Here is a 121,896-nt window from a genome sequence, read left to right as displayed (position 1 = left end):
CAAAGAGACTATGTAGTAAGACAAAGTGACAAAGGTCTACTATATCAAGTGACGAAGTTCTACTAGACAGAGAGTGACGAGGTTGTTAGACAAAGTGACGGGATTTCACTAAATAAAGTGAAAGAGGTGTTAGACAAAGTGACAAGGTTCTACTAGACAAATTGACGTGATTATTAGACAAAATAATGGGGTTTTATTAGACAAAGTGACGATGTTTCACTAAATAAAGTGATGGGGTTGCCAGACAAATTGATAGGGTTTTGCTTGATAAAATGACAAGTTTTCGAATAAAGTGACTTAGTTCCACTAGACAAAGTGACGATGTTACTATGCAAAGTGAGATGATTTCACTAGATAAAGTAGCGGCTTGTCAAATAAAATGATAGAGTTTCAATAGACAAAGTGACGAGTTCATTTGACAAAGTGATAGGGTTGCAGCATAAAGTGATGGGGTTGCAGCACAAAGTGACGGGGTATAGTAGACAAGGTGACGATATTGCAGTACAAAGTGACGGGGTTCAGTAGACAAAATGACGGGGTTATAGCACAAAGTGATGGGGTATAATAGATAAAGTGACGAAGTTACAGTACAAAGTGACGGGGTTCAATAGATAAAGTGACGAGGTTGCAATACAAAGTGACGGGGTTCAGTAGACAAAGTGACGAGGTTACAGCACAAAGTGACGGGGTACAGTAGACAAAGTGACGATGTTGTAATACAAAGTGATGGGGTACAATAGACAAAGTGACGATGTTGCAGTACAAAGTGACGGGGTTGAGTAGATAAAGTGACGGGATTGCAGTACATAGTGATGGGATTCACTAGACAAAGTGACGGGGTTGCAATAGAAAGTGATGGGGTTCAATAGACAAAGTGACGAGGCTGTAATACAAAGTGACGGGGTTTAGTAGACAAAGTGATGGGGTTGCAGTACAAAGTAACGAGGTACAGTAGACAAAGTAACGAGGTTGCAGTACAAAGTGACGGGGTTCATTAGACAAAGTGACGAGGTTGTAGTACAAAGTGATGGAGTTCACTAGACAAAGTGACGAGATTGCAGCACAAAGTGACGGGGTATAATAGACAAAGTGACGAGGTTATAGCATAAAATGACGGGGTACAATAGGCAAAGTGACGATGTTGCAGTACAAAGTGATGGAGTTCAGTAGACAAAGTGATGAGATTGCTGTACAAAGTGATGGGGTTTAGTAGACAAAGTGATGGGGTTCACTAGACAAAGTGACGAGGTTGCAGTACAAAGTGACGGAGTTCAGTAGACAAAATGACGGGATTGCAGTACAAAGTGACAGGGTTCATTAGACAAATTGATGTTTATAAGAATTCCAATCCATTCATCCATTTTTAGAGCTCATTTTAAGACATGTAACCAAAAATTAGGATGATCAAAAACTCAACTGGGCCATACAAGATGAAACAGTGGAGAAAGAAATTCCTATAGTTGAAACCTTCCTAGGTGTCTTGATGTTTATATGCCATCCAAACTGTTTATAAGGCCATTTTTACTAGGATAAAATGAAAACACCAAAATATTAGACCGATGCAAAACTTTTGTGGCCATATAAATATTTCAACGCTGGACACTAAATCTCCACTGTTTCCTCTCATGTGGCCCATTTGAGTTTTGTATACACCATAGTTTTGGTATGATGTCCTAAAATGATATCTAAAAATAGATGAACGGGTTGGATTTATCACAAACGTCGCAGTGGGCCCATTTGAAATCCTTGCGCAGGATCTTACTGCAAAAAGCTTTGGCAAGAAATCCGCGTCCTCGTTAGACACGTGAAATCGGATTGCGTACCGAGTCTTATCGTATTGAGTAAACTCTGTTGGGCCCACTGTGAATTCATGTGGTTTATCCACGCCGTCCATCCATTTTTTCAGATCATTTTAGGGGTTGAGCCCAAAACTAAAGTATATCAAAAGCTCAAGTAGACCATACCAAAGGAAACAGTGGAAGTATTGACTTTCACCATTAAAATGTTTCTAAGCCCCCAATGATGTTTATTTTTCATCCAAACTATTCATAAGGTCACAAAGAAATGGATGAATGGAAAAAACAAATATCATCTTGATATGAAACTTCTGTGGGCCCCCAACGCAAAGAAACTGAGTTGAAGTGGGCCCAAGGAGGAAGGGGAGCTCTTGCTGACGTAACAAACATACGGGTGTACAGAAAAAACACCCAAAAAAAGAAAAAAAGTTCTTTTATATTTAAACGCTTTCATGCTACCGTTGCACTTGGGTATAACTAGTCCCGATGCATGGATTATCGTTACGAGAGAAGTTGACAAGAGGGATGGCAGTTTGATCTATCAAACAGAACGGCTCGTTTGTGGGCCTTATCAAAGAAGGTAGACATTTTAAGGAAAAGAAAATCATGCTTAATTAGACAATCCCAGCCATCCCGTTTCTTAGCTTTTTAAACTGGAACCGGAAACCATAATTTCCTTTCTACCGTTGATTTGAAGGCCTATGATCATATACAAAACAATCATCCGATCCATGCCTATCTCGAATCATTTGCCATCTATAGTAGGGTCAATCATATGGATGGCCCTGATCGAGAATTCACCTAGCCACATATACCTGGAACAGTTGGCTCTACCCAAGTCCAGTTCCACCGGTTCTCTACTGTATCATTTCCTAGCAATGATTGTCACCAAACAACACAAGTGGTCCATTAAACTTTTGCTATTGGCACCAAACAACACAAGCGGGCCATCCCTCTCTCTCTACATATCTCTTGATAAAGAGAGAGGGAGACAGGTATCCAAGTCGAGAGAGAGAGAGAGAGAGAGAGAGAGAGAGAGAGAGAGAGAGAGAGAGAGAGAGAGAGAGAGAGATGGATAGGGAAGATGATAGGGAGGTGCAGGCCAAGCTTCTTTCGGACACACACAGGACTGAAGAAAGCTTATGGTGGAGTGTGTGGATTGAATCAAAGAAGCTATGGATTGTTGCAGGGCCCGCCATCTTCACCCGTCTATCGATGTTTGGGGTGTTCGCCATCGCCCAAGCGTTCATTGGACACATCGGGAACACCGAGATGGCTGCCCTGTCGCTTGTTTTCCATGTCCTCGTCCGATTCTCCATTGGAGTACTGGTAATGTCCCACCTTTTCCTTCTTGGGCCCACTTCAACTCAGTTTCTTTGCGTTTTGTAGACCACATGCCGAAATGGCATACTTTTACATGATCGGGGTCCGTTCATCAGGTGGGGACCACCGTAAGCATACCCTAGTCCAAAATCAGGCCGGCCCACTTGTCATCTGAGTCACACGTTATCATCATTCCTTAGGTGCTAAATTATCCCGCTCATGGAGAGCTTTATTGAGCCCACCGTATAATGGCCACGCCACCACAGATGCCATGTTGGCAGACAGATGAAATATCCAGGCCATCCATCAGGTGGACCTCACTGTATAGATATTACTGCCCAAAGATAAAGGTGGTCCATTGAGTATGTGAGCCATGATATTAGAAATAAGTTGTATCAGATTATATTTTCACAATCGTACGTTAGTTCAGTTAAATGTGGCCCACTTGAATCATCGACTGACCTGATTCTTGGAATAATAAATTCACATAGAGGGACCCTTCTGATGGATGGCTTAGATATTGTACCTGTCTTCATGCTGGCAAATGTGGAGTCCTGTACATGCATTGGCCTACCGAGAGTTATGTATTTAATCCGGCAATTTTTTAACGGTTGATGGGCCATTTCTAACAAGTGCCTAGCGACCCAAAGAAATATCACCGGGTCACAGCCCAATGAAAGTTATTCGCCGAAACCAATCTGATCCCATAGGTTCTAGTTTAAGGATCCCACGCTTTTTTTTTTTCCTTGAAAAAATGTTATTTTGTAGATATCGGCGTGTATTTTGGTTGATATTTGAAAATCCGCTTACTTTTAAAGTATTTAAAAGTAACCTGCTTATCTTTAAATAATTTAAAAAAAACATTGAAAAAAGTGATCTTTAACTTTGACTAATGGAGGTAGACCAAAAACTCCCTTGAAAGAGTCTATTTATCTTTTAGGGCATTTGTTTATGCGAATCTATCCTGTTGTTAGGGGATGGCATACAAAAGAGTCTATGAGCCAATTATTACATGTACCAGTGTCGAAATCATCCATCTGTTTTATATGCTTATTTTAAGCCATTAGCTAAGAGAATGAGGTAGATCTAAATTGAAGGTGGGCTTTAAGAAGGTTTCAACCGTGGACAATCTTAGAATTGTAAAATAGTTTTAACTAGTGTGATCCGCTTGAGCTTGAATCTACCACATTTTTGGAGTCATACCCTAAAATGATTTAGGAAAATGGATGGATAGTGTGGATTTTTCACAACCACCATGGTGGCCCCCACCTAACTTACCACCCAAGGATGTGGAGTGAAGTAGGTGCGACCTTGGAATTAGCCAACACTGGCGGTCTGGATAGTGGGGCCTATATTGTATTGTATATCTACTTTGTCCGACCTTTTGATCATAAGGTCACACAAAACTGGATTGAGGAAAAAATAAATACTAGCCTAATCCAAAAATCTTTTAGCTGACAAGAAGTTTTTAATGATCAAATGCTACTCTTTCTTATGTTTTGGTCTATCTAAGATTTGGATATGCTTAAGTTTGTGGCCCATGCCCTAAAATGATATGGAAATATGGATGTATGGTGAAGATATACAATACATCCATCAAGGTGGGCCCTACTGTCAGCGAAGCACTATGTACAATGAGATGGATCCACTCCCTCCCACGGGGACATGGATTGCCTGCTAACGCTGCCAGCATCGAGGCAACTACTCGAGGGTGTTCTGTGGGCCCTACCATGATATATGTATTTTATCCATGCCATCTATTCATTTTTTATAATTATTTTAAGTCATGAGCTTAAGAACATGAGGCCGATTGATCCAAGTCTCAAGTGGACTGTGCCACTGAAAAATAATGTTAATTGAACTCCCACCATTAAAAACTTCCTAGGGTCCACTATAATGTTCATCTACCATCCAACCTGTTAACTAGGTCACACAGATGGATGAAGGGGAACACAAATATCAGCTTCATCCAAAACTTTTGTGCCCCTGACAAGTTTTTAATAGTGAGCGTTCATTAATCACCACAGTTTCCTGTGGTGGGTCCACGTCAGATTTGGATCTGCACCATTTATGGATCCTGCCCTATGATAATCTAAAATATGTATGTATGGACAGATTGGATAAAATACATACACCATGAAGGTTCCACAGAGCACCAGCACCGTCCATTAGCTATTGGCAGTGTCAGAAGCAATCCGCATTCCTCCCATGGGGAGCAGAGCCGTGGCTGCGGCCCTAGAACCAGCGATATGGGTGGGACCCTAACCATAGGGCCCACCATATATCCATGAAGTCCATATGTTTTGCCAGTTTATTTTAAGGCGCACGGTCTGAAAAATAATGAAGATATAAATTTCAGGTGGACAACATGATGGGAAAATAGTGATAAATATTGAACAGTCACTATTGAAAACATCCTAGGGCCCACTGTAATGTTTATTTGCCATCAAACCTATTTATAAGGTCACAAAGGCTAAGATTAAGGAAAAGCACAAATATCAGCTTAATCCAAAACTCATGTGGCCCCCAAGAAGTTTTTAACTCTGAACATTAAATCACCACTATTTCCTGTGGTGTGGTCCACTTGAGATTTGATTTGCTTCAGTTTTGGGACAACACCCAAACATGAGCTGAAAATAGAGATAAATTGTGTGGGTATATAATTGGTACATTAAGGTGGGCCCCATGGTCAAGGAAGCACTATGTTGGTTGAGACAAGTATGCTTAACCCATTCCCCTCTCTTTGCTAGAGCATGTAAAATTACAATACATTGATATGATGTTTGAATGACATATTTCGCCAACTATTCAAAACTTTTTGAACTCAACCTTTATATTCATATGCAATACAAAATGCTTATAAAGTGACCCAACTATTCATAAGGTTACCACTAGGATGAATTGAAAGAACAAAAATATTAACATGATTCAAAGCTTCTACATCCCCACAAATGTTTTAATGGTGGGTATATAATGTCCACTATTTTTTGTTGTATAGCCCATTTAAGCTTTGGATCCTTTTCAATTTTGGGCTCTTGCCATAAAATAATTTGGCAAAACATGTGAATGTGGTGGATTTCACACAAACACTATAGTGAGCCCCACCTAGCTTGGGATCCCTTAAGATTGACTACCACTCTGCCTCGTAGGTTACATGTTTTTAATGAAGGGCATTTTAGCCTTTTATAAAGTATGGTTTTAGTATCGTAGCAATCATAACATCATACAAATCCAGGCAATTATTTTGATAATAGAGTAAAAGGTAGGTAGTTTAACTCTGAATATTTGAAAAACTAGATGGGTTTGTTCTAAAATCAACCAAAAGGTAGACGGTATCCGTAAATGTCGACCCTAAAAAAGGTAAGATATATATATAAAAAAATAATAAAGGAACTATTTGAAAAACTAGATGCGTTTGTTCTAAAATCAACCAGAAGATAGACGGTATCCGTAAATATCGACCCTAAAAAAGGTAAGATATATATCAAAAAAATAATAAAGGAATTAAATGAGAGGTGGATAGCGGTTAAGGTAAATTAAATGAGAGGTGGATAGCGGTTAAGGTTAATTAATTGAGAGGTGGATAGCGGTTAAGGTTTTTTGCCGACCATCCTGAAATCTCAACCGCTAGTTTGCTAGGATCCAGAATGGATGGACTATTCCATAAAAATTTTATTAACAAAGAAATATTAACCCTCAATTTTGTCTTGCAAATAGACAATTAAAAAATGAATGGTTTAGTTAATGTTCTCACAATCATTAGCAACATCCCACAAGCTTTTAAATGGCATGACAGGTAACCCATCATCCATATGAACCATTCATTGGTTCATACAGCTAGGAGCAATCCATGGTGTAAAATTCACTCCAATCAAATATTCCTAAGCATTTGATCAATAACATGGAAAATGGATAAACAAGATTGAGTAGAATAACTCTAGTCATCATCTTTAGAGGGTTAAGATAATGTTTTTGGTAAAATTTTGCACAATAAGTTACTCTAGCTGGTACTATTGAATGGACCGCCCTAATTGACGATGGGAACTCACGTGTTATTTAAAAGGTCTAAGAATGTTGCTAACCTCCCCCTTTTTAAAGGTGCATTAGCAATATCCACAATTTGATACACTACACCACCTATTCATATTTATGCAAGGGTTTTCTGTTAATATATACCCCAGGTTTCATGGGAGCACTCAAATAACATCACTGTTAAAAACATTACTTTTATACACATCCTTGCACTGACTCCATTTGTCCTAAACAAAACTGCCCTTAAGCACATTTTTCAAACTTTTATGCAATTGTACCTTCTTTTATCATTAGTTTCTGACAAACTCTTTTATCTATGAATCTTTTTTTTAATTTTTAAATTTTTTTTTTTCTTATGCATCTTAAAAAAAGGTAATGAATTAGGTGCAAACCCGTCTCACCCAAGACAGTCCAACCCTTACTACGGGGCCCACTTTCACGCATGTATTCTATATCCACATCATCCATCCATTTTTCCATATCAATTTAGGGCATAAGCCTAAAAAAGAAGCATATCCAAGTCTTAGGTGGACCATGCCATAGGAAATAGTGGTAATTGACCATTAACAACTTATAATGGGCTACGAAAGTTTGGATGAAGTTGATATTTGTTTTTTTTTTTTTTTTCCCCTTCATCCAAGTTCACATGACCTTATAAATAGGGTGGATGGGAAATAAACATTACGAAAACATTACAGTTGGCCATAAGAAATTTTTAATGGTGGGATGCTTAATCACTAGTGTTTCCTATAGTATGGTTCACATAAGATTTGAATCTGCTTCATTTTTAAGCATGTAGCCTAAAATGATCTAGAAAAATAGATGGACAACATGGATGTAAAACAATTACATCAAAATGGGTCCCATAAGATCACCCTGATCAGATCTGTAATGAAAGAATTATGATCATTTTCGCACAATCACATGATGTTGGAAAGGAGAGCAAGCACAATTAACGTTATGATAGGCATTGGGCCCAATTTTAGGTAGTCAAATGGTGATAAAATGATATTATTCTAAATCCATTTGAAATTTCATCAAATTATGTTTCCAATGAGTATAAGAGCACACCAATTAGAGCTATAACGAGAGAGTTATAACCTTTCAAAGTTTGGTCAAAATCTAGCACTCGCGCAATCGCACGATCTAATGTCATGATGGAGTTGGCCTTACTTTTTGATAGTTAAATGATATCTAAATGACATGATTTTAAATCTATTTGAAAGTTTATTAAATTATCTTTCCAACGAGTATATGATCATCTCGATCAGAGATGTAACAAGCGAGTTATGACACTTCAAATTTAGGTTAAAATTATGTATTTTCACATGATCATAGTACCTAATGTCATTATGAACTTTGGGTCCACTTTTAAAATATCACGCAATTACATAAAAATGGTCATAACTATCTTGTTACATCTCGGATTAGAGTAATATTATACTCGTTGGAAAGATAATTCGATAAACTTTCAAATGAATTCAGAACCAAATCTTTTAAACATTTGAAATTGGGCATAAATTCATAAACTTTCAAATGAATTCAGAACCAAATCTTTTAAACACTTGAAATTGGGCATAAATTCCATCATTACATTATCTCACGTGAATGCGCAAGAGTAGTGGATTTTTTCCAAACTTTGAAAGGTCCTAACTCTCTCATTACAGCTTCAATCGGGGTGATTTTATACTCGTTAGAAAGATAATTCAATAAAATTATATATATATATATATATATATATATATATATATATATATATATATATATATATATATATATATATATAGGGAAAAAGGTACTATGCGCTCAACCTCACGAGTCCGTCCCATGAGGTCGAGCTGTGTGGGCCCCACCGTGATGCGTTTCGAACATCTACCCCATCAGTCAAATGCACCATTCCATCGTGGGCCTAGGTCTCAAAAATTAAGTCAAGTCGTGAATTGTGTGGGCCACACCACATACAGAAGTGGGGAGGGGCCGTGCACCATTAAAACATTCATAATCATTTTTTAGGCCCACCGAGATGTGGTTTGCCAATCCAACCCATCCATTATGTGTGTCCCACTTGGATGAGGGTTCAGACCAAGTTTTAGCAGCATTAAAAACTCATATGGGCCCCACCAAGTGCTTTTATATGTTTTAACGGTGTCTTCACATGATTTTAGATGGTATGGCCCACTTGAGTTCTGTATACAGCTGATTTTTGGGATATCCCATAATTTAGAGGGTACCATCAAATGCACGATGTTGATGGTCGACACGCATCACGGTGGGGCCCACACAGCTCGACCTCACGGGAGCTTATCGTGAGGTCGAGCGCATAATACCTTTTCCCATATATATATATATATATATTAAAATCTCATTTTAATACCAGTTTTGACTATCTAAAAGTATGTTTAAAGTTTACTATGACGTTACCTAACACAATTGTGCGAGAGTATCAAATTTTGACATAACTTTGAAAGGTTATAACTATCTCATTATAACTCCAATCGGGATAATCTTGTACTTATTGAAAGATAATTTGATGAACTTTCAAATGGATTTAAAATAATCTCATTTGAACGCCATTTGACCATCCAAAAGTGAGCCCAAAGTCCATCATAACATTAGCTCAGTATCGAATTTTAACTCAACTTTGAAATGTCATAACTCTATCATTACAACTCTGATTGTGGTAATCTTGTGCTTGTTGAAAAGTTAATTTAATGAAATTTCAAATAACTTTAAAATAATCTCATTTGGATATAATTTGAATATTCAAAACTGGCCGAAAGTCTATCATGATGTTAACTCGTGCGATCATGCGAGAGTCATAGATTTTGACCCAACTTTTAAAGGTCATAACTCTCACAATATATCTTTGATTGGGGTGATCATATGCTCATTAGAAAGATAATTTGATGAACTTTTAAATGAATTTAGAGTCATCTCATTTTAACACTATTTGACTATCCAAAATGTGGCCTAAACTCTATCATGACGTTAGTTGTGCTCAGTCTCTTTTCCATCTTCACATAATAAAACTGTTATAACTCTTTCATTATAGCTCTAATTGACATGATCTTGTACCCATTGGAAAGATAATTTGATGAACCTTTAAATATATTTAGAATCATATCATTTAAACACCATTTAAATATTCAAAAGTGGGTCCAAAGTCATCATAACGACTCTTATTTTAACTGTACTAGATCCCACGAAAGCTGTCATAACTCTCTCGTTACACGTTAGATTGGTGTGATATGTTGGGATTTGTGTTGTGGAATCACAGATATGGATCTAGGATAACAATCCAATGGTGCCAAGCAATCACAAGAGAACATAAAGACCTAATGTGGAAAACCTTTTTGGGAAAAAAAATCATGGCACAAAGCGACAGAAATCCACTATGAAAGAATAAATTACAAAGAGAAAGGACTTATCCGATTCGAACAACCTCAAATCTCACCCTTGCTACACTCTTTGAAACCCTAGAACCCCTTTTAGAAACCCATAAAATACCTTTAGAAAGCCTTAAACTATCTTAGAATGGCCCTAGGGACTCCTATTTATAGTTTAGGAAACTCCACTTACGTGCCTCTTTGAAACTACCTCAAATTTACGCAGTCCACGCAAAATCTGCACATAATTTGCGTAACCTTCAACTGGTTGAAGGACCCGTTTGACTGGTTGAGCCTGTCCCTCGATTGGTCGAAGACCTCAGGAATTTTAAATATATTGTTGTTGGACTTCAAGTCAAACTTCCTTCGACAGTCGAGGATAACAAGATTTAAGACATCTTTTTTACAACAATCTCCACTATGTCTTTAATCTTCAATTGTGTGGCTTATTGACATCTTCTTTTATCTCTACATCACATCATAGCTTCTCGTGCACACTCCGTCCTCCTTTTGTATCATCGCCAAGCCTAGAGAAGTTGCATAGAACTTGTACTTATCGTAGGAACGACCTTAGTAATCATGTCTTTTGGATTCACGCTGGTATAAATCTTTTCCATAGTTACGCCTCCTTCCTCAAGCACCTGTCGGATAACATGGACATTCAACTAATTGCTCCACCCGCTAGTACAAATGAGTAACCTGAAGTCGATTTTCTGGAATCCACACCGCCTACATAATCTAAATTCATATACCCAACCAACTTTGTCCTTGTCTTCCTAAAAGGAAAGATATAGTCTTCTTACCTCGAATGTATTAAAATAACTATCTCATCACCATCCAATGTTACTTGCCGAGGTATTTGCTCACAACACCGATTGCTTGTGAAATAATCGGTCTAATACAAACCATGACATGCACTGCCAACTGCATTCGAATAAGGCCCATGAGACATATCCTGCTTTTCCTCATTTGTTTTGAGACATGTCTTGGGGAAAACTTGAGGAGAGATGCACAAGGAACGCTCACCGGATTTACCTGGTTCATCACATACTTCAACAATACCTACCCAAGGTATTCTGCCTTAGATAACCAAAGCCTTCTCCTCTTCTAGTTTTTATGAATATCACTGTCGAGAACCTTCTTTGTAGCCCCCCGATCCTTCATCCTGAATGTCCCACTTAATCGAGTCTTTAGTATGTTGATTTTAGATATGTCATGATTGACGATCTACATATCATCAACACACAATACCTAACTCACCATGAAAGAATCAAATCTTATACCATTGCTTAGGCGACAGGTCATGCAATGACCTCTTGCAAACTTTTTTTTCTCAGCACCTTTAACTTTGAACCACTCTGGTTACTTCATATAGATCTGCTATTCCAATTTCTCATGTAGAAGTTCAGACTCTACATCCATCCTTTCCATCTCAAGATCGCATTGGCAACCAGTGCCAATACGAATCTAATAGACACCTGATATACCGCTAGCGTGAATATCTCTGAGAAGCTGATCCCTTCTCTTAAAGAATGACCCTTCGCTAACAACCTCGCTCTGTATCTATGTTGTATCCCCATGAAGATCCACTTACATCCAATCACTTTCCGGCCCACTGGAAGCTCCACCAGCTCCCATATGTCGATCTAGTATAACGAGTCCATTACATCGTCCATAGTCAACTTCCACTTCTGAGTACTAAGCTTAGCAAGATCCACTAAATAGAAGATTGATCCCCCTCGTCTGTAACGAGAGCATATGCGATATTGGAGTCGTCCATGTACCTCGCCGATATCGTGCGATTATGCCATGTGATTATTTTCACAAGTGGCTGATCCACATACTCCGTATCTCTATCTGCATGTCTCAGCCTTTATGCCCTGCCTGCTCATGTGGCCATGCCCAACATGCCACACATGTGCAGAGGTGGAATCTACTATAGTCATTGTAGCTCCACCTGTTGAAGTGCTTTCAATCAACCTATAAAGATTATCGAGTCATTGCGCTTTCATGATTACCAATGCTCCCTTAGATACTTTACCATCAATACTTGTGAACTTATAGCCCATTGCCTCAAGTACACCAAAAGAAATCAAATTCTTCTTCAGGTTGGGAACGTGTCACACCTCAATCAAGGTACACTCTGTCCCATCAAACATCTTGATGTGCACCGTATCAACGACCACAACATTATAGGCAATCCCATTGCCCATAAACACTTATCCACCGTCGCGCTCTCCGTAGCTGGCGAACTAATTCCGATGATGAGTCATATGAAAAGATGCCCATGTATCTAAAATCCACTCATCCTTGCGATCATACTATAAGTGTTCGATCGTAGACATAGACAAAATATCACCTTCACATCCATTCATTTTTTTATCAGACGTGACAACATTGGCCTCCCTGTACGAAGCCTCGGATTCTTCTCTCTTTGAACTAGGATTTGAACAATCCTTCTTCATGTGTCCACCTATTCCACAATTCCAGCACTTTAACTTACCTTTGCCCTTGCTTATGGACTTAGATCTTGACCTTGAAGATCCTGTACCGCATTCAGAATTTCTGCCTCTCATAATTAGTGCATCTGAAGAGCCCTCTATGATACTGTTTATCACTTTCATGACCTTACCCTAAAGGGATGAGATAACGTGGCCACACTTAGGGACGAATTCTAGGTGCACAATGAACCCCTGAATATCTCATATGAGGCCGGCAGAGAGTTCAAGAAAATAGATGCATGGTATTCATCTTTGATCAACTCCTCCATGTCCAGCAACTTACAAATTGACCTGTTAAAATTACTGATGTAGCCCTCCACATCTCCACCTTATGCCATCCTGAAGTTGAGCAACTGCAGCTTCAAGTATAAGTGATTTTCAAGGGACTTTTTGTCATAAAAGTCCTCTAATTTCATCTACAAACTCGCTGCGGTTTTCTTTCTCAAAACATTGTAGAGAACCTCATCCGTGAGACACAAATGGATGGAGGTTAAGGCCTTCTTATCAAAAGTATTCCAATCATCATTTTTCATAGTCAACTCTTGCTCCTCAAGAATACCATCTTTGCCTTGCTTGGTTCAAGAACTGATCATCTTGATCTTCCATAACTCAAAATTATTTTTCCCTAAGTACTTCTCAATATCATACCTAGTTCTTACCATTATTGCTTATCCCTCAAATTCAGATATGTGCCCCAACAATTGCTCTGATACTACTTGTTGGGATTTGTGTTGCGAAATCACACAGATATGGATCTAGGATAACAATCCAATGGTGCTAAGCAATCATAAGAGAACACAAAGACTTAACGTGGAAAATCCTTTTGAGAAAAAATCACGGCACAAAGCAACAGAGATCTACTATGAAAGCATAAATTACAAAGAGAAAGGACTTACCTAATTCGAACAACCTCGAATCTCACTCTTGCTACACCCTTTAAAACCCTATAACCCCTTATAGAAACCCTTAGAATACCTTTACAAATCCTTAACCTACCTTAAAATGGCCTTAGGGATTCTTATTTATAGTTTAGGAAACTTCACTTACGCACCTCTCTGAAATCACCTCAAATTTATGCAGTTCGCACACAATCTGCGTAACCTTTGACTGGTCGAAGGACCGCTTCAACTGGTTGAATCTGTCCCTCGACTGGTCGAAAACTTTGAGAATTTTAGATACATTATTGCTGGACTTTGAGTTGAACTTGCTTCGACTAGTCGAGGATAACAAGATTTAAGATATCTTTTTGACAACATGTCTTATGCTCGTTGGAAAGATAATTCGGTAAATTTTTGGATGAATTTAGAATCATATCATTTAAACACCATTTAATTATTTAAAAGTGAGCCTAAAATTTATGATGTTATGAGGTCGTGTTTGTTCTCGTTTTTAGCATCGAGTGACCCATAAAAATAGTCATAACTCTTTTATTTTTTGCTCTCTCTCTCTCTCTCTGTTTTTTTTTTTTTTTTTTTTCTTTTTCATTTTTTTTCATTCTATCTATTACATCTTAGCAAACGACCCATTTATGCAAGTTTTTTAAAGGAAAGAAGAAGAAGTCATTTTCTGAGGGGAGTGGATTAGATGTGGCCCCAACTACACCCAATGCGATACACCTCCTATCATGGGGCTGACTTTGATATAGTTATATTATATTTACTCCATCCATCCATTTTGCTAGATCATTTTAGGCTACTTGCTTAAAAAATGAGGTTAATCCAAATCTTATGTGGACTGTACCATAGGAAATAGTGGTGATTGAACATCCCACTATTAAAAACTTCTTATGACCCACTGTAATATTTATTTGCCATCGAACATGTTTTATAAGTTCACATGAACTTGGATGAAGGAAAGAAAAATAAATCAACAATTCTTGCAAAATTTTTGTGGCCAATTGTAAGTTGTTAATGGTCAATCTCCATTGTTTCATATGGCATGGTCTACCTTAAACTTGTACTTGCTTCATTTTTAGGCTTGTGCCCTAAGATGATATGAAAAAAATGAATGGACGGTGTGGATACAATCCATGCATCAAAGTGGGCCCCACAGTATGGCTCATACTATCTTGGGTGAGGCTGGAGCCGCACCTAATCCATTTTCTTTTCTGTTATATATAAGAAATTGAAAAGGTTAATAGAGAAACAAAAAGTATATGGGTTGAAGAGTTGTTCATAAGTTAATGACATGAGAAGGTTTTATTGCACATGGGCTTAAAAAATGTATTTAAGGGCAATTCCGTTGAGAAAAAGAGGGTTAGTTCACATACATATAGGAAAATAATATTTAAAAGGTGATGCTATTTGAGTGCTCCCACGAAACTTGGGGTATAAATTGGTAAAAAGCCATTTATGTAATGGAGCCATGGACTGTTTCAAAATTGAGCGCATTTATTGTACAAAGTGCGGCTAGCTGGAAAATGAATTATTTTATTATTTTATTTAAAGAATCTCCTTGTTAATCAATAACGAAATCTATTTTATTATTTTACCTGGTGTGAAAGGTATAACCTTTTACTTTTTATACTTATAGAGATTGATGTTTCTTGCTCATACACTAAAAAATTAAATAGAAAAAGTTGCATGTGGGGATTTGCATAGACCCGAGGATCCCACGCATGGTATCTGTACAAACCGAACAAGTACTAAACATATTTCCACCATGGATGCTGCTATTGAAAGCTCGCCGAATAAGATGATGAACGTTGCCCATTCTTATGCACCTTCTCCGGTTCTTATGCACCATGTCACACTTATGAGCTCCGATCAATTTTTGTTGCCCTTGTAATTATAAGCGGAGAAGGACAATCGTTGGGTGATATAGTACTCCAAATCCCTATTGAATTATATATTACTACATGGGTATTCAGCACAGTAATTACTCAATGTGATGATAGGAATGCCGATTAGCTACTGAACCGACATTAGCAAGTCTCGCTACTTAGGTGACGTCACCGTGTTATGTGGGCCCATCATGATTTATGTGTTGTATCTACACCATCCATCCATTTGGAGAGATTAATTTGGGGCATGAGCGAAAGAATGAGGCAGATCCAAAGTTCAAGTGGACCCACCATAGAAAACATTGGGGACAGTGATGCTCATCGTGGAAACCTTCCTAGGGCCCACCATGATGTTTATTTGAGATCCAACCTGTTTATCCGTTAACAAAGACATGAAATAAGGGAAAACACAAATTAAATATTATCTTGATCGAAAACTTTCGAGGCCAAAAGAAGTTTTTAATGGTAGGCGTTCAATCCCCACTGTTTTCTGTGGTGGGGTCCACTTAATCTCTAGATCTGCCTTGTTCTTTGTCTCATGCATAAAATGTTCTCTCCAAATTGATGGATAGACAGTGTGGATACTACACATACATCATGGTGGGGCCACGGAACATGGTGAAGTCACTTTGGTGGTGAGACTTGCTACTAGGGCTGAAAGTTGGGCAGGTTCAACCCGACCGACCCGTGACCGACCCACAATGGGTTGGGCTTGGGCAGGATGTATAGGATTTGGTCTCGGGCTTGGGCCATACACTTGCCAACCCGATAAAACTTGGGTTGGGCTCGGGTTGCCCAACCCAACTCGAGTCCGATCAATATATAAGTTTCTTATAAATTAATTGTAATTGAGTGCAGATCATCTATGTTGTAGGCACAAGAAATTTCAATGCTATCAGGTTTCATTAGTCCACATCATTTCCAATGACTCAAGCTAACAAGATACACTGGATTTCTCTCTCCCAAATAGATTGCTTGATACACAATAAGACTTTTTAAGGAATAGTTGTCCTATATTTTAGCTTGTTTGCTTAGGGAAAAAAAAAAGTTTTTTATGATAAATAACTATATATATAATTAATAAAATTATATGTATAAAAAATAAAACTTGTATTGAAAATATAATAGACTAACGTAATAATGAAAATATTACCACATATCTACCCGACTGAACCCGCTTGGGTTGGGCATGGGTTGAGAATTTCCAACCCGAGTTTTGGTTGAGTTGACGTCTACGAACCTTGGGTTGGGCTAGGGTTGGGTACCAACCCGGCCCAACCCGCCTGACTTTCAACCCTACTTGCTACTGTCTAGTTCAAGTTCAGAAGCTAATCTGCGTCCCATCCACATCCTTCATCTCGGCGTGAGCACGTTGCTCATTCTAAGAATAGATTCCAACAAAGTGACGTGTGTACTGGAACACAAATCAAACTATCAAAATCGTGGGCAATACACCATACTTTGTACCTATGTAGGATGTACTAAATGTGATTGAGGACAGCTAATGAGTATTTCAAATAAAAATTATTAATGATTAAAATTCAACAACTAGAATACCCGCTAGTCAAAGATGTTGTTGTAGAGATGCAGTTTAATTTACTCAATTAAGCAACTATGAAACATGCTTGTGTGACCATATCACAACAACTATCAAACATGCTGGTGTGGCCATATGTTTAAGTACCTTGATATACCTTGATACACTATTATCCGATGGCTCAAATTTTTAGAGACAGTGGTTATTTTGACATTGTATTAGAGTGAAAGGTAAAGTGTTTGAATCTTGAAACTGGAGAATGGCAAATATGTCTTTGTAATATATTTTGGGCCTTGTCGGCCTAACCTAAAATGAAGCAAAGCTCAAGTAGACCACATCATAGGAAATAGGGGAGATGCAGTGAGGATTTAAAATAAAAATAAAAATAAAATAAAAATAAAAAAAACAAAAAAAAAAAACTGATAAATTTATTCCAGCTTAGAGGTGATTATACATGCAAATTACATTTCCCGCAGGCTCATTACTATAAAAAGGGGAATGGAGCTTGCCTATCGTAACGTCACTCTCTAACTCAGGAAAGACAGCTGGTTAACTTTCCCTAACCATTCCTAGCCCTGTCCAGTCTAGGACAAACTCTCCACGGGTAAGAAGTGGAAGGCCAGAAACTTCTGTGAAAACCTTATCTGACTAATTGGTGCTGCCCATACAGGCTAGGCTGTCCGCTACTCTTTTTGCCTCCCTCGGAATATTCTCAATCGGGACGTTGACGGTGCCTCGAATATAATCAAACTGTTTCTATGGCCAACTGTAATGTTTATTTATCATCCATTTTAAAGGTGGGCGTTCGATTACCACTATTTCCCATGTTGTGGTCCACCTGAGCTTCGGATTTGTTTCAGTTTTAGTTTTGCCCCTTGAAATGAGCTGAAAAAACAGATGAACAACATGGACACAAAACACATGCATCACATTGGGCTCCACAACGCCCAACACATCCACGCATAGGGGTAGTGTTGGCAACACCGCTTGATCTGCCTCCCATTCCATGACCATTGATTCAGTTGGCCCCACCATGTATAGGTCGTGATCCAAAACCCGCATTTGGGTGGCAATGAGTCTATCTCGAACATGGTTAGGACACAGTAAACCTGTTCTTTAAGAGATCCGAAATCAGGCCCGATGTCTGGATCTACGCTTGTGATTGCATGTTATTCATTAATGTGCAATTAGCTCTAACCAGTTGCCTGTTTTCTTGTTACGTGGCCGGTGGCCTCATATTTCCTACTTATGTAGGGCATCTGCTATCAGGTCCATGCAAAAACATGTGCCATATCAGAAAATTCAGCTAATCAACCCATTAGGTGGGCCACATCTGCATAATCACTTCATTTGATAATCAAGCCTGAGAGCTAGGCCATGGTGTAATGGAACAACTACCCCATAGTCATCCGAACTGGATGATCCTAATCGCTCCATATCCATTGAATGTGGAAGGTGGCCCATTTTTTCTTACCAATGTTTTAAAAGACTCGTTCTAACAGTCCACTTACAATATAACAGCTTGATTGTCTCCCGATCTGACCGTTCATCATTGCAGATGGGCATGTCAAGTGGGCTAGAGACTCTATGCGGGCAGGCATTCGGAGCCAAACAATACCACATGCTAGGGATCTATCTGCAAAGGTCATGGATAATCGAATCTGGATTTTCATTGCTCATAATTCCTCTCTTCATCTTCTCAGCCCCGATACTCATATCGCTGGGCCAGACAGAAGATATAGCCCTGATGGCCAACACGATCTCTCTTTGGTACATCCCCATCTTATTATTATACATCTTCAATTTCACCCTCCAAATGTACCTACAGGCCCAAAGCAAGAACATGATCATCACATGGCTGGCCATGCTATCACTGGGCCTCCACGTTCTCGGTTGCTGGGTCCTTGCTCAAGGGATCGGATTGGGTGTCGCCGGCTTGATGGTGTCGATGATCTTCTCCAGTTGGATGCCGATCATCGGGCAATTGATCTATGTTTTCTACTATTGTCCACATACATGGACCGGGTTCTCAATGCAGGCCTTTAACGGTCTATGGCCTATCTTCAAATTATCAATATCTTCGGGTGTGATGCTTTGGTAAGTCCATCTATTCCTAAGAACTCGTATTTTGAATTTTAGAAACTTACATGTGACATATGTTTATGATGATCCAAACCAGTCATCCTGCAAATTTTACCCATTCATATTAATCCAACGGGTGAAATTGGTGATTAAGATATCATGATCAATGTGAATTTTGAACTATGGTCCACACACCATGGGGCCCATTATTTGGGCGGTTTATGTATTTTTCGTTTCCTAACTAACAAATTATTTTGCTAAAAACAGTTTGGAGATTTGGTATAACTCAGCATTGATTCTGCTGACGGGCCACATGGAAGATGCAACCATTGCAATCAACGCCCTCTCCATCTGGTAAGTAGCCCAAATTTCTACAGCCAGCCCATCATTCTAGTCAATATGTCACTTGTTTTAGGACATCAGATCATGGAAACGGTGTGCTCCAGTTACCTGTTTATTCAAGGGCATTCTTATAATTTACTCAACTAATAATATTTTTACTGAAATATTAAATGCTAATAAATGATATATTAAAATTTACAGTATCGACTAACATTCTTTTATTTATTTATCAAAGTTGGTAAGAATTATTTTTAAACCTTTGTAGCTTGAAATTAGCTAATTATATATATATATATATATATAAATTTTTTTTCTTATCTATGTTATCTAACTTATAACCGACTTTTGTAGATAATATCTATATCCAACCTATATCTATATCTGACTTCTTTGGACAATATCTGTATTGGCATCCATTGTCTAAAGTAGATATCGGATACAGAAATTGTAGTGAAAGATCCGATCTGCTGGCTAATCCGAAGAAAGGATGGGCATGGGCTAAACATTTAGGCTCATTATCCAGGCTCAGCTTGATTTTTGAGCCGAAAAATAAATGGGTGGGCCGAACTTCAATCTATTGACATTTTATATTCAAAGATCGGATCAAGGCCCATTTGTATCTGATGCGGGGCTTGGGTCTAACTTTCAGTCATAATGGCGGGGCCGGGACTGTTTTTCTGGCCGGAAATTGAAATGGGCCAATCTTAGTGGACCTTGGATCTTCCAATCCTTCAGCATTATCAGCCTTTGATGCTAATATCATAGGTGATTTTATTTGTTTTTCTTTAATAGCTAATGTTCAGTTGGTATGCAGCCTTAATATCAATGGTTGGGAGCTGATAATATCGTTTGGCTTCCTAGCAGCTGCAAGGTACTTTTTTTCAACACGAATTGGTATTAGCCCACCTAGGTTTTATGACCATTGCTGTGTTTATGGCCCATCCATCCGGCCCACCACACATGTTGGTAGGCCCTTATTGGGTGAAATTTATCTCTTCAATAGTCGACTACATTAGCATCAAGGTTGGATGAGATGAACTATCCATCATCTTGTGGGCCCTACTTTAGATGAGTGAAGTACAAAAGTAACACCAAGATGATCCTAACAGTCTGACTAATGGTCATGATCATCTAATCAAATATGAATTTCAAGTGGGAAGCCACAAATGAGTGGTGTAGACTATGGACTATTCAAGGTTGGCTCATCAGATGAATGGTGGATATATATATATATATATATATATATATATATATATATATATAGAGAGAGAGAGAGAGAGAGAGAGAGAGAGAGAGAGAGAGAGAGAGAGAGGAATGCTCACTTGCGCTCTCTCGCGCACCCGTTCTCACCGGAACTCGTGGAACTTTTTTAGAACTCATCACACATGATGTGGGCCCAAAATCTGAACCATCCATGTGATGCAGCACCCCATGACACCCCCAAGTCCGATTTTCACTCTGATCCAAAACTTTGGTGGGCCATGAAAAAATGTAACAGTTTCTTCCCTTGATTTGTCTCTCTCTTTTGCCATGGCCCACCAAAGTTTTAGATGAGGGTAAAAGTTGGGCCCCAGGGGTTTCATGGGGTGATGCATTACATGGACGGTTCAGATTTTAGTCCCACATCAGGGGATGAGTTCTGAAAATTTTCTCACAAGTTCTCGTGAGAGAGGGTGCGCAGGTGAGCATTCCTCTCTGTCTCGCTATATGTGTGTGTGTGTGTGGGGAAATGGTAATATGAGGTTGAACTCATGGGAAGTTGGCATGAGGTCGAGCTATGTGGGACCCATCGTGATGTGAGTCAAACATCTACCCCATCACCCAGATGAAACATTTCATGGTGGGCCACATGCTTAAAAATGAAATCAATCCATGACTTGGGTGGGCCACACCACATACAACAGTTGAGAAGGGTTACCTTCCCATTAAAACATTCATAATTATTTATTGGGCCCACTGAGAGAGAGAGAGAGAGAGAGAGAGAGAGAGAGAGAGAGAGAGAGAGAGAGAGAGAGAGAGAGAGAGAGAGAGAGAGAGAGAGAGAGATATGTGACTCACTTACTATATGATGCTGACTAGGATGTTTGTATGGGGAATGTAGTGTTAGGGTGGCGAATGAGCTAGGGAGAGGGAATACAAAGGCAATTAAGTTCGCAATCGTGGTTGTTGTTGCAACTTCATTAGCAATTGGAGTGGTGATTTGGGCCTTGATATTGGGGTTTCGACATAACTTCTCCTACATATTCTCAAACAGCGCTGCGGTGGCAGATGCAGTGTCCGATCTCTCCATCTTGCTCGTTTTCTCTATTTTGTTGAATAGCATTCAACCAGTCCTCTCAGGTGAGTTGACTTGCCTCCTCTGTAGATGTAAGCTCATCCAATGGTTGGACTACGATAAAGGTCACCTGGGGCATCATTTGATGGTCCACTAAGTAGAAACCAATTAACTGTCAGACTAATTTGGATTTGTGTTTATTACATGGTCCACACGTAGAAAATAATGAGCAACGCATTGTGCAACCTTTCCTATTGGCATACATGTATACAAGCCAATTTCAAATGCATGTTCAAGATCACATATATACCATTAGGTGGGCTACGATGTTTATATCTTTTGGCCTAAATGCTAGGTCATTTCATACCATAGGTGGGTCACAATAAGTGAAAAAATGAGCAAAAAATGTTTTAAAGAGCAGGTTACTTTGTACTTTCTGGCTCACTTAAGAGAAATGACATAATTTTTTAGGTGGAAGATTTAAGCACTATTTGTTAAGTTATGGTCCATGCTTTACATAGCGGGACCATGGAGAAAGGGAAGGACGAGATCACCATTCTCTTCTTCCATGTTAAGCCTTGAATCCACGGGGAGAGAGAGAGAGAGAGAGAGAGAGAGAGAGAGAGAGAGAGAGAGAGAGAGAGAGAGAGAGAGAGAGAGAGAGAGAGAGAGAGAGAGTCTCGAACTGTAATAAAATTGATAGAATGAAATGTTGGCTCTAAAATGCAATTTTGATATGCTTTTGTAAGTGTAGATCTTCAATTTATGTGAAATAAACCTAAGATAGGAATCAATTCTCTCTAAAACACAATTTTAATAAGCTAGCTTATACAAACTTGACCTCTCAATTTATGTGAAATAAAAAAATATCATTAAAATAGTAAAATTATTAAAGATAATAAAGATGTTATAACTAGATTAAACTATTCAAATAAAAACTTTAAAATATGGCTCGACTCTTCAAACTCTAAAACGTGTGAAAGTAGTTAATTTAAAAATGAATAAAACTCGTAAAGTTTGACTTTATACTAAAACTTTATTTTCTAAACAACCTTATTTCATGTCTCTTGGAGCCTTATATTATGTTTCCAATAATATTTTATTATAGTAATTCCTACAACCGATCACCAGGTTATATTACTTTGAGGCTATATTGTGTGTTAGGTAGTTTTTCTTGTAAGAATTCCATGGCCATACATGGCATTAGCTATCAGGATGGCTCCATGATTGGTTTGGATCAAAACAGTGAGAACCAAGGTTCGGTCCATGAAGGGAGCTATACAAACGCCTTTGGTCATACTGCATAGTACCATATTGTTTGTTAATGGTAGAGATATTTAGAACTAGAGCTTCTCCCTCTCGTGTTTGAGAGAGAGTCGTTGTAGCGAGGATATCAGCAACGAGTTCGACAGTGGATAGGTCTCAAACAACGACCTACATAAGTTTAAATATGAAGGTTGGATCTGTCAAATTTTCTATTATCGTATTTCTTTCATACTTTATTTACAGAGATATTGTACAAATATATAGGGAGATTAACAACCTATTCATGGATATACATAGATATTGTACAATCAATCAATGAGTTCTACAATTACGACTATAATCTAATATAATCTTTCTAATTTTCTCTTAATTGACAACTCATTGATTGATTTGACAACTTACGCCAACACTCCCCCTCAAGTGAAAGCATCCAAATCTTCAATGTGCAACTTATTTAGTGAGTTGTAGAAATCCTTGCTTGATATGGCCTTTGTAAGAATATCCGTCAGTTGGTCTTCAGACTTCACGAATGGAAACCGAATTATTTAGTGTCGAGATTCTCTTTGATAAAGTGTTTGTCAACCTCCACGTGTTTGGTACGATCATGCTGGATCGGATTGTGAGCAATGACGATAGCTACCTTGTTATCACAAAAGAGGTCCATCTCGAATGTCAGAGTAAACCCAATTTCAATTAGAAGTCTTTTGAGCCACCGAAGTTCACAAAGTCTTTTAGCCATTCTACGGAACTCTGCTTCAGCACTTGATAATACCATCAATTTTTGCTTCTTCCTTCTCCATGTAATAAGATTTCCTCTAACAAACATGAAGTATCCTGAGGTGGATCTTCTGTCTGTAGAATTCCCTTCCCAATCTGCATTCATATAATCATTAACTCTGAGATGGTTATTTTTCGAAAACATAGGCCCTTTTTTCAGAGAGGATTTTAAATATCGTAAAATTCAGATCACCGCCTCCATATGATCCTTACTAGGCTGATGCATGAATTGACTTACTACACTCACTGCATAGGCAATATCTGGACGAGTATAGGAGAGGTAAATAAGTTTACCAACTAATCACTGGTACCTTCCTTTGTACGTTGGCATTTAGCTTAGATATTCTCCGAGCTTGTGGTTCTGAATGATTGGAGTGTCTGCTGGCTTACAATCCAACATTCCAACCTCACATAGTAAGTCTAATATATATTTTCGCTAAGAAAGAAATATACCTCGCCTTGATTTAGCAACCTCTATTCCCAGGAAATATTTGAGTCCTCCTAAATTTTTCATCTCGAACTTGGCCACCAATTGTTTTTGAAGCTTAGTGATTTCCTCCTTATCATCCCTTGTGATGATCATATCATCGACATATACAATTAAAGCTGTTACTTGCCCCATTTGTACTTCAAAAATAATGTATGATCTGAATTACTTTGGTAAAAGTCATATTTCTTCATTGCCAGACTGAACCTCCCAAACCATGCTCGAGGTGATTATTTTAATCCATACAGTACTCACTGCAATTTGCACACAACTTCAGCTTTTGAAGATGCTGTGTAGCATGGAGGAGTATCCATGTAGACTTCCTCTTAAAGATCACCATAAAGAAATGCGTTCTTTACAATAAACTGGTGCAATGGCCAGTCCAAGTTGGCTGCGGAAGATAACAGGACCCTGACTGTATTTAACTTAGTTACCGACGAAAATTTTTCTTAATAATCTACGCCATATGTCTGAGTGTATCCCTTTGCGACTAGCCTTGCCTTGTATCGCTTTATAGATCCATCTGCCTTGTGTTTAAAAGAGAAGACCCATTTGCACCCGACTGTTTTTTTTCTTTTGGGCAATGGAACCAAGGTCCATGTTTGATTCTTTAGTAGTGCTCCCATTTCTTCCTCTATTACCTATATCCACTTGGAATCAACTAAAGCTTCTTGAATTGTAGAGGGAATATGACATGTGGATAGCTCGTGTGAGAATGTCTTGAGAGGTTCAGGTAGTTTTTCGGTGGAAACATAGTTGGCAATTGGATACCTCGACTTTCTTTTTTCAATGTCTGAAGAGTATCTGTTTGGTGGTTTACCACGGTTATGCTTGAAAGGTAAGGTATACCCAACAGATGTATTTATGTTATTCATAAATGAGGGTGTAGTGAAATTGCTTACCTCAAGAATATTATCAGGAGATGGGTCTGCAGGCACTGAGAGATGGGGGACTTGGGTTCTTCTCCTGATGATGTGAGCTCAGTTGCCAAAGGCCCTCTAGATTTAGAGGATATGTCAGGCCCTAAAGATGTATTTGTCAATTCATTGCCAATCATTGGTGTGTCATTCCGATCTTCAAGTCAGTCAAAACTCAACCAATTCAACTCTTCATCTAGTGTCTCCCCCTGAAGAGAAGAAGTGGATGCCGAAGAAGCATAGAACGGTTCGAATTCCAGAAAGGTGACATTCATACTCACATAGGTACGCTTGGTAGTAGGATCATAGTAGCGGTAACCTTTTTGATGCATAGCATAGCCCAAGAAGAGGCACCGAAGGGCACATGGGTCAAGTTTGGTGCACTGGTTCTTAGGGAGGTGCACATACGCCACACACCCAAATATGCGAGGAGGGAGCATTAGGGCCGTAGGTAGAGAGACCAAGGCTGATAGAGATGTAATGGGGTCTTAAATTTTAATATTTTGGAAGGAAGGCGATTGATTAAATGTATGGCAGTGGTAATAGCATCGGGCCAATGTCATGTGGGAACATGAGCGCCTAGAAGGAGAGCCCGAGCAGTCTCAAGAATATGCCGATTCTTCCATTCAACAACTCCATTTTGTTGAGGAGTCTGAGGACATAAGGTCTCATGAATAAGACCATGTTGTTGAAAATAGGAATAAAAGTGGTAATTAACATATTCACCACTATTGTCAGAGCGGAGAATCCGAATATGAGTGGAAAACTGGATTTGAACCATAACATGAAATGACTAAAAGATACAAAACACTTCATCCTTATGTTTCATCAAATATAGCTAAGTCATTCGAGTGCAATCATCAACAAATATCACAAACCACCATACACCAGATATAGTATATAAAGGAGAGGGTCCCCATATATCAGAATTAATTAAAGCAAAATGTGTATCAATTTTATTCATATTTAATGGATAAATAGCACGATGACTTTTGGCTAAAATACAAATATCACAGTGAAATTCAGAAGTCTCCACATTAGAGAATAAATCAGGAAATAAATGCCGTAAATACCTAAATGACGGATGTCCCAAATGACGATGCCACAGCCAAATCTGTCGAACCTTAGAACCAACTGTAGAAAATATATGATGCGCACGACCCAAACTGAAATCTTCCATGTATTATAATCCCCCCCTCTTAATACCACATCCAATTATCTCCTTGGTGAGAATATCTTGAATAAGACAAAAATTGAAAAACATTAGCACCACACAATTTAAATCTGTAGTAACTTGGCTAACAGATAATAGTTTGTGAGATAAAGAAGGAATAAGCAAAGTTTTGGGTAAATGAAGAGAGGGTGATAGGGTTATAGATCCGTCTCCTGTGACAGGTAAGGTCACTCTATTAGCATTCGCAATGCTGGTGCGCCTTGGAGGTGAGTAAGAAATCTGTGGGATCAAACGTCATATGATTCGTAACCCCATAATCGAGGAGCCAATCACTATTGTTCACATCATGACGACGACTAAGCAAGGCATGACAGATATTACCTAGATCCGTAGGAGAGAAGTCCGATTTAGGTGAGGCAGTGGGTGGGATGAGAGAGAGACAAGGTTCGGCTACTGCCACAGCAGCCTTTCCCGCGTCTTCAGCCGTACCGTCTCATTTTTTCCTCACTTGAAGCTCGTGCCACCAATTGGGGTACCCATGCAACTGGAAGCATTTTTCAGGTGTATGCTTCGTATTGCTACAATGAGTGCATTTGAGACCATTGGATAAGGTATGGGCTTCAGAGGAAGATTTTTCAGTATGTTGAGAAGTCGATCCAGACAGTTCAAGCTTTAGGCCTTTCAAAGCAAGCACTATCCCTGGAGGTGGTTCGTGGTTGCCAACATTCATCACCACTTGGCGAAGAGCCTCCTTGCGGACATGGGCATATGCTTGCTCCACGGTGGGAAACGGGTGCATTTGCAACTCGTCGTTGCGAATATTGTCCAATCTGTCATCAAGACCATTCAAGAATACATAGACCCAATCTTCTTGGAGAAGATTATTATAACGTTCAATATCGGCAGGGCACTCCATCGGATTGGGACGTCGAAAATCAATCTCACGCCAGAGGCCTTGCAAATCGGTGTAGTATTTTTTCAGGGAGCCACCCGCTTGGCGGAGACGTGAGACGCGTCGCCGGAGATCATAGACTTGAGAGGTATCGCCACCATCAAAATAGGTGGTAGCAATTGAATCCCAAACCATTTTGGCCATGGAAAATCGAATGAAATTACGATTAACGCCGAATCCATGGAGTTAATCAGCCATCCTTTGACAATGGCATTGTCAGTATGCCATTTGCGGAAGGACAGATCAGTCGGAGATAACGGAGGTAACTCGCCATTGATGTAGCCCAACTTGTCTTTGCCAGAGATGTACATCTTGACAACTTGGGACCATAAAGTATAATTGGAACCATCCAAATTAATGCCAATCGGGATAGCCGCAGGTTCAGAAAGCACGATCGTGGCTTGAGCTTTGGACAGATATTTGGCCATTTTTGTGGTGAATATTTCAAAGAGGAGCGTATTATGGTCGATGGAGGAGTCACTGAATTTCGTCGGGGTTTCAGTGTCTCCCATATGTGAATGTGGCGGCGGAAGAATGCTATAAGCAAGGGTTAGATATAAACTAAGAGCCAGAAATTGACTAGCTTTGATACCATGTCAGATTTTTTATTATCGTATTTCTTTCATACTTTCTTTACAGAGATATTGGACAAATATATAGGGAGATTAGCAACCCTATTCTTGGCTATACATAGATATTGTACAATCAATCAATGAGTTGTACAATCACGAATATAATCTAATATAATCTTTCTGATTTTCTCTTAATTAACAACTCATTGATTGATTTGACAACTCACACCAACAGGATCCTTGATTCTAAACATAGCAAAAAGCATAACCTCCCATTGTTAATGCGTGTGGAAGAAGAAGTTCAAGCATTTTTTGGCAAGCTCCATTTCCACCATTAATGGCAGAACCAAGTACGCCATGTGAACTCTTTTTTTATTTTTTTGCCCATTGCACAGTGTACAACGATCCAAACTAGATATATTACATGTGGTATTAAAACCATCCCTATGTAATTAATATTGTTGTATAACTCTCTTAATATAAGCTTCCTTAAAAAGAAAAATAGAAAGAAAGGAAAAAAAAAAAAGAGCCATTCAAACGGTTGTCCATGGGGGATGTCATCTCCTCCTTTCTTTGTTATTAATGGTCGTGTGTCAACAATGATCGATTTTAATATTCCTTGGTTGGTTTTTACACGGTTAGTTTTGTTTAGGAGATTGGAGAAGAAAACTCTATTAGGTTGGGCTAAGAAATGGGCCAACGAGTCGAGTCTAGCCTCATTCTGGACCATCAATAGGGGCCTCAGTATGGTGCCATAAATTGATGATGGTTTCCTATTTTGAATCACACATCTTCAACAATCGAATAAAGTTTTACAATTGTTAAAATTGTTCTCTACCATTATTGAAAGTATTGTTGCCTGGTCATACGTCCAGTTCAAATTGCAAGGTCCACATAGTTGGATGCCTAAATATATATATATATATAGAAATGGTATTGCAGGGTTGATCTCATGGGAACTTCCAAACTGTGATGCGTGGTGAACATCAACATAATTGTGTATTTGATGGGTCCCCTTTAGGTCATGGGATATCCCAAAAGTCAGCTATATAAGGAACTTAGGTGGGCCATACTATCTAAAACCATGTGAAGACATGCCAAAAACATATAAAAGTGCTTGGTGGGGCCCACCTGAGTTTTGGATGTGGCTGAAAGTTGGTCTGACCCCTCATCCAAGTGGGACACACACAATGGATGGGCTAGATTTGTGAACCACATCTCAATGCATCCAATAAATGATTATGAATGTTTTAATGGGAGGATAACCCCTCTCCAATTTTGTATGTGGTATGGCCCACCCAAGTCATGGATTGACTTTATTCTTAAGCCTGTAGTGCACATGTGTATGCCTTTTAGGCTAAATTTTGGTTTCGGGCCATTTATCTAGATTGATCATACCATTTAGTTTGCCAATTTAGTAATTAGCCCTCATGCCTATTCCAAACTTTTGAATTTAAAAAGAGAGCTCATCTCGGTCTCTTCAGGTATGAGTCATCTCTCAAATACATGGATACTCGGTTGAAGATGTTCGTATCATATGTACCCAGATAGGACTTGGTTATAGTCCTACAAGTCTTATGATGGTGGAAGTGTTCTGATGGGAAATGATATAGCATGCAAGGCCATCGAAATAGGGACCATCAAGGTAAGAATGTTTAATAGAGTTGTACGGAGCTTAAATCTATGTTAAGCAAGAAGTTTGACATGAAAGATTTGGACACTGCGAAGAAAATCCTAAAAAATGGAGATTTATAGAGACAAATAGTCGAGAAAGCTGTGGCTGTCTTAGAGGGGATATGTGCAAAAGGTACTAGAGAGGTTCTATATGGAAGGTGTTAAGCCAGGTACTACGCCTTTAACAGTCATTTTAAGTTGTCAGCTAGATTGTGTCCAGGTACAGAAGATGAGATTTCATATATGCCACGGGTGTCGACACAGGGACAGTGAGGAGTCTCATATATGCAATGGTTTGCATGGGGTCAGATATCTCATCGGTAATTAGTGTGGTCAACAAATATATGGTCAATCTAGGAAAGCAGCATTGGAATGCTATTAAGTAGATTCTAAGATATCTCAGGGCACAGTCGATACCAGGATCATGCTAAGGGGACATGGAGCTTCAGGTGAAGTTCCAGGCTACATAGATTTAGATTATGCAGGTGATTTAGACAATAGGAGGTCCACTATGGGATAAGTTTTTACATTAGAGGGCAAACCGATATGTTGGAGATCTACACTATAGTCTACGATAGTGTTGTCTACAAATGAGGTGGAATATATATATATATATATATATATATATATATACACACACACACACACACACACACACACACACATATATATATATATATATATATATATATATATATATATATATATATGGCTGCGAGAGAGGTGTTATGGTTGAAAGGTCTGATAGGAGAACTCAGGGTGAAACAGGAGGCGATTTAGTTGCATTATGATAGTTAGATTGCTATTTATCTAACGATGAATCATGTGTATTACGTGACAACCAAGCACAGTAATGTGAGGTTTCACAAGATACGACACTTGTTACTTTACAAGAGATTTTATTTAAAAATATTCACACATCTAAGAATACCACAGACATGTTGACGAAACCAGTGACCATAAAGAAATTCAAGCATTACTTGGGCTTGATCAGTATCCCCAGCCATTGAAGAGATTGGGCACCCTTGCACATGGGTGTCGATGGAGCTACATTCCAGGTGGAGAATGCAGGGAGCACTCTACACTCAAGGTGAAGGTTGTATGACAGACCTTCAGGGTGACTTGGTAGAATGCAAGTCAAGGTGAAGATTGTTGTGTGAGATGCCTTGGATTTTATTAATCTACTAATGCAAATAAACCTATCTCAGTTCGACCGGTGTTTTTTTTTTCCAACCAAATTAGGGGGGATTCTAGTTTGCATGTTGTTAAGATTTTCACATTTTCGGTTTGACCGAAATGTGTGAGTCGGTTTATTTTTGTTCGGGTTACGCAAATTAGCACAAATCAGAATATTTAAGTCTAGTTTCGATTAGGGCTCAATTAATACAAGTGTTTTCTCACGAAGGGAAAGGGTTTCGTAAGGTGAGGGTGTTCTAAACACTTGTAAGGGCTTAGGAATGGATTTTCTTAAGGGGCTAGGATTTTCCTAGGTGCGTATCATAAGGAGAGATTGAGTGATCCAGTAATCGAAGAAGGTGAGTGGTGTAAACTCTAAGGCTTTTGATTATAGTGGATTTCTGTCGCTTTATACTGTGGTTTTTTCCAACAAAAGGTTTTTCATGTTAAATATCTTGTGTTTTGTGTAATTACTTTATTGGTTATTGTTTATTCAATTGTTCTATTTTTTATGAACGTGCTTCTGCAAAGCGACCGGATTAACAGTAGTATTAGATCCAAATTTCTAATACTTAAAGTTGATCTAGGTTTGTTGTGGCTTAGGATTACATCACAGTGGTGTAAGATAAACACCGGTTAACTCCAATACAACTCATTGCTGCATATCAAGTTATAAAATGCTTTAATCTATTGAAATGGTGGACAACTCTTAAAAACTTAGCCATTGTACACATGGCCAAGGTTTTGCACAAATTGCAGTCACATTTTTCTTCTAAGAAAAGGCCAATTCCTCAACAAGTTCTTCACAAGTTTGTTCTTCAAGTGTCATGTGTGGGGGCCACGGTCTCAATTTATGGCATCTAATCTATCTAGAAAGGATGTCCTACGGTGAAGATTGGACACCCCAAAAACAACCGTTCCAACTATCATATTAACTATCAAATAAATCTAGAGGTTTTTGAGTGGTTGTCAATTGTTTTCTATGACTTAGTTATTGGATAGATTTGACTTTTAGATCATTTCATCATCATGTGAGCCCACTTAATGTGTGAATTAGATAGAGCATACACAACTCAGTGGGCCTACAAAGTCATAGGCACTAAGAGTGAGTTTTAAATATTAAAAAGAAGGAAAGACGGATACTAAAGACATGGGTTTGTTTCAGGTTTCATTTGCTGACATTGATTTAGAGAAAAAGTGAAGGGGTAGAATGTGAAATCTTCATAGAAAGAGCTGATAGAAATAATGGTCCGTACAAGGTTTGTTGGGATCAAAGTTTTAAGAGGGAAGGCTTTTTCATCCTTATCCCATTTTAATTAAAAAATAAATTTAATTTTTATTTTAATTAAAACAATTATAAATATTTATGATTCAATATTTTAAAGTGATTTAAAATTTTGATACCTCTTTATAATTCAAATTATTTTATTTTACAAAATTTAAATATTTAATTAAATATTGGTAAAATATTTTAAATATTTAATTTCAAATTTATTGAAATGAGAATTTTACCATTTTTATTGTTAAGATTTCTAATTAAATATTTAATTGTAAACATAAGTAAATTTAATTATGGAAGTCTCAATAAATTTTCTTGATAATTATTTTTAGACAAATCATCTCATTTTCATGATGAGAGAACCTTGTTTCATTGGCGCAAAGTCATAAGGATCCTTACTCTTGCTTCGGTGGTAGACTCTCAGGCAACTGGCCCCACTTTCCAATTAATTGCACATACAGCCAGGCTTTTTTTTTTTTTTTTTTTACACAAGCACACACACCCCACACGCTCACGCTAGTGGAATTTCACCACTATGGGTACTCGAACCCTTGACCTGGAGTTGAAACTCTTGAGAGTCTACCACCCGAGCAAGGGTAAGGACTCCACATACAGCTAGTTATTTGTTTGCACTTCTCATGTATATATTTGTGTTTTTCTTTCATTAAAAAAATATGTTATGTACTGGGAAATGATGTTATGCTTTCTTTAAGGACTATATATATATATAGGGAAAAGTACTATACGCTCGATCGTATGTTACCTTCCATACGGTCGAGAGCTGGCAACACACAAGCGGTTGGATGTTGAAAATTCTAACCCAACGGTAAGCATTTAAAGTATAAGTGGAGAAACAAAAACGGTGAAACCGATTATTAAAACATGACTCGGAGTATTTCCTGCAAAAGCCTTTAGCATGAAGTAGTGCACTAGAATCCTGGGTGGGGCATACTGTGGGATTTTTTGAAAAATTCACCCCATCCATTCGTTTTTCCATATCATTTAAGGGGTTGAGCCTAAAATTGAACCAAATCCAAGTCTCAAGTTGATCGTATCACAGGAAACAGTGGGAATAATGATTTCAACCATTGAAATCATGTTAGGCCCCACATTGATGTTTATTTGTCATCCAATCTATTCATAAGATCATACAGACATGGATGAAGAGAAAAAACAAATATAAGCTTGATCCAAAACTTTCGTGGCCCCAAGATTTTTTTAATAGTAGATGTTCAATTCTACTGTTTCATGTGGTGTGGTCCATTTGAACATTTTATATGATTAATTTTTGGGTTCAAGCCCTAAAATCATATGGTAAAATGGATGGACGGAGTAGATCAGATACATAAATCATGGTGGACCTCACAGTGTCTACTCAGTACGTTAATGTTAGTGGGTTACTCCGCAATCTGCTTCCGTCGAACAGGGGCTCGGATTAGATAATGACATGCTGAGTAGCGAGACTCACTACTGAAGTTACGTCACCAAGTTCCGTGGGCCCCATTATAATGTGTGTTTTGTATCCACTCCTTCGACCTGCTTGGAGAGATCATTTTAGGGCAATATCCAAAGAACAAGTTAAATCCAAAGCTCTAGTGGACCCCAACACAGAAAACAGTGGGTGCCATAAAAGTTTTAGATCAAGCTGATATTTGTGTTTTCCCTTCTTTCATGTCTTTTTTAACTTTTGAACAAGTTGGATTTCAAATAAACATTATGGTGGGCCTTAAGATAGTTTCAACGGTGGGAATCACTCTCCCCACTGTTTTCTGTGGTGGGGTCCACTACAGATTTTTATCTACCTCATTCTTTAGCTCATGCCCTAAAATGATATCTCAAAATGGATGGATGGTGTGGATACAACACATACATCATAGTTGGGCCTACAAAACTTAATGACGTCACTTTAGTAGAGGAATCGCTGCTCAACCTTTTAGTATCTAACCTGCGTCTGTCAAACAGGCCCGTTCCAGAAACGGATTGGCTACTCTCTGCCACCGAAAGCGGATTGCGTAGTGAGTGCGGATTGCGTGGTTAGCATACTGAGTAAACTCTGTAGGGTCCATTGTGATTTATTTATTATATCCACTCTGTCTATTCATTTTACCAAATAATTTTAGGGGTATAGACTAAAAATGAAATATATAAAACATTTAAATGGACCACACAACAGGAAATAGTTGAATTGAACGTCTACAGTTGAAATTTCTTGGGGGCCACAAAAGTTTTGGATCAAGCTTATATTTGTTTTTCCCATTCATCTATGTTTGTATAATCTTATGAACAGGTTGGATGAAAATTAAACATCACTGTGGGGCCTAGCAAGGTTTCAACGGTGGAAATCATTATCTCCGCTGCTTCCTGTGATATGGTCCACTTGATATTTGAATATGCTTCAATTTGGTCTCAACCCCTTAAATTAGATGGGAAAATGAATGGATGGTGTGGATAGATCACATACATTCAAGGTGGGCCCAAGTAACTCAGTACGCAATCCGATTTCCCTACCACCCGCCAACGGCCGGTGGTCAGTGCTCTGTGGGCCCCACAATGATGTGTGTGTTTCATTCATGCCGTCCATCTATTTTTTAGATCATTTTCGGGTATGAGACCAAAAATAAGGTATATCCCAATCTCAAGTGGACCACATTACGGAAACAGTGTTGAATGAACGTTGACCATTAAAAACTTTTTGGGATCCAAAATAATTTTGGATCAAGATGATAATTGTTTTTTCACTTCATCTATGTCTGTATGACCTAAACAAGAGATTGGATGTCAAATAAATAGTATAGTGGGCCTTAGGAGGATTTTAATGGTGGACATACAATCACTATTGTTTTCCTATGGTGTGGTCCACCTGAGATTTGTATCCCCTTTGTTTTTGGGAAAAAGCCATAACATGATATGTAAAAATGAATAAACGACATGGATGAAACACATGCATCATGGTGGAGCCCATAGAGTACCAACCATCACCACCCAGCTAGTGGCAGGGGAATAGCCAATTCGTTTCTGCCCGTTACGCACTGACGCAAAAGAAAGAGGACAGGGATTGCATCCTACCTGGTAATCTGTTCGGCAGGGCTCTACCGTGATGTAAGTATTTTATCCACGCCGTTCATCAATTTTCTCAGATCATTTTAAGTTATGATCCTAAAAATGAAGCAGGTCCACAGCTCCAATGGACCACACCAAATGAAGTTGCAGTGATAATGACACCCACCGTTGAAACCTTTTTAAGGGCCACCGTGATGTTTTTTTTACCATTCAACCTTTTTAAAAGGTCATGTAGACATGGATGAAGTGAAAACACAAATATCAGATTGATCTGAAAATTCTTCATCTCCTAAGAAGTTTTTAATGGTGGATGTTCAATCCTCAACTTGTGGTCCACTTAATCCCTGGACTTGACTCATTTTTTGGATCATAACTTATGAGAAAAATGGATGGGCGGGGTGGATTTCTCAAAAAAACCCCACGGTAAGCTCTATCTAGGTTTCTAAGGCAGGACCTTCATGCGGAGGCTTTTCGTAGGAAATATACGTGAGAGATAGAGCCGGTTTCAACGGATTTGTTTCTCCACTCACCTATAAAATCTCACCTTTCTCCTTATAAAATCTCACCGTCCCTTTGAAACTTTCGCCATCCGACTGCTAGCATAGTGCCCGCTCTCGACCGTATGGAAGGTAACATACGGTCGAGCGTATAGTACCTTTTATATATATATATATATATATATATATATAATTTGTTCATTAAATATTTCTTTCAAACACATTAAGTATTGATTTATTGATTTGAGGATGACCAATACATATGATAAATACTGGCCGAAATTTCTGTGTGGTGCTTATATCATGGCACGTTGGGACGATTGCAGGCCAAACTATATTTCATTGCACCATCTTAGATTTATATATATTTATCATTTCTTTTTTAAAATTTGACAGGTGTGGCTGTAGGTGCTGGATGGCAAAGCGTTGTGGCTTACGTTAATATCATCTGCTATTACTTGATAGGGCTTCCGCTCGGTATTCTACTTGGTTTTGTTGCTGGTCTCGGTGTAAAGGTTGGCACGCTTTTCCTATTCCTAACACGTGTGCATGGTAGTGGACCTACTAGGAAGATCATGTGGTCGGATTCAATGCGCTAATGTGGCCCACCTAATAGGTGAACCAGCTCGAATTTTGTTGCAAGTGACCTTCATGGTGGGCCACACCTTATGCATGGAAATTACTTTGATTGGTGCTTGAGTTGGAGGCTCTTGTTGGCTGCTACCACATGCACCGTCTGATAAGCTAAAAGCTCGTTTCAATAGTCACAAACATGAGAACATGGAAATACATAGCAACAGAGCTTTGCTAACTCCATGCATGCATGGAGTCCTATCCACCCTCATGCAGGCACACTAGTAAATGTAGAACACGTGTTCGACATCTGAGCTTTCCATCTGGTTAGAAATAATGCACATATCTTCTGCCTTGGAAATCCGGCAGTTTCATTCCTCAAATAAGCCATAGTTTTACAGATTTAACTCAGGCTCAAAGGACTCAAGGACCGACGTGGCGTTGATAGTAAAGGGTGCATTTGGTAACACCATAGGAGCTTCTTCTAGCAAAAGATCTTCCAAAATAGAAGCTTTTTAAAAAAAATAAAAAATAAAAAATTAAGTGTTAGGGAACATTTCCTTACTAGAACTTGAACAGGTTGTACGTGCTTCCCGAAGAAAGTAAGGGGACCTGACACTGATCATTGTTGGGCCCACATGATAGATACTCCAGGTTCATGTAGGCCACACTTTTGATCCGTGATCGTAGATGGGACATAACCCAATTGGATAGCTTATAGCTAACAGCTCACCAAGAGAAGGAAATCTCTCTCTCTCTCTCTCTCTCTCTCTCTCTCTCTCTCTCTCTCTCTCTCATATTCCATTACAAGGGAAGCCCTGAACCCTAATAGCGTTAATTGGGTCCGTGGTCATGGCTCCAAGTGAACTAAACCAAATAGGTCAAAAGAAAGTGCTTCACTTGATACCATTCAAGAAGCGCGAAAATTGTCCAGGATGATCTGTTAGGCATTTGGCCCATCAGACAATGGTCTGGATTCTAAATATCAGCTTTTAGTCTTGGTCAGGCTTGGACCCAGAAGCTGACCCATAAACAGGCCCAACAAATAAATGGGCTTCAACGGACCTTTTTTAAACGTTTTCTATAGAGGTCCAGCCCAAACTATCAAATTGACCACTCTAGTGACCAAGTGGACGATCCTGTCCGTCTAATCTGATGGTATGCGATGAATGATCTGTCAGTTGCTAGCAATCCACACCGTGACCCCCATGATGGGTCCAATCATTTTGAGGATTTCAATAACGGTTCTTGGGTTATATCCATGTGTCAAGAGATCTTCCAGATGTAGTTTCATTTGGATGATAGGAGCACTTTTTAAAATGATGAAAATTTTGATACTCTGGCAGAATGTGATGGATGATATGCAGGCATTGAGAAATAATACCCACGGCATACCAGCCATTCAAATTGAACTGTCCCAAAAATGATGGGTCCCAGTTTTGATGTATCACAAACAAGGGTTTACAATTGTTTAATCAGATAAGTATCAGATTGGTGGACATTAATTAGAAGATGTACGTTAAAAAATCCAATGCTACTATTTCAGCAAACAATTGTCCACGCATCAGAGTTAGGTTTATTCAATTAATATGATTTCAGGATTCCGATGCAGTGTATATAGTTCCTATGTGCCTGTGTATCAAGCATCATACCATGTTAGAGTATGAAATAACTTTGCTTTTTAAACTACCTCGATTTTTATTTTATTTTTTCCTTTAACAGGGAATATGGATGGGAATGATGGGAGGGACTGCTTCTCAGACATTGGTGCTTCTCTACTTTACTTGCAAAACTGATTGGGATAAGCAGGTAAGTTATCATTTAATTATCGTGTTAATTTTCTTCTTAGTTACGTTCTTCAACTAAAATACTCAATCACATGCTTGCAAATTCCCTCACAAATGCCACTGAGCTAGGAGGTAGAGATGCCCAAATTATGTAAGTACCACTTGATGTATTCCAAATGCAAAAAAAAGTTAAGGAGAAATAAAGTTTAGAAAAACTATTTTGCATTTTTTTTCTCTATATTTCATCGGGTGCAATACTTTGTATGTATAAATGAAGCATGACCTAATCGAGGAAGATTAAAGTCAACTAAAATAAATCACATCCTAATCAAATCTACGGAAAAGAAAAAATATACATTGAAAAATAGAAAAATCAAATCTTTCCTAATACTCTTTCTAAAGTTGGTGTGTGGAGATTGTAAGACCCAATTTTCTAAGTAAAAGATAAAATTAGTATTGATTAAGAGGTTTGGTGAATATGCCCATAAGTTATATATATATATATATATATATATATATATATATATATATATATATATATATATATATATATATATATATATATATATATATATATTGCAACTAAGGTGACAATTAATCGCTATACATTTGGTATATTTATGAAGACACGATTGGTGGTAATGTAAAGAGCTACTTGATTATCATAATCAATGCGCATAGGTTGGGGGTATAGAATGCCTCAATCTTTGATGAAAGTTTTGAGTTAAATAAGCTCATAGGTAGCATTGGTTATGGCGTAGTACTTAGCCTAAGTAGACGACTAGGAAACATTGATTTTTTCTTTTTTTCCCAAGAGAGGGTTTTTTTCCAAGCATCTTAAAGTAACCCATACTAAATCATCGTTTCTTGGGGTAATTAGCCTAGTTGGAATTGCAGTAAGCTGATAGTTAGAGACAGTAACAAGTGGGTTGAAATATGCCCATGTCATGAGAAGATTGAGATATATATCAGAGCACCTGAATGGTTGCATCATAATGAGGTTGATAAGGATTGTGCATGAACTGGCTAAAAATGTTGGAGCGAGTGATGGTTAAGTGTATGAGGTGTCCAACGAGTCTTCGATAAACAATTGGGTCAATGGGAAGTGTACCTTGATCATTAATAAAATGCGAATTTTGCTTCACAGGAATATAGGTAGGCCAAGATCCAAGATGACCATTATCCTTACGAATGTTAAAAGTATATTTGGGTTAACTAAGAAAAATACCTATGCGAGAATGAGCCACTTCAATGCTTAGAAGTATTTTAGTGGGCTGAGATCTTTTATGTTAAATTTGTTGTGAAGGAATTCCTTCAATGTGGCAATGGCAATTGGGTCATTTTCTGTTAGGATGATATCATTAACATATATGAGAAGCTTGTGAAGAGGTTATCTTTCAAATGAATAAAAAAAGAATTAATAGTTTGTTGAAGATTGGTGATATAAAGCTTCGTTGAGTGTACATAAAAACTTCATAAATCAGTTTTTGTATGCATGTCTGAGGCAGTAGAGGGATTTATTAAGATGGCGAACTCAATGCTATCCCTGTTTTATAAAGTCGGTGGGAATGTTCATGTAGACTTCTTTGTTAAGATCTCCATAGAAAAAAGATAACAATGTTGACATCAATTTGATAGATTGGCCAATGGCGAATAGCTGCTACAACCAATAGACATCAACCAGTAACAACTTTGGAAACAAGTGCGAAAGTTTGAAAAAATTAAGGCCCTCAATATGTTTTCATCTTTTGTCTACCAGACGTACTTTGGAGCATTCAATAGTTCCATGAGCATGATATAGGTTTTTTGCCTAGTGGTAAGGGTTGCAGACTCTGGGTTTAATTTTTCTTTAATGCTTGGATTTGTTCGACCATTGCTTTATGCCAATAAAGCAGTTTAACAGTTTGAACAAAGGACGTCAACTCATCATGAAAAGAAATAAAGAAAGGAAGAGTAACATGATTGGAAGAAGAACCATTTGAAAGGAATTTAGACAAGGGGTAGAGAGTACTTCTAAAGGGCTATGAAGGAGGTGTGGTGGTAGCCCAAATGGTTTTGGATTCCAAGGATAGGTGATATGAATAGTAGCAGCAACAACAACAAAGATGCTTTCTTGTGAGTGCGATACAAGTTGCAGCAAATGGGTAGCAATGCTGGGTTCAAGCAACGAGTGGCAAATTCAGAGTAACAACAGATAGATTTGATTCTGAGCAGATTTGATGTGTTGTAATGGAGGAGAGTTTTAGGATGGCTCTGAGCAAAACATATTTGATTCAGAGAATGGTCACATGCAAAAAAGTACACCGATAATTTTTTTTTTATTTTTATTTTTTTATTTTTAAAGGCTAAGATATGATTGGGACATATCTTAGCAATGAGGATTGAAAACAAAGATAATCATCTCTCGTACCATGAAAACGTTGAGAAGGGGAAAACAATTTTGGAAATTTTATATGATATTATTTTCTTTGATATTTCATTGAGTGCAATATTCTGTATAAATAGTGGAGGAATTACTCAAATCAAGAGATACAAAAATCAATTAAAATAAATTACATCCTAATCAAATCTAAATGGAAAAGGAAAAATATGCATGAAAAAATAATAAAAATCAAATCTTTACTAATTAAATAGCTTCCATTGTCCTTCTAAAAGCAAAGTTCAAAACTCTCCAATGACTAATAACGTGATTAAAATGGTCCATGACTAATGAAAATACCCTCGTTGAGATGTTGCCTTACCTATTTCAAATCAACTAAGGGCCTGTTTGGTAGCCACTAAAAGGTCATTTTATTTAATATCAATTACATATTATTAGAGAGCATATAAATGGTTGGATATATCGGTATTACTTGTAATCCTTATCATCTCTAATTACCATGAGATGAACACATTTTCAAGTGGCACCCGAACTAAGGTTTAACATGGGTGTGTTATGTAATGTATTGTTCACCATGGATAATGTTACACATCACCCCGTATTGAGATTTTTCAGGCCAATACACGGTAAATACACCCATATCATCTGTGGGACACACACACACACACACAACCCCGTATTGGGCTTTTTCGGACCAATGCAGGGTAAATATACACATCGTTCATGGGATATATATATATATATATATATATATATATATATATATATATATATATATATATATATATATGTCATTATGTGAAAAAGGGCCAAATTCATTGGTCCAAAACCATCAATTTTAAAGAAAATCAATGGACATTGGGGTCGAGAAAGACCATCGAAAATTTTGATGTTGAAAACTAAATTCTACGGTTCAAAACTGCCTTATACTTTTTGTCAGTTTAGTAGAGCAGTCGAATGTGAGTTTTAGCGGAGAATATATTCGACGAGTATGAACCGTCGATCTACCACCGATTATTTTTCATCATGTCAATAGTACCATCGAATGAGTTTGCTGGCGTGGGAAATATTTGGCAGTTCTAAGCCGTCGTTCTAGGAAGTCATTCGACGGTTCAAAACCATCGTTCTAAGTTGATATTTTTTAGCATTCGCTAGCATATGCCACTGAATTTGATTTCAATATGGAAAAAAGCTTAAATTCGGAGTCTTTGGGCTATAGCTATGCCATTGTACCTGATAAAATTATTTTATTTTATCTAAAATCACCATAATTCATTGTACACGTAAAAAACAGATTTTACATTACCTAAAATCACCATAATTCACCATACACTTGATAAACACATTTTATACAATCTAAAATAACTAAAATCAACTTTTTTTATTTATTTATTTTCGAATATAAAATAAAATATAATACAATTTTAGTTTTAAATGCACGGTAAATGAGCCATTATTATCATTTATAGGTCATATAATCCCAAAAGTAGACGGATTACATGAAATCTAAAATAGTTTAGAGATTACATGAATTCCAAAATAGTGAACATATTACATATATAATTAAACATTGGTTTAAACTTCCAATTATAATAAACAAGTTAATTTAACATCACAAAAGGGCTCACATTAGACCTCATGTATATTAAAGTGGGGCCTATAGTATTCTCCACATATATTATATATAGTGGGTCCCACCTGCTAAGGTTAGGGCCTACCATGACAGAGAGAGCACCAAGAGAGGGAGTGAGCCGAGAGAGAAGGAATGCCTATAGAGCACCAAAAGCAAGCACACCGAGAGAGAGAGAGAGAGAGAGAGAGAGAGAGAGAGAGAGAGAGAGTATAAATGAGGTTGATCTGTACGGGCCTCACCATGATATGTGAGGGATATTTATCTTATTAATCTGATGCAACCTTCGATGATAAGCCATGAACCTTCATGACTTAGGTGGGCCACACCACATGTCAAAGTTTAGAGTGGGTGCCCGCCCATTAAAGCCTTCAAAATTGTACATAGGGCCCACTAAAATGTGGCTTTGACATTTAACGCATACATTGTTTGTGACTTACTTGGATGAGGGGTCACACCAAATTTTATTCCATTTCAAAACTCAAGTAGGACTCACCAAGTGCTTTTAGATATTTTAGGTATGATTTTACATATTTTCAAATGGTATTGCACCACCGAGTTTCGGATGCGGCTAATTTTCGAAACTGTAGAACTGAAAGTAATTAATTAGAATAAATTTTCATGATTTGTAGGTAAAATTTTAATGATAAAATGCATAATTTGCATGCGAACAATAATCAGTACATAGAATGCATTATTTGTGCATACCTAAACTGGACAAATTACATGAAATTCAAAATAATGTACATATTATATGAAATCAAATAATGGACAAATTACATTCACTCTAAAATGGTATATATATTACATGTATCTAAAATATTTTACAAATTACATGAAATCCAAATTAGTAGACATATTACATAAAATCCAAAATTGAAAAATTACATGAAATGTAAAATTCGAGAGATTACATTATTTCTAAAATAGTGTACAGGTTACATGAAATCAAACATTGGATAGATTATATAAACTCCAAAATAGTGTACAAATTATATAAAATACATCCAAAAGTGGATAGATTACATGAAATTCAAGAGTGGATAGATTACATGAAATCTAAAATAGTGTATAAATTATATGAAATCCAAAAGTAGACAAATTACATGAAATCCAAATTGGTATACAAATTACATGAACAAGTATATAATGTACGGTTTACGTTAAATTCAAAATACTATACAGATTACATGACATCCATAATAGCGGATAGATTACATATATAATTAAACAATGCTTCAAACTTCCAACAATGATAAACAAGTTAATTTAACATCACATTAGAGCCCACAGTAGTCCCCACATACATTACAGTGGAGCACATAATAGATTCAACATATATTATAGTGGGTCCCACTAGCTTGGATTAGGGCTTACCACGATACAAAGAGCACTGAAAGAGGGAGTGAGCGGGAAGGAGAGAACGTTGACGGAGCACCAAGAGCAAGCACATCGAGAGAGCTCAGAGATAGATAGATGAGAGAGAGAGAGAGAGAGAGAGAGAGAGAGAGAGAGAGAGTACCGGGCTAGGGTTGGGGTTCGATTAGAGGGAGAGGAAGAGAGGACGAGAGGTAGAAATGAGGGCTTTATAGCCTATTTTTTTTTATATTTAATTTCAAATTATTGACAACAATTGTCCTTGAAGAACTAAAAACGATTTGATGGCAATCGTTGTCGAATTATTTATTTGTTTTTCTTGCACTTTCACATAGTGCGTATATATATACACGTGTGTACACACACCTTGGCTCCCAATAATACTTTAAACCTCAAGACCTATAGCCCTTATGATGTAGAACGTGTCACAGATACGTTCCCAGCATGGTTGAGCCAAAAGAAGATGGACCGTGAATTGACCATAACTTTTGATCTGGGTATCGTTATGGGGCATACAACCTATCAATCTTTACTGAAACGGGCCATCCGAGGTGAACCGACCCACAAAGTAGATCGCATCTGTCCATTTCGTTAGAAAACGTGCGCTTTCAGCTCAAAAACGAATTTTTAGAAATTTTTTTTACTATTTTTAGTAATTCCGATTTTTTTAATATTTTTAGAGTTATAGATTTTCTTTCCTTTTAGAAATAACTTTTATTTATACTAGGACTCTTCTAGCAAAAGTTTATTTACAATTTTTATTTTTAGAAATTAGGCCTTAGAAGAGTTTTATTAGAATTAGGATTTTTATTAGAGTTAGAATTTTGCTATTTTGGGTAATTATGAATTTTAGTTTATTTTTTTCTATATTAATGGTGTAAGAAGACACATTGGAGAATTATCAATGATCAATTAATCAATTTCGAATTTATTAGAATTTATTCTTATTTTCTGCTTTCTTTCCTTGTGGATTCGAGAAGTCTTTGTGAGGAGTCCAGACAAGCTCCGTGAATTCAGAATAGTTATCGTCATCACGTTCATCCCTGCGTCACCTTAAAACTGTCCACTTTGCTGTTATTCATGATTTTGACTGACTGGGTTGAAACCCAATTAGGCCTGGATCAAGCCCATTGGCCGACTTAAGTTGCTACTTGCGTGTTGTGCCACACATCATTTCGATGGTGTGTTGACATCACCAAGCTTTGTCTGTCCCATCCTGATGTATGTGTTATATCCACGCTGTTCATCCATTATCATCTTAAGACATGGGCTCAAAACTGAGTTATATTCAAAGTTAAAGTGGACCACACCACATAAAGCAGTGGGGACAATGATGCCCATTGTTGAAACCTAACTAAAGGCCGCCATATGATGTTTATTAGCCATCTAACCTGTTCATAAGGTCACTGAGATCTGGACGAAGGGAAAACACAAATATCAGCTTGAATGGTAGGTGTTCAATCCCTGCTGCTTTCTGTGATGTATTCACTTGAGCTTTGGATCTGCTGCCCCATTTTTGAGTGTATACGCTAAAATGATCTCTTAAAATGGATAGACGGTGTGGATATAACATATACATCATGGTGGGGCCTACAAAACTTGTGACATCAACACACCATGGAGATTAGTGGTGTGTGGCACACCACGCAATCTGCTTCCCGTAATTACCACAACAAGTGCAATAGACTACTCTTTTCTTACTGGTTTTTTTTTTATTTTATTTTATTTTATTTTTTTATATATAATATTTGCAGGTATTGATAGCAAAGGCACGTGTGAATAGATGGCTTATCCCACCTTCCAATGAATTCGATAATATCATCGCCTAAAAGATTGCTCTCTAAAAGACCCATGTACGGTTGGCAATGTGCTACGTTTGGGGCATGCAATCCGGCTTGAAAAGTTCAAAATCTGAGTGGAAACCATCCTAGGCCCACCCATCGCAGGCCTAGGCTCACTAATCGCCACACCTAGGCCCATTTCATCTCTTCAAGTTTATTCCTATGCTCTGTTTGTTGTGTTGTTATGTGATTTTCTATTTGTAAAAACTTAGTTTTCTCTATTTATTTCCACGGCATTCTTAACTGAACGGTCACTTCCAATTCCAATGCAAGTAGTGGGCCCGTCAGATTATTCGATGATTTTTCTGATAGTAATAGTCGTTATCGTCTTGAACTTCTCTGATACCGATTGAAGGAAAATATTCTGTTTATAGAGAAATATTTTAAGTAATAGATCACTATAAGGGATGGCCCACTGCAGGAAACGTACGTACCCATGTGGCCTTAAAGCATGCAATGAAAATATAAAATGATCAATGGTACCTTTTCACAAGGAGAGAGGTCCATTGATCAGACGGCTAACATTATTGGTATACCGACCGTACATCCGTTTATAAGGATTGTCCAACTGATAGCCCAAGAACTTATGATACATTGTACCAGATTCACTCTGATTGAAGAACACCTGCGTCTGATTAACGAGCATTCCCCTTTTGATAACGAAAGTGGAAAGTTTTCACTTCTTATCGTCCATCTAAAGGTGACAGATCAAGGGATAGGATTGCATGTCTATTGCGTTTTGTTGGAATGGATTCATCCATTGTATGATCCAATGAATGGACGGTCCAGGATCACCAATCACAGAAGTACATGTAGTGGGTTAGTGTCGGATTCCACATGCCACATATTGTGTCAAACGCTCAAAAGAAAATTTTAATTACCACAAGGGACAGAGTTCCCTTTTAGTGCATTGAATTTGTAACCGTGGGCCCGTGGTTGGTTATGTCAAGCCATTGAGCTGACGAGTCCATCATCAGTAGGGTCCATGGGTGATCATTAATGAACTGGGTCCATAATTTCCATTACACTGGGGAGAAGCACTGTTTTAGCATCTCCTCAAGTAGTGCAGGTCGTAATTTGTGCTTGAGTGAGTACATGTTTGCACAAACCATAAAATTTGTGGGTCATACGATCATACTTGTGTTTGAATTAGACCCAAAGATGGGCCACATATGCTACATGTACAAGGATGGAATATTTGGACGGTTTAGATGAGTATGATAACAATCTGGGTGTGCCCCGCACATCATAGAGTACCATACCCAACTCTTTCTCAAGAGCTGTAAAGGGCAAGGGCTTCTCCCTCCTTGAGGGAGGCATGTAGAGGAAGGATTACCCATTGCTTCCACCGCCAATCCAAACCTTTGATTATAACTGTTATGTACATAGGTCTTCTCTCAAGTCATCTCAACTCAAGAAGTGAGTACCTCATCGAAAAGAGGATGAGGAGGGAAAGACTCGAGTGTCTGCTAATATCATCTTCAGCAAGCTCTTTGGTTGCCGTTAGTGGTCAAATCAAGTACGCCATTTGATCAACAAAATCTTGCTCCTGTACAGTGCGGGGAGGTGTCGCTGACAATTTCATAGTTAAGATGGACCAAAGAAGGCCTGATCAAAGGTGGAAGTGATATGTACCATCATAATCTTAAAACAGGCATATCTGGAAAACCAGAATGAGTTATTTGATATATCATATATGATTTTGAGGTAGGAGAAGCTACTTTAGCCAATTAACTCTACTACATTGGGTTGCCCATGCCAACTTTCTGAGATTCCACCATATCGACAGTCAAAAATCCTTTTTATTTTGGTTTTTTACTATTTATAATAAAATTTACTTCAATCATAACTTTTGATCAATTGAGTTTTAGGAGTTGTGTCCAAGATGAAAAGTGTTTTAAAAAATTAGGAGAATAATGTCATGCCCTAAAGTCGGAAACTATGCTCACAAAATTTTCGATCACCGAATCCGGTGCCGACAGCCTCCGTAATACCCCATTCTCGACTCCCAATGCCCATACGCTAGATTTCAATCCTGAGATCCTTCAAAGAGAATTTTTTTCAATGTATATTTATCTCATAAGAAGCATAACCACAAGTTTACCCAAATCATAAAGGCAACATCATCATCACATATCCACAAATAAAAACAATTGAATACAGTGCTGAAAGGGAAATACATATATTGAAAATCAAAGCTCTAGAAGACCGCTGCACGTTCCAAGCTCAATGCTGCTGCGACCTAATGCCACCTGCATGCTTCTATCATGCATAAGCTTATAAAAAGCTTAAAGGGTGGTGTAAGTGTGTGCGCAAGGTAAGTATCAAGTATGCAATATCAGAACAATGTGAAAACATGCTGGCAAGTCCATAAATACTATCAGCCTTATCTAGGCTATGTGATGCAAAACATAATAAGTCAATATCATATATTGAGGAAGCAATGTAGATCAGTTATGCAATGCGGAGACATAGTAAACCAAATATCATATACTGAAAATGCAATGCAATATGCAAATCCTGACGAGTTCATGAATACCGCCAGCCATATCTAGGCAATATAACTGTAGAAACATAGCAACCCAAAATGTCATATGCTGGGATATAATGAAATATGCGATGTGAATGAAATGATCAAGATAGAGTTTGAAGTTGGGATGATAGTACGTAGTATCGCAGGCTATGGGGTCCATCATAAGGACTTCTATCCAAACCAGTCTCATACCTAAATTTGGATAGTCAGACTCAATGTAGTAAACTTCTGATCTCAGGTTAGTCACGCGCCCCAATCAAAATCTTGGTCATTACGAAGGTATACAACAATTAGTTGCGCACCACCAGCCCAAGTGGATAGTGAATGAATAATGAATAAGTAAAATGCTAAGTATGCAACTCCTACTTAATAAGTCCACATACTACAAGAAATCTCACTTTTAGCGACGAAAATTTTCGTAGCTAAAAGTCAAATTTTCATAGCTAAAAAGTTTTAGCAATGAAAGTTTTCGTTGCTAAATTCGTCGCTAAAAGACCGATCTCGAAGCGTTTTATCAGTGAAGAATTCGGATCGTCGCTAAATGCAAGCTTTTTAGCGACGAAAATTTTCGTCGTTAAAAAAATTGTACAAGACTTTTAGTAGCGAAAATTTTCGCTGCTAAAAATAAATTACAAAACTTTTAGCGACGAAAATTGTCGTCGCTAAAAAAACTGTACAAGACTTTTAGCAGCGAAAATTTTCGCTACTAAAAAATCGTTCCATTTTTAGCGACGAAAATTTTCATCACGAAAAAACTGTACAAGACTTTTAGCAGTGAAAATTTTCGCTCCTAAAAAATCGTTCCACTTTTATCGACGAAAGTTTTCGTCGCTAAAAAAACTGTACAAGACTTTTAGCAGCGAAAATTTTCGCTATTAAAAATATTGTTCTACTTTTAGCGATGAAAATGTTCGTCACTAAAAAATTGTACAAGACTTTTAACAGCGAAAATTTTCGCAGTTAAAAAATAAATTACAAAACTTTTAGCTACGAAAATTTTCGTCGCTAAAACTCTCTTTTTAAAAAATTATTCTAGCTCAAAATTCTACACAAAATTCCTGATATACACCTGTTAACAATATATTTCATCATATTCATCCTGATATACACCTGTTATATAATATATTTCATCATATTCACATTCACATCCATCTAAACCCAAACAAGAAAATCCATCCAAACATAAAAGTACATTCATCCAAACACAAACAATCTTATCCACATTACACTCATTCACGCATAAATACATATAAGTTTAACATAATAAACAAATATACAAAAAATTATCGTCTTCTTCCTATTTCGACAACTTCCTTACCACCTACTTTCTAGTCAAGTTCCATAGCCATGTACACTTGTTTCCTTGTCCTTGCATCTTAACATCATCGCCATCTTTCTCTTTTATCTACACCACCCAACATTTGGAAGGATCATACATGTATTCACTGAAGAAGATATGCTCAAAGATTGCAGGGTCATCCAGAGATGGAAGATCATGCTTCTTTCTAGCTTCACACTTCCCTTCTATCATCTCCACTGGCACACTGAGTGTTTCTGCACTGTAATACACCTGCCAATTGAACTGAAAATCATGTGACATCATTTCTACTAGTCACTGGAAACAAGCATATGATTTGTGACTCCATAACATGTCTGTGGGTTCTCTATGAACTCTAATCATAGAGTGATACCCAAAAACTTGACACACTTGGTGGTCAAACTACAACTCAATGCCAGCATGAACTGGCACATCAGCCACTTTTGTTGTAACAGGAATTGTTTGATAACCATGATGAAGAAGAATACTTTTTAATAAAGAGCTACCAGTTAACAGCCAAGAAACTCACCTCCATCGTGATGTGGCAAGCCAAAAGTTGATAAGGCATGTACTTATAGCCACTGCAAAAAGAAAAAATGAAAAACTGAGTTGTGGCTTTTGGGTTTTCTCAATGACATCATATCTTTTATTCAAGTCACAATACAAAATAAAATTCAAATCTTTTAAGGCTTGATTGAGTTTCATCGACTTAATGCAAAGATAATCTACAAGCTCAAAACAGAGCTAGTCACAGGTTCACCAGGCTAAAAATAATCCATTGATCTAAATGCATCTTTTACACTGCATTTTGAAACACACCTGAGTTGGATTGCAATTGTTCAGTTCAATTAGGTGGCAATGATTGAACTGTATCGATGGTTAGTGTTTTTCATAATGGAGTACAAATTGCAATTACATTCCTTTCTAGTTGAACTTGGAGTAATGATCACATAATACAAATACTATGATAGTTTCAAATTCGTCATTTCAGCTTCACTGAAATGATTATTGCATTTCTAGATGATAGCATGTCCACACACAACCATAGCCTTGCATATACTCTCACCTTGAGCTGTCCTCAAACTATCCATACATATTAACTTTGGAATTCACTTTTAGTCGAAGAAATTGAATGTTAATCTATATGCAAATAGAGATCATCATAGTTCCAACACTTATGTTCCTTGAATGAAAAGAAAAAACCATTGAATATCATTCAAAATATAGAACATGAAAGCAATGAAACACAAGTTCTTCTACAATATTTGGTGGTAATGTCAGTTGTATTAACAACATGCCTGCACTGCAAAAGTTCAATACAAACATTCTACAACAGAAATAACTTTTGTTTTTAAGTTGAGAATATGAGAAACTCTGATATGACTGTGGTACTATCAACATGATCAAGAGATATGGGAGCCAATGGAATTTAAAAGATATACCGTAGTTACTAGAAACCATATCATTAATGAAGTATATAACATAAGTGCTTTTTTTTTCACAACAGCAAAACTTCATAAGGTTGTTAACATTACTAAGAACAGAAGTTCTTAAAAGTTTAGGAGAGCTCCAATAAAGAAAACCTCGAAGACATGACAAACTCAATCTTCCTTCAGTGAGCAGATACGCAACAATTGCGATTCCTTTATCTTAGCGATAAATTGCACCACCGAACTACGAAGAATTATGATAAGATCTATATGTAAGAATTTTTCTTTCTTCCTCTTTCTACAAGAGTGTTTCATAGTGACCATAAGTTTTGGATTAAAACTATATCATTAATGAAGTATATAAGCCACCAAGTTTCAACAGGCTTTAAGCCAGGATTGACTTTACTTCATTGGATATTGCATCTTTACTTCCAAATAAATGAATTCATTGTAATGTAAATCAATTGGGCACAAATCAAACCCTGTAGTGATCAAGAATTCCATTGGGTGGCTAGTAGAATTCCACTGGGCACAAATCAAACCCTATAGTCCTTTCCTATCAATTGGGCACAAATCAAACCCTATAAATCAATTGCTCTCCTAGATTACCACCATTACAATTTGTGAGGCAGCAAACTGTCCAAACTTCATCATTGATTATCATTCAATTTTTGCGATTGATCCTTTTAATAGAACAATTTATGAAAAATATTAAGGCCCTTCCAATCTAAACCTCACATCATTTGCATAGAATAAAGGCAATAGATTTCAACCTAAGGAATCTTGCGGGAGTTGCGTAAGTTTGCTGTTTCTGTAAGCTATTTAGGTATTTTTCTGAGCCAAGGCTACAATCACATCTCCCAAACAGGAAAGGGACCGATTGATATGCTGTGCTTATTTTAGCCTATCTCCTGTTACTTTCTGATTTATCCACCCTCTCACTTCCTGCATTTTCTAACCATTTAGTGTCACCATGCTGATAAAGTTCTTCACTAAACAGTAAATTTCACAACAATCATCATCAGGACAGGAACAAAACAAATTCATAGAGAAGTTACTTATTGAAATTACCAACCTTCATAGAGAAGAAGTATGGGAACAATCATTGCAATAACAAATTCATAGAGAAGTTACTTCCGAAGCTCACAATTGCTGCATCAACAAATGCAGATTTCAATATATATAATACAAAGCCTGCACCAAGAATATAAAAAATGAAAAATGTTTCTTACTTTTCAAGAATTTGGTTGCATTAGGAAATACTTTCAACACCTGGAAAAGAGACCAAATAAAGAAAAAGAAAAAAAGGTAAAAAATAAAAAATAAAAATCAACATATAGTGCAATATAATCTGCAAAGTTTACAAAATTAAAAATGATAATGGATGACACTTCAAGCAAATAAACATATGTCAAAATATTTATGGAGAGAAATTTAAAATAATAATTAAAAAAAAAACATAAACACGTCAAGCATTTATGATGCAAAATCCTGCACCAATTGAACTTCATTTATGATTACTGAAAATCAGTCCATGCACAAGTGAATCCAGTGAGAAGTTGTGATATGCATACCAAGGGTATCATATAATGGAGCACAATAAATCCCATGAGCATTGCAGGCCTGCAGAAGTTATGCAACATCAATAAGAAACACAAAAATCTGAAAAGGAGGCTCACATATAGAGTTTAGAGGTGTGTTGAGCATACACATGTATAACCTAGCCCATCTAAATGCCACCACATGTGCCAGCCAGGCACAAAGGTGTGAAATCCTATATATGTGAACATAGGTTCATTCCCAGTTGATCTCATTTTAGCAAAGATAATGACAAGAGCTCCTAAATCATACATAAAAAACAAAAGAAGAGGAAAGGAGTTCCTACCAAGTGAATTTAGAGGTTTTTCCCTTTTATCAATTGGTATTCCTTAATACGTAAATACATACATATATACATGCATAGATAGACATGTACACACGCTCTCTTTCCCCCACCCCATGCATGTGTGGGCGCACACACACAAGAAATGTCCACGAGTGAGTTTCAGCTCACAGGGAGAAATGCTTGCTTGTCTCAAAATACACATTTGTTGCTGGACTCAACAAAAGCACAAAGACTTTCGCAAGAGAAAGAAACACCCGTGGGAAATGCTAGATGGTTCTTTGCAAAAACTTGGAGTCTGTGGTAATATAGACAGAAGAAGATGGAAACTATCTTGACTATGTGACAGGGTACAACTGACCTTAAAAATTCGAATATAAAACTTGCATCTAGAAACCTTAAATAAAAATAAGTATAGGTTTAGGTTATAAGTATAGGTTTAGGTTGGGTTATAAGTTAAGGTTTAGGGATTTGAGTTTAGGTTAAGGTTTAGGTTTAGGTTATAAGTATAGGTTTTGGGATTTGAGAATAGGTTTAGGTTATAAATATAGGTTTAGGTTAGGTTATAGGTTAAGGTTTAGGTTTAAGTTATAAGTATAGGTTTTGGGATTTGAGAATAGGTTTAGGTTATAAGTATAGGTTTAGCTTGGGTTATAGGTTAAGGTTTAGGGATTTGAGTCTAGGTTAAGGTTTAGGTTTAGGTTATAAGTATAGGTTTTGGGATTTGAGAATAGGTTTAGGTTATAGGTATAGGTTTAGGTTGGGTTATAGGTTAAGGTTTAGGGATTTGAGTTTAGGTTAAGGTTTAGGTTTAGGTTATAAGTATAGGTTTTAGGATTTGATAATAGGTTTAGGTTATAAGTATAGGTTTAGGTTGGGTTATAGGTTAGGGTTTAGGGATTTGAGTTTAGATTTAGGTTATAAGTGTAGGTTTTGGGATTAGAGAATAGGTTTAGGTTGGGTTATAGATTAAGGTTTAGGGATTTGAGTTTAGGTTTAAGTTATAGGTTTAGGTTTAAGTTAAGGTTTAAGGATTCGGGTTTGGGTTTGGGTTTAGGTTATAGGTTTAGGTTAAGGTTTAGGTTTAGGTTATGGGTTTTGGGATTTGAGAACAGGTTTAGGTTATAAGTATAGGTTTAGGTTGGGTTATAGGTTAAGGTTTAAGGATTTGAGTTTAGGTTTAGGTTTGGGTTTACGTTATAAGTATAGGTTTAGGTTGGGTTATAAGTTAAGGTTTAGGGATTTGAGTTTAGGTTAAGGTTTATGTTTAGGTTATAAGTATAGGTTTTGGGATTTGAGAATAGGTTTAAGTTATAAGTATAGGTTTAGGTTGAGTTATAGGTTGGAATGGAAAACAAGTTATTTTAGACTACTAAAGCTAAGATGGACAATCGTGCAAGTGAACCTGTTAGAATTCTTGCTCCATCTTCGTGTCCTATATAACAAAATACATAAATGCGGAGAGGCTCCCAATCAGCTCTTCAACTCTCCAGGAAAAATGGTCTTTGTGAAAGCTCAGGAGCATTGGACTATTAGATCTCCTTCAACCTTCTGTGTCCAATGCACCTCACAACTTTCTGTAACCAGCTGTGGTCCTTCATTATGGTGTAGAGAACACACAAAATAGTCACTTAAATACATCCAGACAAATCACAGTAGCACTTCTCTAACATTTAAAATTTTCAAAACCGAATTGGAAAAAAGAGAATCAAAGTAAACTAAACTAGATTTGAAAGTTGGTCAAATCATAAATAGGCAGATTATGGACGGAGACATTGTTTTCATTAATAGGCCACCTAGTACTCATAAACATTCATTACAAGCATTTTCTGTCTATGTGCATGACGACCATACTGTTAAGATCAATCCCCTTATTTGTGCTCCCCTAGGTGCAGATTTTGATGGGGATTGTGTTCATATATTTTATCCAGTCTCTAGCAGCAAAGGCAGAAGTTTTGGAGCTGTTTAGTGTTGAAAAGCAAATCCGTAGTTCTCATAGTGGTAGTCTGAATTTACAACTGGTGCATGATTCTTTATTGTCACTTAAACTCATGTTTAGGACTTTTTTCTTGAACAAAGCGACTGCGCAACAGTTGGCTATGTGTGTTTCACTAGTTTACTGGAACCTGCTTTGCTTAAGGCTCACCATACAGGTCCTCTGTGGACTGTTTTGCAAATGGTACAGAGTGCTTTACCTGCGTTTTTTGACTGCTTTGGGGAGAGACATTTGATCAGTAAAAGTGAAATGGTGAGGATTGATTTCAATAGAGATTTACTGCAGTCATCATTCACAGAGATTGTTACTTCTGTTCTTGACAAGAAGGGAACAGAAGAGGCTGTTAAGTTCTTTAATATGTTGCAGCCATTGCTGAAGGAGATTCTCTTTTTAGAAGGATATAGTGTTGGCCTGAATGATTTTGACATTCCCAAGGCTGTTACTGAAGATATAAAGAAGAAGATTCAGGACATATCACCTTTGCTGCTTCACTTGAGATCAAATTACAATGAACTTGTAGAGTTGTTAGTGGAAAGCTACCTGAAAACTATAAAACTGCCAATCGTGACTCGTATTCTAAAGTTATCTGCTTTGGGTAATTTGATAGATTCTAAAAATGATTCAGCTATCAGTAAGGTTGTTCAACAACTTGGCTTTTTGGGGCTTCAATTTTATGACCGAGGGAAGTTTTATTCAAGGTGTTTGGTTGAGGATATGAGTTTCCACTTCCAAAATAAGTATTCTGTTAATGGTGATATGAGTTTCCACTTCCAAAATAAGTATTCTGTTAATGGAGTTGACTATCCTTCTAAGGCATTTGGGTTAGTTAAGAGCTCCTTTTTTCAAGGTCTGACCCCTTATGAAGAGTTGGTCCATTCCATATCATCCAGGGAAGTGTTGATCCGTACTTCCAGAGGATCCGTTCTTCCAGAACTTTGTTTAAAAATCTAATGGCCACACTTAGAGATGTCGTTATCTGTTATGATGGGACAGTGAGAAACCTCTGCAACAATTCTATAATTCAATTTGAGTATGGACAGGTGGACAAAAATAGTCCTGGCAGGTCTCTTGCTGGTGAACCAGTTGGTGTATTAGCTGCTACTGCAGTATCAAATCCTGCATATAAAGCAGTTCTTGATTTTTCTCAGAGCAACAACTCTTCATGGGAATCGATGAAGGAAATACTTTTGTGCAAAGTTAACTTCAAGAATGATATTATAGATCGGAGAGTTATTCTATATTTGAATGATTCTATGGGAAAATACATTGCAAGGAGAATGCAGCATATTTAGTTCAGAATCGTTTGAAAAAAGTCGCTTTAAAGGCATCGACAAATACCTGAAAGTTCAGAAGCGGATACAGGCCTTGTTGGCCACATTCACCTTGATAAGATGCACTTGAAAGTACTCGAGCGGAGCATGGATGAGATCCTGCACTCTTGTCAAGAGGTTATAAATTGCTTTGGGAGAAAGAAGCACGCTCTTTCACCTTTTTTTAAGAAGATTTATTTGTCTTCCTGCGAATGTTGCACACTTCAGCAATAATGTGATGAGAAGTGGTCTCAGCTGCCATGTCTGCAGTTCTTCTACAAACAGCAGGAACATTCATATCAAACAACACTGAGTAGATTGTCTCTTCAGTTGTCTTCTAGATGCCTTAGCAGATTCGGTATCTGAAGAAAATGAAAAAATAATAATAATAATAAATTGATGGACTGTCTTCTAGATGCCTTAGCAGATTCAGTTGTCTTCAGTCCATTACTATTGCCCCTATCAAGGAGAAATGATACCATTACCAGTTAAACTTCTGATTCCCACTGGGACACTATGCTAACTACACTTTGGGCATAACTTCCTCAATTGGGTCGGGACCACATTCTCCTTTTTTTTTTCTTTTTTTTTTTTTTTTCTTTTTTTGCACATAAATAACTAACTTTGCATATGCATTCCATGTTAGCACTAATGCCATTAAGATCTTTTTCAATCAAGTGCAGATTTGAGAACTTGATTATGCTCTCGTACCAATAGAAGACTTTATTTATGTCAGATCTCTCCATATTAGTAGCACTCCACACTTGCTTTGAAACAGCATTTATAATTATAGAGATGATATCCTGTCAGCTGAACGAAGCAAATGGAGCACAACAACAGTAGCAGCAAAAAAAAAAAAAGAAGCAAAAGTCCATGTACCCTGAGAGTATCCAATTCAGGCCCTCCTAAGGCATCATAGTAGTGATCTATTGGTAAAACATCAATTTCAGCAGTCTGTGTACTGTTAACCTCTGGTTCTCATTTTTTTGGAATTGTATAATCATAAAGCAATGGAAATAATGTGAAATTAGATGATATTTTTTTTTAGAATTGTACCTTCTGATCACGCATAGGCTGCAGATGAAACACATTCCAGAACTTCTTACCTGCATCAGTTCAAACAACTTAGAAGCACTTTACAGAAGAAATGGTAAAGAAAAAAAAATCAAAGAAGACCAATGATTTCAATGTCCATCTTATGCATTTGAACCAAAATCCCATTCTTTCAAGCATAGAGAGGGAGAGAAGAAATCTAAAATTGACATCTTATTATATTAGAGCAAACACAAAACTTAAGTTCATAATATAATGGATATAGACTAGAAATAGTGCACTAAAATGTTTTTGGGATCAATATCCATAAAGGTCATTGAACAAGAATTTGTTCAACCTAGCAATCATTCGTAAACGCAAAAAATTGTCCTACTGTTCAGCCTACCCTCAATAGAACATTTCACGGATATGGACACTATCTCATTTTTCACAACAGAGGAATCCTGATCATCAGATATGGGCACTATCTCATTTTTCATTTCAGCATAAGCTACCATGCGATACTTGGAATTTCTCCATCATTACAATTTTCACTGCCCATAAAATTAAAAAGAAAAAAAAAAGTCATCTGTCAGGTCTTGAGCAAGGGGAGTCAAGTGTTAGTTTTGCACCATTTATAAAATGGTGGTGAGACTTTAGACATACACATGGCATGCTTGTATGGCAATCCAGACCATCCAAATCTATGGATGGAGCACAAGTGCATAATAAAAAATCTTCACTGAGAAGATAACATTAACCATCAGATTTGTCCTTCCAAATTTGGACCATTTACTTTTATTTTTAACCATCTATCCATATGATATCCTTTAATTGGATGGTTAGGATTGCTTGATCAGTGTGATTTAGAAATGTCTGATTTTAGAAATGCTCCATCAACAATGAGATCCACAATCTGGATGGTGTGAATAGCTGTAAATCAATCTGATATGTAAGGTGGATGAGTCACTGCCAATTTTTAAATGGTGCTAAAAAACAAAAAAACAAAAAAAACAAAAAGATGCAATAGCTCTATTGAATTTACAATTTTATCCTAGAAATTGAATTGTCTATCAGTGGAAGGAGAGTAATAAATATGAATTCGCTTTCTATTTTCAAATCAGGTGGACAAGGAAAATGAAAAAAAAAAAAAAAGAAAGTTGGGAGAGAAAAGTACAGAAAGAGAAGAGGGGATTCTAACAACATAGAAAATCTGCTACACAAGAAAGAAATGCATCCACAACAGTCCTTTAAAATTCTGATTCAAGCTAAATTGTTGGATGTAGCTCGATGAGGCTGTTACCTGGCTCTGGTTTCTGAACTCCTCTGTTTCTCATTGCCTCTCTCACTCTTGTCACTTTGTTCCATTGGCTAGCACTTGCAAACATGTTCGCTAGAAGAACATAATCCCCACTTTGAAAGAAGCGAATCCAACCGTCTGCAGATCAAACTATGTATGAATAAGTTGGACAAAGCAAAAAACTTTCGAGGAAAGAAATCAGAAAAGAAAACAAATAGAAGAGAACTGATGTAGTGTACAAACCTCAACTGTTTGAGAGCTAATGTTGACTTTTCACATCTATATAAAGGGTGGGAAAATTTTCAAGGAAATTGTTGATGATGGTGCTTAGAAATTTCTCATGTAGGTGTTCTATTAAGCGTTAATTATTTGACTTCTTTGGTTAGTCAGAAAGAACCCAGGCAGGTTCATTGCAACTCTCCACCATACAGTCGATTGCAACCTGTAAGATGATATAAGTTCATATCCACCTCAATACAACAAAAATGGCCTTGTGGCTAGAAATGAACAATCAACCAAACCATATACAAGAATTCCAGGACATAATAGTGCATTCATATATATATTTACAGATTTTAATGCATGGATTGTGACATCTTTGGAAGAATAATAGATAATGAAGCTATTAAAGCTGAGGTCTTTGCATGGAGAAAGCACAATGATAGATAATGAACCTGTAACAGAAATGTTTTTTGTGGCACATTTTGCAGATGAGCATTAGCACATCCAACTATTAATATTTTTCTAGATGCACCAAACAGCTCAAATCCAGTGAATGTGCACCAGCTGATGCATACTCAATTTCATTCTCATTCTGGAATACATCTAAACATGCGTTAAAATACAATACATAAATGCAGGGGAGAGTAATGGGATATTAACATACAATATACAAATGCAAGTGAGTAATGGTCCATTTTACTAGATTACAAGCAAAATGTCAAAATCTGCTTATAGTACTTATAGCTAGTTCAGATCCAAAATCTTCTTTTGTGGAAACAAATTCTATCCATGATACAAGACCACAACAATTTGCAGATGATTTCAGCAAAGATTGAAATTCCTCTAGAATAAACAGATATCATGGAACCATGATAAAATCTCAACAGCGAAAAAAAGAGGGGCAGTTTCAGTACTAACAATGACCTTTGTTCTGTCAACATTGGATCCCATGCCCCTTTGACCACACACAGGGACACGTAAGCTCATGTATATTATTTCTTTTGATCAATAGTAAGCTCACATAAATCAATTCAACCAAATTGGCTAAGAAGGAAACAACAGTAAGCCTTCCAATGTGCAAAATTACCCAATGCCAAATGGCATGAAAATACTCCTAGAGAGTAGAAAAATATTTTTTTTCATTTTCAGCAACATTAAGCCTTCCAAAAAACCACTCAATACTAAATGGCAAGTAACCATCAAACATCCAAATCCAAATCAGATAAAGGCATCCAATACAAGGCATCACTAAAAAAACCACAGAGAGAGAGAAAGAGAGATTTAAGAACACAAAAGATCCTTGACAGAAAAAATACAACACACTGGGTGGAATGTATTTCTACTCTATGATATTTACAACCAGAAAATAAGTGAGGAAGCAAATATAGTATAAGAATATTGTATTGGTATAAGAAACAATAGGTGGTTTTCCAAAGGCACACCTTTGCATTTTCCATTTGTTTTATAATTCCAACAGCATCAGTTTTCAGGACCATGCCACGAACAATTGAACAGTTATGCAGACCTCCTCCAAGAAGCTTTACGACACGAACATTATCTACATTAAAATTCACTGGGTTCTTGGGGCAGACCTGGATGCATGCCTGTAATATAAAAGAAGTCCAACTTTTGAAGTTTTCTCATAACCAAGGGACCAAAAATAATATTAATAAATAAACACCAACATCCATGTACACACATCCGCAAGAAGAGAGCACAAAATATCTTCTTGTACAAGCTGCTTGCTGGCCACAACAGCTTTCATTCGGTAAACAACTTCATCCTTGTTCCGCACATCCATTGTTTCCGAGCCCTTTTCAACCAACTCATCTAAAATATCAACCGTCTAGGCATCAACAGAGCAGAAATCAGCATATGCACAATGCCGCGCGCTCAAATTTTGGGCGTGAATTGGGCAGAGACGGATTGGCGACTCACCCGCCACGTGGCTGATGGTCAGTGCTCTGTGGGCCCACCATGATGTATGTGTTTCATCCATTCCGTTCATCCATTTTTACATATCATTTTAGGGATTGTTACAAAAAATGATAGGGATATAAATCTTAGGTGGACCACGCCATAGGAAAACAATAATGATTGGATATCCATCATTAAAATCCTCCTGAGGCCCACTGTACTGTTTATTTGACATCCAATCTGTTGATTAGATCATAAAGACTCAGATGAAGGGAAAAAATAAATATCAGACTGATCTAAAACTTTTAGTCCCCAAAACGTTTTTAATTGTCAATGTTCATTCTACACTGTTTCTTCTAATGTGGTCCACTTGAGATTGAGTTATATCTCATTTTTTCTTGTAATGTTCATTCAACTCTATTTCTTGTAAATTGTAATGGCAGGGCCCACAGAGCACCGACCACCAGCCAATAGCTGGTGGCAGGGAAAGTAGCCAATCCGTTTCTGAATTAGGCACCCATTTTGGGCATGAATTGGGTATTGGACGGTCCCATTAAAGACTACGTGGGGCCACCATGATGTATTTAGTTTATCCATGCCGTCCGTACATTTTAATACTTACTTTTATTACGTAATACCAAAAATAAGTTATATTAAAGGGCCAAGTGGACCACATTATAGGGATCACATGTGATTTAATCTCTATTGTTTCCTACCGTGTGGTCCACTTGAGCCTTCAATCTTCCTTATCTATGAAAATAAACAGTCTAATGGGCCTTAGGAGGATTTTAATGGTGGATATCCAATCACTACTATTTTCATGTGTTATTGTCCACATGAGATTTATATCCATCTCATGTTTGGTATCAAGTTATAAAATGATATGTAAAAAATGGATGAACGGAATGGATGAAACACATACATGATGGCGGGGCCCCCCAGAGCACTGACCACCAGCCATGGAGCCGGTGGCAGGAGTAGCCAATCCATTTCTGTTAGCTACAGAGGACGGAAGTGGCCTGCGTCCTACCCCCGTCTGGACCATGATCGGTCCATCAGGGCTCTGTGGGGCCCACCATCATGTAATGACTTTATCCACACTGTTAATCTATTTTATTACATCTATATACAGTGGTATGCAAAAATTATACATCTAAATACACGGCTCCAGTAAGCCACGCCAAAGGAAGCCACCATGATGGTTTTTTCAACACACCAACCTATTCATAAGGTCATGTAAACCCGGATGAAGTGAAAACACAAATATCAACTTGATTGGAAACTTCTACAGGTCCAACATGTTTTTTATGGTGAGCGTTCAATCCCCACTTTGTGGTCAACTTAAGCATTAGTTCTAACTCATTATATTGGGCTTGCCTAAATGTGATTCACATATCCAGCCCACTCATTATGTGTGTCCCACTTGGATGAGGGGTCAGACCAAGTTTTAGCCGCATCCAAAACTCATGTGGGCCTCATCAAGTACTTTTATTTTTTTTAAGATGTCTTCATATAGTTTTAAATAGTATGGCCCACTTGAGTTTTGTTTACCGATGATTTTTGAGATATCTCATAACCTAAGGGGACAGATCAAATCCATGGTATTGATGTTTGACATACATTATGATGGGGCCCACAAAACTTACTAACTTCAATTCTTCGAAGAAAAAGATGCACAAAAAATAGACACGAATTAGGTGGATCCCTGACTCTGGGGCCCAGCACGCCCCATAGTCAAGGATCCACCAAAGCCCCATTCACAAAGAATGAGATTTTGTAAAGATCATCAGGTCAAGTCAGTCCTTGAGAAAATCACCAGCAGCTTAAGTAAAAAAATTACACGTACCAGGCAATTAGGGCATCTATGGCCCACCAGACCAAAAATTCTAATCACTGTATGTGTGCTACATTTAAGACAATTAGCCATTTATGCTGAAGAGAGTTGGGCCCTGGCTTAGCACTTGAGATGAACCATACATGTCTACGGTGGTACTTCAAATTGTGTCCCTCACCAAACTCGGTGATGTGGTGTTTTCAATTCTGATCCCAAACATGAAATGAAATTGTTTGGGAAACCATAGTATTTCTAGACATATAATCATTATCCAATAATAATGTTAATTTCCATTAATGCAAATGTAATCATTATGTTCCCACTGTTTCATGTGGTATGATCCACTTGAGCTCTGGATTTGCTTTAATTTTGGTCTCAATCATATACATTCATCGTGGGCCAACTAAGTTTACTCGGTATGATAAAAGATCTGATTTCATTGTCAATAGGTTGGATGGTAAATTGGATTGAGTACTGAGTTACTCGGTTAGCTCTTATTGCACCGAATAAACTCAACCGGGCCCACCTTGAACGTATGTGGTCTATCCATGCCCTCCATCCGTTTTTCCATCTAATTTAAGGGGTTAAGCCCAAAATTGGCACATATACAAAAATGAAGTGGATCATACCACATGACAATTAGGATAATGATTTCCACTTGTGAAACCTTTCTAGGCCTGACAGTAATGTTTATTTGTCATCCAACTAGTTTATAAGATTATACAAACATATGTATGGGAAACAAAAATTTAAGCTCGATCCAAAACTTACATGGCCCTAAGAAATTTTCAATAGTATAAGTTCAAGTCCATTGTTTCCTATGGTGTGGTCCATTTGAAAATTATATATGCTTCAATTCCTAAAATTACTTGAGAAAAAACTCCCTAGGCAAACCGCTTCCATTGGATGGCAAATAAATATTTAAGTGGACCCGTGATGTTTTTAATGGTAAGAATTTAGTTGAGATTGTTTCTTGTTGTGTGGCCCACTTAAGATTTGGGTCAGCTTCATTTTTTTTATCATCTCCTAAAATGAGCTTTCAATATGGATGGATGGCGTGGATGTAAGGAAAGTACATCACTGTGGGCCCCACAGTTAGGCATCCGAAACTGCCATGCCAAACAGCCCCGTTCCGCACTCATGCAAAAGAATAAAAATGAAGGAGAGGAAAAAATAAAAAGGTAAAAATATGAGAGGGTTAGGGCTTCCCTTGCTAGAGCGGAGAGAGGGAAGGGGACGCTCAGAGAGAGAGAGAGAGGGAAGGAGACGCTGAGACAGAGAGAGAGAGAGAGAGAGAGAGAGAGAGAGAGAGAGAGAGGGAAGGAGACGCTGAGAGGGAGAGAGATCGAAGGAGACGTTGAGAGAGGGAGAAGGAGACGTTGGGTCAGAGCAGGTAGGTGCACTTCCAATCTTTTAGGTATTTCTATTTGTACTGACTAATTGACAAGACAAAGTGATCAGAGGCTTGTGGGTATTTCGATTCGTCTTCAGCATTACATGATCGGGTTTTTTTTTTTTAAATTTAAATTATTGAGCTTACTTCCGCAAAATACTTTCGTGTGTCATTTGGTTTGTCTTGAATTAGGAGACTAAATCATTGAGCTTACTGTTAGATCCATAGTTAAGGAGTTTGGATTTTATTTTATTTTCCAGTCTACCCCGGATTTGGGGATTTTAGGGCTTACAGATTTGAATGTGGACCCCGAATTGGGGTTTTTCTGATTTTACAAATTAGGGATTTGGGGATTTTAGGATTTTGGGGATCTGAGGATCCAACCAGAATTAGGGACTTCTGATTTTACAAATTAGGTATTTCTGATTTTACAAATTAGGGATTTTGGGGCTTACAGATTTGAATGTGGACCCCAGTTGGGGTTTTTCTGATCCTGCTATTATGTTAACCAAATGATGTTGTATGGAGTTTATTATTTTTAAAACCCTCACACTTTCTTATATTGATGCTACACACCAGGAATGTAAGAAGTCTTGCTATTAAGCTCTATAAACATAAACTTTGGTAAGTCTAGCATGTTAAAAAGACTACAAAAAACAACTTGTTTTATGAAATTGAATAGTAAAGCTGGTCAAAGGGTTCAAGTAAAAACCATAAATTGAATCCGAATAACATGGTACAAATTTAGTAAGAAAGGTAGTTATACTGCCATTTTCGTTTCCATGTACATCTAAATATTTGTATATTGGCATCATATGGTGCTTCCTTTGGTCAACATATGGATTGAGTTAGACGCCTATACCTTACAACCAACATCCGGATTGCTACATTTTGTTGTCCTTAAACGCATATACATTGTTCACCTCATTACATTCAATTCAAGCAATCCATGTCCTCCAATATGTATATATTTATGGGAATGTTTTGAAAGTGGGAAAATACTTCCAGAGAAAATACTTCCACAACAATGTCTGGAAATATTTTACTGATCTTTTTGATTATCTACCCCTTACGGCCCTTATTGAGAGTAAGGTTTGAGTTCTAGAATGGTGTGGACTTTTTACTTTAATTTAGCCAATGATCACTTTTGATTAGACATGTCTTATTGCTTGCTTAAGATCTTCTGCTTGCATGGTGGTCTCTCTCCATCCTTGGACACATTAGACAATATTCGTGCCTTGGACCGTATACAGGAGGTACGTATCACTTGTTACATTGTTGTTTTGTTTGTTCAACTATTTAGCACCTGATTGCACTTTTTCTCATTTTGATTGTCTATCTATTTGTGCAATGTTATATTATGAAGTTACTATTGTTACACATCCAGTGATGCTGGAAAGCTTAAAATCTAGTCTTTCTTCGTGCTTTTATGGCTATACTAATGCTGGATTTATGTTCACTCCCCAAGTGTAGGGTTGTGATGTAGTAATAAACTCGGTAAGACCGAGGTCGAATCCACAGGGACTAAAACTTGTACGTGATTTGAAACTAACTAGATATGGAACTAGCAAAAAGATGTAATCTAAATCCAATAGAATTTAAGGAATAATTGCAGAATAATTATCTAAAACTTAAGGAATTCAGAGGAAGGAAACTAGGGTTTCAGAGGATCCACTTGTAGAGATCAGGGAAATCTTATGCCTGCTTCAAAAATCATGAAAATCAACTAGACTTCCTTTGATATAGTTTTCAAGAGATGAAAGGTATATGAATTAGAATGGATTCCATCACCAAACCATGCCTAGGAGATAAAGTAAACAACAGAATTAAACTAATTACCAACCAACCAACAATGTATGAAGATCAGGAAGGGTACTGTCATCCTACCATGCCCATGGAACAATGATGAACAACAGGGCTTCCTGACTTCATAAACACAAAAAGGGGAAAGAAATACTCAAAGCCATTGCAAACCCATTGTAATTTCAGTCACAACAGACCATTAAAGACTAAGAAAAATATTCCTTTAATAATCAACTAAATCAAATTCAGTTTATGAATTTTAACTTAAAGGCACAAAATAGAATCTCTCATCACGCTACAGGCTTCACCTCTTAGCCCTAGCTAAGAGGTTTAGCCACACATGAATGGCCTGAACCCAAAGCAAATAAAAAGAAAAATAAAACGGAAAAGAAAAGAAAAGAAGAAAACACTTATTCTTTCTCTTCTCTCTCGTTCCAGCACCCTTGTTCAGCCAAGCCAAGCTCCACGTCTCCTTCCTTAATCCTTTCTCATCTCCTAAAAACCGTCTCCCCAGCAACTCCTCCGCTGCCTCCTTTATATAAGTAAAAGAAGGCATCTAGGTCGGCTACCAACCTAGCTTACGCAATCCCAATCCAAAAACAACACCATTCCCTGTTTTTACTCCACAAGAATTGTGGGCGTGTCCCGTGTTTGTCTCTGGTTGGCCGTCTATTTTGGCCAACCATCTTCTTGGGGTTAGTCAAATCTGCCTCAGCTTTCATCTAGACGGATCAGATCTTTTATCCGATCACAAGTGATGGGCTGCACGATCATCTCACCTGTCGGCTGCGAAACAGAGCCAGTTCCGCGTTCGGCATTGGTGTTGATGGGGCCCATTTATAGTGGTTCTTTTGAAGATCAGAGACGTTTAATGGATTTGTAGGACCGATTTAGGCCATGAGACAAAATATGGAATGAATCCAAATCTTAGGTGGGCCGCAATATCAATCAATGTGGCGTCCTTTCCTCCCATCTTCCAATCTCGCTGTTGTGCATGGTTGCAAAAGAACACCATGGTTCTTGTTGAAATCATTCCTTGGACCCACTGGACAGCTCGGATCATCCATCTAGATGATCTTTGTGGGCCACAAGAATCCAACACAAGCCCCTGTTTATGATTCCCGTCTCTGCTTCGGATTCCACGGAAGTGCGATAATCAGTGGAGCCACTATGGAAATCTTCTAGAAAATCAGCTCCGTCCATTAGCTTTCTCATGAAAAACCGGTCAGTCCTAATCAGTTTTGGATCAAAAACCGTGGTAGCCCACCTGTTGGATCTTTCGACCGTCTAACCTGCGTTTACATGGTTTGAGAACGTATTTTCGATGTTCTTGGAATTTTGTCACTTAGGTTGTGATAAGAGGGACCTTGGGACTCTGATGGACGGTGCTGATTAGATCATTGAGGTGGCATGGTGGCCCACAAGCCAAAATCGCCGGGCATAGGTGCGTACGTTGATTGTCCGCGCTGGAGAAGAAGAAGGAGACGGGTCTCCTTTGTTGACCGGGAGACCCTGGTCCAGTGTACCGCGGATGCACGTATGCTGTGCACACATACCACTTAAGGTGGGTCCCACCTTGAGGTATATGAAATATCCGCTCCGACCATCTGGTTCTTCACATGATTTAAGGCGTTGAGACCGAAGATGAGGTGTATCCAGAGATCAGGTGAGCCTCAGATCAGTAATTTGTGGGCTGATCTGTCCGTTGGGCCACTTCCACAGCGATCCAATGGATGAAATTTTACGTGTACGGTTCATTTATGGTCCCCAGTCCACGTATGGAGTTTCGAACTGATCAGATGGTGGGAACCCTATGATCTTGTATTCTGGACACTTTTCAGGCCACTTGAGCTTCAATTTCTTGATTTTCTTGAATCCTTGGTGTGCAAATCTATCGATCTTGGTCTCCTAGGGTCCGTCGCTTTCCTTGGTGACTTCAGACCGTTAAATCCATGCTTTTAGTACCCTTTCTCAGTCTAGGCTCGTGAATACGCCCTGCATCACAAATATGATTAAATCAGGCCGTTAAACGGTTCTATGTTTGTAAATCCTAGCAACGACTGGGGTCTGATATGCAATATTCGACCCTCAACAATTTACCGTTTCATTTGTTTCTTAAGTGGCTTTCTTTTTCTTCTTCTTGTTCAAATTTATTTAGCATCATTGAAAGTTTTTTGCATATGAACTTAATCCATTGATTACTTTATCGAGCAGCTGTACATTGTAATATAACATTATAGAAGTAGCTTTAGAAATTTGATTTTTTTAAAAAAAAAAATTTCAAAATTTTAAAGGTAGAAATTTGAAACTTGATATCAGTGAATGGGGGACCCAGATCCAGAATTGTTTAGAAGCATGGTTGAGTACTCAGCTGATTCACTCAAACATTTTTTGTTTTTTGAAATAATACTTTATTTCACTTGGGGTTGTGGATTAGGTGAGTATCTAACTACGGAGCCCACTTTGATGTATGTCACGCCCCAAACCCGAAAATCGGATTCACAGGAATCTCGATCACCGAATCCGGTGCCAACAGCTTCCGTAGTACCCCATTCTCGGCTCCCAGCGTCCATACGCCAGATTTCGATCCTGGGATCCTACAAGGAGGATTTAAAAAAAAAAAAAAAAAAAAAAACTCGCAACAAGCATAACCACAAGATTACCTAGTTCACAAAGGCAACATCATCATCACATATCCACTAATAAAATCAGTTGAGTACAATGCTGGAAGGAAATACATAAATAAAAACCAAGCCCCAGAAGACTGTCGCACGCTCCAAGCTCAACACTGCTGCAACCTAACATCACCTGCACGCATCTATCGTGCATAAGCTTATAGAAAGCTTAGAGGGTGGTGTAAGTGTGTGTACAAGGTAAGTGCCAAGTATTCCATATCAGAGTAATCAAATTAAGCGGAAGTACTGATAAAGCCATGGATCATACAATATCAGGGTAATACAACACAGATCAACTATGCAAATAAGGAATTAAAGCGAGCCAAATATTAGATGTTGAGGATACAATGTCATAAATCACACAATATCGAAAATACTTGTAATCCATAAATTGTATAATGTCAAAATAAGCAGAAATATTGACAAGAGCATGAATTGTCATAGTAAACAGAATATTGACATGATCACAAACCATACGATAACAGAGTAAGCAAAAATACGGACAAGTCCATGAGTCAATCAATGTCAGAATATGCAATGTAGAACAACTATGCAAGTAAGGAATTATAGATAGCCAAATATCAGATGTGGAGGATGCAATACAATATACATTTCTGATGAGTAACACAAATAACATCAGTCGTACCTAAACCATATAAATGCAGGGACACAATAACCCAAAATGTCATATGCCGCGAATGTCATGCAATATGCGGTGCGAATGGAATGACCATGCTGGAGTGTGAAATCGGGATGATAGTACGTAGTATCGCAGGCTATGGGGTCCATCACAAGGGACTTCTATCCAAACCAGTCTCATACCTAAATTTGGATAGTCAGACCCAATGTGGTAAACTCCTGATCTCAGGTTAGTCGCGCACCCTAACCGAAATCCTGGCCATTGCGAGGGCACACGTAACAAATAGTTGCGCACCACCAACCGGAGTGGATAGTGAATGAATGAATGCATGAATGAGTATGCAACTCTTGCTCACTAAATCCACATATTAGTACAGTTCCTTTCTGGGATCGTCATCGGGGTTTAGTACACTCCAAATGGCACTGTCGCTCTCCTAGCCGCACAGTCCAAGTGAGCGTAAGAAACCTCACTATCCGCTTGGCTAATAATCCGTCAATACCTATCCGGCACGTCGATAGCGGACCCATTTACGAGCTGGTCAAACTCAGCCTAGTATTGCCCCCTACCCTTGGGCGGATAAGGCCACACCCCCTCCCAACCGACCATGACATAGTGGGAGACGCGGCCTCCTGGTATTCGGCACTCAGGCGCTCATGTATCCACTCGGTCTCGACGTTGGGGTGTCTCCTGGCCACAGAGGTTTAGGAATTTTCACCCAGGGACATCTATGGCGCCCATATGCTAGAACCAAACATTTTCGGTGTCCCATTTGGCCATCCACGATATGCTTGTGGAGGCTACGACCCTGATGTCGCTAGGGCGTACAATAACCATAATGCGAGATGCATGAGTCATACAATCCAGTCATGCATCAATCCTGCGCATACCGCGTGCTCATGTGAGATAACCTCCGCCTATCAGGGAGTCTCATAACGACATACTCAATGACATATGCAATGATCAACCACATCTCATAACAAACATGCAGATGATGCATATGGGCATGTATTATGATGCTATGCTGACACATACTCATAACCGGTATCAACAACCGGCATCGACAATCGACCTCATCGCATAGGCCTCATATACATTATATTAGACCTTAAACAAGGCCTGGATGCACATCACAACGGCCTCAAATACGGGCCGCATATACATCGCATCGGGCCTCAACAATCGGCCTCGATATTCAGCCTCAATACTTGGAATTGACACTCGGGATCGGCCTCGATAATCGGTACCGATAATCAACATGTATAAAGAAGGCGGGGTCCATAAATGGACAACTAATCAACAATAATGTAAAGATCGACTCTCGGCCGTTGTCATATCAATCTGATAGCACGGAGCCATCTGTCTATGGCGAATGGGGGCCCACTTATTTGGGTTAACGTACGAAGAGAATGGGCCTAACAAGGCCTAAGGGAAGGTCACCATGCGGGCGTTTAACCATCATTACCCAAAAATGTGGACATTCAACCAACACTACTCCCAAGCAGTGGTCCACATAGAGTCAAACATAAGGTGGGGCAAATATCCAACAGGTGGCCTCAAATAGTCATCACAGGTGAGCCTTACACATGCAGCACGTGGGCTTACACATCACAGTGGGTCGATATATTGGGCCGCACCATTAGCCTAATATGCACATCATGGTGGTCGCATCATTAGGCCGCATCAATGAGCTGCACTAATGGGCCTTACACACATCAAGTTGGGCCTCGATAACTAGGCTGAAAACGTGTCACAATGGGACACGACATACGGGCCAAAAATACGTCGCAATGGGCCTCGACCCATGGGCCAAAAATACATCTTTGTGGGCCTTACCAAATGGGCCATAAACACATCCTAATGGGCCTCAACCGTGGGCCTCGAACATATCATAACGGGCCTTGCATCAATGAGCCGCACAAATGCACAATAGGTAGGCCCTGCACATGCAGTAGATGGGCCCCACCAGATGGTTAGTGTGGATATAGAATACATACATTTAGTGAGTCACACATCCCACGGACGGCGTGAATAAAACATACATCAAGACTAGCCCTATATGACCTGGATGGTTAGGGTGAAATAGATGAGGTAGGCTCTGCTCACGGGTTCCAAATACATTACAATGGACCATATCAATGGGCTTTAAATACATCTCAATGGGCCTCAACTCATGGGCCCTAATATATGTCATTATGGGGTACCTGCCCTGGATGGCGTGGATAAAAATACATTATGGTGCATCGCATCCAAATAGTTGGACAGTATGGATATAAAAACATATATATCACGTGGGATCCATATGTACAACGGATGCATTAAGGTGGGCCTCACACAGATGGATTGTATGGAACGAAATACATATGTCACACGGGTTTCACATCCCACGGCCAGAAATTGGGCGGTGAGGATAAATAAATACATCATGCTGGCCCACACTGCATATGGACAGTATGCTTATTCAACACATATAACAACATATAGTAAGGAAGGCCCCACCGTCCAGCAGCTGTGAATATGGAGTGCATGCATCAAGTTGGGCACCTCGAATGGACCGCAAAGTACATCAAAGTGGGCCCAACAAATGGGCCACAAAATACATCAAAGTGGGCCTCATAACATGGGCCTCCTATACATTAAGGTGGGCCCCACTGAACGGGCCACTATACATCAAGATGGGCCTCCTCACATGGTCAGACGTACATCAAATGGGCCACACCAATGGGCCCTATGTATATCAATGGGCCACATCCCAATAAAAGTGGTGATAATGATTTTCCACCATTTAAGTTCCTAAGGCCCAGCATAACATATGTTTCCTATCCATCATGTTCATAAATTTAACGTAATGATAGATGAAGTGGAACAATTATCAGCTTAATAGGAAACTCCCATGGCCCTTAGAAATTTTGAACGATGGACGTCATTGTCCACTACCTTAAATGGTGGGGTCCACTTGAACATTAGATCTGACTTATTTTTAATCTCAAGCCTGTGAAGACAAGCTTGCCAAATGGTTGGACGGTTTGGATGCAACACATGCATCAAGGGCGGGGTCTACATGAGCTATGGATCTAACTCATTATTTAGCTCACGCCATGAAATGAGCTTTCAAAATGGATGGACAGCGTGGATACAACACATACATCATGAGGGACCCAACAGGGCTGCTGACGTCAGTACATTAGCTATGTAGTTGATGGACGGATGGTCCAGATGAAAAGGATAGCGTGGATGAGTGGGGTCCACATACGTGTGGCCCACCAGCCACATCAAGGTAGCCCCACGTCTCCTGCATGAATAGTAGGGATATAATACATATGCAATCCATGTGGGATTCCCATCGTCCAAACAGTAGATGGTGAGGGTGGGCCACATGTGGATGGACGGTTAAAATACAACAGATGCATCAGAGGTGGGTTCCACCGTCCAGGGTGTTGGACGGTGTGGATAAGACCCATACATCACGTTGGCCCACCAGATGAACGGCCTGGATTCAAAACAGCTGCATGGTGGGGTCTACAGAAATTGGTGACGTACTTCAGCAGCTGAAAGTAGCTGTGATAAGTACACTAGCCAGTCTGCTTTCCCAAGGTGGGTCCCACGTACATCAGGGCCCTTAAAACAGCGTCCAGGCCTAGGACAACCCGGATGACTCATGCATCAGGGCATGGCCCCACACGTGTGGTGGGTCCCACCACTGTACAGACGGGATGGATATAGAATATTTACATCAAAGGTGGGCTCCACACAGAAGGACGGTGTGGATAGCCACACGTGGCACAGCAGGTCCCCCATCCCTACCTTTGGACGGTGGGTACGTACAGGACATACATCACGGTGGTATCACTAGCACCGTGGCTACAAAATACATATCTCATGGTGAGTTTCACATGGGCCCACTATAGTGTCTATTTGCAATCCAACCAGTTAATAAGATCAGACGGGCCTGGATGAAGAGGAGAGACAAATTCCATATTAATCCAAAACTTCCGTAATACCCAAACAGGGTTTCAATGGCTGACGTTCAATCCCGCTGTTTCCGATGATGTGGGCCGCCTGAGCTATTTATTAAGCTGATTTTCGGGGTGATCCACTTCCCTAAGGGGACCACCCAAATGCACGGTGTTGATGATACGACACACATCATGGTGGGGCCCACAGCAGGGACCCACGTCCCTACCCGTTCACGTCCAGCGCAGGACGCCTGCGCGTGCGCGTCCTAAGGTCTGCCAGCAGCAAAGGCTGCACCTAACCTTTTGTTTTATTTTATTTTATTGAAAATATGGTTTTTCTAAGGTTTTTCATATGTGGGGCCTGCATCAGGGGAATCCGACCCAACCATTGGTCGCTGCGGCTCAAGACAAGCCAAACAAGCCCAGTATTCGGTATATTTTGGGGTAGAAAAACCTTAGAGTGTATTTTAATGGTGAAAACTACCGTTTTCCATGCTATGGCCCGCCAGAAAGTGAAATTGGCTCCATTTTTCGGCCCAACGCCTAAAATGAGCTAGGGAACATAATGGACGGCTTGGATTAGAAACATATATCAAGATGGGGCCTACATGAGTGGCACACCCAAAAACCTTTCTTTTACATGGACGTTAATTCACCACATCCACTGTCAGCGAACACTTCACAGTTACAGCGTCGTCTCCCTAGACGCTAGACAGTGTTTAAAACATACATTAAGGTGGGCCTCACCCACAGACATGCTGTCCAAGTGGGCCACCCAAATGGTTGGATGATGTGGGTAATACAGACATCAAAGCGAGGTCCATTTGATGAACGGTTTGGACATCACATAACCCATTAGATGGGCCACACAATCACATCTTCACACACCAAACAAATGAAAAAAGAGAGGGAGAGGGAGAGAGAAGCACCCACCTTACTCTTCTTCTTCTCATATACTCCAATGCCTCTAAGAAGCTCTATTAATGGTGAAGATGATGATCTAGACGTTGGATTGGTGGGGATATAAGGTGGGAGATGGTTGGACGTCCATGGTTTTTGCCAAGGAGAATGAGGAAGAAAGAGTGAGGGAGAGAGATAGGAGAGATAGAGAGGGGAAGGTTTCTAGGCAATTAATGATTTTGACTTTTGGGGAAAAAGGGAAGGGGTGGTTGCTTGTAAGGAGTTATGGCTAGGGTAGGGTAGGGTGATGTCACCCCTAGGATGAGATCATAGTAATTATTTTTTTCTAGGGAAGTACAACAACAGGGGTAGGTGGGTCCCACAATCAAGCGATCAACGGCCTAGATAATGCACGAGCCAGATCTCATAATCTAAGCTTCGTATTGACGCACAAGATGCATCGTCAGAACCGCGGCGACGGCACGGTCGCAATGACATAGGTCTCATTTTGAGTCGGCTTGGGTTTACAGGATGTGACTCAAGATCGTGCGCCAATGCTTTCTAGCGTCGCGGGTCGTCGGAATTTGACTGGGAGGACCGCGGAAGTTTATGGAATGGTACGGGCTAGGATACGGGTCTTACAATGTATGTGTTGTACATCCACTCTGTCCATCAGTTTTTTAGCTCATTTTAAAGCATGGTCCAGAAAATGAAATAGATCTAAATCTGAGGTGGACCACACCATAGAAAACATGAGGGTATCAATATCAGCTTCCCTTGAAATAAATGGAGCAATTCAAACATAGACAGCGAGAGATTTAATTACCAAAATCTCCACGAGCAATTGAGATGTTACTCTCATACCTCTTATGGAAGCATGCCTTTGTTGTCTTTGAGATTTCATGCCCTGTCCATCAGTTTATTAACCTTGTTCATCATTCACTATGGATTTGTTGCTGCGAATTTGTGTGTGCTTGTTCATATGCACGGGCATTTTGCTTCCATCCTTTTACAATATTGCATCTTTCATCATGCTTGAGCGACATTCATTTGATACAACCACGCTGGGGATATCAAAGAGCTAAAATGTGATTTTGTGCATGCTAGTTGGATTGAATCTAGCTGTTTATATTGTGAGAAAGGATATGAATCTTAGCAACTTTGTTTTTTTCTTAGAAATCAGGAACTCTGTCCTTGTACATGCAACAACACATATAGGAGATCCACTATTCATCTCTTGCATTGTGCAGTAGATGGTTGTATCTCAAAGATGATACCCATCAGACTGTTGGTTGATTTCTTTTTAGCCACACACAAGGAATCCTCAAAAATCCTCCAGTTAAATGCTTGGTGTTGATTTGATTTTTTTGGGTTATAATCCATCCATGGCAGGGACTGCTGGATGAATGTTCTGGATCTCATATAGGTGGACCAAGTTCACATGATAAAGTGCATAATATCCTTCCCCATAAACTCATAACCTCAATTGTAGTCTTCCTAAGATCATAGCAGTGACTCCTTTTTTCTTTTTCTTTTTTCTTATCAGTTATAAACATTTGGGTGCATGCCGTTAATTTCATAACATAAATCATGCAATCTAGCTAACTATTACGGATTTGATAGACGCATACCTGATTTGATCTTGTCGCATCACAACCAGTCTACTGACTCCATCCAGATAAAATAGCTCAATCTTGAATGCGAATGGTGATTGGATAATTAAGAATTATCAGCTTGCATGTTAAATCAATGACCAGGATTAATTTTTAGGAGTCATTGTGGTGTAGTCCACTTGATATTTGGATCTGCTTCATTTTGGGGTCATGCCTTAAAAGGGGGCGGAGACCCTGGACTCACCCAAGATGGTGCGGCCCTTACAATGGGGGCCACCTTGATGCATGTAATATGTTTGCACGCTGTCCATCCGTTTTTCCAAATCATTTTATGGCATTATCCGAAATTGAAGCAGATCCAATTATCAGGTGGACTATATCATAGGAAACAGCGGTGATTGACTATTAATGGGTCACGAAAGTTTCGGATCAAGTTAATATTTGTTTTCTCTTCATCCAAGCTTAAGTGACCTGGTTAAACTGATGGATGGATTGGATATCACATGGATATTGCTGTTGGCTCCATAGAGTTTTTGGTTACATGAGCTCTTGTAGCAAGAAATTCAAGTTTGAAAATAGGGCTTGGAATTTTGCCACAAGAACATTCTTGCAAGTAGGCTTAAATAGGTTTCTCCTTTTTCTTTGTGCAAGAATGAAATGAAGTCTTGTTTTAGATCTTGACTGTTGTATCAAGTTATGCTCATATTTAGGTCCATTGTTTGGTTGGATGCTTGTATTGGTGCCTTGACGTGGATGGGAACATGTCTGTTAGTTAGTTGGTATGATAATTCCCTCCAATCTCAGTCCTTTGATTTGGTCAGCCCTATCAGATGTAGGGTTGAAATTTATTTGATAAGTCATTCTATGTTATTGAATTGTTGGCCTACTTGTAAAAATTGAAAATTTGACTATTCTATATTATTAAATTGTTGCCTTACTATCTTTCATGAAAAAAAAATGTTGCCTTGTAAAATTTCAAAATTTGAATATTCTATATTTTGAATTGTGTCCCTACATGGCAAAATTGAAAATTTAACTATGTTGTGCATTTTTTGTTGTATGTCATATTATCTCTTTCATTAGATTGGTTTTGCTTTGATCTTTGCAATCATTCTCTACTTGTAAATGGTTTATTAACAAAGCCCCCTTCTCATTTACCAGCAAAAAGGTGAGTTTTCATTTACTAGTAAATGAGGAGAGGGCAGTGGCTTTATTTTTCTGAATGAAAGCCTATGAAGTAGATTTCAATTATTTATTTATTTATTTATTATTATTTTTTATAATACCAATTGCAGGCTATTCAAACATTGTTTATGTATTTGCTTGAAATTAATGGAGCAGACCCGGATGTGCGTCGGAGCTATCCGGATGAGCGGAGGTCCCTGGAAGGTGGGAACCGCTGTTATGACCATGATGAAGCTGTCCATTTCCTATGGACAATATTGGAGGGGCCTAGCTATTTGGACAGCCGTGTTTATGTATTTGCTTGAAATTAATGGAACAGACCCGGATGTGCGTCGGAGCTATCCGGATGAGCGGGGGTCCCTGCTAGGTGGGGACCGCTGTTATGACCATGATGAAGCTGTCCATTTTCTATGGACAACATTGGAAGGGCCTGGCCAATTGGAGCAGGCCGTGTTTATATCTGTATTTGCAGGGACCACACCCTTAACCTAAACCACACCCTAAACCTATAGCCTAAACCTATTCTTAATTCCCTAAAGCTATAACCTATAACCTAAAGCTAACCCTAAACCAAAACCTATAACCTAAACCTTAACCTATAACCTATAACCTATAACCTATAACCTAAACTTATAACCTACAACCTAACCTTAACCTAAGCCTAAAACCTAAACCTATAACCTATAACCTAAACCTATAAACTAAAACCCTAAACCTAAACCTAATACCTAAATGTATTCTCAAATCCCTAAACCTAAACCTACACCTAATTCTAATCTCAACTCTGTAGCGTAAACCTAAACTTGAAAACCCAAACCTAAACCTGATCCTGAACCTGAACCCAATTTCCTAAACATAAACCTTAACCTTAACCTATTCTTAATTCTCCAAAGCTATAACCTATAACCTAAACCTAAACCTATAACCTAAATCTAACCTAAACCTAAAACCTAAACCTAAACCTAAACCTAAACCAAAACCTATAACCATAACCTAAACCTTAACCAAGAACCTATAACCTATAACCTAACCTTAACCTAAACCTAAAACCTAAACCTAAACGTATTACCTAAACCTATAAACTAAAACCAAAACTAAAACCTAAAACCTAAATGTATTTTCAAATCCCTATACCTAAATCTACACCTAATCCTAATCTCAACTCCTTAGCCTAAACCTAAACTTAAAAACCCAAACCTAAACCCGATCCCGAACCCGAACCCGATTTCCTAAACCTAAACCTTAACCTATTCTCAATTCCCTAAACCTTAACCTATAACCTAACTTAAACCTAAAACCTAAACCTAAAACCTAAACCTAAACCTAAAACCTAAATGTATTCTCAAATCCCTAAACTTAAACCTACACCTAATCCTAATGTCAACTCCCTAACCTAAACCTAAACCTAAACTTGAAAACCCAAACCTAAACCCGATTTTGAACCCGAACCCGATTTCCTAAACCTAAACCTTAACCTATTCTCAATTCCTTAGAGCTATAACCTAAAACCTAAACATATAACCTAAACCTAAAACCTAAACCTTAACCGATAACCTATAACCTATAACCTATAACCTAAACTTATAACCTAAACCTAAAACCTAAACCTAAACCTAAAACCTAAATGTATTCTCAAATCCCTAAACTTAAACCTACACCTAATCCTAATCTCAACTCCCTAACCTAAACCTAAACCTAAACTTGAAAACCCAAACCTAAACCCGACCCCGAACCCGAACTCGATTTCCTAAACCTAAACCTTAACCTATTCTCAATTCCCTAAACCTATAACCTATAACCTATAACCTATAACCTATAACCTAAACCTAAACCTTAACCAAAACCTATAACCTATAACTTATAACCTAAACCTATAACCCATAACCTATAATATAAACTTATAACCTATAACCTAACCTTAATCTAAACCTAAAACCTAAACCTAAACCTATAAGTGTAGGTTATAGGTTTAAGTTTAGGTTAATGTTGTTTTTCTTTTCATTTGACTGGATCACCTCTCATATGTTCTCTCTCTTTTCATTTGTTTTTTTTTCCATAAGATTGTTTGTGTTTGGATGAATCCAGTTTATGTTTGGATGAATGTAGTTTATGTCTGGATGAATTTACATAGTATGGGTTTAGATGGATGTGAATGTGAATATGATGGAATATATTATATAACAGGTGTATATCAGGAAGAATATGATGAATTATATTCTAACAGGTGTATATCAGGAAATTTGAGATGGAATTTTTTTTAAAAAAAAAGAGATTTTTACCTACAAAATATTTCGTAGGTAAAAGTCTCATTAACCTTTTTAGCAACGAAAATCTTCGTTGCTAAAAGTAATTCATTGAGCTTTTGGCGACGAAACTTTTCATCGCTAAAAGTCTTATCCATTTTTTTTAGCTACGAAACTTTTCGTAGCTAAAAGTAATTGTTTCATCCATGAAAACTTTCGTCGCTACAAGTCCCATACACGATTTTTAGCTACGAAAAGTTTCGTAGATAAAAGTAGTTCATTTGGATTTGGTTCGAATGTTTGCAGCCTTTGGCGACGAACATTTTCGTCACTAAAAGTCGAGCAAAAAATGTATGGAGCTTTTAGCAATGAAAACTTTCGTCGCTAAAAGTCCTATACACGATTTTTAGCTACGAAAAGTTTCGTAGATAAAAGTAGTTCATTCGGATTTGGTGAAAAAATGTTTGGAGTCTTTAGCGACGAAAATTTTCATCGTTAAAAGTCTCATCCAGGATTTGTAGCTACGAAAAGTTTCGTAGCTAAAAGTAAGTCATTCGAGTACAAAGAGAAATTGTTTGCAGCCTTTGGTGACGAAAATTTTCGTCGGCAAAAGACTGATCCCTGATTTTTAGCTACGAAAATGTTCGTAGCTAAAAGTAATCCATTCCAATTTTTTAAAAATTTGTTTCTTGCCTTTGGCGACGAAAATATTCGTCGCGAAAAGTCTCGTGCAGGGTTTTTAGCTACGAATATTTTCGTAGCTAAAAGTAATCCATTCGAATTTTTCAAAAAATTGTTTATACCCTTTAGCGATGAAAATTTTCGTTGCTAAAAGTCTCATCCATGAATTTTAGCTGCGAAAATATTCGTCGCTAAAAGTTTCATCGCTAAAAGGACACTTTTAGCGACGAAAATTATTTTCATCGCTAAAAGTGACTTTTGGCGACGAAAATTTATTTTGTTGCTAAAAGTTTCGTCGCTAAAAACCCTCTTTCTTATAGTGACATATCAACACGGTATATATCTGGGATATCACCGAGGTCTAGTACACTCCACAATGGCTGCCGCCTCCCTAGCCGCACAACCAGCAAATGGAAAAGACCTTATTATCTGCCTAGCCAATATCTGTCAATACCTACCCGGCTCATCGATAGCAGACCCATTTGGGAACTAATCAAACTCATCCTAGCTTACAGCTCCCTCACTTGGGTGGATAAGGCCACACCCCCTTCCAATAGACCACGACACAGTGGAAGACACCGCCTACTGATATTCGGCACCTAGACGCTCATGTATTCACTCAGTCTAGACGTTGGAGTCTCCCCCAGTACCAAGAGGATTCTGAGACTCTCACCCAAGGACATCCTATGTGCCCCCAGTGCTAGAACCAAATATTTTCGGTATTTGGCCATCCACGATGAACATGTGGAGGCCACATCCCTTATATTGCTAGGGCGTATAGTAATCATATCTCAAAATGCGAGATGCATGAGTCATACCATCCACTCATGCATCAAACCTGCGCGTACCACGCGCTTATGTGGGGCAACTCCGTCTCTCAGGGAGTCCCATAATCCGCCCAATAGCATGTGTTATGATCAATCACTCCTCATATCAAGCATGCAGATGATGCGTATGGGCATGTGTCATGTTGCTATACTATCATGTACTCATAATCGGTATCGATAATCGGCCTAACAAAGGGCCTAAGGGAAGGTCATAATATGGACATTTAACCATCATTGTCTATCAATGTAGACGTTTAACCAACATTGCTCCCAATGAGTGACCTATATAAAGCTTAAAATATAGTGGGACCCATAACCTCACATAAGGGCCTAATATACATCACATCGGGCCGTATCACATGGGCCTCAAATACATCACATGGGCCTAATACATATCACAATGGGTCTCATACATCACAATGGGCCGCATCACATAGTCCTAATACATATCACAATGGGCCTCATACCAGTACCTCATATACATCCCGTTGGGCCACACTCATGGGCCTCACATAGGTCACATTGGGCCTCATATACATTGCATGGGGCCACATCCCATGGGCCTCGAATACATCACATTGGGCCTCATTACACAGGCCACATATACATCACAATGAGCCTCAAGTACGGGACGCATATACATCAGATGAGCCTCAAATACGGGCCGCATATACATCACAATGAGCCTCAAGTACGGGTCGCATGTACATCACAATGAGCCTCAAATACAGGTCGCATATACATCACATTGGACCTCAAATACGTCAAGTCGGGCTGCATCATATGGGCCTCATATACATCAAATGGGCTGTAACAATGGGCCTCATGAGGCAACCCATGGTTCAACCAAGATAGATGGGCAGCCATACACAACATACACATTAAGGTGGGCCCTGCACAAGCAGCAGGTGAGCCTGCACAATCCATATATGCCCTACTAGATGGATAGCTAGGATATACAATGCATATATCATGGTGGGCTCCCTCGCTGATGGCCAGCAAGGATAAAACACGTACATCGTACGACCCCATGGCCTGGTGTAGATATACAACACATATCTCAAGATGGGCCTCACATGCACCGTCCAAATCGACGGTGCGTAGATAAAATACATACCTTACAATATAAAAATAGTCGACGTTTTTGCGACGAGCTATAATTATCGTCGCTAAAACATTTCGCACCAATTTTTCTCGAAAAAATTATATGGCGGGAAAGACAATTCGCCATGTGTTTCAATTGTCATCGCTAAGTCCACTTTATGCAACGAATTGAGTGTCGTCACAAAACATCATTTTTTACAACGATACAAAAATCGCTACAAATAGTTTGTTTTAGCAACGACTAAACTCATTGCAACAAATTCTAGCTGAAACTTTTTACGACGAATGTAGTTTCATTGCGAAAGAGTAAAGTATTTGCAAAAACATCGTAAATTATCTACCTATGTACTCTTATAAATAGTTTTCCTTCATTTGTTTGTGTGCTTATCAATTAAATAGTGAAAACCAACGTATATTGCCTCATTAAGTTCCTGATTGACGATCAAATAGTGCACATTACTGATGATCGCTCGATCGACTTCCTAATTAACAATCGAACAACACGATGTGTTGTTAAATATCTAATGAACCTCCAATTAATGATTGAACGATACAAATAAACATAAATCTTGTTATCAATTCCCCTATTGACGATGGAATGGTGCACATCGACAGTCATTTAATCGACCTCCAATCAACAATCGAACGATAGAAAGTATTGTTGACCATCCGATCAACCTCTAATCCTTTATCTGATGGTGGAAATCATCATACATCACTTCATTAAATCTTCAATCAACAATCGAATGTTGCACGTCACTGACAATCATAAGATCAACCTCCCAATCAATGATCGTACAACACAGTGCTTTCAACCATTAAATCAACATCCAATCATCGATTGAATGGTGGATGGTTGGAATGGATGGATGGTTGGATGGATGGATGTTTAGACGGTTGGATGGAATAGTTAGATGGATGGATAAATGGGATAGTTAGATGGTTGGTTGGATGGATCAATATGTGAATAGATTGGATGGATGGACCGATGAATGAGATATTTAGGATGGATTGATGGGATGGTTAGATGGACGGATCTGATGATTGGATGGACAGATGGATAGATTGATCGATGGGATGGTTGGATGGTTAAATGGACGGATATTGATAGATTGATTGATGGGATGGATGGTAGGATGGAATGGATGGATGATTGGATGGTTGGGATGAGAATGGATGGGTGGTTGTTTGGATGGATAGATGATATGGATGGATGGATGTTTTAATGATTGGATAGAATGAATGGATGGATGGGTTTGTTCGATGGATGGTTAGATGGATAGCTAGGATAGATGGATGAATGGATGGATGGGATGGTTGGATGGATGTATGGATAGATGGATGGGGTGGTTGTACGTATGGATAGATGGTATCGATGAATGGATGTTTTGATGATTGATGGGATGATAAGATGTATGAACAAGATGGTTGGATGTTAGATGGATGGATAGTATGGTTGGATGATAGATGCATGGATGGATGTTTGGATGACTGGATATATAGATGGATGGAACGGTTGGATAGAAGAATTGATGGATGTTTGGATGATTGTATGAGATAAATGGATGGTTGGATGGGGGATGAGATGAATGAGGCTCCAATGGGCCACTAAGGGGCCAACAAGATGTATGAATTCTATCCACACCGCCCATCCATTTATACGTATCATTTTAGAGTATGACCCCAAAAATAACGAAGATCCAAGGCTCAAATGGACCACAAAGTGGGGAGTAAATTCTTACCATTGAAAATTTCTTGGGGGCCACAAAAGTTTTTGATTAAGATAATATTTACTTTTTCACTTCATCCAGGTGTATATGACCATATCAAGAGGTTGGATGACAAATAAACAATATGGTGGACCCTAAACATGTTTCAATGGTGGCCATCCTTAGCACCATTTCCTATGATGTGGTCCACTTGATATGTAGATATGCATTTTTTTAATCTACTATAATCTAAAATGATATGAAAAAATGGATGGACAATGTGGATACAATTCATACATCTCTCTGAATTGATGGACAGTGTGGATACAAAACACACATCATGGTAGAACTAGGGCTGAAAGTCGGGCGGGTTGGGTCGGGTTGGTGCTCAACCCTAGCCCAACCCAAGGTTACTATACCTCAACCCTAACCCAACCCAACCCAACTTCGGGTTAGAAATTCTCAACCCAAGCACAACCCAAGCGGGCTCAATCGGGTCGGTCGGGTTGGTCGGGTTGGTCGGGTTGATACATGCTAATATTTTTGTTATTACATTAGTCTACTATATTTTAATACATGCCTTATTTTTTGTACATATAATTTTATTAATTATATATGTAGTTATTTATCACAAAGAACTTTATTTTTTCTAAACAAACAAGCTCAAATATAAGACAACTACTCCTTTAACAATCAAGCATATCAAATTTCAAGCATTATCAAATACCAACAACATATCAATTTTCAAATAATATCACAAGTAAGAAAGAAAACACAGTAGAAATTATAAAGACAAGAACATACCTCCAAAAAATAGAAGATCTAAGTTGTAAATATATTACTTTTGGAATCCAACTGTGGATGGCTCACAAGATACTGAAACAAAATAAATAAATACTATATTAATTCATCAATAAAGATAAAAATATATTTATAAAAACACCACTAAAGTAAAAGTTTAGTTTAGTTACTTGATTCATCATCTTCTAACTCTTCCAATTTTTCTTCAATATCGACTGGAGTTGATGAAATCCGTAACCAATCTTGTGTACATATCAAAGATTCCACAATATCAGGTGTCAACAAACTCCGAAATCGATTAAGAATTTGACACCCAGTACAAAAAGTCAATTCTGAAGCAACGGTGGATACCGGAATTGCAAGTATGTCACGAGCCATGTGTGAGAGTATGCGATACTTTGAAGAATTTACCTTCCACCAATCTAAAATGTTGAAATTAGACAAATCTACTTCAACATCTTCTTCAAGATATCGATCAATCTCGGATTTAGTGGCAATAATTTGTTCTTCTTGCAGAAATTTGAGATATTCTTGCCTAACATCCACAATATGCCCAACAACTCCATCAGAAGAAGTATCAATGCTCTTTTGTGTTAATGCATTGTCTTCAGCTGAATTTAGAGTTGTTGCAAAAGAATTGTCTTGCTCGAAAAGACGATTCATAGTATCTTTGACTTTCTCAATCATCTCCTTAACCTTTTTCATTGGATACAACTTGGAAAAACAGAACTTCAAATACTTTAAATTATAACAAGGATCCAAAACCATAGCAATCACTAACAATATATTAACACGATCAAAGTCGGAAACTTCATTTTCATCTTTAATCCCATGTCACGATAATTCAAATCTTTGCTTACAGACCAAGAAGATAAGAGTCCTTCAATCGTATAAATTTCATGAAAGTACGCATTTGCAGTAACATACTTCGAACCAGATAGACGTTTGGTGACATCATAAAAAGTTTTTAGAAACTTGCACAATACATTTGCTTTAACCCAATCTGCATTTGTAGGCATCCAGTCACCAATGTCTTTTTGATATTGCTGGTCATTTTCTTCCATTCTCTCAAAAGCCTTTTGGAACACTAAAGCGGATTCCAACATGAAAAAAGTAGAGTTCCATCTAGTGGCAACATCCAAGCAAACAACCCTTTTACTGGTTATTCTCTCTTCCGCCACATAGCGTTTGAAATCTTGAAGTCGAGAAGGCGAACTTCTAACATACTGTACACAATGACGGATACGGACGATTACTTCTTTAACTTCATCGATACCATCTCTCACAATCAAGTTTAAAACATGTGCACAACAACGCACATGAAGGAACTCACCATCTAACAACAACCCATTCCGTTTAGCTAGTTTTCTTTTCAATGAACGAACCGCCACATCATTTGAACTTGCATTGTCTACTGTGATGGTTTGTATATTCTGTAACCCCCATATGATTAGACAAAGCTCAACTTCATTAGCAATGTATTCACCACTGTGAGGCGTTGGAACCACGGAAAAGTTAATAATTTTTTTCCGCAACTTCCAATCTTTATCTATATAATGTGCAGTGAGGCACATATATCCAAGATTTTGGATGGATGTCCACATATCAATGGTTATACAAACTCTTTGAACCGACTTCTCAAATTCGCCCTTCAACTTAACCCTCTCGTACTTGTATAACTCAAGACAATCTTTCCTTAAAGTGATACGTGACAAAATCTAAAACTTTGGCTGCATTACTTGACAAAAGTTTCTAAAACCCTCATGCTCGACAAAATTAAACGGCAACTCATCAACTATTATCATACGTGCAAGGGCTTTTTAACAAGCTTCTTGATTAAAACTCCAATTTACAATCCCACTGCTCCCACCATCTTTCTCTACTAAGACTTCCAATGTCCATTGTTTTGGATCTTTATTATTTGGATATTTCTTACATTTACCCAAATGTCTCCAAAGCACAGTAGTGCCTTGCTTACTATCAGCTTGATATTCTTGATTACAGTAATTGCAAAATGCTATCTTCTTTTTTGTTTCTAGCTTCTCAACTTTTTTAAAGTGTTCCCATATTCCTGAGACATTATTGTGTGTCGCCATTGTCTTCCTTTTCTTTTTTGATGTCACCTGTTCATTAACTATAGAACTACCTGTAACATCAGTAAGAGCATTACTATCACCCATTCTAGACATCTACTTATATATCCTGATATTGAAAGAATTAAAATAAAATAAAATAAAAATATGTACATAAGCAACATGTTGAAAATAAGTCATCAATATTACTAATCATGTGCATTTTATATTTCACGATATGATTACCAAAAAAACTAAATCTTTACATGTGTTGCGTGCCTATGCTGATCATGACTGTGAAAAATATCAAAATAATTTCAAATGCAGGGGAAAAAAAAAAACAATCAAACCAACCTTTGTATGATGTAGTGAGAAAGAGAGAATAATAGATTGATGGTGATACATAGTTACATACCTTTTAAGATGCTCTCTTTCTCAATCTCTCTAGCACAAACGAGCTCCCTAACTGTCTCTCTCTCACTCGTACGCCTGAATTTCTCTCTCCAAAATAGTTTGCATATTACACACCATGACTTTTAGCATGTGAAACTTCTTGGGCCCGTAGTGATTTAGGTTTTACATCCACACTGTCCATCAATTTTTACATATGATTATTGAGCATGAGCCCCAAAATGAGACACATCTAAAGCCCAAGTGGACCACGCCACAGAAAGCAACGAGGATTAAATGACTATCGTTAAAAACTTTTTGGGGCCATAGAAGACTTTGATCAACCTGATATTTGTATTTTAACTTAGTCCACGTGTGTGTGATATCATGAACAAATCAGATGAAAAATTAGCATCAAGCTTGGCCCTAGGAAACTTTCAATGGTAGTTTGTTCAATTCGTATTGCTTTTTGTGACGTGGTATACTTGAGCTTTAAATGTACCTCGTTTTTGGGGCCATGCTCTAGAATGATCCATAAAAATTGATGGATGGTATGGATGTAAAATGCAATCATTGTGGGGCCAAAGAACTACCACACATTAAAAGTCATGCATTGTATCAAGCAATCAGGATGGAAGTTATACATTGGCAACGGATTGGCTACTCAATGGCTAGTGGTAGGTGTTTTGCGGACCCCAACATGATGTATGTGTCTCACCCATGCCGTCCATCCATTTTTTTTAGATAAATTTATGCTATAGGCCCAAAACTGAGGTAGATCAAAATCTCATATGGGGCCACACAGTGTTGATTGAAATCCTTGAAATCCCACTATTAAAAACTTCTTAAAATTTTCGTGGGGTTACAAAAGTTTTGTATCAAGCTGATATTTGTTTTTTGCCTTCATCTTGGTCTCTATGACCTAATCTATAGGTTTGATGTTAGATAAACATTACCGTGGGCCCTAGGAGGTTTTTAATGGTAGATCTTCAATCACTACTGTTTTCCCATGGTGTGGTCCACCCGAGATTTTTATCTGCCTCAATTTTGGGTTGATGCCATAAAATCATCTGGAAAAATGGATGGATGGCATGGATGAGACACATACATCATGTTGGGGTCCATAGAGCATCGACCACTGGCCATTGGGAATAGCCAATCCGTTTCGGCTGCCGTCGAGCATGCAAATGTGGGTTTCCCGAAAAGCCTTCCGCAATAAGTTTCTCTGCAAGGATTCCAGGTGGGGCCCACTGTGATGTTTATTAGAAATAAAATCCGTCCATCCATTTTTCGAGTTTATTTTAAGACATGTGACCAAAAGTAAGATGGATCCAAAACTTAAATGGGCCACACGAAAGGAAACAGTGGAGATTTAGTGACCATTATTGAAATATTTATATGGCTATAAAAGTTTCATATGTCTAAGTTTTTAGTGTTTTTACTTCATCCCGGTAAAAATGATCTTATAAACGATTTGGATGGCATATAAACATCAAGGCAGAACCTCAAAGGTTTCAACGGTGGGAATTCCTTTTCCCACTGTTTCATATTTTATGGCCCAGTTGAGTTTTGGATCCTCTTCTTTTTTAGTCCAATGTCCTAAAATGAGCTAGAAAAATGGGTGGACAGGTTGGATTTTTCATAAATATCACGGTGGACCCCACATCGCATCCGTGCATAGGATCTTTACAAGAATGCTTTTGCACTGTATCCGCATCCCATGCAATATGGGAGAGAAAAATCAGGCACATGAGAGAGAAAAATCCGGCACTGCATGGGAGAGAGAAATCCCTCAGGAAATGACATGCAATGAAGACCATCCTTTAATTTATTATATATTTATATCGGGTTCGGGTTGGGTCGGGCAACTCGAGACTTCAACCCGAGCCCGACCAAAATTTTGTTGGGTTGCTGTTTCTATGGCCTAAGTCCAAGACCGAACCCGAAATATTCTGCCCAAGCCCAACCCAACATCGGGTCGGTCACGGGTTGATCGGGTTGAACCCGCCCAACTTTCAACCCTAGGTAGAACACATATAACTAGTGACGTCACTTCAGTAGGAGTCTTGCGGAAACAGATTGGCTACTCCCCCTACCACCAGCCAATGGCTGGTGGTCGTTGCTCTGTGTGCCCCACCATGATGTATGTATTTCATCCATGTTGTCCATATATTTTTTTATATCATTTTATGATATGAGACGAAAAAGTGAGGTATATCCCAATCTAAAGTGGACCACATTACAGGAAACAGTGTTGAATGAACGTCGACCATTAAAATTTTTTTAGGGGCCATAAAAGTTTTGGATCAAGCTAATCTTTGTTTTTTTTCCCTTCATCTGGGTCTATATGACCTAATCAACAAATTGGATGTCAAATAAACAGTACAATGTGCCTTAAGAGGATTTTAATGGTGGATATCCAATCACTATTATTTTCCTGTGGTGTGGTCCAGATTATATTTATATCACATCTATTTTTTGTGTAAAGACCTGAAATGATCTGTAAAAATGGATGAACGAAATGGATGAAATACATACATCATGGTGGGGCCCACAGAGCACCGACTACCAACCATCGAGCTAGTGGCATGGGGAAACGGATTGGCTACTCCCCTTGACACCAGCCAATGGCTGGTGGTCGGTGCTATGTGGGCCCTACCATGATGTATGTGTTTCATCCATGACATCCATCTATTTTTAGAGATCATTTTGCGGTATGAGTCCAAAAATGAGATATATCCAAATATCAAGTGGACCACATTACTAGAAATAGTGTTGAATGAGGGTCAACCATAAAAAACATTTTGGGGGCCATAAAAGTTTCGGATCAAGCTGATCTTTGTTTTTTCTCTTCATCTAGGCTTGTATGACCTAATCAACAGATTAAATGTCAAAGAAACAGTATAGTGGGCCTTAGGAGGATTTTAATGGTGGATATCTAATCACTATTATTTTCATGTGGTGTGGTCCACCTGAGATTTATTTACCTCTCATTTTTTGGATCAAGACATAAAATGATCTGTAAAAATGGATGAACGGAATGGATGAAACACAGACATCATGGTGGGGCCCACAAAGCGCCGACCACCAGCCACGGAGCTGGTGTTAGGGGGAGTAGCCAATCTGTTTCCATGGCAGGGGGACACGAATTGCGTAGTGAGTAACTCACTACGCGTACCGTACTGAGTAAACTCTGTGAGGTCCACCATAATTTATGCATTTTATCTGCTCCATCAATCCATTTTCCCAGATAATTTTAGGGATTGAGCCCAAAAATGAAGCATATACAATGTTCAATGGGACCACACCACAACAAACAGTGAAATTTTCTTAGAGGGCACTGAAGTTTTAGATCTAAGCTTATATTTGTGCTTTACATTCATCCATGTCTGTATGATCTTATCAACAGGTTAGATGACAAATAAATATATGGTACCACCAGCTTGCTACACACTGTCTACGGATGAGAAAAAGAGTTTATGTCAATGGTGGAAGGATGTAAAGTTTCTAGATGGGTTCGCATCAAATATTGCACGATGTGTAAATGTCAATGATTATAAGGTATCGGGCATGAAAAGCCATGATTGTCATATTCTTCTTCAACAACTACTGTTAATGGCAATTCATGGGTTCAAGCATAAGGATGTCTCTAATGCATTAATTGAGTTGGGTTTTTTTTTTTTTTTTAAAGGAGTTGTGTTCCAAGACAATGAATTTGAAAAGATTAGAGCAATTGGAACAGGACCTCCCAATAATACTATGCAAACTTGAAAAGATATTTCGACCCATATTCTTTGATGTCATGGTACATTTTGCTGTGCACCTTCCCCGTGAGGCGATCATTCCTGGACCTGTGTCATTTCGATGGATGTATCCCATTGAAAGGTAATGTATAAATTTAAATTTAATTGTTAATTAATTGTTATGTTAATAATGCTTGTATATTAATTACATTTATGGGTCGGATGATGCATGTCAACAGATTCTTGTACACTTTAAAGATGTGAGAAATCACTATAAGAAATGGAGCTTTCGCCGAAGAAATTTTTACCGACGAAAACAATTTCATCGGTAAAAGTAGTGTTTTATCGATGAACTTTCTTTTTGTCGGTAAAGCAACACTTTTACCGACGAAATTTTTTTCGTCGGCAAAAACCACTTTTACCGATGAAAATTTTCGTCGGTAATTTTTAAGATAGAAAATTTTCACGCTATTCTAAAAACTTTTGTGGTAAGAGTTTTACTGACGAAATTTTTCATCGGTAAAACCATTTTTCCCAAAAAAAAAAAAAAAAAATTTGTCGGCAAAAACCACTTTTACCGATGAAAATTTTCATTGGTAAAACTGTTATTTTTTTAAGAAAGAAAACTTTCGCGCTATTTTGGAAACTTTCGCGATAAGAATTTTACCGAAGAAAATTTTAGTTGGTAAAAACATTTTTCCCGACGAAAAAAAATTCGTCGGCAAAAAAACACTTTTACAGACGAAAATTTTCGTCGGTAAAACTGTTATATTTTTAAGATAGAAAATTTTTCCACTAAGAGTTTTACCGACGAACCAAAGCCATCGGGAATAATGTTTTTTACCGATGAAATTTTCATCGGTAAAATTATTATATTTTTAAGAAAGAAAATTTTCCCACTAAGAGTTTTACTGACAAACCAAAGCCGTCGGGAACAATGTTTTCACTGACGAAAAAAAAAAAAATCATCAGTAAAAAACCACTTTTACTGACAAAAACTTTCGTCGATAAAACTGTTCTATTTTTAAGATAGAAAATTTTCCCACTAAGAGTTTTACTGACGAACCAAAGTCGTCGGGAATAATGTTTTTACCGACGAAAATTTTCGTCAGCAAAACTGTTATATGTTTAAGATAGAAAATTTTCCCACTAAGACTTTTACCGACGAACCAAAGCTATCGAGAATAATGTTTTTACAGATGAAAAAAATTCGTTAGTAAAAAACCACTTTTACCAAAAAAAATTTCGTCGATAAAACTGATATATTTTTAAGATAGAAAATTTTCCCACTAAGAGTTTTACCGATAAACCAAAGCCGTGGGGAATAATGTTTTTACCGACGAAAAAAAATCCATCCATGAAACTGTTATATTTTTAAGATAGAAAATTTTCCCACTAAGAATTTTACCGATGAACCAAAGCAGTCGGGAATAATGTTTTTACCGACGAAAAAAAAATTGTCAGTAAAAAACCACTTTTACTGGTAAAATTGTCATATTTTTAAGATAAAAAAATTTTCCACTAAGACTTTTACCGACGAACCAAAGCCTTCGAGAATAATGTTTTTACTGACAAAAATTTTTGCCGGTAAAAGTTATATTTTTAAGATAAAAATTTTCCCACTAAGAGTTTTACCGACGAACTAAAGCCGTCGGGAATAATGTTTCTACCAATAATAAAATATTCGTCGTTAAAACTGTTATATTTTTAAGATAAAAAATTTTCTCACTGAGAGTTTTACCGAAGAACCAAAGCCGTTGGGAATAATGTTTTTAACGACGACAAAAATTTCGTCAGTAAAACTTTGTTTTACCGACGAAAAATTTCATATGGAATAATAATATAATTTTAACATAGAAAATTTTCCCGCTGCCTTGAAAAGTTTCACCGTAAGAGTTTTACCGACGAACCAAAGCCGTCGGGAATAATGTTTTTACCGACAAGTAACTTGATAGTAAAAGCATTTTTTCCCGACGGATGAAAACCGTCGGTAATGTTTTTAACCGACGAACAATAAACATCAGTAAAGGTAGTATGTATATATATATATGTATGTATGTATATGTTTTTATATCATGAGTGGAAATTTTTATATATATATAATTAAAAGGTAATATTAAAATGATTTGTAATATCACATGAAAAAGAATATTGAAAAGTTTAGAAATTTTAACTATGTTTGAGAAAAATTTTGAGAACAAAATAATGCTTTTGAAGAAAAAAAAAAAACGGCATTTTGAAATTTTTGAGAAACTAAAAATATGAGAAAAATTTTGAGATTTTGAAAATAAAAATTCAAAATTTGTATTTTAAAATTTTTTTTGAAATATTTTATAATAAAAATGATATTTTGTTAAAAGAGTAAAAAAATATACATTTTGAAAAAAAAAATGTTATTTTTAAATGGAAATTGAAATTTATCTGTGAAAAATAAAATTACTAAATTATTAGGTACATCCACTGATTGAACCTTTAATCGTTTTTGGACAATCTAATCAGTTCAGATTGGAGAGTAAATAACTTTAGATGTTTATATCAAATTTCACTGAAATTGTTGATCAATCTTGTATGCCCAATATCTTTCTCATATGTAGCTTGATTGAGGCGAGTAACTAGTCAAATTGAGAGTATTGATCAGTAAAATAGAGTGAATGGACCAGACATGTAAAATGGGCCAAATATCTCTGGTCAAAATTGTGACCCAACTTACTGACCTCGTGAGAACCTAAGAATTGATGTTAGTAAGTTTTGTGGGCCCCATCATGAAGTGTGTTGAACGTCAACACCGTGGATTTGATGTGTCCCCTTTAGGTTATGAGATATCTTAAAAATCATTTGTATACGAAACTCAAGTGGGCCATACCATCTAAAACTATGTGAAGATATCCTAAAAAATATAAAAGCACTTGGTGGGGCCAACATGACTTTTGGATGTGGTTGAAACTTGGTCTGACCCCTCATCTAAGTGGGACACACATAATGAGTGGGTTGGATATGTGAATCATATTTAGGCAGGCTGTAAGACCTGTATCCTAGTCCATACTGTTCCGTAGGCTTCTGTGGTCCTCCCGGTCGAATTCCGGCAACCCTCAACCTATATCCGACGTTTGCGTGTGATCCTAAGACGAGTCCTATATACCAAAGTCGGCTCGACCTAAAACTTGTACCCTAACGACCACGCTGTCGTCGTGACTCGCGCACCGATCTGATACCCGAGCCAGGAGATATGGACCTGTGTTCATTTTGAAAAAACGTCACGCATTGCGAATTTCGAGAGAATCTCTATGACCCGTCACATCAAAACAAGTCAAGTACACCACCATACCTCAATGCCACCTCACCCTATCCCAAGTACAAATGACCACTCCCTCTTTTCCCACAAGTCAACACTCTCTCCCTACCCATCCCTCTTTTACAAAAAAAAAAATCAAACAAACCCATGCTTTCCCATTCCCCTTCCTTACAACACCCATCCCATATCAATCCATCATTCTTCTCTCTCTCTCTCTCTCTCTCTCTCTCTCTCTCTCTCTCTCTCTCTCTCATTCTCTAGCAATTCCCAACTTCCATGAGAGCTCCAACATCCAAGTTCTCTCTTCCAAAAACTAAGTGTGGCCCACTTTCCCACCCTCTCATCTCAAATCTCAACCATCAAAACTTTATTATCTACCGTTGAGATCGAAGCTAAGACGACTACGAGTCCAAGGAATTAAGGAAGAAGGCCGATAGGTGGATTTTGATTTTTTTTTTTTGGGGGGCCCACTTGATGTGGGATCCACTTGATGTATATATTGTATTGAGAGGGGCCCATAGTGGCAGGGCCCCCATCTCACCATTTCTCTCTCTCTCTTGTATGGATGATGGTGTGTGTGTGGCCCGCCATGAGGTATACACTTTATCCATGCCATCCACCTTCGTGGGACCGGCCTGATGGGTGAGTTGGATGGAAGGAAGTAAAAACACAAGTAACATTTTGATCCTAAGCTGATGTAGGCCATACGTGTGGACCCACCTCCATTATGTGAAGATCCACACCGTACGAATCTCTGGACGGTGGAACATGAGTGTTGGATGGATTGGATTCCACACCGTCCAGACGTTCAGAGTCTGAACGGTGGGTCTGAACATCCCCCTTCACCCCACTGATATATATATATATTACCTTTAGTATCATGTATATTATATAAATATATGTATATATATACAGTAAGTATGTATATATTATAATATTATATTATAATGAAACAATATGATATAATATTACACACACATATATATAAGGGGTATATCTACACGTGTGGACCCCATGAGGGGCCCACCTTTTTGGGGAGTTTAGATGGCTGGTGTGCACTGATCTGCAGCCAGCCATACATACGGCTGCTGCACGTGGGATATATCCACGCCGTCCATCTATTTGGTGGGACCCACCTGGCGAATGGTTTGGATGGTATGTATGTAGCAGGTGCACTACGTGAAATATGGGAAAAAATGACGGATTTAGAGACAGTTTTGGACCGTCTCTAAAATTGCTTGGTTTAAAGACACTTTAGAGACGGCCGTAAACTGTCTCTAAATTTTCAGACGGCCCTTGACCGTCCTTATTATTGTCTTAAAAATTTAAACGTCCACAAATCATTTAAGGCGGTCAAAAATCGTCGTTAACTGCAGATAAAAGACGGCCATTGACCGTCTGGAATAAGAGACGGTCTCAGACCGTCTTATTTGTCGAAATTTGAGACGGTCAAAGACCGTCCCTATTAGAGACGGTCATTGGCTGTCTCTTACTGGTAATTTGAGACTGTCGAGGACCGTCTCAATTAAAGACAGTCGTTGGCCGTCTTTTCCTATAGTTAGGGACTGCTTAGCTTTAGTCTATATTAGGGACGGTTCTTAGCTGTCTCTGTTTGAGACTATCAAGGACCGTCTCTATTAGGGACGGTCATTGACCGTCTCGTATTGGTAATCAGAGACTATTATTGACCGTCTCAATTATAGACGGCCGATGGCCGTCTTGTCCAGCTAGTAAAAATAGCCTGCGTTAGGGACGGTCGTTAGCAGTCCCTATTTGAGACTGTCAATGACTGTCTTTATTAGAGACGGTCCTAAACCGTCTCTAATTCTCAAGTAAAACATTAAAAAAAAAAATTTATGAATTACAAAAAAAAAAAAAAAAGTTAAAAAACTTAGAAAAATAACTAACAAAGTTTAAGAAAAAAATTTAGATTTTGAAAAAAAAATATAATTTTATAAAAATCTAGATTTTGAAATAAAAATTAAGAACTTTTAATAATGTTGATAATTTTGAAACAAAAAAAATTTGATAAGAAAATGATATTTTGAAAAAGTAAATTTTAAAAATTAAACAAAATTGTAAAAAAATTGTCAAATTGCAAAAAAATATATTTTTAAAAAAGAAAACTAGATTTTGTATTTTGAAAAGAAAAATTAAAAAGTTGTATAACAAAAGTGATATTTAAAAAATGATATTTTGAAAAAGAAAATTTAAAAAATTAAACAAAAGTCTGAAAAAACTGACAAATTTTAAAAAAATATATTTTTTAAAAAAGAAAACTAGATTTTGTATTTTGAAAAGAAAAATTAAAAAGTTATATAATAAAAATGATATTTAAAAAATGATATTTTGAAAAAGAAAATTTAAAAAATTAAACAAAATTGTGAAAAAATTGACAAATTGTAAAAAAATATATATTTTAAAAAAAGAAAAGTGGATTTTGTATTTTGACAAGAAAAATTAAAAAGTTATATAACAAAAGTGATATTTAAAAATGATATTTTGAAAAAGAAAATTTAAAAAATTATTTTGAAAAGAAAAATTAAAAAGTTATATAACAAGATTTCGATAAAAAAAATGATATTTTGAAAAAGAAAATTTAAAAAATTAAATGAAATTGTGAAAAAATTGACAAATTGTAAATATATATATATATATATATATATATATATATATATATATATATATATATATATATATATATATATATATATAAAAAGAAAAGTAGATTTTGTATTTTGACAATAAAAATTAAAAAGTTATATAACAAAAGTGAGATTAAAAAATGATATTTTGAAAAAAAAGATACGAAATTAAACAAAATTGTGAAAAAATTAAAAAAATGTAAAAAAATATATATTTTAAAAAAGAAAACTAGATTTTGTATTTTGACAAGAAAAATTGAAAAAAAAAAAAAGGATCTATACCAAATTGAATGGATGTGGCCTACAATACACAAGGTGGGATTAAAAACATGTAAACGTGAAAAGAAAAAAGAAAAAAGAAAAAGAAGAAGAAGAAGAAGAAGAAGAGTGTTAACTTGAGGTTAAAAAAAAATATGTACACATTTAAGAAACAGGAGTGCAAATCAAAGTTCCTCAATACCTTGGTAAAAAAGAAAATGGTCTAAATTCAACGGTAATATCAGATGGTTGAGATTATCCAATCATTGTGATATTAAAATAAGTGTTCTACCCAACAGAATAGATGTGCCCTTCAACAAGTGCAGACCAAAGGAGATTGAAGCATATAGATGTTTAAAAAGAATAGTACAAGTCAATATTATTCATCAGGATAGTCAAAAAGAAAATGGTCCAAATTAATCCAACGGCAATTTCAGACAGTTAAGATCATCCAATCAGTGTGACCTTTGGAGAGGTACAGGTATGACAGGTGTTGCCAACATTAAGAATTGGTACCAAATGCAGACATTAGTATAGGCCATTCTCATGTTATCATTTTTCGGCTATTAACTCGTCTCAAAAGCAATGAGATGTAAACTTGCACAGCTTAGATATAGTTTAAGCTGCTTGTTAATTAAAAAGGAACTGGAATATAGTTTAAGCCAAATGGAATCTCAAAAAAAAAAAAAAAGACGTCGACCGACATCCATCTAATCGTACCAAATCCACCAATCAGGTGGCAGAGATTGTTCCATGAAAGGCATTCCCTGCTCTCCACCCATCCACAATCGGCCCCTACATATTAGCTCCAAGGACTCCAAAACAGTAAAACACAACACATAAGTCTCACTAAAAACCCTAGAACTTGCAGAAACACAAGATAATGACACAAACAGAATTTTTCCCAAATGGAATCAAATTAATATCAGAGATTAGTTTCCAAACACCACTAGTAGAATCGAACAATCTTTAACAAGAAAACAAAATCAAACCCTACAACCCCTAGAATTCAACATACAGCCTCATTTGAAAACAGCAAAATCCAAAGGTGAAAAAATCATCATAAGAGTGATTTCATGACCCACCTGAGATTATTGAGTTCTTATGATTTGAAATCACATCCTAAATATATGATGGAAAAATATATGGACGATATCGATATACATAAAATATATCAAGGTGGACCATACACGGTTAGAGTAACACCCATGAAGGAGTTATCTAAATAGTGAAATGGTACTATAAGGTCACCTCTTGGGAACTTCCCATGAGGTTAATCTGTGTGTGCCCCACCATGATGTATGTAGAACATCAACACCATGCATTTGATGTGTCCCATTTAAGTCTAAAAATTAGTCGTATACAAAACTCAAGTGAGCCATAGCATCTAAAACTATGTGAAGACATCACTAAAACATATAAAAGCATTCAATTGGTGGGGCTCACATGAGTTTTGGATGTGTGTGAAACTTGGGTTGACTCCTCTCAACTATAGTGAATGGGGCTGGATCTATGAACCACATCTAGGTGGGCCCAATAAATGATTATGAATGTTTTAATGGGAGGGTAACCCTCTCAACTATAGTATGTGGTGTGGCCCACCTAAGTCATGGATTGACTTTATTTTTAAGCTCATGGCCCAAAGTCACGGTTTATGATATCCACATCGTTAATCCATTTTTCCAGATCATTTTAGGGCCCATTCGGACAGGTAGATTGGAAGGGATTGGAAGTTAAATCCCTAGATTGGCAAGGCGTGCCAAACAAACTGGGTGATCTAATCCTGGGATATATAGTAATCCCATGGATCTTAAGACAATCTACTGATAACACCATCATTACCTTTAAATCCCATCCAATCCACCCTAATCCGGTCAAATTTGCCTGGGACATGTTTGGTTCGAGGGATTGGAAGGGATGGGAAGGTTTAATCCCGGGATTGGCCGAGTGTGCCAAACAGACTTGATATAGCAATCTGGGGGAATATAGCAATTCCATGGATCTTAAGACAATCCATTGACAACGCCATCATTACCTTGAAATCCATGCCATCCACCCTAAAACCATTCAATCCCTTCCAATCCACCCATCCAAACGGGCCCTCAGTGGTTGAGTCCACAATTAAAATATATCTAAAGCTCAAGTGGACCATACCACAGAAACAGTGGGAATAATGATTTCCACCGTTGAAATCTTCCTATGGCCTATAGTGATTTTGATTTGTCATCCAACCTGTTCAATAGATCACAAATACATGGATGAAGGGAAAACTAAAATATTAACTTGATCCAAAACTTTAGTGGCCTCCCAAAATTTTCAATGGTAGACGTTCAATTTATACTGTTTCTTATGATGTGGTCCACTTCAGATTTTTATAGGCTTCAATTTTGACCTTATGTAATAAAATTATATGTTAAAATGGATGGATGGAGTGGATAAATTGAATAAATCATAGTGGGCCCCACAGGATGCTTAGGGTATAAGGGGCCCTATAGGGCCTAAAATATATGTGTCTTATCTAAGCCGTCTATATATTTTAAAATATTATTATAGGGCATGAAACCAAAAATCATCTAGATCGAAGGTTAAAGTGGACCATACAGTAGGAAACATAGAGATTAAATCACATGTATTTGCTATGGTGGGGAACAGATTGGCTACTCCCTCTGACACCTGCCAATGGCTGGTGGTCGGTGCTCTGTGGGGCCCACCATGATGTATGTGTATCATCCATGCCGTCCATCTATTTTTATATATCATTTTATGAGATGATAAAAAAAAAGAGTTATATCTCAATCTCAAGTGGAACACATTACAGGAAATAGTGTTGAATGAATTTTGACCATTAAAAATGTTTTAGGGCTTTAAATGTGATATTTTTTCCCTTCATCCTGGTCTTTATAGCCCTGTCATTTGATGTGTCCCTCTTTAAGTCTAAAAATCAGTCGTATGCGAAACTCAGGTGGGCCGTAGCATCTAAAACTATGTGAAGACATCCCTAAAACATATAAAAGCATTTGGTGGGGCCCACATGAGTTTTAGATGTGTATGAAACTTGGTCTGACTCCTCATCCAAGTGGGACACACGTAATGAATGGGCTGGATCTATGAACCACATCTAGGTGGGCCCAATAAATGATTATGAATGTTTTAATGGGAGGGTAACCCTCTCAATTATAGTATGTGGTGTGGCCCACCCAAGTCATGGATTGACTTTATTTTTAAGCTCGTGGCCCACCATGGAATGGTGCATCTGACTGACAAGGCAGATCCAAAGTTCAAGTGGACCCACCATAGAAAAGAGTGGGATAGTGACGCCCACTATTGAAACCTTCTTAGGGCCCGCCGTGATGTTTATTTGAGATCTAACCTGTTTATAAGTTAATACAGATATGGAATAAGGGAAAACATATATATTAGCTTGGTTGAAAACTACATAACATATTAACGATAGAAATTTATTTTTTATTATTTCATCCACTTAGACCTTGAATCTATATAATTTTTTGGCTTATCCACTGAATTATATATCAGAATTGATGGGCGGTTTAAATCAAACACAAATATTTCAATGGGCCCCATGAAGCCCCTCAAGGTGGACCATACCATCTAAAATCATGTGAAGAAATGCCTAAAACATATAAAAGCATTTGGTGGGACCCACCTGAAATTTTAATGCATGTGAAACTTGGTCTGACTCCTCATCCAAGTGGGACACACAAAATGGATATATAATATGTAAATCAAAGTAGGCCCAAGGTCAAGTCTGGCATCAGGTTGGTTGAGGTCAGGCTTAAGGAGCTGGGCAACAAAGAGTTCTGATGGGGCCTGTATGACCTAATAAACAAATTGGATGTCAAATAAATAATAAAGTGGGCCTTAGGAGGATTTTAATGATGGATATCCAATCACTATTGTTTTTATGTGGTGTGGTCCACTGGAGATCTATATACCTCTCATTTTTGGGCCCCACCATGATGTATGTTTTGTATCCACACCCTCCATCCACTTGGAGAGATCATTTTATGGCAATGAACAAAGAACGAGTTAAAGCCAAAGTTCCAGTGGACCCCAGATAGAAAACAGTGGGACAGTAATGCTAGTGTGGTCCATTTAATAATTGTAAATTATTCATGTTTGGGATCACGATCTAAAATGATCTCTCCAAAGTGATGAATGGTGTAGATATGATAAATACATCATTGTGAGGCCCATTTAACTTTGATCTCCTTTAAACTGTTCGTGCAACTTAGAGCTCGAGGAGCGTCAGCTCTCTCTCCCTCTCTAAAACGGATTGGCTACTCCCCCTACCACTAGCCATCTGTGGGCCCCACCATGATGTATGTATTTCATCCATTCCGTTCATCCGTTTTTACTGATAATTTAGGTCTTGATCCAAAAAATTAGAGGGATAGAAATCTCAGGTGGACCACACCACATGAAACCAATAGTGATTGGATATCCACCATTAAAATCCTCCTAAGGTGCAATGTACTGTTTATTTGACATCCTTCTGTTGATTAGGTCATAGAGGCCTAGATTAAGGGAAAAAACAAAAATCAGCTTGATCTAAAACTTCTATGGCCCCCAAAATATTTTTAATGGTCGACACTTAATAGTGTTTTCTGATTGTGTGGTCCACCCAAGATTTATTTCAGTCTAATTTTTTGTAATAGTACACAAAATGATTTTATGAAATTTATGGACGGCGTGGATGAGACAAATCGATCATGGTGGGGCCCATAGAGCGATACCAAGTCCAAAGTTCAAGTTGACGTTTTTAAGCTACTGGTTTTTCATTGTGAGTCTTGCATTTTATGTAAAATGGTGTTGACTTGTCCATAACAATAGTGGCTAAGGTATAGAGTTATCCAGACCATAGAAATAACTGGTCTAGTTGTAAATAGTAAATATTTATAATTTTAATTATTTTGTAAAACGATTTTAACCATCCAGAAAATGGTCCCATGCATGTACGACCGTTAATAGATTTGGTGTTATAACTAATGGTAAACTCATAATATACGGATTTAAAATTTTTATCTTCTTCAAAAGACGAAAACCATCAAACGCCCGCTCCTCATTTCCGATTTTCCCTCTTTTCCTCATCTTCCATTGACGAGAAACCCTCTCTCTTTCTCTCTCTGTTGTGAAAAGCCATGGCGGCAGCAGCAGCAACAATAGCTGCAGCAGAAGCTTCTTTAGGATCTAGTGGTGGAGGAGGATCCGCAGATTCCTACATCGGCAGCGTGATTAGCTTGACATCCAAATGCGAAATCAGATACGAAGGCGTCCTCTACAACATCAACACCGATGAATCCAGCATCGGTTTGCGGAATGGTACTCTCCCTCCCTCCCCATTTTTTCTCCAGATTGGGGTTTTTAGGGTCTGGAATGGTTTTTGTGGGATTTTGGTATATAGGTTTTGATTTTTGTTGGATTTGGGGATATGGGTATTGTTAAATCTGACATGAGATTTGTTGGGTTTTTAGGAATTTATTTTTTTTTTCTTTTCATTTTATATGGGTTTTGAGTGTATTTTTCAGTTTTGTTTATATATATAATTTTATAACTAGGAAGTTTTTATTTATTTATAGAAGATTCTGTATGGTTGGTGGAATGAAAATGCTAGATGTGTATAACCAGGTTTGTCTCATCTCATCTCATGTCATTTAAGTGTATCCAACATCAATAGAATTCTAATTCTAACATATCGACCTTTGGAACCTTTCCAAAATTATCAGAAATGACATAGGTGATTATCAAGCAAATGCTAGATGTGTATGCATAGATGAGGGCTTTGCTTAGTGAGGCATGCATTTCGTGAAATTATATTCACATTGTGATTAGGGCTTTAGCCTCAGTGTTGTTGTGATATTCATGATGAAGCAATATATTCCATGCAGAAATTGCTGTTGTCATTGCCTCCTTAATATTATTTCATTTACTTGTCCCATTCTCTCTACCATGTCCTTCAATTACAACTGCTCTTGATATGTGAGAAGGGTGTATTTTATTTGCATTTTTTGCATAGACCTGCTATTAATGTTGATTAGCAGTTCGACATTCATTAGCATCTTTCCCATCTAATTATTTTGGAAGAAGATTTGCACTTATATTTCATTTTGCCAGTTCTAATAACTTTCTTTGCTCAGAACTCTGTAAGGCCTTCGCCTCTTTTTGGCGATTATACCTAGTAAACCTATCGTCCACGCAGACCACCTGGTCCACCTACTGAAGAGGTATGTCTTACAGTGTGAAAGAAACAGAGATTTTGATTAAAATGTTTCAGAAGTTCCTTAAATTAATCTGAACCTTTTGTCAATTTCCATATGGGATATTGATAAGAAATTTGGGTCTTTGTTAAAGTGAGAAAGTAGTTAAATTGCTTCCCAAACTGCATTTCTATAAGAAATGTCTTGCCTTGCTAGGAACTAGTCTTCCCTAAATCCACTTGTACTCTTGGTAGGATTCCATATGGGAGACTTTTGTTGGTTGGCTTTTATTATTATATTTTGAATCATAAACTAATATCTATCAGTTGTGTGGCCCATTGTCTAATCTTTAGTATATGAATTAGTTGTGATTGTCTGTAGTACATGAGCCCACTGGATGAACATGTACTCAATGTACAGTGGGAGACTACAACTTAATGTGTTTTATGAATCCTGACTTAATGTGTTTCAACGGAGGATTATGTGTATCATACTTTGGCTGCAAAAGCTAGTGGAGAATTGTCCTTGAAGTATATATTTTCTTTTGGAGCATTTGCACAACAACCCCTTCTGCACATGTATGTATTTGCTATTGTGTTTCCAACTGTCTATAAAGAATGGAAATTCTTCCTTAACTCTTGTTAATATGAAAATGCCATGTTTTACTTTGTTTCCGATGTCATGGGATGAAATAGTCTAGTATGTTTTCCCAATAAATTCAATTTATACTGTTTTCAATTGTCCCTTTGCATGTCTATTTGGTTAGTGTGATTTTTGCACATTGTCTTGTCCTTAGTGGAGTACATGGTGGGGTCTACTGAATGGATGTTAGAATAGTATCATATGTAACAATTTTGTTTATTTGCTCGATCTAGATTATCCATTTTTCATGCGATTGATCTGATGTCTATTTGGTTAGTGTGATTTTTGCACATTGTCTTGTCCTTAGTGGAGTGAGTGAATGGATTGTCTAGATCATTAATTAGCCATGCCACTTGTCAATTGAAGCTTTGTGCATGTTGGGCTCTCTCCCTCTGTGTGTGTGTGTGTGTGTGTGTGTGTGTGTGTGTGTGTCTTGTTGACATAATTGGGCCATATCCCTTGGGCCATGGGCCTCTTATTTTCCTTTTATTAGTTGTCCTTTATTTCCTTTTCTTTCGTTTGTTTTTTACCATTTTTTCTAAGGTTAGTTTATGTTATTCACTTAATATAGAAAGAGAGAGGGCTAGACATTCAGGCCTCTCTAAGTTTCTTTTCTTCCCAAGTTCGTTCTTTCCTAAACATGGTATCAGAGGAAGAAGGTCCGTAGGGTTTCTTATATCTTGAGTCTTATATTTTGATCTCTTCTAATCTCCTCTTATTTTCTTTTCATATAATCTTTCTTGGTTTGAGAGTCTTAACCTTTCAATCACTGATTGTATGTCATTTGTGAGGGGTGGTCCTGCGGTTGTGGTGTCTTGGAGATCTTGTTGAAGTTTTTGTTGGAAAGTCTTTGAATATTTAAGGCTGTTGTGTTTTATCAGAAACAATAGTAAGGTCTTATGGGGAATTCTAAACTGATTTGTTCCCTTTGGTTGGATTAAAAACAGGTTTACTAATTTTGATTTGCTTAACTTTCATATTCTTCAGATTTTTTTGGATTGTTTTTCTTTTAGATTTTTTGAATCTGGATGTAGCAATAAGGTTTTGTTGGTCATTATCGTTTGGACCAATTTTTGGGCATCTTTCTTCCAAATTTATAATAATCTCCTTGTGGTAACATTAGATTTTCCTAGATTTGTTTTCTTTAGTAATTTAGCCGTAAGAACTCCCCTCTTTTTTGGTTTCTAGGTAATTTGCTGATTAGAAGTAAAGAAAAGGTGCTCACTTAAAAAAAATAGTTCTTATTAACTAATTTTATAAGACAAATATTGACTCGGCTAAGTTTTCATGGCCCGGTGGATTGGCCAAGTCAATGCAAAACTTGGTTGATTTTTGTATAGGACTGATGCATAGTATGAATCAGCGGAGTGGTTGCAGGTTTACATATCTGGGGCTAGTGCTTTTTCAGGTTGAGGAGTGGCTCGAGCTGTTAGCGAGGTTGTAGTTGGCAATCCGGTCAAGTGAGATCTTACACATTTCATTCCATGTTAGCATTTGGTGCTCCCTATTCCATGTTAATTTAAATGGTTCTCTTGAAAGCACCTTTATTTCTTTCTTTGTTTTAGAGTGCATTCTAGAGACATTTGTATCAGACTGAATTGATGGAAGGATTGAATGTCATTAAAACATCTCAATAGGCCCTGCACGTCAATTTGTATGTTCAGCTTATCCTAGGGACATTTGTATCAAACTATGAATTGAATTGGCAAAATTTAATCAAGTGGAAACAAGTACTTATGTTTGGGAGATTTGCTTTGTGGTTCTCATTTCCATCCGTGGCTTGGTTTTATTTTCACTTCTCATTGGGTAATATGCAGGTGCCACATGCCTTTAACCATTTGTGTGTCAATGATCTGATTCTTATATATTCATGTGATGGATTTATGTGGATTATGTATTTTTTGGCCTCTCATTTGGTTATTCTTTAAAAGATTCTGTTTTTTCCTTCATGCTTAGTATTTGTTTTGTGCCATACATTGATTGTGTAACAAGAATATGCATTGATTGTGTATTTGAATTTTTTTAAATGCACCAACCAGAAATGATTTGAGACGACGTTCAATGATACTTTGTTAGATATGAAATTTATGACCTTTAGTTACTTGGTTAATTAAAAAGAACTACGTAGTGGCTTGATCCCAATCTGGCTTTTTGGGTACGTAGGCAGCTGTTTGTAATGTACTAGAATATTAGTGCCGCCACAAATCTTTTTCCTCCTTTGAATTGTAACAGACTGTATCGGTTGCATTTTTCTTTGTCATACAGGTTGTGGCTATCAAAGATATAATATCACCTCCTTATAGGGAAACATTTAATGGTGTGCACAGGTAAATTTATTTTTTCTTATTCCTTATATTGTTTCCCAGTTATATTTGTGTTGGTTTTAGAGTACAGGTAGCAATAGAAAGTGTTGGTCAAAGGGATGAGTAACCAACAATACGAATATGGGAAGCCTTCCCCAGGTATCCAAATACTTTTAGATATAATTATGTTATTTTTAAATGTATTAGATACAAATTGATCGAGCAGACCCGGATGTGCGTTGGAGCTATCCGGATGTTGAGCGGGGTTCCCTGGAAGGTGGGAACCGCTGTTATGACCATGATGAAGCTGTCCATTTCCTATGGACAGCATTGGAGTGGCCTTTGGATAGGCTATGTTTATGTATTAACTCGAAATTGATGGAGCAGACCGATGTGCGTCGGAGCTATCCGGAAGAGCGGGGTTCCCTGGAAAGAGGGAACCGATATTATGACCATGATGAAGTTATTTTTATACCGATTAAGGGCCTGGCAATTTACGTCGGATGGCCGTGTTTATATCTGTATTTGCAAGGACCATACCCTTAACCTAAACCAAAACCTATGACCTAAAACCTTAACCTATAACCTAAACCTCAACCTTAACCTAAACCTAAACCTAAACCTAAACCTATAGCCTAAACTCAAATCCCTAAACCTTAACCTATAACCTAACCTATACCTATACTTATAACCTAAAACTATTCCCAAATCCCAAAACCTATAACCAAAACTTAAGCTTTCCCTAAACCTATAAGCTAAACTCAATTCCCTAAAGCTAAACCTACACCAAATCCTAATCTGTAACCTATAACCTAAACCTAAACCTGTAACTTGTAATCTATAACCTAAACCTAAACCTAAAACCTAATCTGTAATCTATAACCTATAGCCTTAACCTAAACCTGTAACCTATAACCTAAACCTAAACCTAAAACCTAAATGTATTCTCAAATCCCTAAACCTAAACCTACACCTAATCCTAATCTCAACTCCCTCACCTAAACCTAAACCTAAACTTGAAAACCAAAACCTAAACCCGAACCCGATTTCCTAAACCTAAACCTTAACCTATTCTCAATTCCCTAAAGCAATTGCTTATAACCTAAACCGAAAGCTAAACTTATACCTTAACCTAAACCTATAACGTATAACCTAAATCAAAACCATCTTTCCCTAAACCTTAACCTAAACCTATAAGCTATAACCTAAATCAAAACCAAAACCAAACCTAAACCTATAACCTATAACCTAAACCTAAACCTAAAACCTAATGTATTCTCAAATCCCCAAACCTAAACCTACGCCTAATCCTAATCTAAACTCCCTAACCTAAACCTAAACCTAAACTTGATAACCCAAACCTAAACCCGATCCTGAACCCAAACCCGATTTCCTAAACCTAAACCTTAACCTATTCTCAATTCTCTAAACCTATAGCTTATAACCTAAGAAGAAACTAAAACCTATACCTTAACCTAAACCTAAACCTAAACCTAAACCTATAACCTATAACCTAAACATAAACCTAAAACCTAAATGTATTCTCAAATCCTTAAACCTAAATCTAAACCTTAATCTAAACCTATAACCTATAGCCTTAACCTAAACCTATAACCTATAATCTAAACCTAAACCTAAACCCAAAACCTAAATGTATTCTCAAATCCCTAAACTTAAACCTACACCTAATCCTAATCTCAACTCCCTCACCTAAACCTAAACCTAAACTTGAAAACCAAAACCTAAACCCGATCCCGAACCCGAACCCGATTTCCTAAACCTAAACCTTAACCTATTCTCAATTCCCTAAAGCAATTGCTTATAACCTAAACTGAAAGCTAAACTTATACATTAACCTAAACCTATAACCTATAACCTAAATCAAAACCATCTTTCCTTAAACCTTAACCTAAACCTATAACCTATAACCTAAATCAAAACCAAAACCAAACCTATAACCTATAACCTAAACCTAAACCTATAACCTAATGTATTCTCAAATCCCCAAACATAAACCTACACCTAATCCTAATCTAAACTCCCTAACCTAAACCTAAACCTAAACTTGATAACCCAAACTTAAACCCAATCCTGAACCCAAACCCGATTTCCTAAACCTAAACCTTAACCTATTCTCAATTCCCTAAACCTATAGCTTATAACCTAAGCTGAAACCAAAACCTATACCTAAACCTAAACCTATAACCTATAACCTAAACATAAACCTAAAATCTAAATGTATTCTCAAATCCTTAAACCTAAATCTAAACCTTAACCTAAACCTATAACCTATAGCCTTAACCTAAACTTGTAACCTATAACCTAAACCTAAACCTAAGACCTAAATGTATTCTCAAATCCCTAAACCTAAACCTACACCTAATCTTAATTTCAACTCCCTCACCTAAACCTAAACCTAAACTTGAAAACCAAAACCTAAACCCGATCCCGAACCCGAACCCGATTTCCTAAACCTAAACCTTAACCTATTCTCAATTTTCTAAACCAATTGCTTATAACCTAAACCGAAAGCTAAACTTATACCTTAACCTAAACCTATAACCTATAACCTAAATCAAAACTACATTTCCCTAAACCTTAACCTAAACCTATAACCTATAACCTAAATCAAAACCAAAACCAAACCTAAACCTAAACCTATAACCTATAACCTATAACCTAAACCTAAACCTAAAACCTAATGTATTCTCAAATCTCCAAACCTAAACCTACACCTAATCCTAATCTAAACTCCCTAACCTAAACCTAAACCTAAACTTGATAACCCAAACCTCAACCCGATCCTGAACCCAAACCCGATTTCCTAAACCTAAACCTTAACCTATTCTCAATTCTCTAAACCTATAGCTTATAACCTAAGCCGAAACCAAAACTTATACCTTAACCTAAACCTAAACCTAAACCTATAACCTATAACCTAAACATAAACCTAAAACCTAAATGTATTCTCAAATCCTTAAACCTAAATCTAAACCTTAACCTAAACCTATAACCTATAGCCTTAACCTAAACCTGTAACCTATAACCTAAACCTAAACCTAAAACCTAAATGTATTCTCAAATCCCTAAACCTAAACCTACACATAATCCTAATCTCAACTTCCTCACCTAAACCTAAACTTAAACTTGAAAACCAAAACCTAAACCCGATCCCGAACCTGAACCCAATTTTCTAAACCTAAACCTTAACCTATTCTCAATTCCCTAAAGCAATTGCTTATAACCTAAACCAAAAGCTAAACTTATACCTTAACCTAAACTTATAACCTATAACCTAAATCAAAACCACCTTTCCCTAAACCTTAACCTAAACCTATAACCTATAACCTAAATCAAAACCAAAACCAAACCTAAACCTAAACCTAAACCTATAACTTATAACCAAAACCTAAACCTAAAACCTAATGTATTCTCAAATCTCCAAACCTAAACCTACACCTAATCCTAATCTAAACTCCCTAACCTAAACCTAAACCTAAACTTGATAACCCAAACCTAAACCCGATCCTAAACCCAAACCCAATTTCCTAAACCTGAACCTTAACCTATTCTCAATTCCCTAAACCTATAGCTTATAACCTAAACTTAAACCTAAACCTAAACCTTAACCTAAACCTATAGCATAAACCTAAACCTAAACCTAAACCTGTAACCTATAACTTAGACCTAAACCTAAAACCTAAATGTATTCTCAAATCCTTAAACCTAAATCTAAACCTTAACCTAAACCTATAACCTATAGCCTTAACCTAAACCTATAACCTATAACCTAAACATAAACCTAAAACCTAAATGTATTCTCAAATCCCTAAACTTAAACCTACACCTAATCCTAATCTCAACTCCCTAACCTAAACCTAAACCTAAACTTGAAAACTCAAACCTAAACCCGATCCCGAACCCAAACCCGATTTCCTAAACCTAAACCTTAACCTATTCTCAATTCCCTAAACCTATAGCTTATAACCTAAACCTAAACCTTAACCTAAACCTATAACCTATAGCATAAACCTAAACCTAAACCTGTAACCTATAGCATAAACCTAAACCTAAACCTGTAACCTATAACCTAAACCTAAACCTAAAACCTAAATGTATTCTCAAATCCTTAATCCTAAACCTAAACCTTAACCTAAACATATAACCTATAGCCTTAACCTAAACCTATAATATATAACCTAAACATAAACCTAAAACCTAAATATATTTTCAAATCTCTAAACCTAAACCTACACCTAATCCTAATCGCAACTCCCTAACCTAAACCTAAACCTAAACTTGAAAACCAAAACCTAAACCCGAACCCGATTTCCTAAACCTAAACCTTAACCTATTCTCAATTCCTTAAACCAATTGCTTATAACATAAACCGAAACCTAAAACTTATACCTTAACCTAAACCTATAACCTATAACCTAAACATAAACCTAAAACCTAAATGTATTCTCAAATCCCTAAACCTAAACCTACACCTAATCCTAATCTCAACTCCCTAACCTAAACCTAAACCTAAACTTGAAAACTCAAACCTAAACCCGATCCCGAACCCGAACCCGATTTCCTAAACCTAAACCTTAACCTATTCTCAATTCCCTAAACCTATAGCTTATAACCTAAACTTAAACCTAAACCTTAACCTAAACCTATAACCTATAGCATAAACCTAAACCTAAACCTAAACCTGTAACCTATAACCTAAACCTAAACCTAAAACCTAAATGTATTATCAAATCCTTAAACCAAAATCTAAACCTTAACCTAAACCTTAACCCAAACCTATAACCTATAGCCTTAACCTAAACCTGTAACCTATAACCTAAATATAAACCTAAGACCTAAATGTATTCTCAAATTTCTAAACCTAAACCTACACCTAATCTTAATCTCAACTCCCTAACCTAAACCTAAACCTAAACTTGAAAACTCAAACCTAAACCCGATCCTGAACCCGATTTCCTCAACCTAAACCTTAGCCTATTCTCAATTCCTTAAACCCATTGCTTATAACCTAAACCTATACCTTAACCTAAACCTATAACCTATAACCTAAATGTATTCTCAAATCCCTAAACCTAAACCTACACCTAATCCTAATCTCAACTCCCTAACCTAAACCTAAACCTAAACTTGAAAACTCAAACCTAAACCCGATCCCGAACCCGAACCCGATTTCCTAAACCTAAACCTTAATGTATTCTCAAATCCCTAAACCTAAACCTACACCTAATCCTAATCTCAACTCCCTAACCTAAACCTAAATCTAAACTTGAAAACCAAAACCTAAACCCGATCTCGAACCCGAACCCGATTTCCTAAACCTAAACCTTAACCTAAACCTAAAATCTAAATGTATTCTCGAATCCCTAAACCTAAACCTACACCTAATCCTAATCTCAACTCCCTAACCTAAACCTAAACCTAAACTTGAAAATCCAAACCTAAACCCGATCTCGAACTCGAACCCGATGTCCTAAACCTAAACCTTAACCTATTCTTAATTCCCTAAACCTTTATCTTGTAACATAAACCTAAGCCTAAAGCTATACCTAAACCTGTAACCTATAACTTAAACCTAAACTTAAAACCTATTGCTTATAAGCTAAACCTAAACCTAAACCTAAACCTTAACCTAAACCTACACCTAATCTTAATCTCAACTCCCTAATCCAAACCTAAACCCGATCCCGAACCCGAACCCGATTTCCTAAACCTAAACGTTAACCTATAACCTAACATAAACCTAAACCTATTACCCGCACTTATAACCTAAACCTATAACCTAAACATAAGCCTAAAACCTAAACCTAAACCTAAACCCAAAATTTGAAATGTATTTTCAAATCCTTGAACCTAAACCTACACCTAATCCTAATCTCAACTTCCTAACCTAAACTTAAACCTAAACTTGATAACCCAAATTTAAACCCGATCCCGAACTCGGACCCGATTTCCTAAACCTAAACCTTAACCTTAACCTATTCTCAATTCCCTAAAGCTATAACCTATATACTATAACCTATAACTAAAACCTAAACCTTAACCTAAACCTATAACCTAAGCCTAAACCTTAACCTAAACCTAAACCAAAACCTATAACCTAAACCTTAACTTATAACCTATAACCTAAACTTATAACCTATAACCTAAAACCTAATCCTAAACCTAAACCTAAAACTTAACACCTAAAACTTAAAACCTAAACCTAAAACCTAACACCTAAAACCTAAAACCTAAACCTAAACCTATTTTAATGATCAGTTTTATTTTTAAAAAGTGCTCACTTTTTTGGAAGAAGTTTATGCAATTCTTCATGATTCTGAATTATAATGTTTTGTTGGTTTAATATTTTTTTTTAGGTGAAAGACAAAAAGAAAATTATTGCTGATTTTTTTCTTTTTTTATTTATAATGTTAAACTTATATGTATTTATGTGTGGATGAATGTAATGTGGATAAGATTGCTTGTGTTTGGATGGATGTAGTTTATGTTTGGATGAATGTAGTTTATGTTGGATTTACGTAGTTTGGGTTTAGATGGATTTAGTTTATGTTGGATTTACGTAGTTTAGGTTTAGATGAATGTGAATGTGAATATGATGAAATATATTATATAACAGGTGTATATCACGAAGAATATGATATGATGATGTAACAGGTGTATATTGATTTCCTCAAAGATGGTCCATGACTATCCTTTTAAAGGACGGACCATGACAGTCCTTTTTAAAGACGGTCATGAACCGTCTTTAAAAAGGACGGTCTATGGCCGTCCTTTAAAAGCTCATCAGAGACGGTCTATGACAATCTTTTTTAAGGACGGTTCATGACCGTCCTTTTAAAGGACGGTCGATGGCCGTCCATTAAAGGCTCATAAGAGACTATCTGAGACCGTCCTTTAAGTAATACGACACGTCAAAATTTGACGGCCCTTGCGACGGTCCATGACCGTCCTTTTTGGTCATTTGAGACAGCTTTGGACCGTCCTTTTTTCGCAGTTTTGGCGTAGTGGTGGGCCATACCCACGTGGGACCCAACTCCCTTGATGTACATAGCACCCCCCAGTCGTCCATCCATATGGCCAGCTCGTCATGGGGCTTGTGACAAAAATAATAATAATAATATAATTTAAAAAAATGCAGCATATTCAAATCTGTGGTGGGCCATGTACGTGGACCCACCTTGATGTACACGGTTCATCTAACCGTCCATCCCTTTTTCGTGCTGGGCCATGTATATGAACCCACGCTGATGTATGTGATACATCTGGGCCATCCATCCGTTTGGCTACTCGTCTCAGGTTTGAGACTAAAAATAAGGCAGACCCAGTTATCAGGTGGGCCACACCACAGCAGCAGTGGATTGAACACCCACCATTAAAACCCCTTTGGGTTATAGAAGTTTTGAATAATATAATATTTGTTTTTCCTCCCTGTTCAGGTCTCTATGACCTTATGAACAGATTGGATGGAAAATAAATACTATGGTGGGGCCCATTGGAATTTAACGATGGAAATCTTTATCACTACTATTATTTGTAGTATGGTCCAGATGATCCTTTAGATATGATTTTTAAATAATGCTCTAAAATGATCTCTAATAGTGGATGAAGGGTGTAGTTGGTATGGCCCATTTAATGTATTAGGGGTCCACTTAATGAGGTCGATTTGTCATATTAGGGGCCCACTTGATGAGGCCCGATTTGATTTATTTGAGGACCCATTTGATTTGGCCCATTTGACTCGACCCATTGATTTGGCCCATTCGATTTGGCCCATTTGACTCGGCCCATTGAATCAACCCATTTGACTCGGCCCATTCGATTTGACCCATTTGACTTGACCCATTTGATATGGCCCCATTTATATCCGCCCAATTGGCTTAGCCCATTTGATTTGGTCAATTGACTCGGCCCATTTGATTCGGCCCATTTGACTCGGCCCATTTAATTTAGCCCATTTATGTCAGTCCAATTGGCTTGGCCTATTTGATTCGGCCAATTGACTCAGCCTAATTGATTCTACCCATTCAATTCGACCCATTGATACAGCCCAATGTTATATACATTGGCCCATGAATGAGGCCCAATGTGATGCGTATATGCCCCATAAGCGAGGCCGATGATGATGTGTATTAGACCCTTGTATGAGATCGTAGACCCATTATACGATTCATCCTATAAGCGTCATTCCTTGCGAGCAATGTTGGTCAAAGGTCCACATTGATGGGCAATGATGGTTAGACGCCCACATTGTGACCTTCTCTTAGGCCTTGTTAGGCCCTTCCTCATCACTCTCGTGGGTTAACCCTAATCAGTGGGCCCCATTCGCCATAAATGGATGGTTTTGCGCTATCGGGTTTGATATAACTACAGCCGAGAGATGATCTTTATATTATAGTTCGATCGACTGTTCATATATGGACCCCGCCTTGCTTATAGGCCGATTATCGGTACCAATTATCAATGTTGATTATTGGTGCCGATTGTCGAGGCCGATCCGATTGTCGAGGTCAATTCCGATTATTATTAAGGTCGATTCCGATTATTGAGGCCGATTCGGATTATCGAGGCCGACTACGATTATCGAGGCCGGATATTGAGGCCGATTGTCGAGGCCCATTATGATGTATATGCGGCCCGTATTTGAGGCCTGTTCTAATGAGCATTCGGCCTTAGCTTAATGCATTTGAGGCCTATGTAATGTATGTGAGGCCTATGTGATGAGGCCCATTGTGGTACATTTGAGGGCCAGGCGATGAAGCCCGTTGTGTTGTATATTAGGCCCATGTGAGAGGCCCATCGTGATGTATATTAAACTCTTGAGTGAGGCCCATGGTATTGTATATTAGGCCCTTGGGTGAGGCCATGGGTCCACTATACGTTAGGCTCTATGCGGGCCATTCCTTGGAGGTAATGATGGTTAAATGTCCACATTGTCTAAGCGGATTGTCGATGCTGGTTATTGATACTGATTATGAGTATGTGACAGCATAGCATCATGATACATGCCCATACACATCATCTGCATGTTTGTTTTGAGTGTGGTTGACCATTACATATGTCATTTGGCAGGTTGTTATAAGACTCCCTGATAGGCGAAGATTGTCTCACATGAGCGCACGGTATGCGCAGGATTGATGCATGACTGGATTGTATAACTCATACATCTGGCATTGTGTGTTGTAATTACTGTACGCCCTAGTAACATCAGGGTCGTAGCCTCTACAGGCATATCGTGGATGGCCAAATGGGACACCAGAAATATGTTATTGGTATCGGGATGCCATAAATGGCCCTGCGTGAAAATTCTCAAACCCGCTTGGTACCAGAAGACGCCCCAATGTAAAGACCGAGTCAATATATATGAGTGCATAAGGACTATATACCAGTAGACCACGTCTCTCACTGTGTCATGGTCGGTTGGGAGGGGGTGTGACCTTACCCGCCTGAGGGAGTAGGCATAGCTAGGCTGAGTTTGACCAGCTCGTGAATGGGTCCGCTATCGATGTGCCAGTAGATATTGGCCGAGTACTGGCCAAGCAGATAGTGAGGTCTTTTCCACTTACCCAGTTGTGCGCTTAATGGGGCGGCAAGCTGGTATAGAGTGTACTAGACCCTGGTGATGATTCCAGAGATGAACAGTATTAATATGTGGACTTATTGGGCTAGAGTTGCATATTCATTCATTTATTCACTATCCACTCGGGCTGGTGGTGCGCAACTATTTGTTACGTGTGCTTTCGCAATGGCTAGGATTTTGGTTGGGGCGCGCAACTAACCTAAGATCAGGAGTTTACCACATTGAGTCCGACTATCCAAATTTAGGTATAAGATTGGTTTGGATAGAAGTCCCTTGTGATGGACCCCATAGCCTGCGATTCCACGTACAATCATCCTAACTTCACACTCTAGCATGGTTATTCCATTTGTACAGTACATTGCATTACATCCGCGGCATATGGTATTTTGGGTTACTATGTTTCTGCATTTATATGGTTTAGATACAGTATTTGATATTTAGTTCTTTATGACTCCTCATTTGCATAGCTGATCTGTATTGCGTACTTTGATATTGTTTGACTCATGGACTTGTTAGTATTTTCCGCTTACTCTGATATCGTATGATTCATGATCTTACTTGTATTTCCGACATTGTATGATTGTGACATTATATTTGTATGCTTGGCACTTATCTTGCGCACACACTTTCAGTACCCTCTAAGCTTTCTATAAGCTAATGCACGATAGATGTGTGCAGGTGATGATAGGTTGCAGTAGTGTGGAGCTTGGAGCATGTAGCTGACTTCTAGAGTTTTGATTTTATCATATTTATTTCCCTTTCATCATTGTATTTAAATGCTTATATTAGTAGATATATGATGATGATGATGCCTTTGTGATTTGGGTAAAGTTGTGGTTATGCCTCTTACGAGATAAATGCACATTGAAAAATCCTTCTCGTAGGATCTTAGGATCGAAACTGCATATGGGTGCTGTGAGCCAAGAATGGGGCACTATGGAGGCTGTCGGCACCGGATTCGGTAATCGAGATTCCTTTAAATCCGATTTCCGGATTTGGGGCGTGACACAGGCCCAATATATGATTATGAATGTTTTAAGGAAACCCTTCTCCACTACATTTAGGTGAGTTACTCGTTACCCTTACCAGAGTAAACTTTGTGGGGTCCACCATTATTTATTTATTTTATCCACTCCATTCATCCATGTTAACAGATAATTTGAGGTCTAAAGGACAAAAAGGAAGCATATCCAAAGCTCAAGTGGACCACACCACTGGAAATAGTGTGATTGAACCACTACCATTTAAAATTTCTTGGAGGCCATAGAAGTTTTGGATCAAACTGATGTTTGTGTTTTCTATTCATTCATATATTTTTGATATTATGAACAACCTTTAACCATTTTTGGACAATCTGATCAGTTCAGATTGAAGAGTAAATAACTTCAGATGTTTAAATCAAAATTCACTCAAATTGTTGATCAATTTTGTTTGCCCAATATCTTTCTCATATGTAGCATGATCGGGATGAGTAACTAGTCAAATTAAGGGTAATGATCAGTAAAATAGAGTGAATGGACTAGACATGTAAAATGGGCCAAATATTCTGGTCAAAATTATGACCCAACTTATTGACCTCGTGAGAACTTAAGAATTGATGTTAGTAAGTTTTGTGGGCCCCATCATGATATGTGTCGAACATCAACACTGTGGATTTGATGTGTCCCCTTTAGGTTATGAGATATCTCAAAAATCATCTGTATACGAAACTCAAGTGAGCCATATCATCTAAAACTAATTGAAGATTTCCTTAAAAAAATATAAAAGTACTTGGTGAGGCCCACATGAGTTTTGGATGCAGTTGAAAATTGGTCTAACCCCTCATCCAAGTGGGACACACATAATGAGTGGGTTGGATATGTGAATCACATTTAGATAGGCCCAATATATAATTATGAATGTTTTAAGGAAACCCCTCTCCATTATATTATGTGGTGTGGCCCACATTTAGGCTGATGTTTGTGTTTTCCCTTCATTCATATCTTTTTGATATTATGAACATGTTAGATGACAAATAAAATTACTATGGGCCCAAGGAAGGTATCAATGGTTGAAATCATTATTCCACACTGTGTGGCATGGTCCACTTGAGTTTTGGATTTACCAAAAAATTGGGATCAACCCACACCGTTCATCCATTTTTCGAGATCATTTCATAGAATTATCCAAAAAATGAATCATATCCAAAGATTAAATGGACCACACCACAAATAAGGGGAACGGATTGGCTCCTCCCCCTACACCATCCAATGGCTGGTGGTTGGTGCTGTGTGGGCCCCGCCATGATGTATGCGTTTAATCCATGTCGTCCATCTATTTTTAAAGATCATCTTATGGCATGAGACCAAAAATGAGGCATATCCCAATTTGAAATGGACCACATTACAAGAAATAGTGTTGAATGAGCGTCAACCATTTAAAACATTCTAGGGGCCATAAAAGTTTTGGATCGAGATGATTTTTGTTTTTCCCCTTCATTTAGGCATGTATGACCTAATAAACAAATTGGATGCCAAATAAACAGTACGGTGGGCTTTACGAGGATTTTAATAATGGATATCCAATCACTATTGTTTTCATGTGGTGTGGTCCACCTGATATTTATATACCTCTCATTTTTGGGCCCCACCATGATGTATGTTTTATATCCACACCTTCCATCCATTTGGAGAGATCATTTTAGGGCAATATCCAAAGATAAATCCAAAGCTCCAGTGGACCCCAGCACAGAAAATAGTGGGGATAGTGACACCCACCATTAAAAACTTCTAAAGGCCACGAAAGTTTTAGATCAAGCTGATATTTGTGTTTTACCTTATTTCATATCTTTTTTAACTTTTGAACAGGTTGGATTTCAAATAAAATTTATGATGGGCCTTAGGATAGTTTCAACGGTGGGAATCACTCTCCCCATTGTTTTCTGTGGTGAGGTCCACTACATCTTTTTATCTGCCTCATTCTTTGGCTCATGCACTGAAATAATATCTCAAAATGGATGGACGGTGGTGGATACAACACATACATCCCAGTGAGGCCCACAGAACTTGGTGATGTCACTTCAATAGCCAACACGCTACTCAACCTGTATGTAAGCCGCGCCCGTGAGAGAGACTACGGCAGTCTCTCTCTCTCTCTCTCTTTCTCTCTCTCTCTCTCAATCTCAATATCGATTTAGGGATTTGGGGATTCAAGGATTTAGGGCGTGTTTGGGTAGTGGGATTAGAAGGGATTAGGTGGGATGGAATTGCATCTGGTCCTATGCCAATTCCAGTCCATGTTTGGCAGTGGACCATATGTTGTACTATGTCATATGTATGGGGATAGAAGTGGAAGATATCTATAAAATGGTGATTTCAGTAATTTCATCATTTTGAAGGAAGAAATAAAGGGTCCTGATCATTTACAGCATGTACAAATGGTAAAGAATCCATACAACCATTGTTCAGTGATAAAAACCATTGATGGTATGGGCTCCACATTAACTGTCCATTTGCGGACCACTGATTGAAGGGATATAATCCTTCCAATTTGAAAGATTTTCAAGGCAACCCCTACAGACACTGTTGATGGTATGGGCTCCACATTTGTGTCCATTTGTGGACCACTGATTAAAAACCATGATGGCATGGGCCCCACATTAGCTGATGATGGCTATCTCAAACTCCCAACTTTCAACCAATGGCCCATAAAACACAACTGTTAATGACATATTCCATTTTCAAAGAAAAAGAGCTAAATGATCAAAGGGTTGAAATATTCCAATCTTGAGTAGTTTTAATTAGCATCTCCCATCCATGGGGAGGTCAATCAATATAAACTGTTTGGATCCTCAAAACATGACCCTGGATTGAGGGCTTCAATCGCAACAGGTTGGATTTTGTATGCATGCATCAACAGTCATACTCTAGTTGGAAAGTAACTTACCATTCAACTAGTTGCATTTAAGACCTTCACACACACATAGAGATTCTTTAGAGCCTCCTTAGCTAATACTTGTGTCAACATGTGCATGAACTAAGTCTCCACTTCTCTTACATTGCGAAATTCACCAAAATGCATTGCATGTGAACAAATGCAACTTGTGCATGACATTTGATCCACTCAAAAGATGGACCACACCATGAGTATCATTTGGGCCAAAAATCAAGATGCTCATCATGCATTGATGGTTAGGTCCTGTCATGGATTGCTTATGGATCTCGGTTAAATTTTTGTAAGATAGATTATAAAATGTTTTCTTGTTATAGTAAAATTTAGAATGCTTTTACGAATGGTTACGATCATATTGATTTATATGCGTTGTAGAATGATGCTTAGAAATCAAATATCTTTTTTTGACGGTCTACATTATCAAATGCCGTTTTGGGAAGGTTATGTGTTGACTAGTAAATATAGACAATCATATATGTCGTTGGGTTGTAAATATTCATGTGTGATCATTGAACTTGCATATGTGGAGGTGTCAATTTGTCACGCTCTATTAATGTTTTTGTCTTAAATTATTATTGTGATTACTTAGTTTATAATTGTGACTTGTAATTGTGATTTGTAAGTTAGATAATTAGTTACCTGTTTGAGGATTTCTACGGGGCCATACATAGATATGGTGTTTTTTTTGTGGCATAGAAATCGCTTAAATTGTCCCATTTTGAACAGTTCAAGGTTAGATTGATAGTATGCTTTCATATAATCTATTTAAATATTCATGCCTGATTCGTGGTCCATCTCCTCGTTTCTCTCTGGATATGTTTCTTCCGTTCCATATCCAATGTCAAATATCTTTACATTGCTTTAGATATTTGGCATCAGAATGTAACGTAAGATCAACTTATCTGGAGAGGCATGGGGAGATGCTGCCAGATTTTCGGCGTGGACGTTTAAATGGGAATATGAAAGTATTACAATCTATCCAACCTTGGATGGGTAACTAATTTAGGATTTAATTGTATTAGCTTAGAATTGATGGAGCAGACCCGGATGTGCGTCGGAGCTATTCGGATGTTGAGCGGGGGTCCTTGGAAGGTGGGAACCGCTGTTATGACCATGATAAAGCTGTCAATTTCCTATGGACAGTATTGGAGTGGCCTGGCCATTTAGACAGACCCGTGTTTATGTATTAGCTCATAATCGATGGAGCAGACCCGGATGTGCGTCGGAGCTATCCGGATGTTGAGCAAGGGTCCCTGGAAGGTGGGAACCGTTGTTATGATCAAGATGAAGCTATCCATTTCCTATGGATAGCATTGGAGCGGCCTGGCCATTTGGATAGACCCGTGTTTATGTATCAGTTCGATCGAAAACTTTTGTGGCCCCAATTAGTTTCGGGGTCCACTTGAGCTTTGGATTTACCTCACTCTTCAGCTCATGTCCTAAACCTTAACCTAAACCTAAACATTAACCTAAACCTATAACCTGTAACGTTAACCTAAACCTACACCTAAACTTATAACCTACACCTAAACTTATAACCTACACCTAAACCTAAACCTATAACCTATAATATTAACCTTAACCTAAACTTAAACCTATAACCTAAACCTATAACCTAAACTTATAACCTTAACCTAAACCTATTCTCAAATCCTAAAACCTATAACCTAAACCTAAACATAAACCTTAACCTAAACCTAAACTTTAACCTATAACCTATAACCTAAACCTATAACCTAAACTCAATTCCCTAAACCTTAACCTATAACCTAACCTAGACCTAAACCTATAACCTACACTTATAACCTAGCTATAACCTAAACCTATAACCTTAACCTATAACCTAAACCTATAACCTAAACTCAATTTCGTAAGCCTAAACCTATAACCTACACTTATAACCTAAACCTAAACCTATAACCTACACTTATAACCTAAACCTAAACCTATAACCTTAACCTATAACCAAAACCTATAACCTAAACTCAATTCCCTAAACCTTAAACTATAACCTAACCTATAACCTAAACCTATAACCTAAACCTATACCTACACTTATAACCTAAACCTAAACCTATAACCTTAACCTAAATATAAAACCTAAACCTAAACCTAAAATATAAATGTAGTCTCAATTCCCTATTATAACCTACAACATTAACCTAAACCTATACTTATAACTTAAACCTATTCTCAAATCCCAAAACCTATAACCTAAACCTAAACCTTAATCTAAACCTAAACATATAACCCATAACCTAAACCTAAAACCTAAACCTAAACCTAAAACCCAAATGTAAACCCGATCCCGAACCCGAACTCAAACGCGATTTCTTAAACCTAAACCTTAACGTATTCTCAAATCCCTAAACCTAAACCTACACCTAATCCTAATCTCAACTCCCTAACCTAAACCTAAACCTAAACTTATACCTATTCTCAATTCCCTAAACATAAACATATAACCTAAACCTATAACCTAGCATAATCTTAACCTATTTCCATAAACTGACTTTAGTCTTTTCATTGTAGAGATGGATAAGAGTTGCATGCGATCTAAGAACAGGTTTGGCCTAGAGTATAAACAAGGGGTTCAAGAGTTCATAAAATTTGTGTGAAATCGGGCAGATTCAGGGAATAGGATTAGGTGTCCATGTCAAAAATGCAAGGACATGATTTATAAGACTTTAGACAATGTAGAAGACGATTTGTTCATAGTTGGGATTTCCAAGGTTACACTTGGTGGATCCATCAAGGTGAAGATATCTACCAAAGAGTTGAGGCCACTGAAGTATTGGTTGACCCAATTGTGTCGGATGACGAGGATGAAGACGTTGATGAAATGCAAGATATCATAAGGGATGTGTTCAGGGGAACAATTGCGGATACTGATTTTGCAGCGACAAGCAATAGCCAAGATATTCCTCCCATGGGTGATGTCAAATCAGAAAAGTTTAGTAGGTTGTTGAGGGATGCGCAACGTCCACTTTATCCGGGGTGTGAGAACTTCTCCAAGTTGAATTTTCTTACAA

At 37.7% G+C, this 121,896-nt stretch overlaps 1 protein-coding gene, 1 long non-coding RNA gene and 1 pseudogene across 2 annotated transcripts; 2 read left to right on the top strand and 1 right to left on the bottom strand.

Moving 5' to 3' along the window:
* The first annotated feature begins 2,861 nt into the window (after positions 1-2,861).
* Positions 2,862-45,463, top strand: LOC131250570 (protein DETOXIFICATION 21-like). Its single transcript, XM_058250858.1, has 8 exons — positions 2,862-3,125; positions 18,916-19,454; positions 19,707-19,793; positions 20,596-20,652; positions 21,883-22,121; positions 36,284-36,402; positions 38,183-38,269; positions 45,389-45,463. Exons 1-8 carry the CDS (start codon positions 2,868-2,870, stop codon positions 45,461-45,463), a joined length of 1,461 nt encoding a protein of 486 aa, XP_058106841.1. The 5' UTR covers positions 2,862-2,867.
* An 8,910-nt stretch (positions 45,464-54,373) lies between these two features.
* Positions 54,374-55,976, top strand: LOC131250569 (DNA-directed RNA polymerase V subunit 1-like; annotated as a pseudogene).
* A 691-nt stretch (positions 55,977-56,667) lies between these two features.
* LOC131251124 (uncharacterized) lies at positions 56,668-58,643 on the bottom strand. The gene is made up of 3 exons (XR_009173593.1): positions 58,520-58,643; positions 58,280-58,414; positions 56,668-57,050 (listed from the first exon to the last, which is right to left on the bottom strand). It is a non-coding gene; the product is annotated as an uncharacterized LOC131251124 (long non-coding RNA).
* Between the last annotated feature and the right edge of the window lie 63,253 nt (positions 58,644-121,896).

The sequence above is a fragment of the Magnolia sinica genome, chromosome 7 (assembly GCF_029962835.1).
Source record: "Magnolia sinica isolate HGM2019 chromosome 7, MsV1, whole genome shotgun sequence".
NCBI classification, from domain to species: Eukaryota; Viridiplantae; Streptophyta; class Magnoliopsida; order Magnoliales; family Magnoliaceae; genus Magnolia; species Magnolia sinica.
The sequence above is the reverse complement of the archived record's forward strand: the minus strand, read 5'-3'. Positions and strand labels throughout refer to the sequence as shown.

Bases quoted from the DNA above. Each gene is read 5' to 3' on its own strand.
- LOC131250570 (XM_058250858.1), top strand. From the start codon at position 2,868: ATGGATAGGGAAGATGATAGGGAGGTGCAGGCCAAGCTTCTTTCGGAC. The intron at 22,122-36,283 runs GTGAGTTGACTT...AAAATTTGACAG, and splicing joins CATTCAACCAGTCCTCTCAG to GTGTGGCTGTAGGTGCTGGA. The intron at 38,270-45,388 runs GTAAGTTATCAT...TAATATTTGCAG, and splicing joins AAACTGATTGGGATAAGCAG to GTATTGATAGCAAAGGCACG.